The 144,179-nt window shown below is 35.5% G+C and overlaps 1 protein-coding gene across 3 annotated transcripts; it reads right to left on the bottom strand.

Annotated features, from left to right (window-relative positions):
* Positions 1 to 49,759: 49,759 nt before the first annotated feature.
* LOC145674345 (uncharacterized) lies at positions 49,760 to 124,613 on the bottom strand. Of its 3 annotated transcripts, none has more exons than XM_081744278.1 (3): positions 124,502 to 124,613; positions 106,539 to 107,037; positions 49,760 to 60,273 (listed from the first exon to the last, which is right to left on the bottom strand). In XM_081744278.1, the coding sequence occupies exons 2-3, from the start codon at positions 107,021 to 107,023 to the stop codon at positions 59,172 to 59,174; spliced, it is 1,587 nt and encodes a 528-aa protein (XP_081600404.1). In that variant the 5' UTR covers positions 107,024 to 107,037; positions 124,502 to 124,613; the 3' UTR covers positions 49,760 to 59,171. The 3 variants fall into 3 exon arrangements, with proteins under 3 accessions (XP_081600404.1, XP_081600402.1, XP_081600403.1); XM_081744276.1 differs by lacking the exon at positions 124,502 to 124,613 and adding an exon at positions 123,980 to 124,331; XM_081744277.1 differs by lacking the exon at positions 124,502 to 124,613 and adding an exon at positions 123,182 to 123,952.
* Positions 124,614 to 144,179: the final 19,566 nt, after the last annotated feature.

Genomic DNA, 144,179 nt, shown 5'->3' with positions numbered 1-144,179 from the left:
GATATTCCTGCCATCTAGGGGTTAATTTGTTTAGTTGCGTTTCTGCGAAAATACCACCAGGTAGAGCTCGCTTCTCTATTTCTATTCTCTTTTGAGTGATGATAACTCAAAATTTCCAAATTTGAGCTGTAACACACTTCCATCAGGTATGCAATATACAAACGCTATGAATACAAATATACCAGAGTAATGTAATATGAATTTTGTATATAATTACGAAGTACAAAAATCATGTCTCATATGTAATAAAGAATTTACATGTGATAGTCGTAAAATATTTTATTAATGTTATCTTATTGGTGGTTTTAGAGGAGCAGCACGTGATAATTGAAATATACTTGTACCCCTAAAATTTCCTAAATTCAAGTCGTTATTTATACAGAATCTCAGATGTGACAATAAGTTATTGAGTGGATTGTAAATTTGTGTAAAAATTAAAATGATATACGTATTCGCCCTGATATTACAAATTTATCACTATCATTAACAAATTCAACCCGTTTAATTGCTAATATTATTCGTTTGTAAACGAAAAGCCCTGTTCCAAGTTATTGACTTTACTTCTTTCCTCGTGAAAGAATGTAAATTTACAGACTGCACTGCTCCGTTTCCTTCCCATCTAATTTTCTGAGCTTCTATTAGGTCAATCTCATATTTCTATAACTCACTCCTTTGGGAAATTCTCTCTCCTGGCCTAAAAATACATCTTATATTCAGGGCCGGCTTTACCATATGTGCAACACGTGCATTTGCACGGGGCAGCTAGTTTCGAGGGAAGGCAAAATCATAATTAATTATATTATTTAAAAAATATATTTCTTGTTGGACAGAGATTTCGTGATGCCTTTACCTCCTTGATCCGCCTCTGGATAATAGTTAACTTTACTAAGCTGACCTTCTGTTTGAATACTACATTCATAAATCATGTTTGGGCCGCATTAGGTTAAGGTCACGTGGCCTTAGTGCTAAAGAAAATGGCCAAACAAATGCTTGATTGTTGTCAAATACAATAACTCAATTCTGGAACAGTAGCTAACACCTGATCCATTTAGTTAGCTATCACAGTTTTTGATATGAACACAAGTCTTGTCTTTGTGACAAACGAATTCCTTATCATTGAAGGCAGAAACAAGATTCTTTTAAAATTTTTAACAGATGTAGAAGGAGAAAAGAAATATAAACAAAAGAACTAGTTTGCAAACAGATATATTGAGATTGAAGCTCGATGTTAAATTCTATAAAAAGAACTATCATGGTTCCTTTAGAGACGTGTTTGTTCTATCTTTCAGTAACCTTATATATTATTATTTAAAGAAGAAAACACAGAACGAGATTTTATTTGTAGTGTTTAGGTTTTTCTGAGTGCGAGTGCACTTTCCCTCCCGTTCGTTGTTCATGATGGAGTAGCATACTTAAAATCGTGACTTATAAGTTTCGTTTTTTTTTTTTTTTTGGATAAAGGGGGCGGCAAATTGCCTAGGGCCGGACCTGCTTATATTCCATGTTCCAAATCTCAAATCCATTTTACTTGGCTGAGGTCGTGTCACGTCATCAGTCCTGCTCTGAGACTTCTAGGAATTTGTCTGAATAAGTAACTTTTTTTTTTAACAGAATGAGGTTGTTAGCCTCACGTCAAACGCCCAAGATGGAAGATGTGCTGTAAATTATAGTTGATCAGTGTAAATGGAGGTTTAAAACAAGAATTTTATGAATGATGATAAAAAAAAAAGATTAAAATATTGCCATCTTGGCCAATAATTTTAGGAATGGTCGAAAAAATGCGTCAAAAGATTGTGTTTTTGGCCAATTAGATTTTGGAACAGGTTCCACAAAACTTTTGAACGGCCCCTAAATGAAGGTTTTATATTTTCTACGGAATAAGCGGCCCCTAAATAAAGGTTTTGTATTTTCTACGGAATAAGCACATTATACTGAGTTAAGTGATAGTTTGGGTTTGGCTACACTATATGTAGTTCTCCAGATATAAGGCATAAAAAAAGTTTTGCTTGAAATATATTGGATCTTTTGATCAAAAAAAAGAAAAAAAAAGAAAAAGAAAAAAGTAAAGGAAAAGAAAAATGCAGTTATGCTTTTAGACCCCTAACGCCTTACTGTAGGGAGATGATGTTAGTTGGTTCACCTGCTTGCCGCTAGTATATGCTGTTGTCAGTCCTTCTTCTGATACGTGCGGCTGCTAGCTGCCATCTTACGGGCAAACAGTAAACGTTTTGAGGCACCCAATCCAGTGCAGAAGGTAACTGAACTGCAGTTTGAAATAGGGGTGTTCCGGATTCCGGAATACTTCGGAATGAAAATCTTAATTCCGGAATCGGAATTCCGTAATTTCGGAATCTCGGAATTCCGTAATTTCGGAATCTCGGAATTCCGTAATTTCGGAATCTCGGAATTCCGTAATTTTGGAATCTCGGAATTCCGTAATCTCGGAATTTCGGAATCCAGGAAGTTCATTCCGGAATTTCGGAATTCCGAAAGTTCACCTCGAAATATCGGAATTCAGGAATCACGGAATTCCGGAACTTCAGTCAGAAATTTTGGAATTTCCAAAACTCGGAATTCCGGAATCTCGAAACTTCAGCTAGAAATTTATGAATTCCAGAATATGAGGACTTCGGTTCAGCACTTCTGAATCTTTGAAATTCGAAATTCCCAATATCGGTACGTCGATCCAGCATATCGGAATCTCGGAATGCTGAAATGTCAGCATCTGAAATCTTCAAGTAACATGATTATGAGATAGACATCAACACTCAGACAATGTAATGATGAAACTTACTCTTTTTTACTCATTGTCAGTGGCGGCAATACTCCGTCTTTCTGCAGAGCGAAAAGAGCTGAGCAGAAGGAATCATTGAACAAAGTGTAAAGACTTCATTTACTGGTTCTTGTCTTGTTCTAATGTTCTACCCAAGGGCAGGCTCTAACATGTTTATACATCGTTGCTAGCTGGGTCACTAGTGCAATACGGACAGAGTATCGACCAGTTTTTTTCCCTGCGTGGCTTCAAAATGACATATAGAAAATGAAAAACTTAGAAACAGGGTGAAGCCATAGATTGCGAGTTTCGTATTCATTACCTATATATTTACTTGCACACTTGAGCCGATATTCACCCTCGTACTCCTTAATGTTTAGAAGCCAGGTTCTGGATACGTAGCTGAAATGCTCGTTCTGCGCACGAAGAGATTTTAGATTTTAGAAAGGCATACGACTCGGTTCAGAGAGAAATATTATACAACGTTCTTACAGAACTTGGAATACCGAGAAAGCTAATTAGATTAATTAAGATATGTTTAAATGAATCCCAAAGTAAAGTCCGGCTAGGAAAATTTTTGTCCACGAGCCTTCACGTCGAAAATGGCCTGAAACAAGGAGATGCATTGTCGCCATTATTATTTAACTTTGTTCTGGAATACGCTATAAGGAAAATCAAAGATAGCAACCAGGGCCTACAGTTGAACGGTATTCACCAGGTTATGGCATATGCTGATGATGTAAATTTAATAGAGGATGATAGGAGAACAATAGAAAGAAATGCAGAGATCTTATTAAACGCTTACAGGGACATGGATTTAGAAGTAAATGCAGAGAAAACTAAATACATGGAAGTGTGTCGGGCCCGTAATACGGAAAATTGTGGATGCGTTAAAATATTAAATAGTACTTTTGATAAAGTGGATAGTTTCAAATATCTAGGATCAATATTAACAGAGGAAAATCATATTCACGAAGACATTAAATGTCGAATAAAAGCAGGGAATTCGTGTTACTATTCGGCGCAAAATCTCTTGTCCTCGTGAATTCTATGGAGGAATGTGAAGCTTAAAATATATAAATCGATAATCATCCCTGTTGTTCTGTATGGTTGCGAAACATGGTCGCTTACACTGAGGGAAGAACATAGACTGAAAGTATTTGAGAACAAGATCGTGAGACGAATATTCGGACCCAAGAGGAATGGGAATGGGGAATGGCGGAAACTTCATAACGAGGAACTACATAATTTATACGGTCTACCCAACATTGTTAAGGTCGTCAAGTCAAGGAGGCTTAGGTGGGCAGGTCATGTAGCAAGAATGATAGAAAGTAGAAACGCTTTCAAAATCTTGGCTCGACGACCAATCGGAAAACGACCATTAGGAAGACCTAGGCGCAGATGGGAGGACAATATTAAGGTGGATTTCGCGGAGATTGGAATACAAAGTAGAAACTGGATGCAGTTAGCTAAGGATAGAAGTCAGTGGAGAGCTTTTGTGAACGCGGCATTGAACCTCCGGGTTCCATAGGCCATAGAATTAGTTAGTTAGTTTAGTCATATGTGTACCAAGTTTGGTTGAAATTGCTTCAAGTGTTCCAGAATTATGCTGGAACAAACATACATCCATTTTTATAAGACAAAGCATCTAGCTCTTCTCCCTCAGTTTTCTTAGTTTTTATTTTCTTGTATTAGGAAAACAACTTTTCAACGAAAACATGTGGTTCGGAGCTCACATACGTAGTTGGTCCCGTAACTAGCTGATAGCAAATAGTTTTTCATAACGTAGGTTTTGCATAATGCTGTACCATAATTATGTAATTTTTGTAGATAGCATGCCACAAAAATTAATTCAGATATACCATGATACTTTTTTAATACACAAAATGAAAACTTTCCTTAATGTCAAATGTATTTTGCGTTAATATAAAGAAGAAATAAAAATATGATAGATCTGAACTGCGGAAGATTGGAAATACAATGTAATATATTTGTAATAACTGTAATTAATATTTGTAAAAGCAGTGAAAAAATATACAATCAATCTAGCTTTCAACATAAAGTAATAATGAAATGCCATATCAATAGAATGTTAATCCTCTCAAATTTCTTTAATTTACAGGAAACCTGTAATTTTAGTTTCTACCGTAATTTTTTCTACCAGAGCTTTACATAATAGCGGATTCTTAATCTTATAAGTTAGGCTACCTGTTCACAAAATCAATAAAATAAACAAACAAAAAATACCTTATTATGTTTAAAGATGTTGGTTAATGCAATATAAATTTCGTATAAATTTTCATAGATTAGAATATACATTATTACAATTAATTTACAAAAAGTAAAAAAATACACATTACCTCAAATCCAATACTATCATTGTACAACATTTTAATACTTTTCTGAACACGGTACTCGCGGTTATAGAACAACCTTTATTTCGTCGGACTCTGATGTATAAAATCAGTTCTTCGATCCCGACTCGTGAGAGGATAGTTATGTTCGCGACAATTTCCAAAAGAATAAATGTTTTAAAAATTAGAAATAATATCCTATATATTTGATGGATGTCATTAAACCTGATTGTATCTGTAAATTATTTGTACTACAAAATGTTACTTTTGAAAATTATTTTATCCTTTCATAGCGTTTTCAGTCTGGTTAGTTTTACTAGGACATATGTAAAATGCAGAATGGAAATGTACATTAACTACAAATTAAAATAAAAAGTACTTATCATGATGAAACATAAGGAAATGTTATACAAATAACATAATAACAATATATATTACGCATATTTAATACGTAACACTAGAAAACTAAGAAAATGTTATGCTGTACAAACAACATTTTAAATACGAAATATTATGAAACTTAAGAAATATATTAATTGAAATATTATATTGAAATAATGTATTAACATTATGAAATCAAAGGGAATGTTATTTGAATAATATACAGATACATCTATGCAGTGATAATGACACTGGTAACTGTGCCCTTCTCAATAGCTTAAATTTACCGTACCTTTGAAAATAAGAAAAAAACATAGACCGACAGAAGTATTGGAATAATATAATTAATACTTTATTTACATTGTATGAATTATAAACAACATACATCATATTTGCTTAGTAGTGTTGAATTTGTAAACATATAAACGTTACCATTATGTGTCTCCGAAACTATATTTAAAATATCATAATGCATGTATTTAGCACACAATATATAGAGTCTACTATATTTCTCCTGCGGTCTCACTTATAGGACGACATAACGTCTCCAAACGAGTAGACACATGACTGGATGCATGTTTTATGCTCCCACCACACAGTCGTTGATTTCATACTGTGCCTCGAAACAGCAGCTCGCAATTGTAGTGTAAAGCTAAGCATTTACAAGTGACATGGGGTGTAAAGGTAAGGAGACAACAGTCGAAGAGAGAAAGGTTGTAATTAATCAATATAAACAACACAAACCCCTCTCCGAAATTGATAGTACAGTCAACAGAAGCAAAATCATGGTGTTCTCCATCATTCAGCGCTTCAAACAGACTAATAGTGTTGTGAATAAGCCGATATACGCCGCTCCTTCTAAACTTACTACTAGAGACAGGAGCCAAACAAGCAGAATCCGTCATCTGAGATTAGAGGAAGCCTTGAACAATATTCTGGCACTGTGATGCACACAGGAACAGTTGGACGGGTTTTACATAGTGCCGGTTACAATGCCAGTTTTCCTACGAGGAAACCATATGTCAATCGGTGAATCAGAAAAAGAGTCTAAAATTTGTTAACCTGTATAGGGGAAGCCAACAGAATTCTGGGATCACGTTCTCTGGTCGGATAAAAACAAATTCTGCTTATACAAGGGTGATGGACGTGTTACAGTGTGAAGGCTATCAAATACAGCTAAGAACATGGTAGCTACAGTGAAACATGGAGGCAACAGTGTGATGGTATGGGGATGTGTGGCTTCATCAGGCGTTGGGGAACTGGTGCTCATAGATGGAATCATGGAAAAGTTTGAATACATGAGAATTCTTGAAAACAATCTTAAGAGGAGTGCACAGAAGCTAGAATTTGGAAATGGTTATTACTTCCAGCAGGACAATGATCCAAAGTATACTGCGGAAATTATGAGGCTTTGGATGGTGTATAACACTCCTCACACTTTGAAGATTCCGACAAAATCACCAGATTTAAATCCTACAGAGAACATCTGGAACGAGATCGAAGATCGTGTTAGGAAACATCACATTAGAAGTAAGGACCATCTGAAAGAACTTCTTCAGAGTGGAGAAATATAAACTCTGCAGTTAGCACAAAAAAGTACAGTCATGTTAAAAAATTATCGTAGTAATCCATAGAAAGGGGAACATAACTAATTACTAGCTGTTCTCTGTTGAATGCTGATATCCAGATGTAAACAAACTATTTTCATCCTTTCTGGTAGTGGAAATAAGTATCCGATGCTTTTCATGAGTTTATATATTTAGTAGAAGACTCTAATTTATTTTGTAGCAGTTGTAATTTTGCCTACTTTCTTTGCATACCTATAGAAATGATAAATCTAGTAAACATGTTTATGTTAGAATAATTATGTCGGACTCTGTACTTCATGTTGATTTATGGGTCCCCTGTTATACTAAGCCAGAGATGTGAAACAATGAGAAAATTTAGCTTATATTCAATAGTATTTTAAAATGTTTTGGGGACAATAGCTTTGTTCATGGACAGAAATATTAACTGCCCAGCATGCTCAGCGGTAAGATTATTTGTGTACACAAATATTTTCTCGCTAATTTTGTTAATCTTGAAAGATGGTGGGAATGATTATTCCACCAAAGTAGTGGCTCTTCCTCCAAATCTGCATCCCTAAGGCTTAGGTACAGGTTCAATTATTCTATGTGACTGGTTCTTTATCCTGTCACCAAATGTCCTTCGTTTTAGGCAACTGTCTAATCTTTTAGTACCAACATTCCCTCGATTATCTTTTTTAGGATTTCCTGCTGGAATAAGTCTCAACTTATACAGTACTCTACCTTTTGCTATCTCAATATTTTTACCCAAATTATCTTCCTTAAACCTGAGATCTAAGAAAGCACAAATTTTCTACAGAATTCTGCTTCTTTCATCTTTCTCGAATCGCGATTTCAGAAGAGACAAAATTTCCATTTTCATGCTTCTTTCATCTTCTTTGAGGCTGCTTCTAAGATCTGTTCACTATCTCCCTCTTCAGTCAAAAAGTCATAGAATGAAAGATGTGTTCCCTGCGTACTTGCTTCATCTTGTTATGATATATCGTCTATCAGTTGAGATTCTTCGACTTGAAAATCTTTTGAAATTTGTTCATATGATGGCCATATGTCCGACGCTGTAACACATGTTTCTGCTGACATACTGTCACAAAGCATTTGTAAGGACGATAATAGTTAATAATTCTAATTAATAACAATAGTTAATAATTCTGTTTCTTCGTTCTGAAGGATAAGATTTTTATATATTGTTTGAGACAGAACTTTTTCTATTTCTTCTTGGCGTGTTAAAACTACCAGCATCAAAAGGAAAGTAAACAATCATCTTGTTGGCGTGCATGGCGGAAGTATTTTACGCAGAAGGCCTAATGCATCTTACTCTTCTTGCAGCGTCTCATTTTCCTGCTTTGACTCATAATTTGTGTTTCCGAAGGTCCCTGTAGCTCAAGGGCTTTGTTTACTCTAATATTCAAAGTATGGCAGAAACAACTCAAATGTTGGAAATCGCTCAAGTCAACAATGGCCTTTACAATATTGGCACTACTATTGTTACTCAACGAACATTTTCAGTTGGTATTTCCCACATATCTATACTAAAATATAAAGACTCTAACAGATTTAATTTCGGAAAATCGGAATTCCGGAACTTCATCGCAAATATCAGAAGTTCGGAATTCCGGAATCTCGAAACGAGATCTGAAATTTCGGAAGATCGGAATTCCGGAATCCAGAACACGATACTAAATTTCGGAATCTCGGAATCTCGGAATTCCGGGATCTCGGAATTTCGAAATTCCGGAATTCCGAGATTCCGAAAATTCCGGAATTCCGAGATTCTGAAAATTCCGGAATTCCGAGATTCTGAAAATTCCGGAATTCCGAGATTCTGAAAATTCCGGAATTCCGAGATTCCGAAAAACGGAATTCCGAAAAATTCCGGAATTATCGACATTCCGAATTCCGGAATTGAAATCTCAATTCCGAACACCCCTACTTTGAAAGTTGTGTTCTAACTTGTAAAATGCAGCTTTTTATACATTTTGGTATGTCCAATTTAACGATGAAAGATTAGAATTAATTTATATAAAAACGAGCTACATTGTTAGAAAAAGAGTGCGAAGTTTGAACCTATTCTTTTTCTCTTCTTAAAGTATGAAGTAAAATTTGTGCGCTGATAAGTGAAATTTGCGTGCAAATAAAATAAGAGTCGTGAGTTGCATTTGGCCAAATATTACTTGAGTAAAGTTTGTGTTTCGAAATCTGTGCATAGAACAAAGGATTTTCTATTCTTTAATTTAAATCCAAGTTCAGTAATTACCTTGACAAGGGATAACTTTCTAAAGTTGTTTTCTTCTTTATCAATTTGAAAGCAATACCAACTAATGCACGTTACCACAAGAGTTGATCTTTTTAGGAAATGGTAACTTACTTTCCAGCGCCATTCAAGTAAGTTCGTTCAAAGTACTGAAATTGCATGTTGTTATGAAGTTTATTACCTTCCCGTTTTCTCATGTTGCTTAATACTTTCGACATAGCATTTCTTAGATGTTAGATTTGTAAGACTTTTTTTTTCTACAATAAACGTTATCAAGCACTTGGACCGTCTCATTATTTATATTCCAACCGAGTTTATGCTTGTGCACGTAATTAAAACGTTGCAAGGATCATCCCTTGTCGTCTGTTCGCGACTGTTTATTCAATATATTCTCAGCTAATCTCTATATCTAGAAGCCTTCTCCTCGATCCACAACCTGAGGACGTGCGACGTCATGAAGACAGGAACCTATGAAAACAATAAATAAAAGATAGATATATACAAACTACTCCTTTGAAAGATTTTTAGCCAATTTTGACAGGAAATCAATGCAGAAACAGAAAAATATGGCCTTGAAGTAGTAAATACTACTGATATCTCAATTTTGAACCCGATGGGGACACTCGGTCGAAGAAGAGTAAAAAATATTTTTAGGCCTGAAATCCTGTGTGAGACTTTCCTGGGTTTTCCTCATTCTTAGCAGGCAAATGCCGAGATGGTATCTAGCATACAGATCAAAGGCAGCTTCCTTCCTTCCCTAAACATTTTTGCTTCCCTTTCCTCAGTTGCGGATCCAGAGGGCAATCGGCAATCGCCCCCTCCCGCAGAAGAAGAAAGTTTTTAAATTGTATATATAAATTAAACCCATCCCAGAGTTTGGAGCTCTTAAACGTAACTCTAAGTAGCAGTATTACAACCCACCGCCCCCCCCAGAAGACCGTCCTAGTTGCGCCCCTGGCTTTCCTCCTATAGTGTGATCATCGATGGACGTCATCCCTCAAACGTGACGAGCTAACATGGCCATAGATGCCGAAACCCAGAAATATAATTCCTAAATAAAGAAATAAAAGTTTTGAAATAAGAATGTGGATTAGACTCGTTTCGATAATAAACTCTACAAATGCTTCATCTGTTTCAGGCTGAAATATTTAGCACACATTTACCTACAGAAACGAGTGTGATGTTGAGATGAAAAACATTCCAACCTTCAAATACAGTGAAATGTGACCGATAATAGAGTAATGATCTTTATGTGTTCATAAACAAATAGTACAAAACGAGTGAGGGATCGCAATTCGAGTCCTCATCAGCCCAGAAGCTGTACAGTTCGTGGCATAGAAAATGTTACAAAAATTAATAAGTCCAAATTAATAACAAACTCTTGCCCCATTTTCTTATGCATCCAGAAATACATGTCTCAATCGATTAATTGCTTCTAGTATTCAATACAACTCCTCCCCCTCCTACACCTCTCCTTGTGTAAAGCAGTGAGTGTGACGTAGTACATTCTTTCCATTCAGCTGAAAAATAAACAGGAATCAAGTTTACAACGTTATAGCTTTAAAACATTCTTTGCCATTCGTTTGTTCTGAAATATTTTTAAGAGCCTAAATTTTAAAAATAAAGTCGCACAATGTTCCCAGAACTTCATAAAGACCTTTAGTTTCATTCTTTCCCTTCTTTAAAAACTGAAAGCTAGTAAGATGCTCCCTAAGAAATCTATGGAAATTGCCAATAACGGCAGTAGGTTTTGTGCTTCCTAAAGTCTGTAATGCACGCACAGAGCTCTAAAATATCTACTGACAGAAATGAGTGTTATTCAATGATTCATTTCATTTCTTTTCAGTAATTGAAAACAAAAGTTCCAGAGAGGTCATTTGGGCAGGACAGGAGGGTGTAATTCCCCCTCCGTTGAGCTTCATAAATACGTATTGTTTGATCAAATTATAGTAATACACTAATAAAAAGGTGAAAATCTTATGTCGGCGGAGAATCCCTCCCGAATAAAATCTAAAAGACACTGCATTTAGGAAAAAACCTATAGAGTTACGATAGCACATTGCTAGAGAGCTTACGTTTTGATCTCAAGACATATGAGTTCCTGGGCGACATTGAGATAGAGGGAGAGAGATTCAAGTATGGAGACAGAGAGGAATGATTTATATACATAGATTTAGAATTGGGAGAAAATGATCGGACAGCATTCGTATTATGACGAAAATTATGATTCTGTGAAACAGAAGAAGGGAAGGTTTCGAACTGCAAGGATCACATTAGGCAGTTGTCGAATTAAGGTTGAGAACTCTTTTTAGAGCATCAGATGATTACGAAGGAAGAAAAAGATCTTGAGAACTGAGGAATTAAGATTTTAAAAACTCTGAAACTTCCGAATCGGGTTTCAAACCACTAACCTTGAAGTTATAGAACCATGACTTTATCCATTCTGCTACGGAGAACTCTATGTACTCATTAGATACGTTTCCTTTAGTTACGTTGAAAGCTAACTTAATGAGATATTCCAAAAGTTGACTCGTTGGATGCGCCGTTCAGATAGGACGTAAACTTCTTGTAACTTATTTACAATGTATCGTGGCGGATATAAATCATTGATCAGGTAATGGCGACTGCTTTGAAACAAATGCAGAGTATGAGAATTAAATCTGTCATATCTGTGGTTTCGTGTGGAGAAGAAACAAACTTGTGAACCAAAGAAGAAATATAACATACAACTTTGCAAGCGGAGGCAAAGAAACCTAAAGTAACGACACTAAGGACGAATTATTTACCACGTAGTGATGGTGGTTATGTGGTCAAGGCGCTTGATCAGTAATCTGGAGGTTCGTGGGTCGAATCCACGTCGGGATTTTTTTTACTTTAGGATTTTTAATGGCGATAGATCGACGATGACACACATTTTATTATATTCAGATATTTGTATACTCGGATGTTTCAATACTTGAACTATCAAATCTTCATGAATCATTCTAGTAATGATAATAAACTAATAATAATTATTATTATCTTGTAGAAGATTAAAAGCTAGCAGCTTTATCGTTCTTTTCACACCATTACAAGCAGAAATGTGACATGAAACTTTAGTGGAAAGCTTTTGTTTAAAATGTGGGTGGCTGCAGAGGTGTGTCTTTAAGGTACGGAACCCATTCTCCGAAATCCCTACGTTTAAGTAAGTTTTGCCAAATTTTATGGTAACTTTAAAATTTTAATATCATTATTTATTATTATTAGTATTAGTATTAGTATTAGTATTATTTCTGAAGTGTTGTTAATTTAATGGTTCACCCTCTTCCACCCAGCTCCCACCTAGTGGGCATTGTGCTGAACAAACACACTGCGTGTAAGTTTTCTCCGGGTTCCGCTTCCTCCCACTTTCTTTATTCCAATATTTCTTTCGTTGTCATCATCGACGTCTTCTGTAGCTTAGCCGGCATAACCATTACTTAAAAACAAATTTTCTTACGGCTCTTGTGAGTTCTGTATCCCTATTTTGTACATGAAATTGGCCAGGGAACTTTCCGTTATAACATTTAGCTAGTTGTAGGTGCGTATGCAGAGGGTATGTCCTGATGATCCTGACACTTCTCTCCAATCCCGGCTATTTTGTAACTTCTGCCTGACGCTGCGGGCGATTTTACAGATTTTAATACAATGTGTCTTCATACAGAATTTGTCTTCTATATTATTATTATTATTATTATTATTGTGAGAGAAATAGACATAAAATTTGTATTATAAGCTTCTGTACGTTGGTTTACTGACCTTGAATTGGGACTTAAAAATTTCATCCTTTTTCACACTTTAAAGTATCGATAATTCAGCAAAGAAACAATTAGACCATGATAATTTAATTGAAATTCTTCGGAATTTTACCCATGACAAACACTTTCCTATTTTATATCGAAAAGTTATGATCCATCGTTATTGTAAGAGCGGTGCTTGAGCGATTGACGGTAGAAATTGAAACTGATTAGTTAGAACTTCACAACGTGATTGTATTATAAGTGTAAACTCTTTAGTCGGTAAAGCGGCCGTGGATCATGTCAGAGTTGATGACGATGTGTTTTCGTAAGTCAGTGGTTCATGGCGGATGGTGGGTCACGGTGGGTCATGGGCAAGACTGGGTCACGTTGGGTGCAGGGTCAGTGGGTTGTGGTCCAAGTTTTCATTGACCCACGCCATCTCTGGGTTAAATGGTTTGGGTTCGGTTTAAGCTTGAAACAGAATGTGTCCGTTTATTTCAGAAAACGAACCGTAATTAATTCAGTTTTGTTTGAAAATAGACACTATATTGCCACTTTTCAGAATATCCGTATATATTTTGGAAAAGTTCCAAACGAAATGTAATGGTTTCGTTTTAGGTTAAGGTATTATGAGTCTGCTGTTTCACTTTTGACTGGAATTACGATTCCCCATTTTTTTACATTTGTTTGTGAAAAAACGTTAATGAGCAATAGAAAATACAACTGTTTTTCAATTCGGATTGGTTTGGGTTAACAGCTTGAATATGAAATCTTTACACCTAATGTCCAACGTTTATGCCTGTTAACTTGACAAAGACCATGATTGAAGCAAGTGAATTATGATGGACGAAATGGTGGAATGAGAAAGTGGGACTGTCCCGAGAAATTCCACAAACAGGATGTTGTCCGTCTCAAGCTTACTTGCCATGGGAACGAACCAGGCACCCCAACCATCAGATAGTCCAGTAGGTGGGGTCTCAGTTTCGATTCCCAGTGGGAGAGCCTTTCAAATATTAAATGTCCTCGCTGTATCTGTGTTCGTGTCCCTGTCGTTCAAGGTTACTGGAAATACCTGTAAAACGAGAATAACCGAATATAATACAGATAAGCATCCTTGTTCCCAGACACGTCCCGTGCTGATAAATTACACTGCAAGAACTGATTTTGATCGTCTCTGATCTGTTCAATTACACACTCTCCATTGTTGCTGCCTGATAATACCATGTATCCTATTTCCTATTACCACCTACCACGTGACCCACATCACTATGTAGAGGATCCATTCATATTGGTCACAGACATGCGCAGGTGTATTTCCAGGAATGTCCATGGGTTCTCCCATTGTCTAGCATATTCTTATTCCCTCAACTCTTTTCATATTTCTTTAATTATCCGCCTCCTTTATCCTAAGAGGCAACACTGTGGAATGTTATTTTTTAAAACAACTCTGGGAGGATAAATTACCAACTTTTCTCGAGATACTTACCTTCTTAACATCATTTTTTATTTTCTGTTACCCAATGTTATTACATTCATGTAACATCGCCTCCCATACATTGTCAACATTCTGTTGTTCGCTACGTGGGAGGGGGAAGAGGGGTACATAGTAACTCTGGTGGTGTGCACCTATATCGCACGGGATCTTGCTTTATATCCACGACCAAGTGAGCTTGCTTTTAATGAAGAGTATTGTTTCAATTGTTATTTTTACGTCTTTTTTCTCTTTTTGCGGGATACTCACATTTTCTCGCAAATCATCATTGCAACAATCCTTCCGAAATCAATAAATATTACCAATGCATGTCTCCTTCAGCACAAGGGTCACGACTATGGGTCATGAACCTGCAAATGGCTTTATTTAATTTTACCCAGTACATTCCGTTCCTGCTGTAATTATGCAACCACACACAACAAATTAAAAATCCTCCATCTTGATTCTATTCAAAATATCAATGATTTGTCAACGATTTATTGTTACTTGCTGGGACTTTGTTACATACGTCGGACTCATCTTTCCTAATGGAATGTGCGGGATTCCTAACTACCTGCGGGGTACTTCCTTGTGCCGTCACTGAACGCTTCAAAATCATGCATTTTTGTATAGAGCAGATTACAAGACTAACACAATAACAGCCGCCTCACCTCAATAGTTAATAGTTTCGGAGATATTAGTCCACAAAATTAATTTTCCAATGGTTTTGTAGAGCCCTAGCTCTGAAACTATGCACTTCTCACCAGAGTTCCATATGAACTTTTTTGCTTATTTTGATGTGAGGAATAACCTGTTTCAGTTTGGCGGTCTAGTTCATTAACACCCTGGATACAGTTGCGGTTCCCCTGGACCCCAGAGGTTTGGGGGTGTTTGGGGCGCCCCGGCTTCGTCGAAGTTAATGAAAAATGCAAATGCGAAATTCAGTCTGTCACTAAAAGAAAAATGGAAAATGTAAAATATATATAAACATATTGAAAAACTGATAATGATGCTACTTTTCTCGACCTCCCTGCTCAGTACGTGATGACGGCCTTTTTTTTTTATCAAGACTACCCGGTTGTATGTCATGTTAAAAGAAAATAAACAAGGTGTTTACTTGGAATAAGGTATTTGAAATAACAGCAGCAAGGATGGGGATTTAAACGAGAAAGAGACGCTATTTTATGGTTTGTTGCCTTGCAGATTTCTTGTTACCAAGGATTTTCACCCTCTGGCATAGGAGGGGTAGTGATGGGTATAAATTCCCGAGAAGATATTTTTCGGGAATATTCTCTGGGAAAATTTCCGGGAAGATTCCCAAAAATGGGAATATTCCAGGAATTTATATACAAACACAAAGAAAATTGAATTCTACTACTATATTATCATTTCAAAGGTAAGTTCGTTTGTTATCACAGTAGGCTATATTATTACTTTTATGTCGAGGGGATTCTTTAAAATGTATATTCTGAACGGTTTTATGTTATTTTATTAATATTTTATTATATTTAGAGAGTATGCGTAAATGAATATTTACTTACAATATGTTCTATGCAAGTAAACATGTGGAAAAATGGCATAGTAAATTCACATGCTTTCACACCGCTAAACAGTTTAAATTTATATGTAAGTGGATTTTCTCAACTTGACTCTACGACCGATATTATAAACATATTAGTTTTTTAAATGTTATAAACAAATTATGTCTAGTAACTGTCAGAGCACACATGTCTCATCGTGTCTCAGAAGACACATTTGCGCATACATACTTATGTTCACAATATTTACAAGATATTGATTTATCTTTATAATTTAGCACGTAACCTTTGCACACACGACCTTTCTTCCTACCTATTTTTCGAAATTTCATGCGTTAATTCACATGTAAGAGAAGTCTTACTTGGCCTACCTCTTCAGAAATTCGAGTCAGAGCCAGGAAACAGACCGACCTCTATTACTAACGGTGGTTTGGGGTGTATTAATTGTACTTCATTTCTATTTCTACATAATTTCTACATTACTTTACAAACTGGTTTCTTTTCATTATTTGTTAATTAGTACTTTGCTACTTTTTAGTGCAAATGAAAATAGAACTTAAAATATATTATTAGTTATATAGAGGACTGCCAACCAATTTTATTTTTTAATCTCCAAATTATTTAAAACCTAGTAGTAAATAATAATAAATGAAAATAAAGTAATTAGTCACATGGTTCTTATAATTTGGAAGATAATCTAAAGTAATGGAAATAAATTCCTTCCCGGGAATTTATATGCAAGGGAAAAAACCCGTGAATATTCCTATTTTTTTTATTTTCCTTCCAATATTCCCACTGCCCATCACTAGGAGCGGGGTTGTCAACACACACCTGTAATCTCAGAATCTAAAAGCAGTTTTATCATCTCGAGATCAATGCCTCCTGCAGTCTGCGCACCCTCACCGTCGAACCTCTGAGTCAGCTAAGTTCATTTTTTTTCCTTTTTCTTAAACTTGTAGATATTAAAATGTGCTGCAAAATGTCCTGGAGTTTGTAATTCTGCAATTAATTTGTTTTTTCTATTGTTTCCACAAAAGGCCGCGTATCGCTGAACTCTAGGTGTTTAGTAAACGTTAACGATGCATTTCGTGGTTCAATTCCGATACGTTCAGATGGTACGAAATTATTGCTAAAGGATGGGTAAACTAAGTGGCGCAGCAAAGAGTAGAAAGAAGAATGAAAAAGAAGTTAAGAAAAAACGTATGAAGATTGATTGTTTTTTAAGACTGTTCCAGAAAATATCAGGATTGATTTTTCATTAGCTTCTGGTAAGTAAAGAATTATACAGAGGAGCGCGTGACTATGTTAGAAAAAAGAGTAAATACTTGATGTCGGTGATGATGCACTGTTCTAGCCGAAGAAAGGTATCAAATCAAGAAAAAAGTCAACTTGAACTCTGGTTAAATTCAACTAGTTCGGAGTTTCGGAGGTGTCCAAAGCGTGGAACAATGAATTTCAGAGACATATATTTCCAATGGACTCTTCAAAGGGACTGTCAAATCGACAGTGAATTGATTGTCGGTTCGTCAGTCCCTTCGGGAAACCCCTTGCCCATGCATTCCAGAGCTTTGAAACACTCATTTACAAGTAGACCAGGTAGTACTTTCAGTGTGATGTTTTAAGCCGCAGTCTCTACATAGGATAGTTTTTGAAATATAGCCTCTTAGGCTCTGAAATTAATTTTACCACGCTTTCGGCACTGTATATATCCGAACTAGTGGCATCAATCTCACCAACATCAAGTTTCCTCTCTGAAGTTTTATAATATGGTTACGCATTCACCCTATCTTTTTAAATGAGATAATCGATAGTTTTTTTTTTCAAAGAATTTTAAGTGAAAGTCAAAAGTACGAAAAGCATCAGTAAACTGAAGTTCTAGTTTTTATTGTAACATGAAACCGTTGTTTAATCATACATATTAAACTCTCACTTACATACGTCAAACGTGTATGTATATACAAAAGCCATATTGAAATATTCTGACTTGAAATGTTGTTTCTGAAAGGTATGATGGAGTACGAGAAATGTTTTTGCCAAGTCCATATTCTGAAAATGAATGTAGATTTTATTAAAACACTCTAATGTATCTATAGCTAACTAGCTCAGTTGGTAGAGTGTTCGCTTCTCATTCGGGAGGTCATAGGTTCGAATCCCGTTGCCAACTATTTTGATTAGGATTTCCCTCAGTTCTATCAGTCAAATTGCAGGACGATACCTAGTAAATAGGCTATGGCCAATACCTACCACAATTCTTTCCTATGTTGTTATCGTTAAATACTCCGTGTAAGATGGCCATTTAGCTATATATGGGGTGATTGTTAAACAAACACATTTATACTTCATTTGCGATAACTTTGCATCAAAATTTCGTGCAAGAATAATTATTTCTTTGCGTAATAGGATAAAGTTTGTTTCGACAGATCAACATTCAAAGACGAAAAACCAACTTCGAACCACCACTCCTAAATACAGGGTAAAAAATAACTAGTTGTACTAATTTTCGGTGCAAAGCTAACGTGAATGGAGTTAAAGGAGTACTTCCACCATTTCATCCAGCTTGAAAAGTAATTATTTTTTAAAAATTCGAAATTTCTTATAATATTTTATTTAAATTTATGTATTTATATGAATTTCTCAGGATTAAGGTTATTATCTTTTCTTCTGTCTGCTTAAAAAAATTTTACAAACAATGAGCAACTTAAAAACTATAAATGCTATTGAAATATGTGAAATTCATGTCCAAAATGATTGTCGCATATCTATAACTGTCTTCAAGTAACAATATAATATGTTAATGATTTTGTAGGGTATTTTTAATATTGATAGTATGTGTATAATCGGGAAATGTATATTTGTGGTAAATTTCATAGTAAAAGAATTATAAATACAAAAATTAGAATGAGTAAAACAAAATGTTGCTAAATGGACAAGAAAGTTTTATTTTCGTTCTATTGTTCTTATTTACTGCTCTTTTGACATGAAATTTGCCACACACATGTCTCTGCCGATTATACACATGCTAATATTATAAGAAATACCTTGCGAATTCGTTATCAAATTATATTCCTACAACAACATATTTATAGACATGCGACAATATTTTGGACATTAGTGTACCTCAAGAAGGTACTGCTAAATAATGTGCTTGTATGTAAAAAATGGAAAGGTGATTATATGACCAACATTTTACTCTTTCTGAGGGGCCCTGGGCCAATGTCTGCCCCGGGGCCCCGCCTGGCCTTGTTACGTCACTGCCTGTATATATATATATATATATATATATATATATATATATATATATATATATATATATATATATATATATATATATAATTTTTCAGTATTGCATGATTAATTGGTAGTCAAATACAATTGAAGTAAAACGCATTTTGTTAGATATAAAATTAGTTTTGCGTATAAATTTCAAATTACATGCTTATATGGGTTTATTTGAATATAATTTTTCACCCATCCAAATGTCACTGATTTTTCTAGAGATTTTACCAAGAAGTCTTATAAGTGTTTGTTTTGGAACGAAAAGTGGGAAACAATGCCATATAGGAATAAACAACACTTTGAACACCAAGCATTATATTTGAAATTTACATATTTAACAAATTCTACACTTTGAATTGTTTCATTGCATTTACGTGTTTATAAATAAATAAAAATAACTATCTCAGAGTGAGTTTTGAACCCTCGATATTCAAATTTCATAACTTCTTTACAAATACTCAGTGCCTCATCACGCTTGGCTACTGTCAGTACAAGTATTTCACACAGCTAGTGTGTATATAAAGAAGGGAGCGATAATGCAGTTCCCTATGTAAAGACCTTTGGGAATTCCAACGAATCTAGGCTCACTTTCTTGGACTTAGTTTCTGAACGAGTTTACAGGTTTTTTGAACAGGAGTGTACGTATGCAAGTCGGTTTCGTAACCACCATATGACCTGGAGTTGTCTGAAAACCAAGGATAAGGTATAGAGGAGGGTTACCAAAGAGTACGCACGCCCTAAGAGTGCGCAGCGCCAATTACGCTGAAGTGGTAAAACACAGAATTATTATTGCTACGCTGTTTGATGCGTCGTTGTGTGAGTGTTGATACGAAGAAAACACATGTTAACGTATAGCTCCAAACAGAAAATACATATAAAAATAACTTTTTTGAATTCTTGATGTAATATTTTAGTACTCTTAGTTAAGAATTATATATATATATATATATATATATATATATATATATATATATATATATATATATAATAGCTAACTACAGTACGAATGGTAGAAAACATGAATGTAGATAGAATTGCTTACCATGGCTTAGTTTCGGGCGTCTTGCATATGCAGCCACCTGGATGAATTTCACTCGAATTGACTGCTGTTTCCCAAAGAGTGCGCGTTAGTGAGTTACCAAAGAGCGCGCGCGTACTCCTTGAGATAATTTCATTAAGAGTGTGTGTAGTTTTTTTTTAACTTTTTAACATATCTACATTTAGTAGCAATGTTTTTTTATTTCTTACAATGTAGCTTAATCTCCAATTAAAATTATATTCAATTTATATAATTTCTGCTTCATTATTTTTGGAGCTTTTTCAAGATGAATATTAAGTGCGTGCTGTTTGGTAAACTTCCTCTAACCATGGATGTCATGAGCCACTCGAAGCAAGAAGAAGATCCAACTGTATTAATATAGAATTATTTAAGAGAGGCAAGGAAATTGACTTACAAGATTCCTTAAATATGTCAAAACACTAGCCGTGTATCTATATTAGTAGGTCGAACACTGCCACGGAAAAATACAAGACAGTGCTCATGATATACATACCACTATGCATTAGGGTGGGCCGAAAAAATCGAAAGTTGATGAATCGACTTCCGATAGTGCTGTAAACTTGCCTCATGACCTCAAAATAACGTCTGCGAGATTTCAACGAAAGCGGTTAATATCTTGAAGTTCCTCAGAGCTGCAAAAATTTGAAAATTATTTAAAACACGTTTTTTTTTATTTTTTATATCATAAAAGTTTTACATTAAACAACTTCCGACAGCAGTTAAAATTCACTTTTAATAGTCTTTAGCAACAGGAAAAAATTTCAGCTATATCAATGAATATCTTTAAGTTCCTCAGAACTGCCAAAAAATGACAAAAATTCACCAAAATACTACTTATTTGAAAATCTTTATATTTTAATTATGCCCGTAAAACAAATTCTGACTTTTTTAAGATAAATTGCCAATTCTTCAGTTAGCAACACTGTGCGTAGTAGAAAGTAAACTAGTTGGAACTGGTAATTGTTAGCGAGCGGTTGAGAAGAGTGTTGTTGTACGTAGAAATCAGAAACAATCATAGCTGGCGTTCAATGTGAGGTTAAAAGTTTTGTATTTATTTTAGTGCAGTTAGATATGAATTATTAAATCAACATTAAAATAAAACGTGTTGATATGTTCCATTTTCTTTGAACGCAAGCCAAGAAATTGAGATAAAAAGTTTTGTTACTTTAGTACAGAAAGAAATTAAAGTTAACGTCGAAATGTCCCCCTGCAAGCCAGTAGACAAGAGCGAGTCCGTGACCTCTATGTCAAAGTCAAGCAAAGTATTGCGGAGCGAAATGGAGTGTCCGATATAATCGGACCGCCAAAGGACTTGAATCCTTGCCAACTTCCAACTATCCTCGATGTACTGCGATGTCGCTTAGAAGAGAGGTTCAACATTATAAATGCTGCAGGCAATAAGAAGGACCCAAGTTTTTTCTGCTATTGCCCAAACAGTTGCAGTAAAAGTTGAGGAATTTTACCAAAAGTGTTCCATCCCATTTTTTAGTCACAAAAGAGTTATCAAGATGATTAAAGGCTTCCACGTGAAGTATAAGGCACTAAAGAAGAACTACAAACGTGATAATGAGAAACCGCAATATGCCGCTAAACTGGATGAATTCATCAGGGAAGCTGGGGGAAAACGTTTTGACATAGCTGCTTGCAAGTGCAAGGATTTCAAAACCTGCACATGTGAAAAAATGAAAAAGGTTGCTCCACTTGAGTAACCCTTCCTTTTGGACCAAAGGACTGAGAGGAAAGGGAAGATTGGCTCCGTGTACAGGAATGAAACTAAAAAGATTCAGCATAGAGAAGTCAGAAGGAACCGTGATTCCATAAGGAAAGAGAGGACTCTCCGAATGGAGGCTACCGATCAGCCGGACTTCGAATGCGAAACTATGCACATGCAGGAAGACGATTCAGATTCTCATTCAGAGAAGAAGCAGGCAATGTATCTGTCTGAGGCACTAACAGTAAGCGAGCAAACTGACGACCAGCCCTGCTCTTCTGCCAGCACCGCTACCATCACCGCAGCGCACGAACAGTCCCACAATACAAAACATATCATCATCGACATCACAAATGCGCTTCCATCTGGCGAAAACAGCTTTGGATAGCGACAGATTCGGCGTTTAGGACCGTGCCACGGCTGCTATTGCCACAAGTGTTCTGCAAGATCTAAAGCTCGTGAAACCAGGTGAAACAGTACTTGTAATCCATAAGAAAAAGATTAGAAGAGAGAAGATGAAAGTGAGAGGTTTGTTTCAAGCTGGAAACGACACCAAGGTGAAAGGTCTTTACTTTGACTGAAGGAAAGACAAAACTATATACATTGAGAAAGAAGAGTCTAAGTCATATCAGAGGAGCAAGACTGAAGAGCACATTTCTCTTATCGAGGAGCCAGGATCGAAGTATGTCGGCCAAGTTACACCCTCATCTGGCTCAGCTGATAGCATTTTCAGAAGCATTTCTGCTTACATGGCGGATATTAGAGACGATGTGGAACACCTTATCGCTGTAGGTTGTGATGGTACGGCTATCAACACAGGTTTGAAAGGTGGGATCATTCGCCGGCTGGAAGAGAAGCTTAACAGATCCCTTCAGTGGCTGATATGCCTTCTGCACCTAAATTAGCTTCCGTTGAGGCATTTGTTTGAGCACTTGGATGGTGCAACCAGAGGTACACGATTCTATGGGGGTGAAATTGGTCAGCAACTGGATGGATGTCAGAGCCTGGGAGTAATGACCTTCGAAGCCATAGATTGCGAGCTACCTAACGTCAATGCGAATGACCTTAGCTCTGACCAAAAGTACCTGCTAGAAATTTCTCAAGCAGTGAAATCCGGAGTTTGCAGTGACGATTGGTCCAGGCGTTTCCCAGGGCACCTATCACACTCCCAATGGCTTACGACAGCCAACCGAATTCTCCGTTTATGCATAGCAACAGAGAATCCAACACCTCAGTTGAAGACACTGGCAGAGTTCTTCATGAAGTGCTACGTACCCGGATAATTCACAATCAAGTACAATCATCCAATCAAAGACGGAGCCCGTAATCTCTGGAACATCATTCAGACCAGTAGATATTTGCCAATGAACCTGAAGAACGTAGTGGAGAAGGCCATCTCCCGAAACGCGTTCTTTGCTCATCCGGAAAACATTATCCTCTCCATGGTGACCGACAATAGGGCACACATTCGAGAGTTGGGTCTCAGAAGAATTCTGAAAGCAAGGGAGCAAGAGGAGAGTGTCATCAGAGTGTTTGAAGTTCCTAAAATAAATTTTGATGGAACAGATTATGTGGATATTATTGATGGATATTATTGACTGGATGAACTGCAAATTTACCTCGCCTCCAGTCATGCAGAATGTGGAGACAGAATTTATCAAGTCATTGATCCAAAATAAGGAAACAGTTGTGGACTGGGAATTTTCAGTCTTTCCGTGCCACACCCAGGCCGTTGAGCGTTGTGTGAAGGTGGTCACAGAAACGTCCCAAATGGTATGTGGTTCCCAGAGAAGGGACGGATTCATTCGTGCAAAACTGGCTAGTCAGGCGGCAATTCCGAAGTTTGATCACAAATCTGACAACAGTGCAAACTAAAAACTAATGAACAATGAACGTTAAGAACTGAATTGTCAAATAAGTGGGTTTTGGTGATTTTTTTCTTTTTTGTTTTTTGGGCAGTTCTGAGGAACCTAATGATATTCATTGACGTAGCCAGTGGTGCCCATCCCCCTCATGTCCATGACACACCCCCTTCAATTATCTATCCGTAGGTGTTCTTCCATGAAAAAAATCTTTGCGATTAATTTTTACACCTCCTCAAACATATTTATATAGATTTTTAACCCCCCCCCCAAATATTTCAATGACGCAGTTTGTGTCATAGCCCCGCTTTGTGGGCACCTCTGTCGTAGCTGATTTTTTTTTCACTCTTGCTAAAGACTATTAAAAGTGAATTCATTATGCTGTGGGTAGTTGTTTAATGTAAAACTTTTGTGAAATATTTTTTTTAAAAAAGTGTTTTGTATTATTTTCAATTTTTTGGCAGCTCTGAGGAACCTCAAGATATTAACCGATTTCGTTGAAATCTCGCAGACCTTGTTTTGAGGTCATGAGGCAAGTTTACCGCACTATCGGAAGTCGATTCATCAACTTTCGATTTTTTCGGCCCACCCTACTATGCATGTCAACCAACTCAAAGCAACTTTTGGTAGTTTACTTGGTTTTTAATTAGCACAAAAGCACCAGTAAAACACACAAAAATCAAAACTTCCGCTTACAAGAAAAATTAACTCAAACTAGCTGAACCTGCACTCTCTACACAGCGCATCATTCACATATGAGCATGAATCTCCTTGTCATTCTTCACAACATCTGTACATGTCCCTTTACAGACAAAAGTTAAAGACGTCTTGATAAAAATCGGTAGGTGGTACAGATTTTTTCAGTATCTCGCAATGTTTGCAAGATTGAGCCTACTTCCAGTTGAAGTTTCTAATTCATGTATGATCAGTGTTTTCTTACTTCTTGCATGGAGTATGTAACAAGCAGATACATTACATACATAATTAATTATAATGTCAATGATATATGTTCATTGGACAAACCACTCGAAACAATAAAGATTTATCTCAGCCTGGAGAAATGATTATCCTACGTTTTTCATTATAATTTAGCAGTAAAACAAACGCCTGAGATCTATGCAACCCATGTATACAATAGTGTTCTGTTGGAATGTATAGCCTGCAGGATACGATACTTTTTAAAATTTCAGCATTTCCAGTGTAACTCTGAAATGGATAATAAAAAATAACGGCCAAGTTTTCTAAATATTTAATTAGAACTGAACAATCTACACAAAATTTGGAATCGAACAGTGAAAACGGCAGGTTTCTAGCACTGGTCGTTTTCGAGATCTCATTGTCGAAAGGATTGGTGACAAACATATAAACCTGGCATTTTAATATATAGACTAGCTGAACCTGCGATCTCTACACAGCGCATCTTTCACATATTAGCATGAATCTCCTTGTTATTTCTTGCATCTGTACATGTTCCTATACAGACACAAATGAAAGACGTCTTGATAAAAATTGGCAAGAGATACCATAAAGGGGAGATTTTGTCGATTACTTTTTCAATATCTCGCATTGTTTGCAAGATTTAAGCCTACTTCCGGTTGGAGCTTTTAATTCATGTATGATCAGTGTTTTCTTTCCTCTTGCATGCAGTATGTAATAAGCAAATACATTACACATACAACTAATTGTAATGTCAGTGATATATGGTTGGCAAAACACTCCAAACAATAAAGATTCAACTTACTGTTAGAGTGGAGAAATGGCTATCCTTCGTTTTTCATTGCCATTTGGCCATGAAACAAACGCCTGAGAGGTATACAACCCCTGTGTACAATTATGTTGTGTTGGAATGAATAATGCGTAGGATTTGACGCTTTAGTTTTTTCTTTTTTAAATTTCAACACTTCCAGTGTACCCGTAAAAATGTAATAAAGAAATAATGGTCAGGTTTTTTATTTTTTAATATTCAATTAGAACTGGACAATCTACACAAAATTTGCAATCGACCAGTGAAAACGTAATCTTTCTGGAGCATGTAGTTTCCGAGATCTCATTATCGAACGGATTGGCCACAAACATAAAAGTACCCACAAACGAATAGTTTAAAAGAACTCCAAAGATGAGAGCACAATTCATTTGCATTGATTTTGGGAAAGGCTTATTAAAGTGCAAAGGCTTGAACAATAATTAGAAAAATAAACTTTATATATAAAAAAGGTCTACTTAAATAATTTATTTAAATTACACATAGTTTAAAACATTTGTTTCTGTTAAACGGGAAATCACAAATAACCGTAAATGAAAGGTTTGAAATCAAAGTTTATAGGTTGGAGCTCAGGCGCTTTTGTTCAACCGTCGAATTGATTATAAGCCTCCACGGAGGTAAACAGAAGTACTTGATCCTAAGTTGACGACCTTGCTATATCTTTGGCTCTTCAATTTATTTGTTTCTCTCCTCTTCGGAGGCGGAGCTACCGGACATCAGTTGCGACCAGTTTATCGCTTTAACTTCTAACATCTTACCCAATTTTCGACAAGGCAGTCCTTAAGTAGATTCTGTAATGCCAGGTTCTGATCCGCCGGAACGTCGAGTTGAAAGGCCTAAACTACCGCCAACTGTTATGGATCCACCAACAGACCGCCCACCGGCGCGTGCACGTTCAGCTTCTCGCTCATCTATTTCTAGCCTCTCACCAGCTCGCGAACCAAACAGAGACAGCTCACGCTCACCTAAAAGCTGAGGTATACTGATGCTTTACCCAGTCCTCCTAGAACCAGTATAGCCAGCATCCAACTTTAATCTGCGCCATCTACTTCAGAAAATGCTATGGACGTTGTTCCTATTATAATTTTTGCGATTCTATTTACTAATCTTCCTGCTGAGCTCATGGACATCAACAAGTTTTATATAAAACTAATACGATACTGTTCTAGACTGGATCTCCAACAATTAGACAAGACCTCTAACGGAATCATCCTAAAAACAAAGAATCCCGATCTTTATAAGCATCTCATCTATAAAGTGGGGTCAGCAATGTTTGGCGTTAACATGAAAATTCAACTCCTTAAAACTCCTCATATAATTTAAAAACACTACCTCCACCTCGACGTACTCCATTACTCCCTGTAGCTATCCGTGGAGTTGATCCTACCTATACCGAACAAGACATACTAGAGGAACTAAAGCAGGATGGGATTCAACCAACTAGAGCTCTCCGTATTAAGAATGCTAATGGCCCTACATACATGGTCAGACTACTAACAGATGATCCAGCACTGGTAGACGATCTTCTAAATAACGGTGTCTACATCTACCGTTGCCACCATCGGGTGGAGCCTTCGCGCACACCCCCGCCTCTCTCACTACGGTGTGTAAATTGCCTAACTTATAATGCGCATCCAACGAACAAATGCACAAATCCTTCCGTCTGCTCCCACTGCAAAGGAGATCATAAAATAAAAGAGTTTCCTAAGCTCAACGAACTTTCCACATGCAACACTTGTGACGGGGAACATCCAACTGACTCCTACAAGAGTAAGGGCAAACCTAAACCACTTCCAGATAAGCCCGAGACTGTTGTACCTCTACGCGTCCATGTCTCATCACGTCCGACTAGTATCACAGCAACCACACAAACATCTTACTTACCACCACCTACTGTGGAAAATATTTTGAAGTTAATCACTATCGTTCTTCAAAATGCCTTTCCCTTCCAGCGTGAGGCTATTCTAAATCATGCAACCAAGGCCACCTTCGATATATTCCAGCTCCATATGGCATCTACATATTCCGGCCTGTCTACCTACTTCCATTTTCATACAGACACCCATCATGAATAGTACAGGCCAGAGAAGGAAGACTATTACATTGCTATTCTCCAACATACGTTCACTACCTACCAACCGAGTTCTCCTTGAAACTTAAGCAACTTAGCACAATGCAGATAGCATCCTTCTTAATGAAACATTTCTAAAACAATCTGACCGCTTCTATCTTCCACGTTATCATCTCATACGCTCTGATCTGCCAAAAAACATCGCACGTGGTGGTGCAGCAATAGCCGTGAAGCATTCTCTTCCACGGCGCCATATCATACCACCATCTCTAGGACAATATCCCGAACACGTCATACAGACACTCTATTTTCCAGCTACTACTATTACCATCGCCACCATCTATGTTCGATATACACAGCCACTTCCGTATCGTTTTCTGACGTACTTAGATCTCAACTTTAGAACATACATCTTCTTAGCAGACATCAAATACCATTCTCGTACAACAGCTCAGAAACAACGCTTTCATGATTTCCTCCAAACTACTCATAGTTCTTTACTGCAGTTCCCACATCCTACTCGTCCGGAAAGCGACACTGGTCCCGACGTGGCAATCATCTCCAATAATCTCTTACCACTTACTACTATTGATGTCTTTGGTTCCATAGGTACTGATCATCTCCCAATACTTCTCTCTATAACTCCACATCTGACACCTACTGCATCTGCATCACACCCACACCCAGATATAACTTTAGAAAAGCTCGGTGGGATCAGTACAGCACTTATATCACCGAAAATCTGACGGCTACTGCACCTACTCTCACAACAGTTGCATCTATTGAAACACTCTTACGTACTTTGACTGACATAGTCTCTCACGCTACGGATTACGCAGTTCCTAAATGTGCCAGCAAATTGTCTAGACCTCGTTTACCAGCACGCGCCCTCGATCTTCTCCGGCGCTCACATGAGTATTTAACAGAGTTTCGTCGCACAAATGACCGCTGATTTCTTCTTCTGCATCGTCAATTCCAATGAACGGTACAGGGCTACATAGTAGCCCGCAAACGACTAGACTGGCGTATCTCCTGTAATGCTTTGCGCCAAGAAACAAATCCCACTAAATTCTGGAATACCTTTAAACGTCTCACATTTCAGAAACAGGGCCCACAATATCCTATTATATGTCCTGGCCAAGTACCAACGACGGATACAGAAAAGGCAACTGCTTTCGCTACATATCTTGAGGGAGTCTTCACTCCACACACTACACCTTTGTCCACTTGTCCTACAAACACCCATATCTCACACGCTGGTTCTCTAGTGCAGCCACCATTTCAACCTGATTTCAACTACCACCTTGATCCCACAAATCAGCTTACTGCTCCAATAACATCAGATGATAATACAGCTGTTCTAATATGCCGTCGCAACACAGCTCCGGGGGCAGACTCAATTACGTACCGTCAACTGCTCAAGGCACCTGTGGCGTTTCTAGTCTTACTTGCTTCTTTGTATACAACTATTTTATCTACAGGCTATTTTCCAACTAAATGGAAACTTGCTAAAATTGTGGTCCTTCTAAAACCTCGCAAAGATCCAACTGTTGTGTCATCCCACAGACCCATTAGCCTTACTAACGTGTTTAGCAAGACACTAGAACGCCTTATGGTAAAACGGATACATCACTACCTACAAATCACGAACAAACTACCAACTATTCAAGCTGGATTCCGTCCATTCTATAGCACTGGTGACCAATAACTAAAACTTTCTACACTACTTGTCAACCATTTTAATAAGCGTTTACCATCTGTTTTGATCTCCTTTGATATTGAACGAGCGTTTGATACTGTTTGGCATGAGGGGTTAATTTACAACCTCAAACGTCTGCTTCCTCACAGCTATGTCCGATTAATAGCCAATTTTCTACATCAGCGCCAGGCTTTCGTTCAGATCAACATGGCAAAGTCACACATCTTTCAACTCCGTGCCTCAAGGATCTGTGTTATCTCCTCTATTATATATTCTTTATGTAGCCGACATGCCTCAACCTCAGCCCCCACTATATGCCTTACAATTTGCTGATGATACCGCTTTTATAGCATTGGGATCTCCTGTTGATCGCATTAATCAACTCCTACAACCAGCTTTGGACAAACTAGTTACATGGTGCCTGAAATGGAAGCTCAAGCTGAATTCAACTAAGACTCAAGTGACTCTCTTTGGGCTCAAACGTAATAAAAACAGTCTCAATCCGGAACGTCTACATTTAACTCTTTTTGACTCTTCAATCCCAATTCAAAACAGTCTCAAATATCTGGGTGTAATATTCGACAAACATCTTACTTGGAAGCCTCATCTGAAACAATTGAAAGCTAATATCCGGCGCCGTTCGAACCTTTTACAAAACCTTAAAGGCACCACGTGGGGTCTTAATACAAAACTTCTACTGCTAACATATAAAGTCTTTGTACGCCCAGCAATCACGTATGGACATCTTGCCTGGTTATCAGCAGCACCAACTTTCTATGAGCGTCTGAAAATTCTCGAAAGGCACGCCTTACGTCTGGCCTACTCTCTCGCTTCCGATACTCCCACCGCTGAAATATATCGTCGTACGTAATTTCCAACCATTTTGCCACACCTCTACCATCTACGCCAACGCTACATAGCGACACGAATCCAATTGGCACATCCCATCGTCCATGAGCTGTTAGACCAAGTTCCTGCTGTACCACGCTATGCCTACCCACCACTGGATCATCTCTTAGCAATATACGAATGCACCGAAGTCATAGATCAGTATAATCCTGACCGCCGTATCTACCACAGAAATCCACATATATATTGCCCATAACCTCCGTACATGTACTCAAGAAACATTTTAAAACAATAGCCAACTCTGACACATTTTCATCAACTTGATTTTGCTATTAGTTCCCTACTTCAATCCACATTATTATATAGCCTAAAATCATTCTCCATGTCACATAAATCAAAAAAGTTGAAAATATCTCTGGACACAGAGAAGGTGTTGCCTTCTACGGCCCACCCATCCATTGGATGGGAATGAAACTCTTGTAAAAGAAAAGCTCTTTTGTTCATACTATCCGATCAGCTTGACGTACCAAACATCATAAGCTGTCTTTTGTATAAAGCCTAGCCTAGCTGAGAAGTTTTAGCGTGCCTTCGAGGACATTGTATACCCCACGCACTATCGAGACCAGCACCCATACGCTCTCACTGGGATTGAAAGCGCTATTCAGTGCTGGAGGGTGAAACTATCATCATCATTACACCTTGTATCATCAAATCATTCATCACATATCTATAGGCGTAACACATCTTCACATTGCACATCAGCCCAGGGGCGGATTTTATATGGCCGACCCACGGTTAGGATCAGGCAAAACGATGAAAGGCAAACATACAGGGTTACCTCAAGTTCTACCTGGACCGTCCTAGAGCACCCCGAAGGGCAGGACCCGTAAGGATCCGAGTCACACTTCTTCCACTATTAGGAAATCTCAGCAGCCGCGAGGTTCTCAAGCCTCAGTTGTCTCTGCAACTTCAGTAAACTTTTCTGGTTCTGTCCACAGCAGATCGCCACATGCATCAGAACATACTGACAGTTATGCCGAACGCCTTCAACAATCTCCACCTCCGAAAAAGCAACTTCTCGCTTCTAATTCAGATCTAAGCCAAGTTCCAATGGACATAACTACATCTTCAAATCATTCTGACAGATCTACTCCACCTTCAGTTCATTCCATGTTGCTCACTAATTTCGACACAAAATTCAGCAATGCGAAGTTTGTTGCCATACAACTACGCAAGTAAAGTAGGGGACAAGAACAAACGACCAAAAATGCCATTAAAACTAGTGGGATTTTTGGTCGTTTATTCTTGTCCCGTACTTTACCTCCCTCGAGCAGCTATTTCAAAAATCGTTCATACGAGAAATGGTATCATTTTAAAAACACCGGACCCAACTTTCCTTACTACAATAAAATACAAAGTGCCTATTGACACTTTTGGTCCAAATGCGAAGATTCAATCAATGAACTCTTCCACACGTAAGCAGCCTCCACCACCGAAACGATCACCATTGTTATCTGTTGTTATTCGGGGGTTGACCCCTCTGATACAGATGAAGAGGTCCAAGAGGAGCTCAAGCTAGAAGGCCATATTATTACGAAAGTACTACGGATTCGAAACGACCAAGGCCCTACCTATATGGTTCGTGTTCTTACAAACCACCAAGATACCATCGATGTGCTATTGGCATCAGGAGTCTACATTTATAACCATAAACACCGAGTAGAGCCATCACGAACGCCAGTTTCTATGCCTATCCGCTGTTAGCGATGCCAGGTTTGCAATGCTCACCAGACATCCGATTGTAAAAACACAAGTAAATGTGGCTACTGTGCTGGTCCGCATAACACCCAGACTTGTGTAACAACTTGCAATTGCCTCCAAAATGAGCCACTTGTAATGAGCAGCATCCGGCCTACAGTTACAAATGTAAGGCAAAGCCGGACCCTATTCAGGACCATCCTGAACTCGTCGTTCCTTTGCGACCACTGACGCCAGTTCAAACCACTCCACATCCACTTGATGTTCCTGTTTCATTAGACCAGCTACTAAGGTTTCTAACACTAGCTCTGCAAAATATGCATCCATTCATTAGGCCTCATATCCTACAATAAATCATTATAGCTGCAAAAACAACGTTCCATGTCAATTTTACTGCAACATATTCCGGCAATACTGTCCATTTCCATAAATCACATGCTACTACTATCGATTAATATCATGGCTTTAACTTTTCTCCTTCTCAACATTCGATCATTACCAAAGAACAAAATTTTATTTGAACAGCTTCTTCTTGAGGAGCATGTCACAGTCTTCTTGCTTAATGAAACATTTCTTGCAAGCTCTCGCTCTTGTCGTTTACCACGATATACCATGCTCCATTCTGCAAATCCTCTGCTTACACTTCGAGCTAATGGGGGAGTGGCCATAGGGATTTCTTCTCACATCCCTTATCGCCAGCATCAGTATGCTGCAACAGCTGTTCCCGAATACCTGATTGCCACTGTTCATTTCAAAAATATCGTAATCACATTGGCAACTATATATATGAGACCAAACCATCCATTACCTGGGCAGTTCGTGCAATATATCTCCAATACTTTCAATAAGTATATTATTATGGCTGACTTTAATATGCATAGCCGCAGCGACGTTGACCTGACCAATTATGTTAACTTTTTAACGACTCACACTACTGGAATCATTCTAGATCTTCCGCAAGCTACACGCCCCATCTCAAACACCAAGCCTGACATAGTCATCGCCTCAGCAAACTTTGTCTCACATTGCAATATCGAAATCCTTGATCTCCTGGGCAGCGATCATGCACCCATCAAGCTAGTCTATAAACCATATTTAGCCACAATTAGTTCTTCCTTACCATTGCGAGTGAGCTTGCGTTATGATAGACCTAATGGGATCAATATCATACACATATTTCAGATCTTACCAGTGATCTAACCGAACCCACCACAAGCAACGATTTATATCAGACTGTAGACAACATTACTTCTGCAATCCAGGAAGCCAGCAACTTGTACATTCCAACCATACAATCCGTTCCGTATCAACCTAAACTTCCACCTCAATATATCACTATGATCAAACGTTCACGCCAGTTCTATCGGGTTTATCTCCACACTTGCAATGCAGAAGCACTCCGACATCACAAAACAACTTCAACGTACAGTTCATAACTACGTCAAAGCATATAAATTTCGCTCCTGGGTGAAGACATGCAACAATCTTTCCAAAACATCGCATCCTACAAAATTCTGGATTCGCTTTAATGCATTGTGTGGGAAGTTTACTACTACACCCTACCCTATTTTATTAGGCGACACATCTATTACTACTGATCGAGATAAAGCGAATGCATTTGCAGACCACTTACAAGGAATTTTCACACCGTCAGCTGACAACGCACCACACGCTGCAGTCAGACTTAACACCTCATCGCCACAACTTCAAACAAATATTACTCATATCTTACCTACTAATACTGCTGTCTCTGCTCCCATCACTGTTCAGGAAATCTCACAAGTGCTTCATAATAAACGAAATACTGCACCAGGGCTCGATAACGAGACATATCGCCATATAAAAGAATGTCCTATCTCGCTCCTGCTTCTTGCGAATGTTTACACATTCACACTGCGCATTGGCTACTTTCCTTTAGCTTGGAAAACATCTAAGACGCTCATGTCTCCTAAACCACACAAACCGCCGCAGAATATTGCATCCTATAGACCTATCCAACATACTTCCACCTTCAGTAAGATCTTAGAGCTTATTCTGGTTAAACGATTACATCTTTTCATCGCCGATCATAACTTACTTCCAGTCACACAAGCAGGTTTTAGGCCAGCGTTCTCTATTAACAATCAGCTACTCCGACTCACAACGCAAATCACACAACATTATAATTCAGCTCAACCTTCCTGAATGTGTTATTTGACTTGGAGAAAGCATTCGACAAGGTCTGACACCTTGGGCTTATATATAAACTCAAATTCCAGCTCCATATCTCATATACTCGCCTCATATATAACTTCATTACCAATCGTATCACCTATATCTCCGTACAAGGCAGTTTATCACACCCTATCTTTCTACTCACTGGAGTACCGCAAGGGTCGGCTTTATCTCCTTTACTATATCTTCTGTACGTAGCTGACATGCCCCGATTACCAGATAAAGTACACCTCTTTCAATATGCGGACGACACGGCCCTTCTAGCAGTTGGAACAACTATCCAGGAGATCAACACTATCTTACAGACTGCTATCGAAAGCTTCTACACCTGGTGTACTCTCTGGAGGCTTGCTATCAACGCAGCGAAAACTCAGGTCATAGTTTTCTTACCACCCAGACAAATTTCCAAATTCCGTAGAAATCCATGAAAACTCTCTCTCCAGGTTGATGGGGTGCCTACTCGACTCAGTAATACTGTTACATATCTGGGAATTACATATGACTGCCACCTTACCTGGTGGCAACACTTGAAAACTGTTACTACTAAAGCCTATAATAGACTTTATCTCTTGAAACGATTGACTGGTACCACTTGCGGCCTTAAAGCACCTACCATACTAAATACGTACAAAGTTTTCTTACGACCAGTCCTCACGTACGGATTCACTGCTTGGTTAGCTGCCCCGACAAAGTTCTACAATAAACTATTAATCCTAGAACGCCATGCTTTTCGTACAACGTTCCGTATTAAGCTACCTAGCCCCACACAGGAACTCTACCGCCAAATTACCTTTCCGACCTTACAATACTACCTTGAAAAGCTGCGGCTAACATATATCACCAGACGTTTCGAAACCCGACATCCTTTACTTCAGGATACAATGCGTTATTTAGCACTTCACCCAACACCTCACCGTTACTATCATTCTCCACTTTCGCTTCTCTTCACCTTATATCACTATACTCTACCACCATTAGATCCCGCTTTACTTATCACACCCTATCTTTCTATTCACTGGAGTACCACAAGGGTCGGCTTTATCTCCTTTACTATATCTTCTGTACGTAGCATTCATTCATAAACATCTTACTCTCATTCACCCATCATTTCCAGCACAGTGATTACCATTATTTACTTACATGGGCTTCATTCGTCATCACTGTCTAGAGTAGCCCCTAGGCTGAAGATAACCTCATTTGTCTAATTAATATCACCCACGTGTTGTCCTGTGATTGCACCTAACCACATCTTTCATGTAAATATCATGAATTCTATACCTAATCATCGTTATCATTTTGTTAAGATTTATTTGTTTAAAATATAGTGTATGCTTATTTTCCTTTCTGTATATACCTGCACCTAATGTTAAGGATTAATGTTACTTAAATCTCCATTCCCAAAGTTACTTATTTATATACATATTGTTGCTAATAAAGATTAAAATCACTTAGACCATACATCATATCCGTTACCTACTTAACCTTCAAATCTCGTTCCTAAAAGAGGGCGTAACCATCTGAAAGGCTGCTTGCCCTTCAGGCTAACCCGTAAAAAAATAAAAAAAAAATACGCTTTTGTTGCCATTGTAGCATTTTAATAGACAGACAGGAAATAAAACTTTAACTTTTTTTGTTTCAGTGGCATCATGTCCAAACAAGCTAGGGTAAATATAATGGTGCAAAAACGAGACATCAATACCAACGGCACGTCCACTATTTTTTTTTTTTTTTACGAATTTCTATATAAGGGGTCGTTAGTTGTGTTATGTCAAGATCTTGGAACATGTGATTTTATCACACAGTGTGGGTTCGTGTAATACGAATCTCACACTACCTGACTTAAGAAAGATATCTGGGGGACTCCTACTTAAATGGGCTTTTCACATTTTCTCTAGAAATGCTAATACTTGACTCCTTTCTTCGTCTCTTTGTCCCAGCTGACGAGCTGCAAACCTTACCTGTAACATCCCGTAGTCAGCTTCGAGCAGAACTGCCCTCATTAGCTCGCTGTTTTGAAATCCACTAAAGCATTTCGCTGAAAGAGATGTCTCATGGGCGTTGAGTAACTTTAAAATGAGCTTTTCCCGAGAAGTCGTACCAATATTTGCTCGTTTATAGCACGTACTTAAACTCAAGTGTCCAAACAAATTGAAGAAATTTTGAACAAAATGGAGTTATTACAATGGTATAAGAAAAATTATATGTCGTAGATAACAAACAGTGTTAGTTACAAAACTATGTTATCTTTCTCAACTCGGGTTGAACTACTTCAGTTTAGCTATATAAAAGTCTACACTATTGATTGCTACAAGGAATTATAAGTCGCCGAATGTGTTTCCTTCAGTTCATAAAAAATGATTCAAAAGTTCATTGTGAGAAAAAAAACAAAGCGAGAAAGAAAATCTAAAAAAAAAAAGAAATCAGACTTGAGTGACTTTCAAAATGGTATAGCATGTTCACCCTTAGCTATGCAACGCACGATGCAGTTTTGCTGAAATTGTCGAAGTCCTAAAATATTATAAAGATGAAAAAGAAAACTGAATCTCATGTTGTACATTGTCCTTGGCTGTGGTTGGCGCTACAGAACTACTAATGCTAGTGTAGCTAGCAGCGTCTTGAAAGCTAACCGTCAACTACTCGTAGACAACTCTTGTTCAAAGCCATATCGAGCCCCTTATATAATTTTTCACGTCCTACGATTGGCCTTGAAGACAGGAGTTGGAGGTAGAGGGGGAACTGAAAAGTTTTTCCATGTTGATGGATGCTAGCGTCAAGGTCTCAGCTGGTAGTCAAATGATTCCAACATATCTTCTCAAATTCTAAGACCATTCTGAGAAATCCATTTTTTATATTGAAGTTTATATATATATATATATATATATATATATATATATATATATTTGCTTTTCTATCACTTTCTTGCTCACTGCCAGATTTGGAGCACAATTTTTGTTTCCCACTTTTTCACATGTCTTTTCCCTCTCAGCCCTGTGATTCATAAGAGACATCAGAAGGCTGAAAGCACAATTCAACCAGGTTGTTTTAATTGAATAAATTCATTCCCGAGGGCATATTTCTTGTTTTCACTTGTTCTTGTACTGTTCTCATTCTTATTTTTTTTCAGAGAGAGTCCGAGCCTGGCCTCTCAAGGCTATAACCTATATTCCATTTTGTGAGAGGAAGTGTGATCAAAATTTGCAGTATTATGGTAAGTGAAAGTCCTCAAAGAAAGTATTTTTATTAAATTCAATTGAAATCATCATTGCTTGGAAGTTTGAGTTTACATTCGAAGTAACATCGTGGCTTCTGACTGAATTTTGTACGAGATGTGTCTGTTTCAACTTAGAGGAAGTTTGAGATTTGCCAAGATGCATTTGTATGCTTTTACAACAAATTAAATGGAATCTTTGAGTTTTACGTCCCACAGTTATGCCGGTTAGGCTAAAGGAGACGGTATTTTACAACAACAAGGAAGACTGAAAACATGAAATCTTCAGTTATGAACTTCTTTGCTGTTGTTATAATCTCCTTAAGGAATAGGGGGAAATAAATAACGAACTCACGTTTCACGTGTTTATTTAAACAGGAAGGCAAAATTAAATATAAAGATTAATTTTAAAAAATATTTTCTAATATAACTATCCTAGTCGCTTTCTATTATTATAAATTGATGGAGATGATAATTTTGTTGTAAATATTAAGATTTCTCTTCCACTCTCTTGATACTATTCGGCTTTTATTTATTATCGTCTCAATTTGCATATGATAGTTAAGAGCAACGAAGCTGCGTTTGAATAACTGGTCAATCTAGTATGGTTTACCTACGCGTAGCCGATTCTTAGCAAATGGCCCCAGAGTCAGGGCAGCTAGTTCATAACCAGTGGAGGTCCACAAGGGATACGTGCTCCCTTGAAGAGTAAAGTATATACCATAGACCCTAACGAGAATCTTGTTCAAACGCTGTGAAAATATGCTTTAAGATTTCCTTTACAGGAAGATTCTGAGTGCCCCTGTACCCCAACTCAATCGAGATTACGTATGCGTTTCCATTTCACGGTAGTCCTGAATTCTCTCATGTAGAACAACTTAAATTTCATGAGGGCCGCATCAATAAGGAGGCGGTTGATCAGGGCCTAGGTTTAAAGATATGATCCCAGTATTTGATTGGTGGAACTTAATAAAAAACATTGAGAAACATCAGTAAGGATTATCGGAATTAAATCCGGGATCTCCTGAAAGAGAAGCAAGAACACTATATATTAAATTTTAGGCTCGTTTGTTAAATTTCGTAACGTTTGGTTGTGATTGTTCAATTAAGGAAAGGTTGTAATGGAGAGGTGAATAACATTTTTATGAAAAGAAGAGAAAGATAAATTATGGAACTTCTGATTAACTGCATTCAGCACGTTCATAAACACGGCATGTACCTTATTTACAAAATATTGTTTAAGAAATAAATAGTACACCGAAAGATTATTTTCAGAAAGTTTTTAAGTTGGCGACAACAATATAGTAGCGATTAGAGAGTAAACATTTTATTACTCTCCGCTCCGAGTCACAACAAAATCGAGTTTTCTTATCAATTGATAAGCAGGCAAAAACGCATTAGCGGTAACTTGAGTGAAACTATATTTCTGCTCATTTGTGCGTTTTACTTCTTTAGTGAAACATGTAATGTGAAGCAAGAACACTATCTATTAAATTTTAGGCTCGTTTGTTAAATTTCGTAACGTTTGGTTGTGATTGTTCAATTAAGGAAAGGTTGTAATGGAGAGGTGAATAACATTATTGATTTTGAGTATTGGACGGCTTCTTTGCTTATAGTATGGTTGGTCTTTTGCCAGTGTAATATGCGAAGAAGTGCTTTCTTTTCCAGTCATTTTGTTTGTGTTTGTGTTAAGTGTTATTCATTGATGTATGATGGATCGTTTATAATTAAGTAGAGTAAAACAGAAAGCGACAATACTTCGCTGGTAACATCGGTTGATGAAATGTGTGTTTCGCCTCTTATTCTTGAAGAACCGCCACTTGCATCACCCTCGATGTCACAACAGACTCCACATTTCAACTTTAGTCTGCCGATATTGGTACTTACATTGGGAATGTATCCGCTCCTAGGTTCCTAAGGTAGGATATCAATTTCGGTGCCTATTCATCTTAAACGCAGTCGACAAGAACAAAGACGCGTAAATTCAAGTCAATTTGAGAAGAACCCTTGGTTTGTGTTCTTTGAGACAAAAAAATTGACAGTTTTGCAAATATTGTGCTCTTTTCTGCAATCAAAGATTATCTGGTGGTCAACAAACAATCCCATAAAAGAAGTTGGTTGTCGAGCTCGTACAAAAGTGTGCAAAGCTTTGTGGCAAGAACTGGTACTTGGAGAAGCATGCCACAAATATGTACCATAAAAAAGCCAAAACAGACAGTCATTTATGATTAGTTTCTAAATTTTTGATCAAAGTATCATAAATCGCTTGAATGAAAGTAGAAAGACACATGTTTTGGAAAATAGATCCTGACTTGTGCCTATAATAAAAACTATTCTATTGCATGGTCGTCAAAATATTCTCTTGAGAGGCCACAGAGATGATGGCAGTCTATTTCAAATGAGTGAAAACCCTGTAACAATAATGGGAACTTCAGAGATTCGTTGTGTTTATGGGTTGACAGCGATGATGCTCAGTTATCATTTAGAATCGACTAAATCAAATGCTACTGACATTAGTAAAACTACAGCTAATGAATTAAGTCGTTGTTGCAGCCATAAGGTTTTAGAAGTGATTAAACAAAGAGTTGTTGCAGCAAAGTATTACAATATTACATTTGATGAAACAACGGACGTCTCCCACATTTCGCAACTGAGTCTGTCATTACGCTATGTTCATGATAATTCTATAAGAGAGGACTTCGTTGGTTTCCTTGATATTCACAAAGCAAATTACTCGAACTCGAAAGTAAAAAGTGAATCTATTATCATGGATGAAGTTTTGGGACATACAGTTTTATATCTCATGAAAAATCTGGAACTTAACATGAACAATTGTGTAGGAACTGGATGCGACGGTTGTAGCTTAAACATAGCTGATATGCGAGGCGCAGATTCACACATCAAAATAGGAAACAGTAAACTGCTGACTTCGTGTATGTAAAAATCATGCACTGAATCTCTCTATCTTAAAATGCAGTAAGGTTCAGAGTGTAAGGAACGCTGTTGGTTATGTTCAAGAAGTTGCAGCCTTCTCCCACATATCTTCAAAACGCAATTTAGGTCATTCAAAATATCTTAGGACACTCATTACCAAGTTTTGTGAAACCTGTTGGATTGAGAGGCACAATTGCATTTTGGAATTCCAGGAAGATTTGACAAAGATAGCCGAATCTCTTCAATTTTTGTCCCGTTGCAAAATAATGCTTCTGCAGCTAACATTGATTATTACATTTGGTTCTTAACTATGAATTTATAGCTACAATTGTCAGTTTAAGTGATAGCCTGAATACTACTATTGTGCTCAGTAAATACTTACAGGAAGAAAACAGATGTGTGCGCGGCACACGAGGAAATAACACATGTGATTGAAGTACTGAAGGAGAAGAGATAAAACTTTACATAGTTTTTCTCTATTAAATTTAAATATGTAAATATTGTCTTTTAAAGAAAATTATAAGAGCCACAACAATGAAATATGATTCAATAAGTCTCTGACTCTTAACATGTGGCTCCAGATTCATTCAGTAGAAAATGTTGTCTACTGGTTTGTGTCAGCAAAGATGCCTAGAACTAGATGCTTTATTTGGTGAGGAGAATTGTAACTTACAAAAACAGAACAAATATGAATCGAGGGGAATGTCAACCTCTGATTCGTATATTGTATTGGGGACCAGGAGTACATAGATGACCTAAGTTCTAGGCAAAGCTCTAGAACAGGTAAATTTAGACATATTTTTATATAAATTTCACCTTCAAATTATCCTAGCGCTAAAATGCATTTAAAAAGAAAATTTATGGATTTGATCGAAAGATGCAAAACGAATTATTAAAATATTTGACAAACAATTATTTGGTAACGCTGATGTGCGGCACCTAAATTCTATTGTTGAATCAAAGGGATCAAATAAAAAGGATCTACTAATATCAGGAACATATTTTCATCCTAAATTTATAGTACATATCATAACACGGGTTTCAAAGCTATTCGCTTTTAAAGTATCAGGAATTATAATTTCATGTATTGTTTCCCATTTTATTAAAGAATATAAAGACGACAACGAGAACCTACAAGCTAGAATCACCATATTCTTATATAAATCTAACTCCAAAAATTATCCTAGCGCAAAAAGTGTTTTACTATGTATTTAATGTTTTGCTTCGTTGTGATCCAAAGAAAGGAAAATCATTCTTTCAAAACTTTTATTTTTTCTAACTGCTGCGAGTCATATTTTCAAGTTACAAAATACACAAGTAACACACTCAAAAATTCCAAGAAATCAGGAACATCTAATATTTCACTCAACCTAAAACGACATAAAATAAAACTATTTACTTTAATTTCCGATGATTATGTCTTTTAAGCTAAAGAAGTGGAATGATTAAATAGAATGAATGATTGTAAAATTAACTTTTGTGTACTCCCGGGACCATGTAAACTAAAACCACACGCGCTGGCCATTACAGCAATGGGATGTACTGCATATCCTAAAAATTCTCAATGAGTGTTGGTATTAAAAATAGCTCTATATATAGTAATTTTAACTAAACGGCGCAGAATTTGCTCTTATCATTTATATTGTAAAGAAGACTTAAACGGTTATTTGCTTATTTTTGCTCTGAAACAGGAAATTCAGGTGCAGCATTTGAGAACCAAAAAACAAACGGGCCGATTGTCTTAGGCTCTTAGATTTGACTGCCCGTCAAAAAAATGTGATTAGTAATAATAATAATGGTAGGATGTTTTACATTCCTCCAGATTTTTGTTGTGATCCTTGAACTGTAGGAAGGGGTTGAATCGTCATGCATAGTAGAGATACTAAAGAGTAGAAAAAGTCAAAACATGGAAGTGAAAGACAACAAAAAAGATCAGCGGTTTTAGTTCTAATTTGAGAAGAACTGAACCATACTTTGTGTCATTAATCTGTCTTCAAAGAAAGAGCTGGAAAAATCATGTTCACACGAGGCATTAAGGCTACAGTTTATTGCAGCTGGATTTCCATCACTCACGTCAAGTCATGAGACATCCATGTTCAGTGGGACCTGCGTTTAGACCAGATATATGAAAATGGAATATTTTTATGAAAGCAATCATAGTATATATTCTAAATCGCATGGTGAAAGTTAATTTCCTGATCCTGTACTAAATTCATATGTTGCTAAGAATAAAACATATATTTGACGAAAAGTAACATGGAACATATTTTTAATCGGGATTCAGTCTTAAGTTCTTGACAGATTTTAACCCGATGATGATTACAAAGTATTAAAGAAAGAATACGTCACATTGCGTCAAAATCAAATCATTGTCATGAAAAGCATTGATGATGTTCTTATAATATTACATTAATAGCGAAATTTCAAAAGTTATTTCGATACCCCAAGGAAAACATGCACTATGTTTTATCGAATACTTCCTACCAGGAAACGGTTTCATATATGTGAAAATTTGCAACATTCGGAATATTTTTTATTTTTACTCCCTTATTCATGATATATCCTTGCAACATCGAACAATAAGATTGTTTCGAAAGATTGGAGGAAGGCACATACAAGTTCCATTAAAATCAAATAAGCTTTGCTAGAATTATAATGATACTTCCTGATGGACAGACACAAACGTTGGTTGAGTCAAATAGTAGAACCTCGTTACTCTCGTTTCAATTACGTTTATATTTCTTTTTTTTCGGATGCAAGCCTATTTTTGTAGTTTAACAATAGAAAATCTAGAAAACTCTTTTTTATCTAGAATTATACTTCCTGTCTTATATTATTATCTTACAAAACAAGTAAGAGAAATCAAATAGGATGAAATCAGATCTGAAGCTGGAATAGTAATTTATATAACTACTCATTCCATGAAAAGAAAACTAAGTGTATTTTGTGAAGATTCGAACATGGACCAACAGACATGAAGGTAACAAAGGTACTCATTATGCTAAGTATTCACGTGCTACACGCCTGCGGAAAAAAAAAAAAAACGTTTAGTTGATTTTTACATTTCTAGTATGTGCAACATATAACAGTTCTTTTTTTTCTTTTTTCCTTGGTTTTTATTGTGTTATGTATTGCGGAACCTGCACTTGCAAACGTAATATGTTTATTTTAAAATCAAGTTTCACTGGTTAAATAGTTTCAGTAAGGTCAATCAAATACTTACATCAACTGATTTTCTCTATATTTCATTACTACATGTTCCAAGATATACTATCATGCAAACAAAGAAAATGCATTTTTTTATTGTGACCAATAATACCAATCTTGGAATAAGGTTCAATCATATTACTTTTATTGAAATGCCTGTCCTAAAGGAGTGAGCTGATTTCAAAGTGTGCCCAAAGTAGAGAATCACAGAACTCCTCGTTTTAGGGAGATGAAACTTGGCGTGTAAACTTCTTATGCTGAAGAACTGGACACATACCCCAACGATTTCAGACATTTTGCTTTTAGGGTAAACAAGAATGGCAATGTCTGATTTTTTATCAATTCATCAAATATTCTCTCAAGGGTATCTGTCTAATAATGACGAGGAAACTGGTGATAAATTCGAATTTCTTTTTCTTTTTGAATTCAGCTATTTTTGCCTCATGCCGGGTCTTTGTCATGTCACTCTTACTAAAATACGTATCCTAAGGGGAAGAGGGTTTAAAAATTAACGGAATAAATAAAATTTCAAGGGAACCTATCAACTTAGACAAAACTGTGTGTAAGCACATTATAATAAACAAATACTTATCGCACTTTTCCTCGAAATTCCGTGTTTATGGGAAAAACGTGTAATTTGAAACAACTTTTCCTATACATTCACATCGACGTTACACGTATCATCACGTAAAATGGGCTAATCACTTAAAATTATCTTTTAAATGAAAATAGTATATTCTCAAGATGTCGTTTTGTAACACCACTTCTAAAAAATTCAGTGTCCTTAACAAGGAGGGCAGGTTCAAAATGTATGAGGAAAATAGAGAATCTTATTGGCCCCTTAGATTTGGAAGATGAAACTGGAAATTACAATTGGTGATTGAAAATACGTTGACACGTGTCCCAGCATTCTCGACACTTTCGATTGCAAAACTAAAGAGGAGAATTTCTATGTGGGTATTTTCATTTCCCGTTTGGTATTCAGAAAGTGGCTACAATGAGATAATAGTTGAACCGTTTAAAACTGAATATTTGAATATCGGCCTAGTTAATAATTGGGTCCACCTCGGATTTTACAAGTCGATGGAAATCCATATCCTAACGGAAAAAGGGGGTTTAAACATAGCTTTCAAACCTTCTCCATAGTTCTTTCATTTTCTTGCGAAGAACACGCATTCCAGCTAGTAATTATATACATATATAAGAGAAAGCTATCCAAAGATATTTTTACATACGGAACACAGAAAAGATCATTTAATTGATCTCTTTTTAACATGCTTTGAAAGTATTTTATTTCTTTTAATTACTGGACTGGATTCCTAGATCATTTGACATGAATTCAACGGAATAACTGTAGGTAAAATTACTAGAAATCCACAGGAAAATTGGTGTGACAACCCATAAACGGGAGTAAGTAAGCAATAGGAGACAATTCTTAATGCATGGTAAGAAGTGGCCCAGGAACAATAATACGTTTCCAGGTTAATTCACACCATACCAACGCGAATCAAAGCTGTAATAGGAGCTAATTGGGGCTACACAAGATACTGATCTTAAATAAAGTCACTGCCAATACAAAAAGCTATTTAAAGTGCTGCCTCATTGCATCCATTTCTCTCGTAATTTACTTCAATTGAGACTTGCAATTTCCCAACGTACCACTACAAATAATGATTATTGGGTAGTAACTTAAACGTTTTCCGTCAGAAAGCGATTAACGTAATCTCTTTCAAAGTATTAGACCTATGTTCGATTTCCGATGTAGTACTTTTGTCTTTAGTAACGAGTAACATTTGTTTCAAAATCATTCGATTTTTGTGTGAAATATTTGAAATTACAATATGACAAGGGGTAAGGTAACCATCTGTCATTGTTATCTAGAGGAGACACTGAAATTCATATAATCAATAAATAATAATGTACTATAAAGAAAAGACAACAGAAAAAACGGGTAAACAATGAAGAAATGTAAAGGAAACTAACACATATCCACAAAAAATCTAATAGCGCAAAATTATGATAGAAAAGTTCCACTTGTTATAACGAGAACAAAGAACTTACATTGGTATAAAATAATTTTATCATTGACATACTTGTCAGCCATCTGAAAAAATGCTTCGTGTGGTAATTCTTCCTAATGCAATCGAAAAGTTACTGTATAATCTATAGAATATATCAGTGCTATGAAATGTTTCCAGCATAAATACGTTTTTCATAAACATAGTTACAGCTGTATAATATATATCTTTGACGAAAAAGCAATATAGAAAGATTAGCTGAAATCTCTACTTTGCACGAGAAAGACAGATTTAAGCAAAATATTTAAAAACGGTATAATTAAAACCATTTTCCTCTCTTTAGGATACTTATTTGCGTTGAAACGAAATTAAGAAAACTCAACTCGGTTAATTTTAAATAACTACTCTCCAAGACTCATCTGAACCACTCCAAACATATTCACGTGCTAATGAAGAGACAATGTCGATATCGTTTATAAATATATTGAAAAAAATATTACAGAAATTTCCTCTCCTTCATTCTCCCTTATGTAAAACTCAAAGATTTCATTTCATTTTATTATTCATTATAATCAGAATTCCTTTAAACGCCTGGCACGCTCATTTACTTAGCAACTTCATATTTCAAGTATGAAAATTCTCACATGAGAGATCGTGAGATACTTTATCTTACAAATATTTTGAACCCTTTCCTTCCTCTTTGGATACATATTTTAATCAAAGTAGGATGTCAAAAATCCCGGTTCGATGAATACACAGAGTACTACAAGGTTTTCAGCGTAGTTCTACTCGTCTACTTACAAGTAACTCCTAAAACCGTTTGAAGCATCTTATGAGTATTTAACGTCCTATCACTTTAAAATTCTAATAGACCAAGTACTCTTTCTTGGTCATTTGAATCTCTGCAGTGTATTTCACAGGGAATTACTGCAAATGAACTAAAATAACTATTATAATAAACATTGCGATTCGAGAGACTCGCACCCGAAACGAAAGACTCCTCATTATAAACAAGGAACTACGTGTTTCAGCGTTTTCGGAAGTTCGCTTCTGAGGAAACGGGTATCGTTTCCCTAAAATTCAAATTTATCTTACATTCTTGAGAAGATTCCGAATGTAAAAACTCTTTCTATGCTGAAGGTGTGGAATTTGACAAACTTTTAGTTAAAAGTAATGAAATATGTTCCTCCCTTTCACAAAATTCCGCAGGTGGAAAAGCAATTTTTATATCCAAATTTCCCTTTCTGAAAATACCGAATGTAAGGATTCATTTAACATGGAGAAGTGAATTTTTTTGTTTTGTTTTGTTTTTTTTTAATGTAAAGTGAGGAAATTTGTTTCTATGTTTTTAAAAATTCCGTAGTTTCAAAAATCGTAAGGAACTCATTTCTATACCTAAATTTCCTTTTCTTTATTCACAGAATCACCAATCTAATTATTCTCATACTTAAAATAATGGCAATACTCTTCGGAAGAAAGGAAACGGGCAAATTTATAAAAATTCCAATTCCAATACCTTCATTCCGAGACAGCTCGATATTGGGATTTCGTTAAGTTGGAGGTGTGTTCTGCAATAATCAACCCATTCACTATAAATACGTGATTCATATTAAAAAAAAAAAAAAAAATATGTATTGGAATTATAAATGACTATTTATACAATGTTTAATATTCTGCTTTTATATTTATTAAATCTTCCTGTACACAGAAGAGAATCTTTCGATAGTATTGATAAAATTTAGCGAACGTTTATTATGTTACACAATGATTTCCCTGGCTGTGTAGAAACTTAAGGTTTTGCTTGAGGGGGGAAGACTCTCTGGTATAAACAGTTCCATGTTTTTCATTAATATATTATTAATTATATACGATTAAAATTATACAATTGATTAAAATGTATACATATCTCAAATAGGGAAGACAACAACCTGCCTACCCTCCAGTAATGACACTCTTGCTTGAGTGAAGAAATAAAGAATTAGTTTTTATGACGAACGCCTTCCTCTATTGCTTTTTGTGAACGCTAACTTTAGATTGTTTTGTATTGGTATTTAGCGTCCCTTTTAAGACCGATGTTACTTAAGACTTGGACGTATTGCTTAACGTGGAATGCGAACCACAGGAGCTTCCACGCCGAAATGAACGTTTCAGACAAGAATTGTGACTTTGTTTACTATTAAAGGTGTAATATATTACATAGCCGGGATAAAAAAAAAAAAAAAAAAATCTTGCACACGATCATGAATGCTCTGTCCGTAACACGGAGATACTTTATTTACAAAAAAGCTCGTCTCGCCAGGATTCGAACCCAAGTTAAAAATAAATAGCAACTCGCGAAACCTATTACGTTATCCTGTAGGTAAAGAAACCATGTTTATTAGCATTTTCCGTTTGTTTCTGTTACTCTTCTGTTTACGGTCTACTTTCCACATCTCTTATCACGTATTATCTCTGAATCAGTTCGGTCATTCAAGTCTGCGGTTACGTAATTCTGACAAACTTATCACGTGCAAGTGCACTTTACTGAACTGCATGTTCTTTAGTGTTTAATCCAATGGGATGTGAATATCAATGAGTCAATGTTTGAGTGAATAAATTAATTATCTTATTAGTGTAAAAGTATTGTGGAGAAATTAACTTTATTTTAGGAACCTTCTTCCCATTGGATTTCACATCCAGAAAGCTTACACCACGTCTTATCCCATATAATTTTTCCTATTCTAGCTGGTAATGGGCTGTATCTGCTAAAAAGCGTTTTTTAAATGGTAAAACATTAGGAGGGAGGTGGAAAAGCAAGCATTGAAGAAGAAGATATGTTTCCAAAACGACGGTTCCTTCGTTGTACTCCTCCCATGTATTTCCATTTTTAACTTCTTTCACTAATTCATCAGGTTCAAAAGTTTAATTCCAAGACAACCATCACCGACATGTGTAAGGGAGAGACGATTCTTTAGTTAATTGAATTATAGCGTTGCACATTGGAAGGCTAAATTAGTCAGGACGATGGACAAAATAATCGCTGTCTAAGCGCGTTATATGGGGTTTTGATGCGAGTTTATTCGATTTTCAGTTTAGTCTTCCTTTTAGCAGCGAGAATATGAGTCGTGGACCTACAAGTTAACGTAAGATCCGAACCACATAAGCTCCCACTGGGAACTGAACCCGGGTTTCGAAAGTCAAAGGTGTGAAGAACAAGCGAGTTTTGAAAGTAGTTCGTGGTAATTGAAAAACATCTTTTTTTTTTTTTTTTTTTAGTTCAAATTAGTTCCATCTAATAACTACGAACTTGTTATGCACCCTATCGCCGGGTTAGCGGTTCACAATATGGCCTAGACTTGATTGGTGTAGTTTCAGCCACTCTCTCTCTCTCTCTCTCTCTCTCTATATATATATATATATATATATATATATATATATATATATATATATATATATATACTAGCGTTTGGCTGGCTTTGTGCTCCGAGCCAGGCCCTTGTGTTTTCACGTTTGCAAGCCTACGGGATCGCATTTCTAATGTATCAGATTTTGCACCAACAGTGAATTCCGTACATTTGCTCTTAATATTTGCTGAATACGGCCAGCTGGGGGCTTCGCCCTCAGAACTCGAACATTGCTCGGCCTACTGCCTGGCATCTAATAAACACGTAATTCTACCGAATTTAAAGTTTCGTTTCGTATTTCAACTAACATAAGATTTTTTCATCCAAGAAAAAGTCCATCTATAACATGGACACTTTTATTTCCCTTTTGATCGCCTGAAAGCTAAAAATATTCATTGTTTTTTTTTTTTTTTTCAATTTTCCTGTCTATGACTCCCGGCAGGCTACGATCATGCCAAATTTCATTACTGTAGTCCTACTGTCCTTCAGGAACTGCCAGGGCATTTTGGTGTGTAGAAAATGCTCATATAAATAAAATGGGAAAGATTTTTCAGTTCCCCATAAAACAACTCTAAAGTAGGAAATATATACTTTTGATGATTTGCATAGGTAATAGTAATAAAAGCTTACAAGCATACCGAATTTGAAATTTTTATTTCAATTCCAAGAAACTAAAATATGAGATTATAGGTTCAAAAAAAGGACCATTTAAATAATATGGATGATTTCTCCATCGCCCTTTCAAGTCCTCAAAAATTAAAAATATTCAGTTTTCGCAATTTTCCTGTGAATATTTTTCATTCCCAAAAAGTTACAATCATGTCATATTTAATCATTGTAGCCCTAGAGGATATGACAAATAATTTTGGGGAGTAAAAGATTTCCCGTATCAATAGCATGGGGAAGATTTTTCAGTTCCCCATAAACCTACTCTAAAGTTCGAAAGTTTTACTTTTAGCGATTTTATTCAATCATGTATGGAAAACGTACAAGGATACCGAACTTTAGGTTTTTATTCCAATTCCAATTACCTGAAACATGAGATTATAATTCCAAAAAAAGAAACATATAAATAACACGAGAACACACCGTAGACCAGCTTAAAATTAAAAATATTCAATTTATGCTATATTCCTGTGGATTAGCAAATAAGTTAAAATTATGTAAAATTTCAACTTTCCACATCAAGAAGAATCCGTTATTTTATGTCAGTTCCTGATCTTTTGTATATAGTTAGGATATACATAACTAAAAACAGTGATATACGCCCGAGAAATATTAGTGAATTGTATGAAATGAGTTTTCTTTGCAAATATCTTGTAAACGAACGTCTGAACTCCTTAAGGTATATGAATATTTTATATTGCAATTGATATGTACATTGCGTAATCAAGCATGTGATTATGATTAATTTACAAAACGAGTCAATCATAAAGATTATATGAATGAAAAGGATTATTAGTATTTTACAAAAAGTGTTTCGTAATGATTATCTGTTTCCTATATAAAAATACCTTCCCATTAGTTTCTTTTCTTTAACAAAACTTATCTTGACGAACATAACTGTTTTACATTCACTTGTTTCAATACTCATAATTTTTTTTTCATAAAGTAATTTTTGACACGTCTAATGAATAATGATCATCTATTATTTATCCTCGTGTTAATAATAACTGGTACTTCTTCTCATTTATGCGTTACGATTGTTGAACGTCAATATTCCGAGATCTCAAAGAGGAAATGTGTAGGTGAAGTGTTTGGAAACCTCACAAGGGAAGTTCGGGAAAAAAACACTCGCCTGCAGAGAAACTAAGCATGCCATTTGAAAGACCAAATCATGCTGATCACAAGAACCTAATAAAATTCCTGTACGGTTGAGAATATTTCGAGAGATTCAACTTGGATGTTTATATGAAAAATGAGTATATGCACATTTAAACGCGTTACATGTATTATTAGCAAGGAATACTGACATGATGGTTTGAAGTTGCTACTGGTTGATCACTGTGATCAATTCACAAACTGTCCAGTGCAATTGAATGACGGATGGCAAAGACATAATGGTTAGAATTTACCAAAGAACAGCACACGACTTGTACAATCATTTGATGTGTTTGGATTCCGACCAAAGATTATGGCAGGAAATTTGTACATACTATGAACCTTCTCCTTCCGGATGTTATGATGAACCAAAGACACAATCAAATAAAGTTCTTGTCCATGTTAATGAATCAGTTCGGATCACCGCGATACATTGGAATGTTTCAGTTTGCGTTACACAAGGCAGGTTACCGAAAAAATTATATACCTTACGTGAACTGTTCCCTTAATGGATGCAACACAATTTCAAATACGAAATATTCAAGGTGCAAGGACTCTTTAGCCTGCGTCGCTCGTCCATAGAAGAGAACAGTGAACAATATTTTCCATCTTTAACCTATCAATAATATGAACAGTATAATGACTAATTTTAACTAACAAACCCGTTAGCTATTAAAACAGTGTTTTCTCTTACCTCCGATAGATTTCAATTTGTATGTCAATATTCGTTGATGTTGTACTTAACGCGTTGTACTTAATGTTGTACTTAACGCGTTTGAATGCGCATATATTCATCTTTTAATACAAATTCCCAAGTTGGATTTCTGGAACACTTCTCAACTGTACAGGCATTTTGTTAGCTTGTTGTAATGAGAATGAATTGGTCCTTCTAAGGGCATGCATAGTTTTCATGCAGGCGGGTGCTTTATCCCGTACTTCCCTCGTCATTTGCTACTAACACATCTTGGCTCTCCACTTTGAAAACTTTAGTTTTACTCTACTATCCAGCTCCTTTTCCCCTTAAAAGTTTCAAAGCATGTAACTTTCAAATTTACGCTTGATATATTTTTTCGCTTTAACGCAAATTCTACGTTAGTGTACTTTGTGACGTTCATTTGTATTCGTACGATTCGTATTGTGTATGCTTTTCTTTAATTGTGCTGCCATCTGGTAGCACTGAAAGAAAGAGAAGTAGAAGGAAAGGAAGACCAAAGCTGAGAGAATTCTAGGTGAATAAACTGAAATTTTTGTATATGTGTTAGTGCATACAATGAATCAGCAAGGTTTTGCTGAACGTGTCGATGTCTTGACATCAAAATTCATTCGAAATGTGAACTACGCATTATGTTTAAAAAGCTATAGTTATATTCGAAATTTTATAAACAATTTATAAAGGTGGTGATAAAAATATTAGTGCTTTTTGAAAGTGTCTTATAAGCTATTACTGAAGTAAATCTTTACCACAATGTACTTCGAAACAAAAAGTGGTGGAGGACGAGCTAGTTTGAGATGAACAAAATTTCGGCGGACAAACTGTAAGATGAACAAGTGTATGATGCATTAATCATCGTAAAAATCACTAAGTTATTCAAATTTCTACGACTGAATTGTGGAATACTACAGTTAAATGTTTCTTGGGAGGAATCGCTTCATAAATCGTAAGAAGGACATAAAGGACAATTATCGCAAGAAGATTCATCAGATTTAGAAATGAAAGGACTCTCACCTCGTGATCACGAACGTTCGCGTGCTCCGATGGACTAAGATTTTATTCTTGCAAGAAACTTCGAAGTATTTCTACGAACTAACTTTAACATTGGGGCAAGGTAATTTTGTAAATCTATAGTGTTACAGGTACGTTTAATTATTAATAATAAATGGCACTGAAAGTATTTATGTTTGTTCGTTCCTTTTCCAGGCAGCATCACTAAAGTAAAACGAAACTGTGAAATTTCGTGTAATTGATCTGTGAAAGTGGGTGATGCTCTCACCTATTTTCTTAATCACATCTTAGGTTTTCTCACAGATGAATCCGTCCGAATCTGGACCATTACGGTAGGGTAAACTGTGTCTTCCTGAATCATTGGACGATTGACGGAGAGACGAGCCTTCTGAACCTACTAGTAATATAGTGCAAAGCTGTATTACTTGGAGGTAAAGAATTGTGCGTTGTCTGCGGGAACCGTCTAATGATGGGGCATGACGGGCAGGGCGGAGCTGTACCGTAATAGAATTACCCTGAACAAGGATGTGCAAGAATAGGACCCTGATACCGTAATAGAATGGCTAAGACCCTCACAGGAGCAGGAATCCTATACCGTAATAGAATGGCGTTCCATCCAGGGGCAGATCAATTAATAATAATTTATATTATTATTAACTGATTTGTAACGGATGTAACATCTGGGAGAGGACCTAGGTGTTATAATACTTGACAGGTTTCATTTCTCATGATATGCTATATGCGCTAAATTGAAAGTATCACTGGCATTTATTGTGTTTGTGTATTTATAACGTATAGTCATGGCAGAAAGTGAGAATTTAAGCTTGCAAACTTTGCTTGAAACTATTAATAAAATTAATGATGCTGTCAATGATACCAAACAACAAATGCAATCACTTAATGGTGCTTATAATGATATCAAACAACTCAATGATGTTATTAATGAGTCAAACAGTAAAACCCATCAACAAGTTGAAAAATATAACAACGAAACTAGACAACGGTTAGAAAAATGTTTTGACGGTGTTACAATTGGAGTATCGACGTTACAGGAATCTTCTATTAAGTTGAAAAGGAGCTTAGAAAAAAGTGTAGACAAAATTAATTGTTCAGGTTCGTTTAAACGATTTTTGGTGCAGTTAGATGATAAGTTTGAGTCACAAAAGAAAGAAAGTAATGAAGTAAATAGTGTTGTAGTTACTAGTACTTGTACAAATAAAGAATATGCGAACACTCCTAGTCCAGTTATTGATGAAAGTTCTTGTCAAATTGCTGTAGCAGACACACCTAGTCTGAAAATAGTTGATAAGCGACAGGTAAAAGAAGATTGTGTGTTGTGTGAAGGGTTGAATAACATTCACGAGCTGTGTGCATACCGTTTAGCGAAAAACAGCACTAATGTCATCATTTATTGTAATGAAATTGGAGGCAAAAATAAGACCTCAATGCGCGTTAGTAGCTTGTTATCGCAAAAACCTGAAAGTGTCCTAGGTAGTGAACCGCTTAACGAGTTAGAATTTATCCCCATCCGCACTAGTTGCTTTTACTTTGTTAATGTAACAACTGTCAAACTAGGTAATGTTGAAAGTAATCTGCACTATTGTGAGTTAGTAGTCAGTCAAGTACAAGTTAAGCAGATCAAACAAATAACTTTCTTTGTACTCGTATGCACGATGTCTGTACGTTCAAAAATCGAAGATAATAGTTTTGAATTCAGTAACCTTCCCAATTATAGTGATAACTTTGTCTCCTGGAAAGAAAAGAGTCTGGTTTGTCGTGAAATTTTCAGTAGCGTAAAGCATATGTGTAGTAAACTTGTCAAAAGCGCATTCATTTACTAGCTTACAGCAAAAAGAGTAAGAAAAATAAACGAAGGTTGCTAAAGTCCGTAAGAAAGTGAAGAAACTGTTCCGTCTATTGCATAACTTTCATAAATTCTCAAACAAGGTTTTGCGTTACAATCTTAAGAGTAAATTTGAATACCGTCGTAGTGTAATGATAGAGTATGCTACACGCAAAAATAATTCTGCTTATGTCTCTGAACTGTCTTCCGAAAGTTCTTGCACGAATGACAGTAACTTTAAACCTAGCGATCATAGTGGATCATTAAGTATTGAATCAGCTGTTGCATTAGGTGCAGACCGCGGGTCATTTGTAAATGGTGAGAACTGTAAAATTTTTCAGAAGACATCTGTCAGGTTCTTGAGTAAATCGCACGCACTGATAAGAACCAAAAGTAAATATAAATGCAAAACAAAATGTAGGTCAAAGATGTTTGTTAATGAAAAACCGTATGTTAATTGCGTCATTACAACGAGAAAATCCAAACATACAGGTGCATCAAAAAACCAATTTAGAATAAAAAGTCAAATTAGTGATCGATTAAAATTTCGAAAAATGCTAGTAAAGCGTGCTAAAGTTTTCGAAACAAAGGAAGAAATTGTGAAGATTGTGATATAGCTCAAAAGTTAGTGAATCTAAATTCTAATATAAACCAGTGTTCTAATTCAAAACTTGGTAAGCGATCCAAGGCCAGACACAGTGTTGCCATAATGAATGAGAAATTAAAAAATGCAAAATTTAATGCTAATAAAAGGAAAGCCAAGCAATACAGTGTATTAAAATGCAAAAGAAAGAGCAATATTTTGTGCAATATTGCCATCTGCAGTGTTGAAAAACAAAGTGCATATATAAATATGGTGTGTTCTAAAAGTAAAGCTATGATTAGAAACCACTTAATCACTTGTGATTTCACGTACATGATCTTTTGGCAAATGAAGCCATACAAAATTATTCCTGAGTTAAAGAAACCGAAAGTAGGCGTAGGTTAAATAGATTATTACCTTCCGCCGAATTGTTTATTTGGAATATATGATATTTGCAATGATTTTGGAATTGTCGAAATTTTAAAGTTATTTTTGTAATCGTCGTCGTTTCAAGATACATACCTCAAATTGTCATTCTGTTGAATTATTCTGTATGTAGTAGTTTAGACGTCAGCTCTGCTAGTCTTTATTTAAACGTAAAAGCAAATTACTCTGAGTTGAAGCATTTTGGTATTGTAACAAGCGAAAGTTATGACGAAAGTGAACCTGTAAATTGGGAAAATAACTCATAATGGCTGACTATCGCAGGAATGAATAAGCTAGAAAAAGAAATGAGAAATATAATGCATCCCAGGAAGGAAAATATAAAATAAAAGAAAATGATTTTGTATTTATGTTGCAATCACATTTGAGTTCAGCTGTAGACAAAAAGATTCGTAAATTCTTTATGTTCTATAAAGGTCCCCTGTTTTGTAAAAATAAGATTTCGGACAAAGTATTCGAACTTGTAGATCCTTTAACCGGAGAATCTTGTGATGTACATTCTATTGATCGTATGAGAGTGTGGAGACCCACTCAGAAAACTAGGAACATCTGGTTAGAGTTAGCTAAGAAACATATTCACGAAAAAGAAAGCAGCGAAAAATTTGATTCTTGTGAACCTGAAACTTTGGTAAATGTGAATTTCTTAAATGTGACGAAAGTTAATTTGTCTGTTTTCAACACGAGTGAAAATAATAATTTCAATGTTCAGTTGTTGTTGAAAGAGTTATTCAAATGTGACACGTATTTGCAGTATTTAAAAGATAAACTAGATTGTCGACAACGTATTCTTATTGGCTTTAAATCATTTCTTGAATCCAGAGCTAAATAGACGTGACATGTAACAAAAAAAAAAAAAAAAAGTCACGGATATGATTGTACTTTACACATTAATGTGTATGAAAGTATTATTCAATAATATTATTACATAAAAGAAATACGAGCTGAAAACCCTCCTTTACATGAGTTGCCATATTATCTCGTTGATGTTTTCTGACAAGTTATTGCAACTAGTAGTAAGACCTTAAACCACCCACTGCATGAGGTGAATCGCCTAGCGTTTATGTACTATTATTAATGTAAACGATGATATACTCTAATTTTATTAGAGTGAAAGTAAGTTTTTGTGTCTCAGTGGAATACTGTAACACGAGTATTAAATTATGAATGGCAACTCCCCCCCCCCTCATTTTATTTTTAACCTTAAGGTCCATTTTCTATGTTGCTTTTATACTCCTACCTCACTAGAAGGTATTGTTGCCATTCCAAAGGGGTGGGAAGAAACTATGAATATATGATGGGTAAGGGAGACTTATAAATTTAAGTGGATAGGCGCTGATTTGCGTAAAAGTGTGGCAGACTTACTTCTATCCGACCTCACTCTTATCGTAACAATACGAAACAGTGGTAATAAACTTATTTCATGTAGTTACTATATTTAAATGATGTGTAATCCTTGTATTTGTGTGTAACAATTTTGTTTTCTGTAACTTCTTTCTTAGAATGATGTAAGAAGTTTGAGGATGTTTCGTGATTTATGCAATTTTAAGTATAATATGTGTAGAGTAAGTTCGTTTATTTCCTCTTGTGGAATGTTGAAATATATAGTTCTTATTAATGTTTATTTTATCTGTTTGTCTGATAAACCCAGTGATTCATACTGTCTATTTGTTCACGTTTTCTAGTTTTTGCATTATATTGTAAAATAAGTAATGTGGATACTTTATGTTTAAATAATGTCACAATTTTGTATAATGTTTGTGTTATTATTGATAATAAGAGCGCATATAGCAATATTGTAAGTGAAATATTACAAGCATATCATGAGATTTATTTGTATGTCAAATATGAGTCATGCACATGTAATTGTTTAATTTAGTAACAGTGCCAAAAAAAAAACTTTACATACAAAAGCCCCATAAATTTTTATGTATAAGTTCCCCACGAGTTCGTTATTTTTCTGCGTTAAAATGAGACATTTTCATCTAATGAAGTAATCGCCCAGCGAAAGTTCTTATAAAATTCCCAGTGAACTAGTGTCCTGAGTAACAATGAAACAGTGATTACTACTTAAGTAAGATTACAGTACAAGGTTCTTGAACGTTTACCATTGTTCAATGGTGCACGTACAGTCCTTTCGACCGCCAATATAACTGCTCCAAATTTACGCTTGATATATTTTTTCGCTTTAGCGCAAATTCTGCGTTAGTGTACTTTGTGACGTTCATTTGGATTCGTACGATTCGTATTGTGTATGCTTTTCTTTAATTGTGCTGCCATCTGGTAGTACTGAAAGAAAGAGGAGTAGAAGGAAAGGAAGACCAAAGCTGAGAGAATTCTAGGTGAATAAACTGAACTTTTGTATATGTGTTAGTGCGTACAATGAATCAGCAAGGTTTTGCTGAACGTGTCGATGTCTTGACATCAAAATTCATTCGAAATGTGAACTACGCATTATCTTTGAAAAGCTATAGTTATATTCAAAATTTTATAAACAATTTATAAAGGTGGTGATAAAAATATTAGTGCTTTTTGCAAGTGTCTTATAAGCTATTACTGAAGTAAATCTTTACCACAATGTACTTCGAAACAAAAAGTGGTAGATGACGAGCTAGTTTGAGATGAACAAAGTTTCGTCGGACAAACTGTGAGATGAACAGCTGTATGACACATTAATGATCGTAAAAATCACCAAGTTATTCAAATTTCTACGACTGAATTGTGGAATACTACAGTTAAATGTTTCTTGGAAAGAATCGCTTCATAAAACGTCAGAAGTGACATAAAGGACAATTATCGCAAGAAGATTCATCAGATTTAGAAATGAAAGGATTCTCACCTCGTGATCACAAACGTTTGCGTGCTCCGAAGGACTAAGATTTTATTCTTGCAAGAAACTTCGAAGTATTTCTACGAACTAACTTTAACATTGGGGCAAGGTAATTTTGTAAATCTATAGTGTTACAGGTACGTTTAATTATTAATAATAAATGGCACTGAAAGTATTTATGTTTGTTCATTCCTTTTCCAGGCAGCATCACTAAAGTAAAACGAAACTGTGAAATTTTGTGTAATTGATCTGTGAAAGTGGGTAATGCTCTCACCTAGTTTCTTAATCACATCTTAAGTTTTCTCACAGGTGAATCCGTCCGAATCTGGACCGGTACGGTAGGGTATCCTGGGTCTTCCTGAATCATTGGACGATTGACGGAAGGACGAGCCTTCTGAACCTACTAGTAATATAGTGCAAAGATATATTACTTGTAGATAAAGAATTGTGCGTTGTCTGCGGGAACCGTCTAATGATGGTGCATGCCGGGCAGCGCGAAGCTGTACCGTAATAGAATGGCTGAGCCCCTCACAGGAGCAGGAATCCTATACCGTAATAAGTATATGTATATAATCTTAGAACTGAAATCCAAAATTTGATATTTGCCTATATACATTCAACACAATTAGCACATATAAGTACATATGGTTCCTTTTCTGTATGTGTTAACGTGAAGGTACGCAAATAGCCTGTGAGTAAGAAAATAATTTCTCATTATTTTTGGACGGATAAGGATGCTCACGTGTTTGGGATTCTACGAATGTAAATTTTAAAACAAATACATGGTTATACTCCTACGTACGAAGTTATTCACCTTTATGCGATAACATATGGTTTCTCAAGATTGATATTCGACTAAATCTCTTGCCACATTCCTGGCACGTAAAAAATTTCTCACCTGTATGTGTCAACATATGGGTTCGCAAGTGGGCTTTGAGACCAAACATTCTCCCGCATTGGTGACACATCTGATGTTTCACAGTACTATGTTTAATCATATGAGTTGTCAAATGTGATATTAGCCTAAATCGCAAGCCGCATTTCTGACACATATGAGCTTTCTCACCTGTATGGGTTAATATATGGCTTGACAACGCATTTCTTTGAGTAAATCCCTTGCCACATACCTGGCAGGTATGAGGCTTCTGACCAGTATGTGTTAACACATGGTTATTCAAACCTGCTCTTTGCATAAATCTCTTTCCACAACACTTACACATATAACGTTTCTCACCTGTATGTTTTGCTATATGGTTTCTCAAAACTGATTTTTGATTAAATCCCTTGCCACACTCCTCACAAGTATAAGGTTTGTCACTCGTATGAGTAAACTTGTGAATTCTCAGGTAATTTTTCAAACTAAATACTTTCCCACATTTCTCGCAGATATGAGATTTTTCCACAGAATGTTTTTGCATTGTGTGCTCTTTCAAAGCTGATTTGACAGTAAATCTCCTTCCACACTCTTTACACACGTGAGGTTTCTCGCCTGTATGTGTTAACATATGGGTTTTCATATGGCATCTTTGAGTAAATGCCTTTCCACATTCCACGCATATATGAGATCGCTCACCTGTATGGGTTAAGAAATGTTTTCTCAAACGTGATTTATACATAAAACCCTTCCCACATACCTCACATGTAACACGTTTCTTATGAGACATTTTACCTGTATGAGTTAACAAATGCTTTCTCAAATATGATTTTGACTTGAAATTCTTCCCACACTCCTGACACGTAACACGTTTCGTATCTGTATGTGTTACAACTTGGGTAGTGAAATCTGATGTTTCAGTATTTTCCTTGTGACACACCTCGGAACTACGATAATTTTCATCAGAGTGAGAAAATATTTCCTTCGGTGAAATATGTGAGGTCCGGCATCCGAAAGTAATCACTTTGTGGAAACTGTAAAATAATTCAAATTGAAATACAATCGAACAGTATAAACTGCAATACAGGTCAACATGAAAAACGTGGTCTTGACTTATGATAATCATTAACCCTTATCCGGGCAAGACATTTTTGTAACGTAAACGGGCAACCGGGGCCTGTGAGGCCCAGTATATATTTTAAGCGCAGAACACTCAAAATTCAATGTCTGTTGCCCCATACTGTTCCGACTAAAGGTTACAATAGTCACGTGTTCAATATATAATTATGTGACAATTTGATCTAATATGTGACAGGAATTTCACTAAAGTTATACGGGGCCTCCTAGGCCCCGGTTGCCCGGTTACGTCAGGAAAAGATTTCCAAATTTTTTTTTAAAAAAAAAAAGCTTTACCAACTCGATATATTCATGATTTTAACTTCGACGAAAGATAGAAGAATTCAGTATTTTATGTCTTCGAAATATGTATGGTTATTGAGAAATTTTAGAAAAATGAAGCTACTGGGCCTGGGAGGCCCCGGTTGCCCGGATAAGGATTAACGCAATGCAGAAGGAATCACTTAAACGCTATGTATTTTGATAAACAAAACCAGAAATTAATGTGTTATTACATAAAATATGTAGAAATAAGAAGCCAGAAACTCAACGGAGTCCACTATAATTTGATTTCTCTAAGCTGGAAAGCAAATTACATAGTCGCTATTATAATTATACATATTATACTGAGTGTTTGAGAAAACAGAAATAAATATTGGAAAATCAGTCAAGTCCCATTTATAGCAATTATATATATATTGTAATTGCTATAAATGGCTATAAATGCTATAAATGGCTATAAATAAATGCTATAAATGCAAAAGCAGCGCAGGTAGACACCCACGTCATTCAAGTGTAAATGATATAATATTAAGAGCATTAATATCAGCAGGGATCCCAGCAGTGAGGGAACCGATTGGATGCAGCCGATCTGACGGAAAAAGACCCGATGGTATGACATTAGTACCTTGGAAGAAAGGAAAGGCATTGATTTGGGACTTCACATGTTCAGACACCTATGCCCCCTCCAACCTACAATATGCCTCAGTACAAGCTGGACTCGTAGCTGCTCGAAGAGCGAAAGAAAAAAGGAATAAATAGAGCAATCTACTCGATAACTATTGCTTTGTCGCAATAGCAATTGAGTCTAGCGGTTCTTGGGAAGAAGGAGGCCTCAAATTTATAAAAGAAATCGGCCACCGTCTATCAATTAAATCAGGAGATAATCGAGCAAAAAGTTTCCTGATTCAACACATAAGCATAGCCATTCAACGTGGGAACGTGTCGGCTATAATGGGAACGTTACCCACTAGTAAAGAGCTAGAAGAAGTCTTTCTTCTGTAATTGCGGAGAAGGGAGTTTAGGAGAAAAAACAAACATCATTGGTGCATCAATTTATGTAGCAACCGAGCAAGGAGTATGAAGAGACAGCTCACAGTCCATAAGTTTATATATATATATATATAAAACAGCATGAATGCTGTACCGTACGTCAAGACAGTGACATAACATGACAGGTTGGAGCCTTTGAAAGCAGAAGATTTAGTAGTACCTGCCGAACATCATGGGAACAAAGTACCGAAGAATAGATATTTACTCTTTCATTTGAAATTTTCATTATAACAGTTTTTTTTAATAATCATTGTTATTTTACAATTCTTATGTAATTACTTATGGTTGTATCTAATTGCTTTCAAATCTCGATTATTGGATTAACTTATTTACATGAATGTAAATAGATGCTTTCAAATGCCGATATTGTAAAATTTGTACAAAATATTTTAAAGTAATATGTAACAATATCATATAATTACATTGTTAATATATATTGACAATTATATATATATATATATATATATATATATGTGTGTGTGTGTGTTACAAATGCCATGAAAATGTGGCGTGTTGTTGTAGAAGAGACAAAAGATACGATCTTCATAAACACAAGTGCGTAACATAACGTTAATTGATGGGCACAAAACAATTGTTATTCATACAAATTTGTAAATAATCTGTCAAAGACCAGTACATACGATTTAATATTAACACTAATACTAATGTGTTTGAGTATATGTGATAAGTTTACATACTGTTATTTAAAAATAATAATATTTTTTTCTACTTAATTTTGGCGTGGTTTCAACAACTTTAAAGTAAGTCGGTAGCTTATTACATAGTTTAACAGATATAAGAAAGAAACTTTTCTGGGCACATGTATAGTTTTGATAAAATGTGTATATGTACCTTTCTCGTGTGTCGTGTGAATGTACAGTCGTCTGCTAGAAGTAATTCGCATATACCTTAGCATTCGCATATTATGTAATAATTCGCGTATACATTTTCCACAATAACCCTCTTTCCTTAATATATTATGTTTCTCTGTGCTTTTGTTAGCAAAACAGTTTAGCAACTAAAAATTCTTTATTTTTTTCTGTAAAAATAAAAAAAGTAAGAAACGTATAAGCAAAAGATCTTAATCGATATGAAAGGTTAGCCGTGTTAACTATTACCTGAAAGAACTGTCGAAAAATTAAGGGAAACTCAGTCACTCTGGACAGTTATTAGGATCACACACAGAAATGTAAAGTCTACGAAACAGGAAGAACACTACGTATTTCTGGAATGAACATACAATGTATACATTATGCAAAGATGAACAACAGCTAATAAGATGTGGGCCGAGAAATGTGTCCCAATAGGGGAATAATTTATGGGGTATACCAACGATTTCAATGGAGAAAATACACCACTATATGAGAACGCCTTGAGACCATCCTAACACAGTATCACACATCGTTGTAAAGATTATTGAACGCAGATTTCAACTATGCAGCATTGATCCCTATTTCACCCACCGGATAGAAAAAGATGAAAAATTACCAAGGAGTTATTTATTGATTGATTTATTATTGAAAAATTATAATTGCTGTATCGCATGCTGTATCCGAATTTTACTGCGGGAAGTATACCATTGTATGAAAACACTGCAATGGAATAGTTTTCCTCATATGTTGCAACTGGAAAATTGACTAATAGAATTGGAACATGGCCCTTAACAGTTTAACAAAGGGCCTGTGACACATCCATAAGGTGTCTGGGCCACAACAACCGATTTTGATGAAACTTGGCAGACTAATAGGCCACCTTGAAAAACTAATATAACTAGCAAGAATTTGTCGAAAAGCTGTAGTTTCTGAGATACAGTCGATTCATTAAATATGACATTTGTCGTGATATCTCGGGAACGGCTCCACCGATTTTCAAGCAAACTTTGCAAGCCGTGGTAGATACAAGGTAGCTTTAAAACGAAATTAAAACGAATTATCTGCACTTGCGCATAATGCGCAAATAATTGTGTGCATGCGCATATCTCGAAAACGTGAAGACTGCAATGTATTTTTCTCTTGCTTAGTTTGAACTACATGACGAGTATAACATAATGCAAGAAAAAAACTAGAGTCAAAGGTGAGCGTTTCCAAGCAACTGAGGTGAGATGTTGGGGGTTGTTTGCCCCCGAATATACCTTCTAGTTACGACACTCTGTCTGGCTTCTCAGTCATACATTTCAATTACACCTCTGTAAAAGTCATATACAGTAGTTAACGTTAATAGTCGCAATATTCGGGTCGTAGTGATATCAAGTACTATAAGTCATCAATGTTGCAGAACAGTAGCACAGTATTAAGACAGAGCGTAAGGATAAACTATGAGGCCTGTAGTCGTGATCTATTGGAACTAGTGATAGGCACAAAAACCGGTTTTTCGGTGTTTAGGAAACCGAAACCGCGTTTTGAAATATTTCAAAACGATTTTTTACCGAAACCGGTTTTAACCGACATCGGTTCGGTTTTCACCGAAACTGGTTATCCGTTTTCTTCAAAGCAGATTCGTTTTTTCACCGGATCCGGTTTTCAAACCCGGTTCCGTCTTTATTTAATTGGGTCTATTTCTGACCAGAATAGTGTTCCATTGTTCTGTGGAAATCGATTCCGTTTCTATAGAAATAGTTTTATGTTTTCAGAAAGTTTTAACAGAAACCAGTTTTGGTGAAGAACCGAACCGGATTTTGGAGAAAACCAAAACTTGTTTCGGTGAAGAAAACGAACCTGTTTTGGACAAAACAAACCCGATTTCGGTGGAAAACGAACCGACTTTGGAGAAAATGAAACCGGTTTAGATGAAAAAGCGGACCGTTTTTAGAGAAAGCAGAAATTTCGGTTTTTCGAGATACCGCTTTCCAGTTTTTTTAAACGGTTTTGCCCATCCCTAATTGGAAGCAGGCTATACTTTTTGCCACGAGACTGTTTCACGCGACGAGATGAGACAACCCCAAAGGTCTCGTCCCATGACAACACTAACTATATATTGGTAAGCCTATGGCTTATGATTTTACAAGTTTCTTTGAAGCATAAATGTCTGCATCACACTGATGTGTTCCTGTAGACCCCGACCATAGGCCTGATAGTTTATCCTTACGCTCTCTTAATACTGTGTTACTGTTGTGCAACATTGAAGCTTACAGTACTTGATATCACTACGACCCGAATATGGCGACTATTAACGTTAACTATATGACTTTTACAGAGGTGTAATTGAAATGTATGACTGAGAAGCCAGACAGAGTGCCGTAACTAGAAGGGGTATTCGGGGGCAGACCACCCCCAACATCATCTCACCTCAGTAGCTTGAAAACGCTCACCTTTGACTCTAGTTTTTTTTCTTGCATTATGTTATACTCGTCATGTAGTTCAAACTAAGCAAGAGAAAAATACATCGCAGTCTTCACGTTTTCGAGATATGCGCATGCGCACAATTATTTGCGCATTATGCGCAGGTACAGATAATTCGTTTTAAAAATATCATGTATCTACCATGGCTTGCAAAGTTTGCTTGATCTCGGTGGAGCCGTTCCCGAGATATCACGACAAATGTCATATTTAATGAATCGACTGTATCTCACAAGTAAACCTTACGTTTGGGTGAATCGAGTTGCTGATTGAGACACATATAAGAAAGTAGTACTAAATGTAGTCAGTATTTCAGTGAAGTTGTAGGTGCGAAGCTCCAGGGGTTTAGGAGATACAGCTACCAGAACATCACATGCAAGTACAGAATAGTCTTCATACAGTTGGAGGTAAAAGCTCTGTAAGAGCTCTTGTAACGACAAAAGGTGAATAACAAATATATGGGTACATATTAGGACTAGGGGGAAGTCATATAGTAAGGGTATACCTGACGGCGGCCATCTTGAAATCCGCCATTTTGAATTAAGTTCAAGTTTTTAAAATAGGAATAGGGTCATGTGATACATGATTTAAGGCGCAAATTTACTCAGAAGAACAATGGTGACGTTAATTTTGATTTACGCGAAATTGGTAAAAAGTTACAGGGAAATTAAATATTGTTGCAGCATATGTATTAGTCCTTTACCCCACTTTGTAAATGTTGTGTTAATGACAATAACTAAATAAAAAGCAGGTGGATAAATATTAGGTCTATGGTAAGAGTTGCCTTGATGGCGGCCATGTTCAAATCCACCATTAACCAGCATTTGTTATCGCATAAACAAGTTGCTAATTTAAGGAAAAATAACCAAAGTGGAATTGAGTCATACTTGAACTTGGGTCTTTCTTCCAGAAAAGTTCTCAATTAGTATAATCAATATGTAGTTCAGAAAAGAGTGCATGACTTGCACAAATACTCTGCCCGAAGTCATCTATTGCATTACTCTATTCCCATTTAATTTTGTGCTGGTTAATGATAAAGCAAAAATGGTTATACCGTTGGATTTATGGTAAAATTTGCTATTAATAAGGTGTCACTGTTATGCGTTTTGTTTAAAACTTTTGTCTGATTCAAAATGGCGGATTTGAACATGGCCGCCATCAAGGCAACTCTTACCATAGGCCTAATATTTATCCAGCTGCTTTTTATTTAATTATTATCATTAACACAAAATTTACAAGATGGGGTAAAGGACTAATACATATGCTGCAACAATATTTAATTTCCCTGTAACTTTTTACCAATTGCGCGTAAATCAAAATTAACGTCACCATTGTTCTTCTGAGTAAATTTGCGCCTTAAATCATGTATCACATGACCCTATTCCTATTTTAAAAACTTAAACTTAATTCAAAATGGCGGATTTCAAGATGGTCACCGTCAGGTATACCCTTACTATATGACTTCCCCCTAGTCCTAATATGTACCCATATATTTGTTATTCACCTTTTGTCGTTACAAGAGCTCTTACAGAGCTTTTACCTCCAACTGTATGAAGACTATTCTGTACTTGCATGTGATGTTCTGGTAGCTGTATCTCCTAAACCCCTGGAGCTTCGCACCTACAACTTCACTGAAATACTGACTACATTTAGTACTACTTTCTTATATGTGTCTCAATCAGCAACTCGATTCACCCAAACGTAAGGTTTACTTGTCAGAAACTACAGCTTTTTCGACAAATCCTGCTAGTTACATTAATTTTTCAAGGTGCCCTATTAGTCTGCCAAGTTTCATCAAAATCGGTTGTTGTGGCCCCGACACCTTATGGATGTGTCACAGGCACTGTAGGTAGAAAACGATAACACTGAACCACGATCTTATTGTAATGTATAATTTAGCGTTGACTTCTTTTTAATATAAAAAAAAACTTAGAGAAACACTACTGAAAAGCCTACCACTCTCCGAGAGTGCGTAAGTCCGCTATGGGCAATTTTCCAATATGGACGCCACGTTTCCTCGCATTTGATACCATTATATGTTGAGGATTGTTCGATATTTCGAATTTGTACACATCATTCCTTACCTTGTGCATACGCACTGTAGGGTAGAACACTGTGTTATTCTGCATCTGCATTTTACAAATTTTAATAAATAATTGGGTGCTGGTGATTGAGACTTTTTCACTGGTGTCAAATACTCGTGACGCAATTCAAACCCCAGCTACATGGATCCACTTCATTACCCATTCACTGTTGAAAATGATACATTCGTTCACTGGTGATACATTCGTTGACTATGAAATTTGGATACATCTACTGAGGGAGGCAGTCCTTCCGGTTTCAGTTGAACTGGTTATGTTGTCCTTGATGTGAAAATTTGAAACCGCATTTCGTGTAGAGTATCTTCTGAATTTTCACCTTAAGGCTGTGTTCAACACTTGAAATGCGTTGGGAATTCCCTATATAATAACATGGCATCTTTCTTTCCAAAATATAATGAAAAATATTTATTTTATACATTTCAAAATTCGTCCAAATGTTTGTTAATATTGCATGTTCAGTTTTACTTTTTGTTGCTACGATAATACGTATTAGAGTGCGTAAATTAAAAATTAATTTTCTTCCATTTAAAAGCTGTTTAATACATGGCCCTATATGTTGCAACAACGCAGAACAGCAGACAGGACGCTAACCACGTAGTTTTTTTTTTTTTTTTCATTCTCTTCCCCCGATAGGCCACGTGTGCGAACTTTCGGTTGTCCCAGAGATAAAGAAACCGATGGAATGTAGATTGACAGCAGATAAGAACAAAGTCTGTTTTCTTTCTCTTCATAGATCTTAAAGATTTCATTGATTCTACGTAAACATCTCCGTGAATAGCTACCTGTAGAGACATATTGAAGTTAACGACGTACGAAAGTTTCAGAAAATCTATCTATGTTGCTTTCAAGTGAAGGAAGTGTTTATCTTATAAAAGTAGTTTCAAACTGTATAGTGTAGAGTGAACTCATTTATTTGTCGCATCAACTGACAAACGTTTACATAGAGATCAAATAGGATTTACCCTGTTGTGATGTACAGCGAACTGCAAAATAGTTAATATATGTGTAAGAAGAAAACGACCGAGAACTGCCTTTCAATAAATCGTATCGTTTATGCTGTATGAAAATCAATATTGAAACCGGAAATAGTAGTAAATTTCTACCAGTTCTGGTTTTCAATAGAAATATAGGAATGGAGATGGTATATTTTCTAAAGACATTGAATCAATTCCCTAAAACCGCTTACCGCTAGCTATTATAGTTTGATTTATGGCCCGTAAGTGGTCAATATCCATCACTTCCGATTTATATAGAAGATTGACGGAGGAGATGGAACATATTATTAAGACGCTAAATTGATTCCGGAAAACCCTTCTCGTGCTGCTTTTGGTCTGATACCTGTCAACAGACAGACAGACGGATATAGCCGTTCTATTACACTTCCGATACTTATGTATAGAATAGTTTGGAAATTTAATAAACCCAGGTAGAAGAAATATTATGCATCAAATCTATTTTCGTGCAGATTAAAAATATGGGAATCTAAATAATTCTTTTACATAAGTTATTATGCCATAAAGAATAACGGGGACCGTGGAGGCTCAGTGGTAGAGTGTTCATTTCTGGTGTGTGGGGTCTCCGGTTCGATCCCAGATCGCATCAAGTGGGCTTTCTGGTGGATAAACACCATGTTCTTGTGTTTTCTTAGGGTTCTCCCGATTCCTCTCTCTTTCTTGATTTCACCATTTCATTCATTCTCATCATCATCGTTTCCTTTAGCCTAGCCGACATAACAGTGGGACGTCATACACAAAGATTTCATTTCATTTCCAAATAATAACCTAATGCATTCTATGGTGGTCTCTTCTTGGCTAATGCTCTAATAATAACGTACAGATTGATGATATGCTTGCAGATTGATGTGCTATAACATCGATTGTTCGTGCAAGAAATGCAGGAACATCTGCTAAGTAGTCACTACAAGCAAGAATGATAACTATTTCGTCCAGATGTTGTTCCTAATGAGACGAGACGAGACGAGAAGTAAGGTTTTCTCGTCTCGTCTCCTAAATTTAATAGGTCTCGGGTCGTCTCGATCCTCGAAGACTTATTTCGCACTTATCTCGAAATGTTATTATTCCGTTATGATAATTTAAGTAAAAGAAATGCCCTATTTTCTTCCTTAATTTCATCCGGAAGTTATTACAACCGTTCCGCACCACAATTGGTCCACGAATAGTGTGATATAACAACATTTAAACCATACTTATTATTAGAGTAAACTGTATAATCACTTGCATATTTTAAACGTAGATCAATGCTCTTCGTTGCTTTAGAACCACCATTTTGTCAATTTGTAGTATTTTACATATGAATCATGTAACATTAAAACAGTGTTTGAGATCAAGACTTGGATGAATTAGTGTTGCCGATGGGACTTGAGAAATTTCTCGTCTCGAAAACGAGACGATAATTCTTGTGTTTCTTACCTCATCTCGAATTTAGAAAGGTACTTCTCGTGTGCTTTTCGAGATTATCATCAAGACGAGACAAGAATTTACTGGTCTCGTGAACAACACTAAGTTCAGAATAGGATGAACTGGTGAACTTGCACGGGGGTGCGTTAGCAACGGTGGGTATGCGTGTAAACTAGAAGTTTACTCAATCTTTATGTGAACTAGAAATATAAAAAATATACGTTTCAAATTGCTAAAATGTAAATACATCAAGAATATCGACCAATATCCAGTTTTTGTTTCTCGTACACCATAGTGAAATATTTTCCAGTATAAACTGTCAAGGCGCTTGTAGAGATGTTAGTTTCAAATGCAAATTAACCAGTATCATTGACACTTTCATTCAAGAGGTCAATTCTTTGGGAGTTCGTTCAAAAATATGACTACAGTTATGAATATCTAACGTGTTTTATTTCTGTGATAATTCAGGTTTGAACTTCCTATAAAAGGATTTCTACTTATAATATCGATTCAAACATTATCAAAACCAGTGGGATATTTAAGGTCTTGTTTTGGAGGGGGAGACTTGAGAACCAGCAAGAATCATTTGTGTTGTACGTATAATGCGAAAAAAAATAATAATAATGAAATTATTTCGGGGTAGCTTGAGACCAATAGCCTCGTAAACATGCGACTAATTAAGACATATTTGTTATAATCATTACTGCATAAATGTAAATTACCTTTAATAATATTACTAAATACTTATGTTCATTGCATTGTGCTCATAGAAGAATATCGTGGTGATGGAGCAAACATTTCATTACTGTATCTCAGTTACATGAGTTACACGTTCTTCAGGTTTTCGCCAGACTAAATTGGAGGCCGCAAGATTTTGGTTTAGAGGTTTCACCCGCAAATCATCAACAGATCAAGTATTAACTCTATTGTTATGGATGGTCAACTACAAAATAGAAACATGCACGAATGTGGATATAAGGACTGATATAGCTTTCTGTGGATATATTTTTATTGATTCCGTTGCGATTTGTGATCATTCCAATTTGCGACAAGGTTCATGTATCGGCCAAATTTGATTGAGAGTTTGATAAGATTCCTCAGCCGAAAATAATAATTCCAGTTTGCGACCAAAGGTAAATTGGTTCTTTAAATCAATCAGGAGAGTAGAAATGATAAATGTTGCAAGATATTTTCCCCTAGAATTATGAACTGTTATGAACTACATAGGGGAAACAAGAATAAACGTCTCTTTGTTCAAAAGTGACATACGTAATGCTGGTCAGGAAACTGAGTCAAAATACTATGTAACACACACACACACACACACACACACACATATATATATATATATATATATATATATATATATATATATATATATATATATAGTTAGTTAGTTAGTTAGTCAATACCCCTGAATAACCAATATTGGTTCCAAATGATCTAGACTCTCAGAAATATTTATTTATTTTGTGTATTACTGTTACGCACAGGCATTAAATGCCACGATCTGCTTAATTCTTCCTAGATATTTCTTTTAAAGTTTAATTTTTTAAAGTAATATTCCTTACTTTAGAAAGCAAAATATTGATGATAATGTATTTAGTTTTGCGTTTCCTCTGACGTGTCTCCGTTTTCAGCGCGCAAGGATCAAGATTTAGGATCAAAAATTGTTGAAATAGGAAAATAGGGAATGTACACCGTTTGAGAAGTTTTTTTGTAAAACACAAATAAAAACATATGTAGGTAGACAAGGTTGTCTCATTTCTGACAGCAGCCAGTCTTGTTTCCCGTAACCCTTTCTTCTTCCGACCATATGATCAGCTTGTCAACTAACATAACTTCGAAGGTATACACTCTCCGCATTTTTTGATGGACGATCTTATCTCATTTCCTATCTTGTTTCCTTCTTAAAACTGGAAAGGGGCGAAAGAAAAAAAAATATTTTTTCATTGCCTGCCGCAAAGAGGGCAGCTACTATGTAGTGGAATAATGTCGGAGAGCTAGTCGTGCGTGGGAACCCTTCATCCCTTGAGGGGATAAACATAAAACTACCAGCTTATGTTTATTTATATACAAAGGTAAATTTAACCGGTTACTTTAGAACATACGAGGTTCAACCAAAATAAGTAAACTTTTATATCGGACTTCCGAAGAGAAATTAAAATAAAATAAATGACCGTGATTAATATAAATAGAATTCCCAGTCACGACCCCCCTTTTCAGTTTTATTCAAAATAGAGAAAAAAATAAGGAGAGGAAGATGGGATAGTAGGAAAGGAAAAGAGGGAAAGTAAGAAGGTAAGAAAAGAGGAAAACTGTTACTAGATATTCTTGGGAAATATGGTAGAGGAAAGTGAACGATTATCAAATTGAGATTGTTTCCAGGTGCTATTGGGTAAGGATTTGGTACTAAGGTGATCAAAAATATGCACATGTTGACTCACACAACTCAGATCCAGATCCAGTTAACCTCCACTACCGGGTTATCCCAATCTAACTCCGAAGTAGATGAGAAAGTATAGCTTGAAGGTTTATTCATTATTTCCAAAAGTTCTCAACTAGTATTCAGTACCTGACGTATAAATCGTGATGTCGATCGGACGTTTAAATTGGCTGAAGAAAAAAAATAATATTAACAATAGTATTATTATAGTAACACATATTCTTTGAAGATTATGAATTTCGAAATTCTCCCAAGATGATCGTTGGTCCCGGCTGTCTATGTTCTTTTTGCTTCTTCGATAGAGCCGACTTAGGTTAAGTTAGATTTCAGTTTTAGTGAATTGTTAGTCACTGTTTATCACAGACGATGTAACATATATTATGAGAATTAGTACAATAAAATTCATATCAGCATTACGACTTAAAACTAGATTTACTACTCAGTCTCACACACACTCACACGGGACAATGTATATATCAGGTTTCGTCTGGCTAAAGCAAACTAATCTAACTACATTTTATGAACATTTATTACATCCATTAATAAAAAAAATAATTTGACAGAACAGAAGGAAATTATAGATACATGAATTGTTAAAAAAAAGAAATTATTCATAGACATGTACAGAAATACGTTATTTCTCAATAAGATCAAATAGTACATTTCTCTTCATATATACATTCAGAATTTGATTACATTACCAACGAGAAGAAGAAAGATAAAAAATCACCATTATATATATATATATATATTCAAGATTCAGTTCGAATAACTACATATCAAAGCGAAGAAAGAAAAAAAAGCAAATATGAATTTGTAGTTTCATTTAAAAAGACACTTCAGTGGTACTTTAATTGAGTCTTTGTCTCAAAATAAGAACTTCGACGTTTCTGAGTCCTTTCCCTCGAGTTGATGAATACTTATTTATCAACACATCATACGCACTATTTTAGTGTCCATAAGTATACTTCTTCATTCGTCTTAACAAAAAGTCATAAGTAGTTACTTGAAAAATATATATTTTCTTTTTATTTCATCACTTAATGCAGCTTGTATAAAACTTTCCAAATCACGTAACTTTAGAATCAGAAGTTTCATCCCCAAAAGTTGGGAGCATATCTTCCATTATAAACTATTTTGACGAAAGCTAGGTCTTTGGACCTATCCTGGATCCGTTATTTCAATTACGAACGCATCAAGCAAAGAACCCCGCACTTTTCTTATGGAAAGTGGCTTTCGGCTAATGTTGTTGAAACTTCGCTGGTTGATAGTTCTTAACGTGTGGATCAAAAGTCTCAATGGGCATAAAGACCGAAATCCACTCCTTCCCCCAAAAAAACCGCCTCCAAGCAGATGGGGGGATGAACTGATTTCAGCATGTAAAACAATTTGTTGTTTTAATCAACTCAACAAGGACCCCAAACAACCACATGTTAGACTATCAAACTCCCCAACTTGACACCGCCCTTTGCCCCCCACATTACCCCCCCCCCCGCGAATTACCTTACGGATGTTCCATATTACTGTAGTTTATAGTTGCGCGTATGTGTGGAAATACCTACAGTTTTGGTCTCACCGACGATATAATGGGTTTCACGTATCGCTGATTACGAATCTGAGGTGAGAGTTCTAGAATTTAAGATGGATGATCAATATGGCGGATTAAAAACACGAAACTTCTGAATGTAGCCACAAATAGCTGTTTACTAGGGTATTTTGGGTCGTTGGTTACGAATCTGAGGTCAAAATTCTTGAATTCAAGATTGCAGATCCAATATGGTGGATAAAAACGTCGAAGCCACAAATCGTAGTAGACTAGAGTGTTTTTAGATCGCTGTTTAAGTACGCAACATTCCTAGATACTTCAGCCACCATGTAGAATTATTCTGCACCCTTGCCCTTTACCAAAACCCACCACAGATATCTTAATGCTGAACGGTGTTAAAATAATTCATCAATTATCTGTTCATTATTTTCATCATTTCGGTTTGCAGCATCTAATGTGGTACTTAGCAATGAGTCATCGGGATATCTTATATTCTGTAAATGTCGTGCATGGCCTAAATACCACAAGACACTTGCAACATGCGCACATGTACCTAATGTACAAGCACCGCTTTGACATGTACAGTAGTAACCTTGAATAACATTTTGATCATAATCCAGGTCATCTTCATCATTGGCTACATATGCTATGAAAACTTGATGCTTAGTTGCATTGCGGAACCTTGAGTAGAGACGTATGCGCAGGAATCCCGGTTCAGTTACGTTTCGTCAAGCTGGAATTGCTCATCCTTATCTCGTATTAGTTTATTTTGGACGTAAGAGGATGAGAGATCTACTTGATATGTGCCTACAGTCAAATCTCGTAAGTAGTTTAAGTTAAGTACAGAGAAATCAATTAGGCCTCGATCATTCAGCGGTACCCATTGACCGTTCTTACTAATAAGATTATCTACCTCCGCTCTTGCTTTAACAACGTTCGGCATGATTGATCTATTTCTCATTTCTCTAGTTAATTCAATGGTTGCATCTTGCATGAAAATAACGGGATGGTATCTGTTCAAAATAGCTCCAGCTATGCGATAGAAACTATTCAGTTTCTTTGCATGTTGCAGATTCAACGTCTGTGCTAGAAACTTAAAAACAGATCTTAGATGCCCGTTTCTTGCCTCGAGTATCCATCGACTTTTTGTAACTAGTCGAGAAGTATTCGCTTCTTCTGTTGATAGTTGTCTTTCACGTGGTAGTAGGAGTGCGGGCATTCTATGATCAATTCCTAAATATTCCAGTAAAGGAATTGCATCGCGGTATCCTCTGTCTACTAACACAATGACCAGGATTATGATCAAATTGTTATTCAAGGTTACTACTGTACATGTCAAAGCGGTGCTCGTACATTAGGTACATGTGCGCATGTTGCAAGTGTCTTGTGGTATTTAGGCCATGCACGACATTTACAGAATATAAGATATCCCGATGACTCATTGCTAAGTACCACATTAGATGCTGCAAACCGAAATGATGAAAATAATGAACAGATAATTGATGAATTATTTTAACACCGTTCAGCATTAAGATATCTGTGGTGGGTTTTGGTAAAGGGCAAGGGTGCAGAATAATTCTACATGGTGGCTGAAGTATCTAGGAATGTTGCGTACTTAAACAGCGATCTAAAAACACTCTAGTCTACTACGATTTGTGGCTTCGACGTTTTTATCCACCATATTGGATCTGCATTCTTGAATTCAAGAATTTTGACCTCAGATTCGTAACCAACGACCCAAAATACCCTAGTAAACAGCTATTTGTGGCTACATTCAGAAGTTTCGTGTTTTTAATCCGCCATATTGATAATCCATCTTGAATTCTAGAACTCTCACCTCAGATTCGTAATCACCGATACGTGAAACCCATTATATCGTCGGTGAGACCAAAACTGTAGGTATTTCAACACATACGCGCAACTATAAACTACAGTAATATGGAACATCCGTAAGGTAATTCGCGGGGGGGCAATGTGGGGGGGAAAGGGCGGTGTCAAGTGGGGTAGTTTGGTAGTCTAACATGTGGTTGTTTGGGGTCCTTGTTGAGTTGATTAAAACAACAAATTGTTTTACATGCTGAAATCAGTTCAATGCCCCCCAGCTACTTGGAGGCGGTTTTTGGGGGGAAAGGAGTGGATTTCGGTCTTTGTGCCCATTGAGACTTTTGATCCATATGTTAAGAACTATCAACCAGCGAAGTTTCAACAACATTAGCCGAAAGCCACTTTCCATAAGAAAAGTGCGGGGTCCTTTAGTTCAAATTAGGAGCACCAATATTCCATTTCCGAGTCAATTTGCGGAGTTTAAATCACTTAATAAATCAACAGCTATGTTTTGAGTTGTACGGGGAGGATTTGGGGCACACTGTTCCATAATTTACGTAGTTTGGTATGGTTTCACAAAATAACTTTTCAATACGGATTAGGATTATTGTCAGGACCTGTTATCTGTTTTATGTTCATGCAAATTCAAACATATTATTAATAGTTAATAGTTACATACATCATTTACAAAACTGCAAAGTGTAACTTGTTACACGTTACGCGGTAGTATTCTATAGGTTACTCGTTATGTCAATCGGGTGTTACAAAACTATGGAAACCTATACATGTCCAGGGTAGATACTGAGCCCTCTATACACATACTCATTTTCTGTTTCATATAACTTAATATACTTAAATTGACTTTAAAATCCATATCAACATTTCGTCAATAATTAAATTTTCATATATATATCTTTTTTTCATATTCAACAAACATTTATTTTTTTGGCTCCATAACCCTGATAACCAAATATTTATAAGATTGCAACACTGACTATATAATCCCGATAATTTATAACAATTTAAATAGATGAGTGTCAGCGTGTAACGATCAATTTAATATTTCGTAAATTTACAGCAGGAGAGGTTTTGATAAAAATAGCAGGCACGTAACAAACCAGATAAATATATATGTAAGCAGGTATACAGGAAAATAAAACAAAGATTGTTTAAAACGTATTGGGCCAAAACTACTAACATATATACACAAATAGAAATAAAACAGAAATCGGCAACCAGTTAGCGGAGTTTGGATGATAAATAAAATAGTAACCAAATCGTTGTGAATATGAAATTCTAGAATACCCTCCCATCAATCACTCCTAAAGTGAGTTAAATATTATAAGTGACGGTCCTGAGTTGCTCAGAAATGCCGAGAATCTCCACGAATTGTATCTCTCAATGTCTCAGTCGGTAAATTCGGTCGAAATATGCATTATGCATATATGGTATATTCATGAATCTTAAACTGGCGGGAGGGGGTTAACAATAGAAAAAATCTTAAGGTAAGAAGGAAGAAATGGGATAGATAGAGAATGGTGGCGCCAACGGAGAAAGATCAAGGTACTACTCACTACACAGACGAGTGATCGAAGTTTAATATGCCACGACTCATAGCCAAAATATTCTTACATGCCGGAAAGGGGTTGGCTCACTCAATTACGTAGCCTAGGGGGCGTCCTGCTGCCAAGGATACAAGTCTGTGTCCATCAGATCCCAATCACACAAGAGTTTGCTTGTAAGATTGAAATCTGAGCCCCGTATCCGGCCCAGACCAGAAGGATAAAAAGGAGAGGGGGAAGGGACCAGGTAACTGCGTCCCCAATTTTGAAATCTCTAAGTAAAAAAAAAATATTCGACCCCTCAGAAGAACTAAGAAGGTTCAAGGACAGTAAAGAAACAAGAGTAAAAGTAACAGCTAAGATATCCCTAACTAGCGATTTGCCAAAATTAAAAAAGAAAATAAATAAATAAACTGAATTTTGGATCGGTGATTTCAATGGCCAAACATCACCGATAGCTCCCCATGCGCAAGCAAGACACGGCTTGAAATGTCGATTGATTTCTATCATTATCTAATTAGACTAAGAAGGAAAACGAAAAATACTTAATGAGAGACAAGGGATGATCGACATCTGGGTACGCCTAGCACCTAGATTTTATTTCAGTAACAGTTAATTTGATTTGATTTGCCCCATCCGATCCATTGACTCTATGACACTGTATGGTAATCAACGTAAGTGACGTGAAGAAAAGAAAAAAAAAATCTCGAGGGGTCGATGGATATTATAGCTACAAATAAACAAAAGTGTAATTTTCAACGGTCCCAACTTTCTAGCAGTTATTGTATTTCCTAATCAATCAGTAAGCCTCTAGTCTTGATTTATGTATGATGCTACCGCCCCCCCCCCCACTATCAAATGAGATTCTTATGAACCATTGCTATTGATATGAGACGCCTAACTGCGAAATAGCATATACCTTCAAACTGCACATTGCTATCCTAGCAAACCTGGTTGAGGGAAAGTCTTGGTGTAGGGATCGCAACGTAAAAAATTTGTCTTTGAGCATAGTCACTCATTATCTACATACAACTAAAACACACTGGGCCGATGCGCATACTTATCGGTGTCCCATGATCACATTCATTTCATATTATATTCGTATAATCACTATATTATTACCTATATTTATATATTTACTCATTTTCTTACACGACGCAAAATTTTATAAACACCCTATTACTTATATTCACGCCCAGGAACATGCACACATTGCATCACACACTATAAAATCTATAAACATTACAATATTGTTACGCTTAGACCACCACATGAAACAATCCTCGAACCCAAGACTTTTATCACGCACACCATAGTACATTTACTTCGCAGTTTAAAAAAAAACATAAATACGTTCACTTAAAGTTAAGTTACCAGCAACTATGTAGTTTCGATTTGATAATGTTACAACAACCACAATGGGATTTATACCACAGAAAAAAAATAATATTGCAATTTCAGAAAGAAAAGTAGCATCATGAAGGCTTACTTCTGTTAAAATTCAATGCGTTCTTTATTTATTTGGATATTTCGGTTCCTAAATGGACTAGAAGGTTGTAGTTTTCAGAAAAGGACAATCTCATGTCAGTTCACATGAATGTCTATTCATTCGGACTGTAAACTATGCCTACTGGATATAATTTAAGAAAAAGTGTCAAAATTACACAAACTAAATCACTATTTCGCATGGTGACGTAATGTAAACAAGTTGCTAATACGGAAAATGAATGCAATGGCGCTGATGTCAACTCAGTTTACCCGTGTACTGAAACATAACCCTTACACTAAGATTGACGATACTGTACTATGAATTTCAGTTAATTTTATGTACTAAAAAGGGTGATAATACATTCACAAACAAAGAATACACTGTCCACACATAGACCAATCAGGCATTCACGCAAAATCACTCATTATCTAGATACTACTTAACACCACACATATACTAAAATACTAAAACTAAACAAGCATCCGTCAGATAACATGCACATCACTCAAAGTATGTTAAAACTTCAACAATTTTTCCGGCTCGGTAACACTATGAGGGGAGAAAGGAAGGGGAAACGGGTCCATTTGACCCTGGCGAAAAATAATCAACACATATTTATAAACATTCGATTCCCAGGGGCACGTTAATAACTGTTATTATTAAGGGGCCTTTCCCCTGAAGGGGAGAAAGACCCTAATTAAAATGTATTTACCCCATATTTGCTGGAAAATATTTCAGTTCGGGAGAAAATAGGAGCCCTGTTGGTTAATCTACGCGTGCATTTTGATAGCTACCCTAACTACAAAACTGGATACTGCCATGTAATCAATTACTACCTACACACAAATCTATATACGTACAGGTCCTAACAACCCTAACATTTACAGGAAAATTTGGAAGGGTGAGCAGAATAATCTAAATGTTTAAATCACTGAATCTGTACTTGGAATATCACCCACTATCATGCATCCTGGTCATCACTGTTTATATGCACCAACATGGAGTCGCTGGAGGGACCTCCCTATTTTAACTAATTTTAGTCTATTTCTTCGGCAAAATTCACGATTTCAGGCTTCTCTTGGCTCCAAAGAAATTTAATAACTGAGTTATATCTATGTTACCTGGTCCCTGGTGCTAATTACTGCAGAAAATCCGCATATTTAAGGAGCACACAATCTGGTGTGGTGTAATCTTCGTCTTGGCTTCTAGAACCAACATGATTGCGCCCAGACGGGCAACGAAGGAAGCCTCCTCCAATCGGATCGAAGCATTTCAGCCGCAGAATTCCAAAAACGAATAAAAAGTAGCAAATATAGATATAACCGGATCTGTAGATGGATAAGGACTCTAGAGAGGGGGTGAGGAGGATTTGAATTACCTTGCCAAATTTTTACATTGGTCTGAAATTCCGAAAATTGATATCCAATGGTGGAACTATGTTTTAGTATGACGTCAGAGCGGTAAACCTTGTAATAGGGGTGTTCGGAATTCGATTTCGTATTCCGGAATATTCCGGAACGTTTCGAAATTCCGTAATGTTCCGCAAATTCCGTAACATTCCAAAAGTTTGGAATTGTGGAATGCTCAAAAGTATGAATTTCGGAGCTGTTTTCAAGACTGAAATTTTGAAGCTCACTGTTGATTCTGGAATCGTAATATTAATATTAGTTTGAAGTTTGAATATAAAAGTTCGAAACAGTCCTGAGGCAATGGTTCTCAAACATTGTTACAAGGCTTTAATTCCACAAATTTACTCGCAAATACTTTCTCGTTTTCACTTTGGTATCTATGGAATATAGTAGCAACATGTCTTAAACAGTTATGCATTCTCGTATTTACAATTATTTGAATAAAGTACAGCATTTTTTCTTTATCTTTTACATTTTTTTCAATCATTGCCATTTTGTATTTTGAAGTACCAACAAGGAAACAATTTACATGTTTGGCATTTTATTTCCAAAATATTTGTTTTACTATTAAGCAAATAATACAAGAGCACACGAAACATTTGTAGTCATGTCATTTGGAACTATATTAATGAACTTTTAATCTAAAGTACAAGGAGTACACATGAGTAATACATAATTGTGAAAATTTTGACAACTGAAACCCTGAAATGGTATAACTGATGCTACCTGAGACGTCATCAAATAATGCAACAAAAATGTAAATGTAAATTACTATTGAAAGAAAAAGCAAAATTTCTGTGCTACAAAATAATACTGTTAGAGAACAATGATGTGGATAAAATATTATAAGAGCATGTATTAAATGCCAATTTTCATATAAATGCCCAGATGATTTTTTTTTAAAAATTAGGGGAAAGTAGACTTTAGACGATATTAGACAAGGCAATTATGTATGCAAAATTAGGAGACATGCATTCAAATTATTTCCTGTAATAAAAATTAGAATTCAACTTTTCATGGTAGATTGCACATGTTCTATCTCCGAACAAGGTGAAATACGTGCAATTTACTATGGAAAGTTGAATGTTAATTATTATTACACGAAATAATTTGAACGCATGACTCTCAGCATGCAAAATTGCATAGAAAATTGCATCGCATAAAATGGACTTTAGGGACTTTTAGCTTAACAAACTTCTTTTATCTCATTGATCTTTTTTATCTGATTTATTTGAGAAATCAGGAGAAGAAAGTTTTCGCCAACTTTTCTACTCAAGGAAAGTAAGACATCAATTTTTGTAAAGATCAATTTACGCGAAGTACGAATAGTTTTTGATACAAATTAATTATTTTGTAAGAGGGAAATATGAACATTAGGCTAATACTTCTAATGTGAATATTAACATTTACGAAATGATTTCTTTCATTTTTAACTTTTACCATCGCTACTCACAATTTCGGGTATACTAATTGAACATTTGCCTTTCTTGTTGTTAGTTAGTCATTGGTGCAGACCATTTCATCTGAATGCATAACTACCCTTCATATTGCAGCTTTGTATGAAAATGTACATATTCTGTTGGCTTGTATCAATGTAATTGTTTAAAGAAAGTAACATGCTTTTACATCAGAATTTCACAACATTGATAGTGTATTGGTGATTAATACAATTTCTCAACAAACCAATTTTAAATGTTTTTCACTCACACAATTCATTTATCACCTTGCATAAAATTTTGATTAGTAGAGTTAGAACTAATCTTCATACGTAGGTTCCAATGCTTAGTATTTAACTGATAGACACCTTTCTTTAGTTAGTTATTTAAATAAGTATCGCAGGACAAGAAAAGAGTAGCGCGTACATGTGAATAATTATAAGATATTATGTAAAGTTTGCACCTCTATTCGATTTACTCTCGTTGTACATTTTGACAAGTTATGCAAATAATGCTTGATAAAGCTTCCATTAAAAAAACATCAGTAGCATCATGATTATAGAAGTTACAAAACATATTAAACAGTAATCCCTTGTTCTAAGAAATTTTTTGCTGTTTACAGCGTGCAGTATACTAAATACAATACAAGCGATGCATTATTAATTTTAGCTTTGCGTGATTTGAACCTGAAATATGAAATACTGATTCTAGTTTCCAAAAAGTTCATGTAACATCAATAATGCATATTTTTACATAACACGGGCAGCAGCATAATAATTGTACATTCATATATCTGAAGATAAAAGAATATTAAACACTATTTTGTAACAAATTATGTAAGATACTAAACGGTACTACAATAATATCTGCCTACCTGCTATAACATCATAGTATTAAACTATCATTACAAATTACTAGAATTTTGTGGTGTTATGAAAAAACTTTATTGAATTTTGACTGGTTGAGTTTAAACTTGAATGACTAAATTTGAATTTAGTTTTATTTTTAGGCAACTAAGGCTAAAAATAAAAATAAAACTGTCGCGCGAGAGGCGTAGGTGTGAAGATGTAGAAAGGCAGAGTCCTGGCCGTACAGCTTTATATGTAACTTTTGAATAGTTCGTTATAGTTAGTCCTGATGAGACGCTCCATGACCTCAGTGCTTTCTTTTCCCATATTATCTCTACTTTATTCATTAATAAAAGTTAAGGAGATTTTCTCTTATTTTGGTTTTTCGCCATGCCATTTTGATTTTTCTTTTTCCGTAATTAAAATATATTTTTACTATCTATATTTGCAAGTAAGAAGGTAGCAATATTATGCATTTTGTAATTGAAAATTTAAAAAAATATGCTAATTAATTACTAATTTATTTTTTTTTACTTTTCAGCTCAACGACGGAAATTCAAAAGTTATTCTTCCTCTATGGCTTAAAAAATGCAAAGCCTTATTTACAAACACTCGTCTAATATTGTTTTTTTTAATTACGTGATCCTTGATTAATTCAATTAAATATTAGACGAGTGTTTGTACACAAAGCTTTCCAAATTACTTTAAGTCATAGAGGAAGGTAGATTTAATCAATTTCTGTAGGGTTGGTTGTTTTAATTTCCTTTGCTGAGCTGAAAAGTAATAAGTTAAATTTACAATTAGTTAGCAATCATCTTGTAATTCAGAGGCGTACGCAGGGGGTGGGTCCTGGGGTCCGTACCCCCCCCCCCCCCCCGAAATCCCGACTTTTTTTGTAAATATAATCTACTTTTAGAAACAATTTTAGAATTTATTATAAATTCTAGCCTCAAATTTTGTTTGGACCCTCCGAAACGCTTTAGACCCCTCCAGAAATAAATTCCTGCGTACGTCCCTGTTGTAATTGCTTAATATATATAGGCGTACCAAGCTTTGCCATAACACCACAGAATTAGTACATCCTATGAAGATTCTCAAATGTTGATTAAAGAATGCGTTTTAACTTAACATACTTAAAGAGCTTTTGGAACAATGGATTTGTTCATGGACAAAAATATCAACTGCTCGGCATGTTCAGGTGTAAGAGAGTGTCTGTGGTCTGTCACTACATTACCTCCACAACTAAATACTCTTTCACTAGGTACACTTGTGGCAGGAATGCTCAAATATTTTTTTTGCCAACTGTGCTAACCTGGGGAGTAGAGAAGAATGATTTTTCCACCAAGTAAGAGGATCTTCTTCCAATTCAGCGTTTCCAAGATTTAAGTATCTATTCATTTCAACGATTTCACTTTGTTCAACAGTACCTGGTTCAACTTTTTTCCGTTTCAAGTAACTTGCAAATCCTTTCTTCGGAACGTTTCTTTGAACACTACCAGAGTTATCTTTTATGGCAATATCTTTTAATTCTGCTAAAATAGCTGCCTTCACTACATCAACATCGTTTCCTGCTGGTTCAATGTTAAATCTTGGGTCGAAAAAGGAACAAATCTTAAGAAGGATTCTGGTTTCTTCCTTGGTGTCATACCTATCATGCAAGGGTTCTAAAATTACCTTTTTCATATGAACTTGAACATCTTTCAAAGCCAGTTTCAGTACCACTTCACTACCTTCTTCTTCTTCTTGAAGATAATCATAACCAGACAAGAAAGTCTCGCTGGACGTAAGCATTTGTTCATCATCATCATCTGCTTGAAATTTACTTTTTACTTGCTCATAAAGAGGACAGATTGCTGAAACTGTCACTGATTTTTCAGCAGACATATTGTCACTCAGCATTTGTAGGGGTAAAATTAGCGATAAAATCGTCTCTAGAAGCTTAACTTCTTTCTGTTGCAGAATAAGAGACCTATGTTTTGTCTGGGAAAGGAACTTGGCGAGTGCAGCCTGTTGTTCTATAACGAACTGAATCAATGGAATAAGAGACCACCACCTTGTCGGTGTCACTGCTGGTATCATTTTATATGGTAGTCCTAAAGCTTCTTGTTCCTTGTGTAAATCACGTTTCATTTTATGACTATGACTGATGATTCCCCTGATTATTTTTATCTTCTCGATAACTCCACATGTGGGTTGTTCTTTAAAAGCGTTAGTTCCTCCAATATTTAATGTGTGACCGAAACAATTCAAATGGCGGTAAGCACTTAATTCACCAATGGCTTTAACAATGTTAGATCCGTTGTCCGTTGTTTTACACAAGAAACCTTTTCCTGCGGTATTCCCCACAACTCCAGGCTGTAATTCAAGGCACTCAGAAGATTTGCTGCAGTGTTATCAACATCCAGAGAAGTACAGTTGAGGCAGTAACTCTTCATTTCAAAGCTGCTGTTAATAAAGTGCGCGGTAACAGCCATAAACGGATGTTCGGAGGCCGATGTCCAACAGTCTGTTGTTAGCGCAACGTTATTAGTGTCTGCCAATTCAACTTTTAGTAATTCTGACGTTGCATTGTACAAAGCAGGTATTTTGGATTCAGCAAAACACTTCCTGCCAGGTACGTGAAAATTAGGACATAACACTGACATTAGATGCTTGAAACCGTCTTTCTCAACTGCTGAATAAGGCATTAGATCAATTGCAAGCCAATATGCAACAGCATTCCGATACTTTTCATTTGTTTTACTATCCGGAAGGCGAAAATGAGTGAGCTGTGTCTGTGTCTTCCCGGAAATGCTCATTGGTTCCGTTGAACGGGAAACGTTCTCCGGCTGAGCGCTGGAGGTTGAGGGAAGTACTATGTCACTGTAACAGAGAAAGAGAGGAGATGGAGTGAAATGTTTGCTTCCAGCATGACAGAGCTGAAAACTCACAGAATCATAACGCTCCAATTTGTATCTTTACACACACAGTAACCAGTTCTTGGATATTTGGATGTCCCAGAGCAAGAGGTGACTTAGCGCCATCAAGGAAGTTTGAATAAATGAAAGTTAAAGTTTATATATGCCATGCAGACTTTCATGTCAGTTTCGCCGCGTTGCAAATAGTGGGTTCTTGCCCACAGAATATATAATTCAAAATCCATTTCACTGCATAACTCAGAACTGGGGAACAGAAACGTTTATTCTTTCAATTACAACTCGCTTATTATTATAGGCTGTCCCTAAATTCGTGTGTTAATTTTATTGTGGTACTACACAAGGCTGATCACAGCCAGGCCAGTGCAATCTGGATTAAACTTAGACGAAGGTGAAGTTTTGTGTTGTAGCAAAACAGGACTACAGGTATTAAGGGATGCTGAGTTACAGGATCAGAGATTAAAATCCATTTTTTAGTTACAGGATTCCAATGTTACATGGAAAAATATACATCGCTGATAGCAATAATTGGCATATGTGCCTACATTATATTGCTAAATAGTTGAATAATGACAAATATTCGTAACCGAATCCAGTGACCTCTAGCATATCTCGTGCCATCTTTGTGGAGATAGCTTCTTTACGACAGATCATCTAACAAAATTAATGCAATTGAAGAAGGTAAGATGGCATAATACACGCATAAAAGATCTATCAAAATTTTCATTTTAGCCAAAAGGGATCACAACGTTACCACTCTCCCACTCCCCCCCCCTCTTGCGCAAAGCGTCGCAAGATAGTGGTGTCCCACTGGCAGGAAAACTTGCTACGCGTAAAAGAGAGAAATCTATTTAAAATTTACTTGACTTTTGGCACAAAGTGGGCGTTTAAGAGCTATTCGTACCGAGAAATTAAACTAACACTAATTTTACCATTTTTCTGTAATAAAAATAGTCGAAAAGTGAAAAGCGGGTCGCCTAGATAATATTATTTTGCATGCGATATCGTTACCACGAGTCACTTAGTTTCTCTTGTTTCGCAGCCACTTAGAAGGCCTGCGTTTTACTTTTAAGACTTCCATTTCCCTTCCTTTTCCATTTGTTTCTGTCTACTTACCTGAGGTGAGTATAACTAAGTGAAAAAAGAACTTGAGGCACTTTTGGATATTGATATTCGTAATTGTAATAATAGAAATAGGACTTATACTACTACTTGGCTTTTGAGGCCTGTGAGTTTTTAGACGAGCTAACTACTGGAAAAAAATACATTTTTAAATCACTGCTATATATAAATTATTATATAAAAAAATGAATGTAACTATGTGTGCCTGATCATCACGGCAAATTGCAAAGTCAAATGAAATGACTTTTGGTATATAGTTAGGCCTTAATCCAAACTGGGATGTTATATCCCTTTGATTATAATACATATCATAAGAAGGTAGTGGGGATCCGAATTTTTTCGAAAAAAAATTAAGTATCTCGCAAGCCGTTAAAATTACGGAACTGAAATTCAGTGTATTAGCTCTTTAATAAAAAAAAAAGAATGTGTCCTAGATTTTTTTTCAAATTCTCCTTTATGGGGGGGACTTTCTATATATGGAAAATTGATAGTTAGTTGGTTTGTAAAAATGATCGAAAACGATCGATATTAGTTGAGATAATATTCAGAAACAAAAAATACAGTGCTTCGCTTCATATATCCATGCTTTCTACTATAATAATTGCTGAAGCTTATGTTTATTATATGGAGCGTTTACAGCACGGGGCAATCAACTCATAAAGTTGTGAGAAAAATAGACATGAAATTTGTACTGTAAGCTTAATTACACGGAAATTTTAAGTTTGGATTGTACGCATATGTAAAATTGTACATTTCCCCCCCCCCTTTACGATGGTCTGCTTACCTTGATTTGGGACTTTAAATTTCATCCTTTTTTCCACTGAAAAGTATCGATAATTCAACAAGGAAATAATTATACTATGATAATTTAATTGAAATTCATCGTAATTTGGCCCATGACAAACAGCAGTGTGGTAATTGAAGGGGAAGAAGGGGGAAATTCCCAGGCACCTCTGAACACTTCCCAGGGACCTCTTTCCCTTTTGCTTTCTAGGGGGAGGGAACTTGGTAATGTCATCAAAACTTCATGTGTAATTACAAAAATTAAATTTATAAACAAATACGAAATCACCAGTTTATCAGGCTTTAATTGATAATTTATGCACATGATTCCCTATCGAAGGTGTGGTAGATGAAGTTTCTGTTCTCCATGAGTCGACATTGCCAACTGGCATGGTCAATATGGAAAAGATGCTGTATGGCGATAGAGAGATGATATTACTTGCTGAATATTTCAGAACTGACCGACAAGCAGATTGTCGATGAGGAGTTGCAGAAATAGAAGTATTATCAATTTCCACGACAGAGTGCGAACGGGGATTTCCTCTTATGAATTTACAGATGACTGATATTAGAAATAGACTAAGTGCTCAAACATTGTCTAACTTGTTGTTCACCAATATTGATGACCCACTTTTAGATAAGCTCAAAGTAGACGAGCTAATTATTTTTTGGCTGAAGGATGGCCATCATTCCGCTGCGGATGATTTACCACGAAAAAATTCTGGAGGTCAACAGGAAAGAAACCCGATTTCGGATTTGTTTTAAGGTGGCAAATTACGAGTTATGGAAAATGTATACTTGCATTACTAATGGCTTATTTGTGTTATTCAACTTTGTATCTAATTTTTAATAAGTCTATTCTTTGCTTTTTATAAACTAGAAGGTAATCTACTTTGAAAATGAAATGAAATCTTTAAGTTCTACGTCTCACAGTTAAGCCGGTTAGGCTAAAGGAGATGGTGATGATGAGAAATGAATGAAATGGTGAAATGAAGAAAGTGGGAGGAAACGGGAGAATACCGAGAAAACTCACGAGCACGGTGTTTTTCCACCACAAATTCCACACGATGCGAGCTAAGATCGAACAAGGAACCTCAAGCACCGGAGGTGAACGCTATATCACTGAGACACCGCGCCCCCATAAACTACTTTGAATAAATATTCATAACAATTGCAATTATGCATTTTGTAACTTACTTTACCTTGGTGTTCTGGTGAAATTACGAGTATATTTTATGGAGATGTTCTCACAGAGTGTACCCGAGATCCTTTAATAGCTATGAAAAACTGATTTTTCAAGTCTTTTGTGAGAAAAATACTGTGAACTGAGGAATCATAACCTTTTCCATATTGCACAGGAGTATTTTCCTGCGAATAGAAATTTCTTTTGGAATGAGTTGAGAAATTAACACTTGCAAGAATACTCTCCTAATATAATATTTTAGGCACAAACTAATTTCCTCTCACCTCGATTTTCTTCAATTTTCACACAGACAAACACTACCATTTTATATCGTAAAGGTCAGATCAACCGTTATTGTAACAGAGTGGTGCTTGAGCGATTGACCCTAGAAATTTGAACTCCGATTAGTGACAATTTAGTTTTTTTTTTACAAGTGTAAACTCTTTAGTCAGTAAAGAGGCCATGAATCACGTGTCAGAGTTGATGATGGATTTTGGTGAGACTAGGTCACAATACGCTGCTGAAGTCGTCTGCTGTGAATTTTACTGGGCGCAGCCATATTGGTTACAAACAATCGGTTGCTAAGGTGGTTGTCAAGGCAGTTTCAATGGCGTTGTATGTGGCAGCTGTGTGTCTTGTGAAAGACGAACTTAAAATTATGAAGAAAAAAAAAGCTACATGTTCACGAATAGCAGTGAATATATTTACTTTATACGTAGAAGAAGGCTATATTTATCATAATATGAAATAAAATTACTCTACATTTTAATTCCTTCAATCGCCAATAACTTGCTGGACAACAAGTGAGTAAGAATCACAACCATGTACATGAGCACCCTTAATAATAATTTTAGATTGAATAGTTTAATTAAAATTATTGAAAATGGTTATGCTATATACTTCTGTCATATTGTTTGTTTAGCTTCAGTGAAAATGTTTAATATGGAAGAAACTTGTTTATAAAATTAGTGATCAGATATTCGGAACAAAGAAGTACAGCGCTAGAATAACCAATGCATTTTAAAGCATACAATTACGAATACATAATCTCAGAAACTTAGCATCTTCGTGGAAATAATTTGCTAATTTATTCTTCATTTTTTTTGTTAGCGGGTGTCCATTCTTTGCTTGGCACTGGTAAAGTTGAAATGCGTCACCAGAAATAATTAAATAATTTAAAATATATAACTCTGTAACTATCCTATATAATGTCCTAATGTTATCGGAATTATTTTCTTTGCGTCTAACACAAACGACGTACAGATTTGTAACATGCCAGCATATACATATATTAAAATTCATAAGGAGAACACGTACCAATTTACTCTGGGTGGTCACTTCACGTAACACTACATTTATGATGATTAAGGGCAGCTTGAAGCTTGAGCGCATGTAAGGATGCATCTGTAGGGAGCGGCGGATCAGTGAAGTTGGGTATGCGTGAAAGAAAGACAGGTACGAAAAGCGTACACTAGCCAGGGCTAGTAGTCACTACAAGTGGATTTGCATTTCAATTTCTTAGTAACCATGGCACATTTTTAACGCTGTTTCTATGTTCTCCCTCTACATAAATAATTTTCTTGCACAGAAGTGTTTTCGTAGATTAGATAAATTTTACACATAAATTTACAAATAATGATCCCGTATTTTTCATGCGTACTTAGCGTAGAACGATAGGATGGAGCAATTATATTTTATGTCAAACGGGATGAGACAAATTAACAAATTCGGTTTAAACTTTACTATATTGCCTGTACTATACTCTTACCAAAATTCATATGCGGTAAGGTACGGTTAGGTTAGGTTGTGATTACTTAAATGCGGTTGTCCTACATATGTATATGTGAAATGCCGATTTACCAATTTTAAAATCATCCGTTGCCTGCAAATTTCAATTGTATCAAGACTTTCAAATTTGTACACATATATGTAGTCACAAAGGTAAAATTGTTATCGAACTTACGCTGGTGAGGATCGGAAAGAGCGGAGGCAGGCGAGTATCACACTCAATGCTGGGGCAGGCACTGTTCGAAGATTATAGTATGCCTTTAAGCGTGTGATTTAATTATCAGTTTACTAAGAAACGATTTTTCAGTGTTCTGAGTATTAATATATATTAAACAGCGAAATTAGCCTAAACATGTCACAAACAACAACAACAAGAAGATAGAGCAAGGGAGCTTTATTAAATATGTGTATTTTAATTTCTTTCTGGCAGAATATGCAAGGAAAGAAAGTGTTCTTCAAAAAGATTGAGATATATCTGTTCGGCCAATAAGTAATTAATCACTATATCACTTGTACAGTGTGGCTTTGTTTTTGTTTCTCTTTAGTATGTTATATAGTACAATATTTCTAATTTCATTCTTGGGAAAACAAAAACACATTGCATGTACCTCTTAAACTGTTATGGTTATATACGAAAACGAAACAAACCATTTTCATAGGCGAGTACCATGTAAACTTCTTCATATAACCCGCTCGAAGCTGGTTTGTTTGTAACCAGCTAGCTGAACAGGAAGCGGAAATGACGTTTACTTCACCAGCGTATATATGAGAATGGTTCATGGTGGGTGGTGGGTCAGAGTGGGTCACGGTGGGTGGTGGGTCAGAGTGGTTCGTGGGTCACAGTGGGTCATGGTGGGTGGTGATTCAACTTTTCATTGACCCACACAAACTCTGGTGCGTACCACTATAAACCCATCTCTCTCTGTCCTAGTGTGTCTCAGCTGTGACATGCTACTTTATATTGAAAATGAGCTTTTTCCTCACACACCTAGGTGTTTACGTTCCTTTTTTCATTATTATTATTATTACTATTATTATTATTATTATAAATTACTGACGCTTGAATGACGATTGTCTGAAAGTTGAACAAATGTTTTCTTCATGTAAACATAGGTGCCCAAATATAGGTAAACTTAGTAAAGGGCAAAAGTTCCACTTCAATTATTTTCTAGTATCTTTCTTGACTCTTTTATCCACTTTCACGAGAGCCTGTAAGTTGATTATTGACTCTTAATTTACAATGTGTGAAATAAAAATTTGCAGTTTGTTGTTTGGAAATATAAATTGATCAGTAAAAATAACGTGAAACAGTAAGGGCTCTTTTAGAAACGACCGCTTTATACAAACAGTTTGAAGAAATAATAATAATAATAATAATAATAATAATAATAATAATAATAATAATATGAACCTTCAAAAGAGTAATCTGGTCACCTTACGTAAAACATATGAAATTTTACCTGTGGACAATTGAAAGTTCCGCAGTTTCTGCTTTTCCCTCGTCCCGTGGATCATCTTCCGCAGTCTTCAGTCTTTCTTGGTTCCATATTATTGGATGACGCCTTTTTAAGTGCGCAATCATGCAGGTTGTACTGCCACCTTTTATAGGAACAACAGCCGAGCAATTAATAACTATGCACCGTACTTCAGCCTTTCATTCTATTCGTTTAAAGTACTTCCACGTATAAGATTTCATTGTGCTTCTGTTTCGTTGACTGTACTACGAAACCTCCAACTCGTTGTGAAAAGTCTATTACTGCTGGAGAGACTGCGACAGTGTCTAAAAATTCGGGACAGTACCAAACAATGAAAAGAGTTTGCGAATTCGGGTAAGTCCCAAACAACGGAAGAGATTGGGTGAGTACTTCAGAAGTAGTGTACTAGAGCGCACGTGTCCATATGAAAAGCATTCATCACAAGATCGTTGAAATTGGAAGTAGATTGGACACCGGTGACTCAGAGGAGTTCCTCTCCTGTGTATTTCTAAAGCATTCAAGTGCCTGTGGCTAGGCGTTGATAGGGGTATAACTTACGCTAGGTGTGGTCCAATCCAATGACGGTCTGCCAATTCCATACTCATGTGGTGAACACATGCGCTTGTAAGCGTCTACAATTCGGGAAAGTACCGATTCACATAAACCTACAAAACATTAAAAGCAAGCTCACAAGCCAAGCTTTGATTTTGGCGCGATAAATTCGGTGCTTTGGGTACGTCATGTAAATTCGCTTTTATCCCTTGTAGGGTATTATTTCAGATTGTTTAATACAAAAGCGTCTTACTTTCAAAAGGACACTGCTTCATAGCGTATGCTATGCTATGGCATACTGAAATGCCATGAAAACTATACTCTAGTGTTCACGTCATGTTACATATGCACATCAAGCTTTAGTCAACGAAATGATCTATTTGATCACAAAACGGAAACACCTGACTTAGCAAAATAATATTCTGTGCACTATTGCAGATTATCACAAATTAAAATGCCAAGCCATCAACCAACTATCAAGAAAAAAAGTCTAGCAACAAAGCACGGACGTCGGTGCGTTGGGAATCAAGTTCCTCTTTAGATTATTCCTCAAGTTCCTCTTGGCGAGTGCAGCCTGTTGTTCTATAACGAACTGAATCAATGGAATAAGAGACCACCACCTTGTCGGTGTCACTGATGGTATCATTTTATATGGTAGTCCTAAAGCTTCTTGTTCCTTGTGTAAATCACGTTTCATTTTATGACTATGACTGATGATTCCCCTGATTATTTTTATCTTCTCGATAACTCCACATGTGGGTTGTTCTTTAAAAGCGTTAGTTCCTCCAATATTTAATGTGTGACCGAAACAATTCAAATGGCGGTAAGCACTTAATTCACCAATGGCTTTAACAATGTTAGATCCGTTGTCCGTTGTTTTACACAAGAAACCTTTTCCTGCGGTATTCCCCACAACTCCAGGCTGTAATTCAAGGCACTCAGAAGATTTGCTGCAGTGTTATCAACATCCAGAGAAGTACAGTTGAGGCAGTAACTCTTCATTTCAAAGCTGCTGTTAATAAAGTGCGCGGTAACAGCCATAAACGGATGTTCGGAGGCCGATGTCCAACAGTCTGTTGTTAGCGCAACGTTATTAGTGTCTGCCAATTCAACTTTTAGTAATTCTGACGTTGCATTGTACAAAGCAGGTATTTTGGATTCAGCAAAACACTTCCTGCCAGGTACGTGAAAATTAGGACATAACACTGACATTAGATGCTTGAAACCGTCTTTCTCAACTGCTGAATAAGGCATTAGATCAATTGCAAGCCAATATGCAACAGCATTCCGATACTTTTCATTTGTTTTACTATCCGGAAGGCGAAAATGAGTGAGCTGTGTCTGTGTCTTCCCGGAAATGCTCATTGGTTCCGTTGAACGGGAAACGTTCTCCGGCTGAGCGCTGGAGGTTGAGGGAAGTACTATGTCACTGTAACAGAGAAAGAGAAGAGATGGAGTGAAATGTTTGCTTCCAGCATGACAGAGCTGAAAACTCACAGAATCATAACGCTCCAATTTGTATCTTTACACACACAGTAACCAGTTCTTGGATATTTGGATGTCCCAGAGCAAGAGGTGACTTAGCGCCATCAAGGAAGTTTGAATAAATGAAAGTTAAAGTTTATATATGCCATGCAGACTTTCATGTCAGTTTCGCCGCGTTGCAAATAGTGGGTTCTTGCCCACAGAATATATAATTCAAAATCCATTTCACTGCATAACTCAGAACTGGGGAACAGAAACGTTTATTCTTTCAATTACAACTCGCTTATTATTATAGGCTGTCCCTAAATTCGTGTGTTAATTTTATTGTGGTACTACACAAGGCTGATCACAGCCAGGCCAGTGCAATCTGGATTAAACTTAGACGAAGGTGAAGTTTTGTGTTGTAGCAAAACAGGACTACAGGTATTAAGGGATGCTGAGTTACAGGATCAGAGATTAAAATCCATTTTTTAGTTACAGGATTCCAATGTTACATGGAAAAATATACATCGCTGATAGCAATAATTGGCATATGTGCCTACATTATATTGCTAAATAGTTGAATAATGACAAATATTCGTAACCGAATCCAGTGACCTCTAGCATATCTCGTGCCATCTTTGTGGAGATAGCTTCTTTACGACAGATCATCTAACAAAATTAATGCAATTGAAGAAGGTAAGATGGCATAATACACGCATAAAAGATCTATCAAAATTTTCATTTTAGCCAAAAGGGATCACAACGTTACCACTCTCCCACTCCCCCCCCCCCTCTTGCGCAAAGCGTCGCAAGATACTGGTGTCCCACTGGCAGGAAAACTTGCTACGCGTAAAAGAGAGAAATCTATTTAAAATTTACTTGACTTTTGGCACAAAGTGGGCGTTTAAGAGCTATTCGTACCGAGAAATTAAACTAACACTAATTTTACCATTTTTCTGTAATAAAAATAGTCGAAAAGTGAAAAGCGGGTCGCCTAGATAATATTATTTTGCATGCGATATCGTTACCACGAGTCACTTAGTTTCTCTTGTTTCGCAGCCACTTAGAAGGCCTGCGTTTTACTTTTAAGACTTCCATTTCCCTTCCTTTTCCATTTGTTTCTGTCTACTTACCTGAGGTGAGTATAACTAAGTGAAAAAAGAACTTGAGGCACTTTTGGATATTGATATTCGTAATTGTAATAATACAAATAGGACTTATACTACTACTTGGCTTTTGAGGCCTGTGAGTTTTTAGACGAGCTAACTACTGGAAAAAAATACATTTTTAAATCACTGCTATATATAAATTATTATATAAAAAAAATGAATGTAACTATGTGTGCCTGATCATCACGGCAAATTGCAAAGTCAAATGAAATGACTTTTGGTATATAGTTAGGCCTTAATCCAAACTGGGATGTTATATCCCTTTGATTATAATACATATCATAAGAAGGTAGTGGGGATCCGAATTTTTTCGAAAAAAAATTAAGTATCTCGCAAGCCGTTAAAATTACGGAACTGAAATTCAGTGTATTAGCTCTTTAATAAAAAAAAAGAATGTGTCCTAGATTTTTTTTCAAATTCTCCTTTATGGGGGGGACTTTCTATATATGGAAAATTGATAGTTAGTTGGTTTGTAAAAATGATCGAAAACGATCGATATTAGTTGAGATAATATTCAGAAACAAAAAATACAGTGCTTCGCTTCATATATCCATGCTTTCTACTATAATAATTGCTGAAGCTTATGTTTATTATATGGAGCGTTTACAGCACGGGGCAATCAACTCATAAAGTTGTGAGAAAAATAGACATGAAATTTGTACTGTAAGCTTAATTACACGGAAATTTTAAGTTTGGATTGTACGCATATGTAAAATTGTACATTTCCCCCCCCCCCCCTTTACGATGGTCTGCTTACCTTGATTTGGGACTTTAAATTTCATCCTTTTTTCCACTGAAAAGTATCGATAATTCAACAAGGAAATAATTATACTATGATAATTTAATTGAAATTCATCGTAATTTGGCCCATGACAAACAGCAGTGTGGTAATTGAAGGGGAAGAAGGGGGAAATTCCCAGGCACCTCTGAACACTTCCCAGGGACCTCTTTCCCTTTTGCTTTCTAGGGGGAGGGAACTTGGTAATGTCATCAAAACTTCATGTGTAATTACAAAAATTAAATTTATAAACAAATACGAAATCACCAGTTTATCAGGCTTTAATTGATAATTTATGCACATGATTCCCTATCGAAGGTGTGGTAGATGAAGTTTCTGTTCTCCATGAGTCGACATTGCCAACTGGCATGGTCAATATGGAAAAGATGCTGTATGGCGATAGAGAGATGATATTACTTGCTGAATATTTCAGAACTGACCGACAAGCAGATTGTCGATGAGGAGTTGCAGAAATAGAAGTATTATCAATTTCCACGACAGAGTGCGAACGGGGATTTCCTCTTATGAATTTACAGATGACTGATATTAGAAATAGACTAAGTGCTCAAACATTGTCTAACTTGTTGTTCACCAATATTGATGACCCACTTTTAGATAAGCTCAAAGTAGACGAGCTAATTATTTTTTGGCTGAAGGATGGCCATCATTCCGCTGCGGATGATTTACCACGAAAAAATTCTGGAGGTCAACAGGAAAGAAACCCGATTTCGGATTTGTTTTAAGGTGGCAAATTACGAGTTATGGAAAATGTATACTTGCATTACTAATGGCTTATTTGTGTTATTCAACTTTGTATCTAATTTTTAATAAGTCTATTCTTTGCTTTTTATAAACTAGAAGGTAATCTACTTTGAAAATGAAATGAAATCTTTAAGTTCTACGTCTCACAGTTAAGCCGGTTAGGCTAAAGGAGATGGTGATGATGAGAAATGAATGAAATGGTGAAATGAAGAAAGTGGGAGGAAACGGGAGAATACCGAGAAAACTCACGAGCACGGTGTTTTTCCACCACAAATTCCACACGATGCGAGCTAAGATCGAACAAGGAACCTCAAGCACCGGAGGTGAACGCTATATCACTGAGACACCGCGCCCCCATAAACTACTTTGAATAAATATTCATAACAATTGCAATTATGCATTTTGTAACTTACTTTACCTTGGTGTTCTGGTGAAATTACGAGTATATTTTATGGAGATGTTCTCACAGAGTGTACCCGAGATCCTTTAATAGCTATGAAAAACTGATTTTTCAAGTCTTTTGTGAGAAAAATACTGTGAACTGAGGAATCATAACCTTTTCCATATTGCACAGGAGTATTTTCCTGCGAATAGAAATTTCTTTTGGAATGAGTTGAGAAATTAACACTTGCAAGAATACTCTCCTAATATAATATTTTAGGCACAAACTAATTTCCTCTCACCTCGATTTTCTTCAATTTTCACACAGACAAACACTACCATTTTATATCGTAAAGGTCAGATCAACCGTTATTGTAACAGAGTGGTGCTTGAGCGATTGACCCTAGAAATTTGAACTCCGATTAGTGACAATTTAGTTTTTTTTTTTTACAAGTGTAAACTCTTTAGTCAGTAAAGAGGCCATGAATCACGTGTCAGAGTTGATGATGGATTTTGGTGAGACTAGGTCACAATACGCTGCTGAAGTCGTCTGCTGTGAATTTTACTGGGCGCAGCCATATTGGTTACAAACAATCGGTTGCTAAGGTGGTTGTCAAGGCAGTTTCAATGGCGTTGTATGTGGCAGCTGTGTGTCTTGTGAAAGACGAACTTAAAATTATGAAGAAAAAAAAAGCTACATGTTCACGAATAGCAGTGAATATATTTACTTTATACGTAGAGGAAGGCTATATTTATCATAATATGAAATAAAATTACTCTACATTTTAATTCCTTCAATCGCCAATAACTTGCTGGACAACAAGTGAGTAAGAATCACAACCATGTACATGAGCACCCTTAATAATAATTTTAGATTGAATAGTTTAATTAAAATTATTGAAAATGGTTATGCTATATACTTCTGTCATATTGTTTGTTTAGCTTCAGTGAAAATGTTTAATATGGAAGAAACTTGTTTATAAAATTAGTGATCAGATATTCGGAACAAAGAAGTACAGCGCTAGAATAACCAATGCATTTTAAAGCATACAATTACGAATACATAATCTCAGAAACTTAGCATCTTCGTGGAAATAATTTGCTAATTTATTCTTCATTTTTTTTGTTAGCGGGTGTCCATTCTTTGCTTGGCACTGGTAAAGTTGAAATGCGTCACCAGAAATAATTAAATAATTTAAAATATATAACTCTGTAACTATCCTATATAATGTCCTAATGTTATCGGAATTATTTTCTTTGCGTCTAACACAAACGACGTACAGATTTGTAACATGCCAGCATATACATATATTAAAATTCATAAGGAGAACACGTACCAATTTACTCTGGGTGGTCACTTCACGTAACACTACATTTATGATGATTAAGGGCAGCTTGAAGCTTGAGCGCATGTAAGGATGCATCTGTAGGGAGCGGCGGATCAGTGAAGTTGGGTATGCGTGAAAGAAAGACAGGTACGAAAAGCGTACACTAGCCAGGGCTAGTAGTCACTACAAGTGGATTTGCATTTCAATTTCTTAGTAACCATGGCACATTTTTAACGCTGTTTCTATGTTCTCCCTCTACATAAATAATTTTCTTGCACAGAAGTGTTTTCGTAGATTAGATAAATTTTACACATAAATTTACAAATAATGATCCCGTATTTTTCATGCGTACTTAGCGTAGAACGATAGGATGGAGCAATTATATTTTATGTCAAACGGGATGAGACAAATTAACAAATTCGGTTTAAACTTTACTATATTGCCTGTACTATACTCTTACCAAAATTCATATGCGGTAAGGTACGGTTAGGTTAGGTTGTGATTACTTAAATGCGGTTGTCCTACATATGTATATGTGAAATGCCGATTTACCAATTTTAAAATCATCCGTTGCCTGCAAATTTCAATTGTATCAAGACTTTCAAATTTGTACACATATATGTAGTCACAAAGGTAAAATTGTTATCGAACTTACGCTGGTGAGGATCGGAAAGAGCGGAGGCAGGCGAGTATCACACTCAATGCTGGGGCAGGCACTGTTCGAAGATTATAGTATGCCTTTAAGCGTGTGATTTAATTATCAGTTTACTAAGAAACGATTTTTCAGTGTTCTGAGTATTAATATATATTAAACAGCGAAATTAGCCTAAACATGTCACAAACAACAACAACAAGAAGATAGAGCAAGGGAGCTTTGGAAAAATATGTGTATTTTAATTTCTTTCTGGCAGAATATGCAAGGAAAGAAAGTGTTCTTCAAAAAGATTGAGATATATCTGTTCGGCCAATAAGTAATTAATCACTATATCACTTGTACAGTGTGGCTTTGTTTTTGTTTCTCTTTAGTATGTTATATAGTACAATATTTCTAATTTCATTCTTGGGAAAACAAAAACACATTGCATGTACCTCTTAAACTGTTATGGTTATATACGAAAACGAAACAAACCATTTTCATAGGCGAGTACCATGTAAACTTCTTCATATAACCCGCTCGAAGCTGGTTTGTTTGTAACCAGCTAGCTGAACAGGAAGCGGAAATGACGTTTACTTCACCAGCGTATATATGAGAATGGTTCATGGTGGGTGGTGGGTCAGAGTGGGTCACGGTGGGTGGTGGGTCAGAGTGGTTCGTGGGTCACAGTGGGTCATGGTGGGTGGTGATTCAACTTTTCATTGACCCACACAAACTCTGGTGCGTACCACTATAAACCCATCTCTCTCTGTCCTAGTGTGTCTCAGCTGTGACATGCTACTTTATATTGAAAATGAGCTTTTTCCTCACACACCTAGGTGTTTACGTTCCTTTTTTCATTATTATTATTATTACTATTATTATTATTATTATAAATTACTGACGCTTGAATGACGATTGTCTGAAAGTTGAACAAATGTTTTCTTCATGTAAACATAGGTGCCCAAATATAGGTAAACTTAGTAAAGGGCAAAAGTTCCACTTCAATTATTTTCTAGTATCTTTCTTGACTCTTTTATCCACTTTCACGAGAGCCTGTAAGTTGATTATTGACTCTTAATTTACAATGTGTGAAATAAAAATTTGCAGTTTGTTGTTTGGAAATATAAATTGATCAGTAAAAATAACGTGAAACAGTAAGGGCTCTTTTAGAAACGACCGCTTTATACAAACAGTTTGAAGAAATAATAATAATAATAATAATAATAATAATAATAATAATAATAATAATATGAACCTTCAAAAGAGTAATCTGGTCACCTTACGTAAAACATATGAAATTTTACCTGTGGACAATTGAAAGTTCCGCAGTTTCTGCTTTTCCCTCGTCCCGTGGATCATCTTCCGCAGTCTTCAGTCTTTCTTGGTTCCATATTATTGGATGACGCCTTTTTAAGTGCGCAATCATGCAGGTTGTACTGCCACCTTTTATAGGAACAACAGCCGAGCAATTAATAACTATGCACCGTACTTCAGCCTTTCATTCTATTCGTTTAAAGTACTTCCACGTATAAGATTTCATTGTGCTTCTGTTTCGTTGACTGTACTACGAAACCTCCAACTCGTTGTGAAAAGTCTATTACTGCTGGAGAGACTGCGACAGTGTCTAAAAATTCGGGACAGTACCAAACAATGAAAAGAGTTTGCGAATTCGGGTAAGTCCCAAACAACGGAAGAGATTGGGTGAGTACTTCAGAAGTAGTGTACTAGAGCGCACGTGTCCATATGAAAAGCATTCATCACAAGATCGTTGAAATTGGAAGTAGATTGGACACCGGTGACTCAGAGGAGTTCCTCTCCTGTGTATTTCTAAAGCATTCAAGTGCCTGTGGCTAGGCGTTGATAGGGGTATAACTTACGCTAGGTGTGGTCCAATCCAATGACGGTCTGCCAATTCCATACTCATGTGGTGAACACATGCGCTTGTAAGCGTCTACAATTCGGGAAAGTACCGATTCACATAAACCTACAAAACATTAAAAGCAAGCTCACAAGCCAAGCTTTGATTTTGGCGCGATAAATTCGGTGCTTTGGGTACGTCATGTAAATTCGCTTTCATCCCTTGTAGGGTATTATTTCAGATTGTTTAATACAAAAGCGTCTTACTTTCAAAAGGACACTGCTTCATAGCGTATGCTATGCTATGGCATACTGAAATGCCATGAAAACTATACTCTAGTGTTCACGTCATGTTACATATGCACATCAAGCTTTAGTCAACGAAATGATCTATTTGATCACAAAACGGAAACACCTGACTTAGCAAAATAATATTCTGTGCACTATTGCAGATTATCACAAATTAAAATGCCAAACCATCAACCAACTATCAAGAAAAAAAGTCTAGCAACAAAGCACGGACGTCGGTGGGTTGGGAATCAAGTTCCTCTTTAGATTATTGACAAATAATTTCTACTTCCCTCCCAGTGAGCACGGGTGTGGGGCCACCGGAAATGCTGGTCAAATTTTTCTCAAATATTTCAGACTATCCTATCCCTTTAATTACTGAAAATCGTATTTTCTTTTAAAAGATTCTCTGCCCCTCTTTCAGGTACTTATACTTAACAATGGCCATAAATCAAAAGATACGCAGTTCAATTTCTTGTTAGGGTTGCCTCGTATAAATGGAAAAGGTACAGTCGGTATTCATTTAAAAAAGAATATACAAAGTGGTTTATAAAAAAGGTGTTTCTTGGAAGATAAACCAAACTAAAGGGAAGAACTAGTTCGAATTTCTATGTTCCGATTTCTGCAACAAAATCACGGAATTTACACTGAATCACTTATGATTGAGACTTTATGGATAACCAGACAAAGTTCCAAATCTTATGCGCAATCGTTCACAGTCAACGGATCTAGAGAATGAAACAAACCAGTTGCCGTGGACCAAAACTCCTTCCTTCAGCACAGCGGAATCAATATCCAGTTTCAAAGCTAAGCTTTGCGCATACCTCTCAAAGCAAAATTATTTTTTCAATAAGAAGTTCCGGAATGTTCCGAAATTCCGGAATTCCGGAACGTCTTGAAACTGTGTTCCGATTCCGGAATTGGAATTTCCGTTCCGAAAAATTCCGGAATTAGGAACAGCCCTACCTTGTTACTATTCAACTTACATATGCGAAAAGGGAATTTATGATTAATTAAAATATAGAGGTTATTCCCTGAAAATATAATTCCTAATGGGATATTTCAACTCATTTCGTTAGTTTTGAGTACAAAAGAATAAATACACAATGTAATTTGATTGGAAATAAAAAATTAAAAATTTCGCTAGGTACAGTGCCAGAAAAAAAATTCTATTACACCAGCTGTAATGGTACAGTACATTCTCCTACCATTTTTTTGAAGATCAGCGAGGAACAATGGTGTGAATGGATCAGGAGAGCCTGTATCTGCACATGTATGAGCAGGAAATAAAACCCTGCTTATGTCCTTTCCAGCGCTGGCATATTTATTTGTAAAATGTAATATTAATGAACTATAAGAGCTAGATTAAAAATAAAAGAGTTACCATGTAGTATTGGGGTGGGTTAACATCTGAAGAAATTTTGAAGTGCATAAGACAAATAGTTTTCATAATACTTTGGAAAGAAGTTCGCCATGTTATTACATAGGAATTGGTGATCTAAACTGAAAACTTTAGACACGGCCTTAAAGCCAGATCATAGTTTGTTGAGCAGCAATGTGAACTACTACTTTTGATTTCTCACCTGTCTTGAAAAGTGCAACATGTTTCTTAAACATCTCATTCATTTTCAACATTTTGATAGAGTCATATTTCCCTAGGTCGTACGGCTTTGATGTTGTATCGCACTCTAACATAACATGCGCGAAAAGAGTGTGAGAGCAAACTTTTTCACCAAGTTCTTCCTTAATTTTGTTAATGTCATAGACAGTTTTGTTTCTGTAGTCTGCTTTGGTTCATTGCATCATCAATGACATACTGCACATATTGCGCGAGACTAACTTCGATATTTATTTGCTCACGTATGACTTCAGCAAGTTGAGACTTTCCAGAATCTCTTACATGCCCGCTTCTATCAAATTATGAAGGAGGATACGTGCAGAGCTCCTAAGAAAACACTTCTTTCAAATCAAAGCCAGTTGTTCGAGCACAGAGTACCTGGCGGCGAAATAGTAGTCAGGCTCAATTACGAAAGTTTCAGCTTCACATTTAACACCTTGAACGTACTTCATAGACTTTATAAGTTTACTTTTATTGAAAGTATATTTAGTGATTGTTCTATGAGTCATCTCATCGATAATTACTTTTCAGACTACTTCTGTCATATCCGGGTTCACTTCATTATCGTACGTTACTTCTATCACTGTGAGAGGGTGTTATACAACATCAAAGCCATACGGCCTAGGAAAATGGGACCCTGTCAAAATGTTAAAGACGAATAAAATGTTTAAGAAACATGCTGCTATTTTCAAGACAGCTGAAAAATCAAAAGAAGATCACATTGCTGGTCACGAAACTATGGTCTACCTTTATGATGGAAATTAACGAGATACACTACACAAAATGCACTTTGGAATCTTCATATCAAGAGCGAAAAAATCAACAGTTCAGGAGAAACCGGAAGGACTGCCTCCGTCAGCAGATGGATGCACATTTCATATTCAACGAGTGTATCACCAGGTTCAACAGCGGATCGTACTGAAGTGATCTATGTAGCTGCGGGTGGGAACTTTGCTACGAACAGCTCACACCATTAAAAATGGCTCAATCACCAGCACCCAATTATTTATTAAAAATTGTGAAATGCAGCATAACACAGCGTTACTTTACAGTGCGTACGTAGAAGGCAAGGAACGATGCGTACAAATAAATGTACTAGTGGTAGATGTACAAGTTGTTGTAATTCTGTGAAAATGGACATGGATTATGATTGAGATAAATGTGATATTATAAGTGAAGGTATATATATCTGCCATAGCTGTTTATGACACATTCACAAGTATGTTAATTAAGTTTGAAAATTTAAATTTACTTGTGTGAAACATTGCTTAGTTCATTTGCAGTTCCATATAGCAAAACTCAACACAGCAGTATACATTCGTACATGTAATTATTATTTTCAACATTTTGCATATAGGTTAAGTTGTGTAGCATATATTCACTTTAAAGTAAGTATCTTCTTACATATTGACACTCTTGAACACTGTACTGGATATAATACTATAGTGTACCATGTAAAAAGATTATTAAAAGATATTTAAAACACATTTAAAGAGTTTGCTTTCCATTGGTATAAAGAATAAGGTTCAAAATATCGAACAATCCTCAACGTATAATGATACCAAGTACTAGGAAATGTGGCGCCCATACTGGAAAATTCACCATAGCGGACACATGCACTCTCGGAGAGCGGCAGGCTTTTCAACACTGTTTCTCTAAGGTATTTTTCATGAAAAAAAAAATCAACACTAAATTGTAAAATTCAATATGATCGCGGCTCAGTGCTTTTTCTACTTAAATTTGTAAAGCTGTTAAGAGCCATATTTCACTTCTATTAGTAAAATTTCCAGTTGCAACAAGTGAAGAAAGCTATAACGGTGCAGTGTTTTCATACAATGGTATAATTCCTGCAGTAAAATCCGGATACAGCATGCGTATACAGCAATTATAATTTTTCAATAATAAATCAATCAATCTATCAATAACTTCTTTGTAATTTTTCAACTTTCTTCTTCAATCCGGTGGGTGAAATAGGGATCAATGCTACATAGTTGAAATCTGCGTTCTATAATCTTTACAACGATGTGTGGTAGTGTGTTAATTTGGATGATCCCAAAATGTTCTCATATAATGTTCATTTCCTCCATTGAAATCGGTGGTACACACCATAAATTTTATACACGCATTGGGACACATTCATCGGCCCAGATTTCAGTGGCTTTTGTACGTTTTACACACAAATGTGTAAGATGTAGTAACGAATTTTTTGTTGCGCTACTGTAGACACAGTGTTCCCAGAGATTAAATATTTTCAGAAATAATCGAGCTTTTTGTAATATCTTAAATTTCTTCTTCTGCTTCTAGTTGGTAAGCAAACTGGGAAACAATGTTACATCGTTGCAATCTTCATTCTATAAGCTTTACAAAGATGTATTACTTATTGCTCTATCTTAATTAGGACGGGCATAGGAGGCACGTAAGTAAAACAAGGCGAATAGTAGTAGCGCATGGCAGCCATGTTGGAAAATTCTCCATATATTCCTTAACTCACTCCTGGGACTGGTAGACTCTTCACCATCGTTTTCCTCAGATATTTTCCATAAGAAGGAATTAACAGAAATTGTATTGCAATTTGTTCCCGGTTCAGTCATTTCTTGACCTAACTTTCCTAGTCTACAGGGTGTGTTCACAAAGTTTCAAGACGGGTCTCAGAATAACAAATATATTATATAGTTTTGTACAGCAAACTAAAAGTCTTCAAAATATGACCCTTCGGCATCAACACACCGCTGCCGAAGTGTTTTCCATTCATCATAGGCTCCCTGAAAGTCTTCGCGCTCAAGGATGTGAAGGGGCCTCGTCGAAGCCGCCTGGACAGCTGGAATCATGTCGAATCGCTTCCTTTCAGGATTTTTTTGATTCGGAGAAACAAAACAAAGTCGCTAGGAGCAAGTTCAGGGTTACAGGGTGGATATTTCAGTCTTGCCAAGACCTGAAAGGGAAAAGATTCGACACGCTTCCAGCGGTCCAAGCGGCTTCGACGAACCCCCTTCAAAGCCTTGCGCGCAAAGACTTTCACGGAGCCTATGAACAATGGAAAACACGCTGACAGCGGTGTGTTGGTACCCAAGGGTTATATTTCGAAGACTTTTAGTTCTTTGTACAAAAATATGCAATACATTCGTTATTCTGAGAGCAGTCTTGAAACCTTGTGAACGCACTCTGTATATATATTTATTTGTGTAATTGTCTCAGACTGAAGTATCTACATCATATTTTATTAATATTGCACAACTTAATTCAATAAATAACCCTTTATAAATCCAAAATATAATTTCGAACCCTGGAGTCATCTGAATTTAACATTTGAACTTCCTTTAATATATTCCTTTTCTCTAAGGCAGTTAGATTAGACGCGATAATATAGTATACCTAATAATACAATAACAATATCATAACATGTAATTAAATTTTCTAGATATATTTCCTTATTGAATTAATATTTTACTTAAATAGATTATTTGCCTGAAAATGTACTATATAAAACTTATAAATGGAAAATGTATTTTAAAACAATATATTTCATAAAAAGTAATAACGGAAAAAAGCTAAGCGTATTAGCGATTGATATATATATTAGTTTAACATTTTGATTATTACATCTATTTACTAAACTTGAAGGTTATTCTATTCGGAGTTAAAAGACCAAATAGAAATTGTTAGTGATACTATATAGAAGAACGTTTGAACAATTACTCTAAGTGAATTATGCGGTGAAAGAGATCCGTAATTTTGAACACTTAAGAAATTTTATGATAATTTGTTTGTGAGATTCGGAAACTGCATTCTTAAAGAGGCACCTGTATACAAGATGATCTCAGTTTCACAACTACTCAATAATATAACACTAACATATGTACTTTGGGCTATAAAATATTTTGTGAATTAGAGGAAAAGTGTACAACTGAGGTAATGTAGCATTTTGCCAGTTTATTTCAACATGTATTAGTGAATTTTCTCTTAATAAAATAAATGTACTTTCTACAATAATTTAAGAGTATCCGTATTAAAACTAGTAATATTCTACAGTATTTTATATTATGTTACTGTTAAGTGATCGTTCCACTTAGCTACCACATGGTTGTAGGAAGCGTTTTCTGTCACACTAGCCTACAGCATGTTGGTGGCCACTGCTATCATTCAAGGCTTGAAGCAAAGAAGTGAATCTTAGTAACTTAAATCAAAATTCATTTCAGGTAAGGTCACTCCAACTGTCCTACCTTTAAAAGATTAGGCAATACATTGTATCTTCTCTTAGTTTGCTCTAAAGTATTCAAAGTGTTTATAATACATATGTATGCATACTCTAAAGAAAATAACACATTTGATCATACCTGAGTTTCTCAGCACCGCTACCTACTTCTAGACAATCATTTTGGTCAATATTCTCTTCGCTCTGGCCTTCATTGGTGCCAGATATGTCGCTGCTTGATTCTTCCAAAGTGTCTGTAGAATTGGTGATTTTTTGTTTCCTGTTACTGTGAAATCCTTTCGCAGTTATATCAGACACTGGTAAACGCTTGACCAAACATACTGCTTCTGACGTTAATTTCCAATCTCTTACTGTTTCATGCTCAGTACCTTCTGAACTAGGTATTGAAGTTTCTCTTAACATGAACAGTGTAACGTCATTATCACTCTCCGTTCCACTTTCTTCCTCACCACCTTCCAAATTTAATACAGATGTTGCAAGAGGATCTTTGCATTCAAACTCACTAGGACTGCTATTACAAAGATTATAATTGCATTCTTCGAAAGACTCATTTTTTACCTCCACTTCAATTTCAGTGCAGTCATAGTTCAAACAACTAAAAGCCATTTCGTTAGTCAATTCTGAAAGGAGTAGCAAACATAGTAAAATTAATTAAACATTAAATGATATCCAACGAAGCAAGAACTAAAAGGATGCGAAATAGTTTCTCGATTAAAAAAAAAAAAACTCACGATCTTGATGAAATTTGAATGATAGTATACCTTAATCTGTTTGTTAATGCGTGAAATAATAGGTTGCGCAGGTTTTAAGTTCCCGAGTTAAAACTTTTAATTTTCTAAATTGTTAGATGTAAGAAAAGCTTAATTACTAGTTTAAATAGCAAGTAAAAGTAAGTCTTAGACACAAAACATACTAATGAAGAACGACTTTTTACGACTATGAGTATTTCACTTGTAACATAGTAAAATAGCTAGCCTCACTCATTCACTTGTTGCTGACTGACTGTGGGACGTCAGGTGACCTGTTCAAGTGATATGACGTTACCGAGGTCAATGTCTTCTTGATTTTGGAAGGGGTATCTTGGAGGGCACTTTTAACCAACAATCGTAGCAGGAAAGAGAATTGGGTTGGACACATCTTGCGAGGAAATTGTCTTGCTCGTACCGTCATAGGGAGGAAAGATGGAAGGGAAGTGAAAAGTAAGAACCACACAAGTGATAGATAATTTGAAAATAGAAGAAAATGTTGGGAGTTAAAAGAGGAAGATCGAGAAACATCAAAGAAACATTTCTAGGACCAAACCTAAGAAAGAGAAAATGATTAGTCCCACGACTTGCCAACAGGCAGAATACTTAATAATAACAATAATCTTAGTCTACTAGTAAATTTTGGGAGGGAAGCATATATCTAAGGCATTAGCATGGCATTATAGGAGTAGTGTATCTGCACCTATGCTAATTAAATCTTATACATATGGTGCAGTTTAAGATTTTTCACATTTATTAAATTTTTCCTTCCGTGTTAGGTTTAAATTGAGTGATTGTAATTGCAAATGATAGGAAGTGTTCCATATACAAAAATGTTCGCAAAACATAGTAAAAGATAACAAGATGATAAGCAAATAAACAAAATTAAGCTCGAAGAAGCCTATCCTGCCAATGGACATTTCCTTTTTGACCAAAAGTTGTAATTTAAAGATATCGTGGTGTAGAACTAGTCTTCAATATACCACAGAACACAAATCTCAGATAAATATTTCTTTGTTAAGAAGATACAACGCTTTAAAACATGCAAAAATGAGCTGATTACGTCAGGGTAACAAAAAGAGAGGTTTTGGCCTGATGTCACAGATCAGTATGTCTCTGTGACACGCATTGAAAGCTCCAGGGATCTTTTGATATTGCAGTTTCTTCCTGTAAACTACAAATACATTTACTGAAATAGTGAATGGAAAAGTGGCAAAATAAGAAATACTGTATAGAAGAATAAAATTTAATAAGACATATTTTCTTAGTTTAAAATACAATAAAGGTCATTTGGAATGTTCTACAACAAATATTTTCGATGATTGTACACTTATGCACGACTACTTTATTGTTGTATTACACCAATAGCATTAGGAATCTAAGTAACTATAGCAGTTCAAATTGAGAATATCTAGGCCACTACATTGTAGCTTTTCTCTATTTTTGAAATTTTTTTCGTGAATCTCCATGCTATTATACTACGGCTATAAATAAGCACTTTCTACACCAAAGAGCTCTCAACCCCTTAGAAAGTTACCGTATCCGCACATTTTCCTTCATCCAAAAGTATTGCTACAACTTCTCTTATTTTAATGTCATAAGAACCGTATTATATAAAGGTTTATTTTTACAACATTTATTTATAGGAAATGCTTTCGTTGTCATCGCCGTGGTTTGAAACTGAAGAAAGCTGTAGCGAATAGAGGGAGACAGATGGTTAAGCTGTCGAAATAGCATCATAAGTTTATAATATAATATTGTTAGTATTTACAGGAAATGTGATCAATTTTTTTTTTTTTTCTTGTGACCTAGGTGCCGGTTCTCAAACCTAGGCATCATAATAATACGATTTCATACATGGGCCTATATAATTTTGTTTTGGATTTACATTATTTAAGAGCTAGACTCGTATTTCCAATCGCTGTGACTACCTACCACTCGGGATTTTTCGAAAATGAATAAAGGAACATTGACAGAAATTCATTATGTATTACATGCGTTGCTACTTTGAAACTTTAACATTTCTTTTCAATAACTTCATACGAAATAGTGCTCTAAGTACGAACACGGATTTTACTTATACTCTTTTTCTCGTCAGCTCTGAGGTGATTAATGTATGGTATATGGTGATACATTTCAAAAGATTATATCATGGAAGTATTGCGTTTTATGTTTTCCGAGGTCAGCAACGAAAAAAAAAATCATAAAAGCAAACAATTTAAGAATCTTGCCTTTTGTTAAGTTTCGTCCGTGTAGACAGATTTCTCTTATATTACATCACTCTCTGGAACAGAATGTTGTGTTTATTACAAGTCATGATATATCACAAATATTGATTATCAAGAACACGGTGGAAAAACGAGTCGAGCGCTCACCCCTAGTGTAAGATGTCCCTGTTTAAAACCCAAGCCATATGATTTTGTGGTGGACAACATCGCGTCCGTGGATTTACTCGCGATTCTGACATTTCGTCCCACATGACTATTGCAATGATTTTTTTTTTAAATCATTCACCTGCATTAATCATCCGTCTCCCTTTCCCTATAGGACATATTCGTGGAAAAGTAGAGATTTTATTTAATTTTATTCAGTAATAAGCAAATCGTAACCAGTTTGTCATCATTACTTTGCTACCATATCTGTTGTTGGATTAAATGGTAACTCATTTGTCCACAACACCTCAGTCGATTTATAAATGTTTACATGGACTAGTATAAACAATTTACAAGTATGTTGCATGGGCTAAAGAAAACGACAGCAAGCGCGAAGATATTATGGTGAAGTAATATTGTTAATGCGTAAAGGGGTTCATTAATAGCACTGAGTAATTCTCACAAGGCTCATGGGCATGATTATTATCTTAAGTTTGTTCGTCATTGTGCTGAACTTACAAGGAAAGGACATTAACCTGTCAACGAGACTTCCTAATCAAACCTAGACCATTCGATAAACGTAACAAAGATATGCTCATGCACAAAAAATTAGGTGCTATGGACAACGGAGTAAGTCCCTGGGGCCCGTTGACCCTATCAGTATAAAGAAAATCGTAGACTCGCAGAGAAATAGCTATTGCATGAACACTGTTCATTGGAAACTCACGTTTTGTAGTTCATTCTCCTCAGCATGAAACAAGCTTTCCAGAGGTGATATGTATTTGGGACCCTACGTACTTGAACAGGCAAAACTGGGAGAATGTCGGGGAAAAAATCCCTCCCCTCAAGTTTGGACCCCTCTGGAGAAGCCCCGGGTAAAAACACACAATTCAAATGTATCTCAAATATAGTATAGGGTATAAGAAATAACTGTACTAAGTTTTGTATTGATAGACGGAATATATATGAGGGAAAAGTTTGTACACCAATACATGTTCTCCCCTCATACCTATTCTGTCTAGCAATACAAAACTTAGTACACACATTTCTTATAACCTATAGTATTTTCCGAAATGCATTTGGATGGTGCACTTTTACCCGGCGCCACTCCAGAGGGGTACAAAGTTGATGGGAGGGATTTCTGGAGGGAATTTTTCCGACATTCTCCCAGTTTTGCCTGTTCAAGTAAGTTAGGAACCCCAATACCTAGTACTTCTGAAAAGCTTGTTTCATGCTGAAGAGAAAGAACTATAAGCCATGACTTCCCAATGAACAGTGTTGATGCAGCAGCTGTTTCACTGCGAGTCTACGATTTTCTTTATACTAACAGAATCAATGGGTTCCAGGGACTTACTCCGTTGTTCATGGGGTCTATTTTTTTGTGTATGAACATATCTTTGTTATGTTTATCAAGTGGACTAGATTTGATTAGGAAGTCTCGTTGACAGGTTCATGTCCTTTCCTTGTTAGTAAAGAATTATGTTATTTGTACTTGGGAAATGTTCTTTTATGTGTTAATTTCCTCAGACGTCTTCTGAACGCATAACTACGAATCCACGACGAACTTGTACAAAAGAAATTAACACTCTAGAATCAAATCACTGTGCTTTCATATTGTTGATTTTTTCTTAAGAATGAATAAAATTCGCTTCGTAAGGTCGGTCGGTGATCTCAAACATGAGAACATTAATTAGTTTATTACCTTAGACTATAAACAATGTGAGCAACATTGCAAATTAGTACACTACAACTTTGTGCAAAGGTATTCAATTATATTCAAATAACTAATACCAAACAGACAAATAGCTTTCTTTTTAGAGAAGCCTTAAATTTTGTTACTTTTCTTATTCATTTTGTTATTAGTAACGTCGTACACATTAAAAAAAAACCTTTGTTCGTAATTTTCGCTAAGCAGTTTCCCTACTGAGCAGCGCAGACAGTTTCCCATGACGTACAAACATGGTGATCATTGTTTTAAGCGCACGAGTAGCAAACCGGAATTCAATCGCAAATTTCGACTAGTTAGAATTATCGCATAAGCAAAAGGAAGTATTCTCCGTAATCAGCTAGCTCTTAAGCTTTTGAGAGCAATAAAAGAATCACCGGAAATGTTCATTATGCTTACGAGGAACAATCAGCTGGGTAAGGAGAGTAAAATGTTGAAACTATGTGTTTAATCCTAGTCTCTAGAGTGTTTGCTATATTATCTTCTGCAACCAAGATTTCGTAAGCAAATATAGAAAGAAAGAAAAGAAAAACTCCTTTTCTTCAGGCTGGAAGAGACGGCTAGAAATGTTCAATCAAGCAAAGTATGGTATAAACTAGAAAGTTCATTCAATATAATCCTCGTGGAGGAGTGCGTGCAGTGACATACTACAAACTCGCCAAGCGTTTTGATACCGGATCATATTTTTCTTTTTTTGCATTTATTTTGAAATAGAAAAATACCTCTAAAATTTTCATGATCATAGAAACTGAAACACCGTAACTAGAAAGTAACTTATTAAAAGTTTTCCTTTAATCTTCATATCAACTGAATAGTAGAGTGCTAACGGTAAGAGCAGTTACATACTTGCTCCTCTTTCTTTCCCTTCGTTGTACAGCAGGCAGATAGAAATCAAACGGTACATACATGTTCCAGTCTACTACCAGGAATGAAATAGGAAACGTTGTTGTTATTAAAAAAGCGTATAGCAAATTATTGTAGCAGAGCTATTGAACTATTCAACATGTTAAAAACATGTTTTCTTTGTGATAGGATACTAAGCTAGGAATGCGATCACGCCCACAAGTTTGGCTACAGAGAACTTCAAAAAAATAAATTCTTTCAGTTGAAATACGTGAAATACGATTATTTTGAAATATATATATATATATATATATATATATTGTACGTATGAATCCATACAATTCTAAAACAGATAAAGGAGTAAAATACTGAGATTAAAAGACAAGAACGAAAAGCAGCAGTCACCCTTTCTTTTCTAGGGTGAAAACACATTAACAATATTTCATTATATTTCTTTGGTTACTGATTATCAACTAATGTGTCGCTGTGTAGTTTTAATAAAATATATCATTTAAGTTTACGCGTATTTACACTACTAATAATCAAATCGAAACGAAAAATTCCGTGCAGCTTCTTGTGGCCACGTCTCTAAAGCAGCTGGATCCTAGTTCGATTTATGGTTAGAAATGGATCATTCCTGATTTAGCGCTGAGGTTTAGATATTACATAAGTGTAAGAAAAGATAGTGTAAAAACCAAATTAGTCAAACAAAAATCAGTGGTACCAAGATACATAATCAAAATATTCAAGGCGAGACTAAAATGGGCAGCTGACATGTGTCATTTTCTAAGGCGAGAAACTGAAAACTACAATATTAAGATAGGAGTTTCAACTAGGACTACACATTCTAGTCATATTTCAACCAACAAATCGATTCTATGACGGATATATTCTGGAGTGTGCGATGCGAACCAATATAGCGTACGTTGCACCATCACGTCATCAGCGAACATCTTCATGACACGAAGTGGTCGAAATGCTGAAATATGGGGCAATCAGTGGGAGAGAAGTAAGGTGAAAACGTGTTCAGTCATGCACAATTTATGCTGTGCAGCAAGCACAAAACTTGCGCAATAGCTATCCAATAATATAGTGCCAGCTTTCTGACTGGCATCTTATCCCATTTTCTAAACATGTACAAATTTTGCGACATAATAAGTGTGACCACTAGTTACAGTAGTTTTATTATGAGATGTAAAATCGGACTTTCAATCGATTTAAATTTTGTACTACCTGATCCATTTTTAATCACAGTTGACAATACTTTCTGGTTATTTAGTACGCGCAGTGACATTTCACACTCCCAGGTGGTGGTCCTTTTTGACTGGAGCCATTTGGTAACCGTGAATCCAGTTTTTTTTTCTTATATTTATTTTATTTATTTATTTTGCGTTCAAGAGACCACAGTATTGTACATTTGTACATGCGGTATAGAACATTTCAAATCCTATTATTGTCTATATAGTAAACTACTACTATAGTTCCTTATACGTCACATTAGTCTTACAACATAATACATATATATATATATACACACATTATCTATTCATCTACCTGGTTTTATTCATAGTGCGAGAATCAGTAGTTTTTTTTCTTTACATTATGCTATCTTCATTTAGTATTTAGGAAACACGTGTTGAAGATATTTGATTATAATAATATATAATTGTATGACTACTCATGTAATAATAAAATAAATACTCTCCTATTGATCCACACAACTGCAAGTTTCTAGCTTGAGCATGTTTGTAAAATTCCGTGACAGTATAAAAGCAGTGCTCTTGTAGGCACTTTGTTAGTCTTTGTTTAAAAAGGCGATCAGATTTTGAGTTTCTTATGTTGATGGATAAGCTGTTATAAATTTGTATTCCTGCATATTTTGGACCTCTTTGGTACAGTGCTGTATTATGAATGGGAATTGCAAGATCGCTTTTGTTTCTGGTATTGTATGTACAAATGTCACTGTTGCATTTAAGAGACGGTTTCAGGTATTTTCTTATAATGATTGCCGTTCGTAACATATAAAGGCAAGGCAGTGGGAGAATTTTAAGCTCACGGAATATTCTTTTGCATGATACTCTTGATTTTGTACCTTTCATTGTTCTCAGTACACTTTTTTTAATCTTAAAAACAGTCCTATTTTCTGCTGCGTTTTCCCAATGTACTATTTCATACGTAAGTAGACTCTCAACTGACTGATAAATTACTTCTAATGCTTATTCGTTGAGTGATGTTTTCACACTTTTTAAGGCATAGTGCACTTTACAAAGTTTCTTTTGGAGTACAGATACGTGCCTATCCCACGTTAGTGTATCAGTTACGTAGAGTTCTAGAAATTTCGTTGCTTTAACGTTATCCATAAATTTATTTTTAATAGATATGATTGGATTATTTACATTCGTATTTCGAGAGTGATGAAAGTTTATTACTGTAGTTTTATCGGTAATTAAATTTAATTTATTACTTTCAAGCCATGAGTTTGATTATTCTATTGTTTGTTTGATACTAACTTTCATTTTACTGTCAGTGTATTCAGTAATGGCTAGACTTGTATCGTCAGCAAATATGGTTTGTTTGGCTGCTTTTATATAAGCTGGAAGATCATTGATAAAAATATAAAAAGAGTAGGGCTTAAAGTCGAGCCTTGTGGCACCCCGCATTTTATTGATTTCATGTCAGAAGTATATTTGGAACTTGTACCCCGCTGATCCGTGTAGTCAATTACTACGGCTTGATTTCTATCTTCCAAATAGCTTTGGAACCATTTATTTACAACTCCTCTTACACCGATATTTAGTTTTTCGAAGTGTATTTGATGCGAAACAATGTCGAATGCCTTAGCTAAGTCTAGAAAAATGCCAGTACATTTTTTCCTGTCGTCTAATGCATCCCGAATATAATCGAGATAATTAAATATTGCCGTCTCACTTGACATTTTTGCGTTGGAAACCATTTTGAGCAATGTCTACTATATTATATTTTTCCAAGAAGCTTACTATACGTTTTTGCATAGTTGATTTGATGACTTTCGAGAAAGGCGAAAGTATGGCCTAATTCGTGCTAACTCTAATTTTTGAGGGAACAGCCCTGATGAAAAGGAAATATTTCTACACATCTTCGGAACGATGGTTTCTTACACAAGATACGTCACAAACCCTCATGTTGGAAGCTGTTAACAAAATGTAATTACGTATGTTTCAGTCTTCCACCTAAAGTGTAAAGAGGAGTAATAAATTCAGATTTCAAAAGAGTAAAACAAACCGCTTTACTCAAATTATACAATAAATAGTGGATTTTACTTGAAATAATTACGATCATTTATTAAACGAATGAAGTGTATATAAAACAAAACCCAATATTAGCAGTCAACTAAATAAACGCATGATGAAAATGCCTTATATTTAGCGGTTATAATATTATCTTTAAGAACGTAAATCCAGTGGGGTAATGAGAATATTGAAAAGTCACTCACATATGACAAACAGCTGCCGACAAATGCACAACATATATATATTGAGATTACACATTTTCTTAACTTATATTTAACATTCACGTGTAATATACCGGAATTCTGTCAAAATCCATCAGTTCACAAATGTTATATTTCCCACATAAAAATTACGTATATCTTGAAATGATTGGTTGGAAATATATGGGACTGGTTAATGTAATTATTTCAAATAATTAGCAAACTCAACATATCAACACATGGAGGAAGAATATTTGATATATATATATATATATATATATATATATATATATATATATATATATATATATATATATATATATATATATATATACAACATGGAATCATGTAACATTTTAATACAACAACTGTTACGTGATTGTATGTTCTATATGTACTATCATATATCTTTGTTCAGTGTGTTGTTGTGTTTAGTTTACAATATGGAAACAAGACATGATAAAATAGTTATAAATAATTATTTATGTACCGAGGAATATATCACTAGATAAAAAAAGTTTATCCGAAATGGGAAGTGAACTCACGATCTTACTATTAGCAGTCTCGCGCTTTACAATTCAGCTAACATGAACAGCTTTGCCACAATATTTCAAAAGAAATACACCTGAATTTCCAAGAAAATTACATTAAGATCATTGCAAATGCTCTTATTTCTTGTTCTCCTTTGTCTCTTTCATAATACTATGAATACGAGAAGTACATTCGCTTTCTTTATTTTCGTTGGAAATGATCTTTTATGTACAGAACTCTAACAAGCCTGATATATGCTCAGGGTATACAGTTTCGAAATAATGTACCATTACGTATTTCAATGAATTTTACCTTGTTTCTTTTAAAACTTAATAACATTTTACCATGACTCATTACACTTAAAACAAGAAAAACGCATCTGCAAATTTTTTTTCCCGATTGCGAAAATTGGGTTGGGTGCTCTTTGGTTTAAGGTTCCAAAGATACTACAATTCAGACTTAGAAAGTTTCCTGCTTAAAACGGTCATAAACAATAGTCATCCTTCTTGGAATAAAGTGTACATAAATTTACAGAACGAGACAAGACAATAAAAGGATTTCGAGTATCGAGACAAGACGAGAAAGAATTCTTTAAGAATCAAGAGGAGGCAACAATTCTATAGACGACACTTTTATAAGGCGAGAAGAGAAAACATTATTTCTTGTCTCGTTTCAACACTACTAGCCTCATGCTTATCTTACTATTCTGACATTGTGTTTAGTCAACCTCATAACCGATATTAATTCGATTTTTCAGTAACTTAACATTTCGAATGGAATATCAATCCAATATCAGAGTAATTTGTGCATACAGGGGGTCAACCAACCTCACGATTACAAAATAAGGCTAGAGTGCTCTTTATGGCGAACAAGCGATTTTGTTACTGGTTGTGGCATTGGAGGAATAGAATCACTGTTATTTGTAACAGGTACGGAATCGGTGTTTTTGTTCCTCCTGTTGAGAATGTTGTTTTAGAGTTTTAGCGGTTGGTGGCACTGATGTTGTCTCCTGTTCTGTGGTCGGTCGGTTGTGTTGAAGTTGCCGATTAGTTGTCATGTATTCCTGATTGATCATGCTATGTGTTCAAATGTTGTACGTTGAACATGTGTGTTGCATTGATCAAGTGTGCAGTTAAGTCAGTTTAGATGTCGTTCCGTTCTTCTGATTTTGTCAAGTTAGTTTTGGTGTTCGGATATTAATTTATATTTTTTCTTCAAATATCTTTGTGATACTGAAGTGAATTCCTATCGCTTCGCAATGTTGTGTAGACCGATTAATATTGAGAATTGTAGTAGTAGTTAAGGTGGACGACAGTTTGTTTAGCAGACGCAAATTTAATGTCGGCCGAATGCGCCGTACTCAGAAGTGGATAGTCGGTGGTATTTGCCGTGAAACTAATGAAATATTTTTGAGTGCGTGTAGCGAGAACTCTCGCAGTGCTGATTCCCTTTTAGAAATTATTTATAAGCATGTACATCCTGACTCCTTTATTATCACTGATTGTTGGAGGGGTACGTGGTTTTGGATAGGGGACAGTGGATTCATATAACTGTGAATCATTCGCATAACTTTGTTGATCCCGAGAGTGGTGCACATACGCGGTCTATCGAGAATGTGTGGTTTCATTTAAAGAGAAATTTAACTTATCGGTCCGATAATTTAATGCTTCATTTTGCTTATATTATTTATGGAAGAGAGGGTTTGCAGTTGGTTGTTCCATTGGTGAAATGCATTTTATTTTTCTTCGTCATGCAAGATTGATTTATAATTAGTGGTAGGTGTTTTTCTTTCTTTTTTTTTTTTTTTTTTGTTGTATTTTTTCCTTCTTATGTTAGGTATATAGTAGTGTTTATATTATTGTCTTGGATGTTGTTTTTACTTGTTCTTGAGCGGGGGGTTGGAGGCAGTAGCCTCATTTAGATCTCAAAATTGGTAAGTCACAGTTTCACCTGAATTCATTTTTCGGCATAGCTTAGTGTCAGTTCTCAAGGATATTTCCATTATTCATAGCAATTGAAGAGTAAATTCTTGGTGAGTGTTGTAGATCGTTTGGTTAGCAATCGTAATCTGTTGTTTTCATATATCTTAGTTTGCTGGTCGAAGTTACATTACGATTGCTTATTAGGTGGTCTGCAAAAGTAATAAAGAATTTATTTTTCGATTGCTTCCATTGATGGGATCATTTTTGGAAATTGATCTCTGAAGTGTTTCGAGGAATAAGTTCACGTGAATCGAATTCACACTCACATTATCTCGACATCACACTCACTAAACGTGTCGCTCAATTATTGAGGTTGGTTGAACGTGAGTTATACCTCATGACTTCGGTCATCCTTGCCTATGACATCCTCGGAAGTTACAAGGGCATGAGGTAGTAGTGCTGACAGCATAATCCTCGTGAGTGCTGAAGTCAAAAACAGAAGAGCTGTAGCTCTTAAAACTTCAAGGGCACTTCTTTCACATATATTCAAACATCTTGAATAAAAGGGTTTTTACCAATATATAATTAAGAATTAATAAATGTATGAAAACTAATGTTGTTCAAGAGACAAGACTAGACGAAAAAATAAGTTTTCTCGTTACGTCCCGATATTTCTAGACCTAGTCTTGTCTCATTTCTCGAAGAACTTTTTGTCTTGCCTCGATTCACAAAGTTTCTCTCCTGCGGTCTCCACACCTCTCGACTAGTTTCGTAAATTTATGCCAAATTTCATTCATCTCATCTAGAAGTAAAAATATTTCTTCTGTATTGTGCAAGGTCCTCGAAGAGGGTAGTGTAAAAACCACTAAATCATATTTATTTTTCGTGTATATTGATTGCATAGAACTTGTATATCTTTAAACCTTGATAAATGCTCATACTTTTCGTACAATAACTTTATGAATTTATATTTTTACACTTTGAGTTATGTAACACTGAAACAGTGTTCGGATTTCAAACTTAGATGAACTAACATATTCCAGAAGACTCGAGTAATTGCTCGTCTCGTCTCGAAAACGAAACAAGAATTATCATGTTCACATCTCGTCACGAATTTTAAAATCTAATTCTCCTCTCGAAACTTATTCGACTATTATCCGCTTTCGTAATCTAGATATAATTCCTTATCAAGATGTAATCCGTTATCTGGATATTATCTACTATCCGGTTATTATCCATATTATCCATTATCCGTCATCAGAATATTATCCGTTATTTCTATTATCCATTTATTCAGATACGGATACCAGATAATTTCTTATACGGATATATTGGCCATTCCTACAATACAATATAAAGCTTATTTTCTACAGTGTAGAAAATAAGCTTTTCTTCAACAATTATTTCTTTATAAAATTATGAATTCTTATGTTGACAATAGTAATTTCTTACAAAAAATTGGACTCAATGCTAGACCAGGCTATCTACGTAAGCGACATCTGTTGACTGTAGATGTTCCAAGAACAGAAATGTATAAGGGCTCACCATTATATAGAATGTGCAGTAGGTTTAATAGCATATCAGTATTAAACAAAGATCTAGATTTAGCATTACCTCTACCTCTGTATACAAAGAAGTTGAAAAATATATTGTATTAGAATGTGAATATTATGTGTTTGCATACACATGTGTAAAGCGATTATTTTACTATTAATGTTTCTTTACTTGTAATACTCTTCACGTTTAACAGTTTATATTCTTACGATAGTTATTATTGTCGTTGTCAGATATCTACAGGAATTTTGTCAGTATAATTATATTTACTATTATGTATAATATATTATATGAATTATCTATATTATGTACCTTCTGTAATTGGAGATTCTATTCTCCGTTGAAGGACAATAAATAAATAAATAAATAAATATTCATCGAACGGAAGAGGCACATAGTTTGAAACACTAATTAACATTAAGTACTATTTTAATTGCCTTCTTTTCACAGTTTATCGTTAAAAGCCAATTTTAATGAGTTTCACGAGAGATTGTGTGGTGTTTGATGAGCTTTATGAGCAACTTGATTATGGAAATAAAAATACGTAAACATGCAAAATAACAATGTGAAAGGACATATAATCGATGAAGACATAGGTCTAAGGTAAGATTCCATGAATTTACCTTAAAGAATAGTAATAAAAGCTCATACAAGAATACTAATAATGGGAATAAACTTGAAAAATATAATCTGAATAGTAGAGATGCAAGGGCTCGAAAAAAAAAAAAAACTCGGTTTTCTCTGCTTCGCTTTTTTGCTTGGAAAATTTTGGGCTTTTTTCAAAATTCTGCTTTAATTGATAAACCAGATTTTGTTTCGCTTCTCTACAATACAAAAAGGCATTTAATTAGTGGTTGATGCCGATAATAATATAAAACCTAGAAAAAAAAAAACATGAATTTCGAAAAGATATTACAAAGTTTTACTTCTCAACATATTTACATTATGAATTCCAAAGGATTCACCAATGTATATAATAAGATTTTTTTAACCTCCTACATACAAAAGTAAGCAGGTTTGGCAAGAACCATAGTTGGTTTTGAAAATGCCAAAAACCCGTCTTTTTTTTGGGGGGGGAATAAACTAGTTTTTTTTTGTTTTGTTTAAACCAGGTTTTTTTGGTTTAAACCAGTTTTTTTTTTTTTTTTTGTTTAGATATATTGCTTTATGTATTTATATTACATATTGACAGAAATAAGTTTGTTTCGCCTTGGTGTTATTATGCAACAACTGGGTTATGCTGGAAGAGGTCACATAAGCTTAAAGAAGTCCGGTCAGTAAATCTCTTAAATTGGGAAACTCCCTCCCTAGCCATCGAGAAAATCCCGTCATTACTCTAAATGTAAAACAATAACTGAAAAATCCTGGTATTGCTTTGCATGTAAAATTTAAAGTTCAACGTATCATAATCAGCACGCTAAACCTTAGGTATTAAATTACAAATTTAGTATGTAGATATCATTCAATTAAATTAAAAGTCTAATCCAAGCTAATATTGGAAGCAATGTAGGCAATCGATAAATTTAGCCAATTTCTATCAATATATTTAAGCAACCTTGCTTCTTTATAAAACAACAGGCATTCAGGCATGCAGAAATATACAATTTGGTTTCGTTTCGTATGTTCAGCTTTAACATCCCTACGTAATAGCGAGGTTATCAAGAAGAAGACTTTCACTTAAAGTTACATCCGAACCGCTACTTTGTTTACGCATGAAAAAAGGGTTGTGGTTCGACCGAGAATTGAACATGGGACACCTTGATTAAAAGGTGAAAAGGAAATAAAACTAATGCAGATAGGTTGATGTGGGGAAACGTTAGCATGAAGTTCACACGATTCGCATTTTTCGTTCTTTTTATTTTTTGGTTTAAACTAGTTGTTTATTTTAAAAAAAAAGAAAGAAAAAACAGCTAGTGTAAACCAGCCAACCCTAAAAGTAAATATTTCTTTAAAAAATGCACAAATAACTAGCAAAATTATATGTAGTAATTTTCAAAATATTCATCCCCTCATTTCGGAACAACATAAATTAAAATAAAACATAAGAAAAATACTTAGATTTATATGACACACTTAAAGGCTGAATATCTAGAGCTTTTGGTTTTGTATATTCTTGAAGTTCTACAGTTTTATATAACCACCATCACGGTTTATTCAGTCCTCAAGTTTTCTGAATTTTTAACAGGAGGGATTCAACATATGAAAAGTGTGAGGCAAGAACATGGTAACCCACAATTTTACTATTTTAAGAAATTAGAGATTTTCTGCTGCACAGTTCATTTTGGAAGTCGGAAAGCAGATTTTTCACATAAGACTATACATGAAGGATTAAACGAAGCGGTACGCGTTGCTGTCTATCTGGTGCTGCATAACTCAGCAATTGAAAATTTGTTAGTTACCATGTTCTTGGCTCACACCCTTGATATCATTATGGAACTCTCACCACCACAAAAAAAAAAAAAAAAAAAAAAAAATACGGAATATATTTAAGTTAATATAAATACAACTGCACAACAAACATGACTGAGTGGAGCTTTTGCGCTTCTATCGGGAAGTCCGGATTCAACTCAGCATTCGAGCATTCTGACAAAGCTTTTCTTCATTCCATCTGTGAACTAGAAATAGTGCGTGTACTATGAATTGGCCGACTTCCTTTCTTATTGTTTATAAATCGTTATTATTACTAATTACCAACAATGACGGTTTTGCAAAGGTTAGGGGGGCGGTCTTTCGGACTGAAGCCTGTTCCCCAACATTACGGAATATCTAAAACAAACGAAATATTTATTAGTCATGCCTTTACTAATAAACTTTAAGCTCCCGTCAAATAAAAATTACGAATGTTTAGAAAAACTAAACATTAGGAAAAAAAAACTCCCAAAATACTTTTCTAAATCCTCCACTTATTCTCAGTATAAAATGATCTTCAAGGTTGTATCCTGAAGGTTATCGCGAAATATATAAACGAAACGAAATATTAGTTATGCCTGTACTCATAAACTTCAAACTCCTCCCAAATAAATTTAGGACATTTTAGAAAACGAAACAGTCAGAGAATCCCCTCCCAAAGTACTAAATCGTTGCAGAGCTACAGTACAGCAGAAATGTGGAAGTACGGTTTGACAGATATATTGAGAAACGTACGCTTTGACGGATACATAGAAAAACCTAAGTTTAACTTTTGCGCTAGAAGCTAGGGTACTAAAGCCTTAGAAATGAAACGCGGATGACAAACTGAAATGATCCCGAGAAGAAAAAAATGCCGATAACTCAAAAGTTAAATAGCCTCTAAAATTGCCCTCAAATACTACATTCTTCATGTTAGCTTTAATTCCTAAAACGTGTGCTCCATCCATCTTAATGCTGAATTTTAGAGCGAAATATTGCATTTAGGTCATGAAATTCTTATCTAACTATAGAATATTCTATAAGAAAGCTATTTAGATAGAAAAATCATGAAAATGAAAAAAGCTAAAATTTCCAAAATTCTCGTTTTAAAAAAAGCCGGCTTTTTATGTAAAAAAAAAAAAAAAAAAAAAAACATCGATTCAAAAAAGCCGGCTCTTTTGTATCTCTACTGAATAGTAATGGTGATGCTTACCAGTAAGTAATAATTCATGCTAACTTCTTAGCACTAGCAACCCTCGATTTGAGAAATCGAAGAGAAGCTAAACAACGTACCTCTTTCCTCACGCAACTTTTCACGTCCCGTAATTAACACTCAGTTCGAGGTAAACAATAAATTAGATATCTAAAGACAGAAAACTATACGAATATTGCAAACATAAATATTACATACAATAAAACGCAACGAAAGAAGCAGTTAAACTTCCGTACATGGTATTCCCGCATAACCACTAGATTTCAATCTGCTCGCTTGCGGGTACAAATTGAGATCATGAGTGTAGTGGTAGGTTAATTATATATTCTAAAATTGAGAGAATATAAAGCAAACGTAATATTTAAGAAAACAAATTTTTATAGACGCAGAGCATGTGAGTGAATTACTAACGTTTAAAGACCATTAACAATTGTGCGTAATCGCAATGAACTCTATGAGAGGAGAACATGGACTGAGTATACGTATTTATAGAGTAACCTAACTATATTTATATCTTCTGTATCGGTAACTAATATTTAGCAAGTTTATAGTAAACTTTAGAATACAGGGTCGAACTGCGCATCGATAAGTTGATAGCTTAAAAAAAAAAAAAAAAAAAAAAATCGAGTAGGCTAGGATATCAATAATTAACGTTGGGTTAGCTTAGGGTTAAAAATGTTTTGACTCATTATGTTAATATTAATGGAATGCAATTTTTCGTATCTGTGTACGGCTACCAACGGGATCGGGAATTGTAAAGTTCAACGAAAAGTCATTTCCTAAACCTGAATTACTAACCTGTAAATGACAGACACGTGAAGATTTTGTTAGCCTACAAATCCGCGACGTCTTATAATAGGCCAAACCGAGCCAAAGTTATCGAGACATTTATATCAGCAGAAAGGAATTGCCAGTGCTAACAAAAACCATTCAAGGTACGATCATCGCATTGTAAAATATATTCAAGAAACAACTCATATATTAATACATTATCGATAAGCTGAAAACAATGCGAGCGACGTTTCTACTATAAAATTTGTACTAAACATACAAAAATTAAGGTTTCATTATTAACGTGAAGTTATTTACATCAATGTTAACAACATCAACTATTTCACAACAAATAGTTGAGCGACGGAAAAAGGGCTGACGTTGCAATCACCCAGTGTTACCAGATGTGGCAAGCAAAATTACACACACCTTCCGTCCAAAATACACAATATTATACACAAACTGGAAGACTGTGCACACAAAATTGCACAATACATAACTACCTATCTATATGTACATATATTATATCTGATGATGTACTGTACATACCTATACGTACATCGTCCAGCCATTGTTCAAAGATTCAGTGCTTGATTTATTACTATTATAGTAAAACCGTCACCTTCTTCCTGCCGATAGTCACTTTCTTTTTACTTTCAACGTACTTAATGTTTTTAATTGAACATCGGCCGGTCATCCTGACAAGTTTTTACGGCATTACTCGAGCAGACGGCTCTACCAAATTGTCACACATCTATTGCATTTTCCGTAGGGCTGCCAACTAAGTAGCTGGTAACGTTCCAAAAATCAAGCGTGATATACAGTAGTATTGCACCCCCCCATTTGTTAATTTGTTAATTGGAAAGCTATTTATTTCGAGCTCTATTATTATTATTATTATTATTATTATTATTATTATTATTATTATTATTATTATTATTACTACTACTACTAATAATAATAATAATAATCGACAATAGCATGGACGTCGTTTCTCTTACGTATTGGTACAATAACATCTGAACGAAATAAATTGTTTCAAGCTTATGATGAACTAGACTACATTGTGCAGTAAAATTAGAATAACTATAATACTCACTGACAGAACTCGAGATATAGTTCAAATCACTTTATTCAAGGTTCAAATGCGAGGAAGAAAATTAGTAGCTAATGTTTCATATGTAGTGTTACACCGTCTTGTACGGAAGAAGCACTATATTCATTACATACAAGACTATCAGTTTTATCATGCTACATTATGAACAACCTAAAACGAAAACGCTAAAATGCACACAGAAGTCTTGTGGCTTCACAGAAACATTAACTTCGCATTAAATTTAAAAGTTGTACAACTTTATTTGTAATGCATTTCAGCACGTCAAATTCTTTTTACATGCACAGAGTAACATAGTCGTTTTGGGCAAACTAACCTCTCTCATTTAGGATTGTTCTTCCATTTAATATTTATTTATTAACAAGGTTTCAGAGGCAGCAACTGAAGGGATATTTTACACTCAAATACTATCAATTCCTAGGGAAGGAAAATTTGGAAGCAAGTCGGCCAGGGCCTATATAGTCCTATTTAAAGGTACCATTCTAGCATTCACATGGTGAGAGTGAGGAAGCCATGGGAAACCTCAGTCAGAATAGTCGGCCCCGCAATTTGAACCCAGGATCTCCCGATTGCAAAGCCCACGCTTATCATTTACCTACGTTCGTTCGGTGATAGGCTATATATGCAGAGGATTTCTGTTACTACCTTAGATGATTGAAACCTCGGTCGATTTCCGATGGGTTTCGTGTGGTTCAGGCCCGATTAAATTTATGCACCTAGTATTTCCCACGAGACAAGGGAAGACAGAAACTTCGTGATGAATTACGAGATGAACAGAACTCTTCCAGTATAAACAGCATTCTTTTTTTTTCTAGACGTGGCAGCTCTTTCACTACACCTTTTAGAGACAGGATAGCCCCAAACCTTGCTCAGATTCAACATTACATCTCTCTGTGCTGTAAGGAATGAAACTCCAATGAAACAAGCACGTACTACACTTAAAAAAAATGATTGGGTAACATTAACACGCCCAAAATGGAATGGCTCTATTCACTACATGGCCCCGTGTACCATAATTGCTAAAGTCTTCGCCTTTCGTGCGAGCAGTCTGCGTTCGATTTCTGGTTGCGACACTCGGTCGAAAAAATGCGTAACAATTGTCCTGAGTGAGGCTTTTCCTGGTTTCTCCTAATTCAAACTCACGAATGACGGGATGGCACGTAACATATATGTCTCAGGTCCCTTCCTTCTTTCCCCATACCCAAAGAGTGTGATCGCGGTGATTCGTTGTCTCTAATACACGATGGGCTTAAGGCCTTAGATGCCAGTAATGATCAGAACTTGTATGTATAAATAAATCTGTATTTACGTCGATAAACCTGCACTACAAAAATTACATTCTAAAGAAGTTTCCTAAAAACTCCTCCGTGTCACTACAGAGGTCTCTAATACATGATAAAAGTTATTTTTTTTAAAAAAATCCAACACAATACAGTGGTCCTCTTACAATTGCATTTTTCTTCCCTTCTCAGTTTCTGATGCGGCGCATAGGCAAGTATTAAAGTACAGACAGAATCCTCTCTGCCAATAGCTGTTTTCCGAAAAGAAAACCACCCCAGTCACTTCGTTCTAAAGTGGAAGAAAGTTGTCCTTTTGGTAAACGGGCAATAAAACATTCAGGGATAGTATATGTTTATGGTACCGTACTTCAGATGGTAGAGACAGAGAACACAAAGGAAGTGAAACCAGGGTCATATTTATAACTTTATATTCTATGTGGAAAAAAGTACAAAAATTCCATATTCGTCCGATTTTCCAATATTGAAGTGAAGCAAAAAGACAGTCGCATCTCGTGGATTATGGTACTTTCGCGTACCATAATGAAAGTACTCTGGTACATGGTACAGACCTTGAAATTATGGTATGCGTACCATAATTATGGTACGGTTTACAGCTGTGTTGGGCAAATTTCAATTGAATTAACAATTAACAATTAATCTGTAAATTTAATTGTTAATTGCAATTAACAATTGAAGTAAGTAATGATTAATTGTTAATTATAACTGGCAATTAATAATGGAGAATCAATTGCAATTGATCAATTGATTGAAAGTAATTGCAGTGGAAAGTAACTGCAATTGAATTCAGTCATTCAATTGCAATTGAAATTTATTGGCAATTGATTCAATTGCAATTGATTTCCACAGCAATTACTTTCAATTGATTGATCAATTGCAATTGATTTTCACTGATTAATTTTCAACACTGTAGTTCAGAGAGGGCGTGGGGCAATGAAAACTTTAGCCACGACCAATTGACTCACCACCCATCGTGACCCATGACCCACCGTGACCCACTCTGACCCACCAGAACCACTCATCCATTGTGACACATAGACCCCCCAAAACCCGTTGTCATCAACTGTGACCAATGATTCACGCCCTCTTCTCTACTGACTAAAGAGTTTAAACTTGTAATAAAACAAACCTATGGAATTATCACTCATCGGAGTTTGAATTTCTACGATCAATCGCTCAAGCACCACTCTATTACTATAACGGCGGATCTGACCTTTCTAATACAAATAAAATAAAGAGTTTGTTTGTGTCTGTCTGTCTATCTGTGTGCGGCCTGAAGACCAGACGAGTGGACAGAAAGTTTTAAAATTTGGTCACGGTAGCTTGGTCTAGGCCCCAGATCAAGACGAAGAGATTTTTTTTTTAATTTCGAACTAGGGGGCTCTCAGTGGGACGTTTACCGGGACCGGCCTGGGGACCAGACAAGTTGACCGAGAGTAACCAAATTTTGGTCACGGGTACCTTGGTCCAGGTCCGAGACCAATGCGATGCGTTTTTGACAAAATTCGAACCAGGGGGTTTCAGGGGGCGTTTACCGAGACATGTAAAAGTGGTAGCAAATTACCGATATTAATGTCGATTCCATATTTTGTCCGGTTGTCGGTCGCTGAGATCAATGGTGAAACTCCGATTGCATTAACTTTCAAATTCACCCTATTCGGCTGTGGGTCGGGGATCAACGGGCGGGGTGGAGATAACACCGAAACGTAAAAGTAATCCAAAATGACCGATATGAGAGACAAATCCATAGTTTTCGTGGTCGCTGAGATCAATGGTGACACTACCATTAGCGATGACTTCCAAATTCATCCACCGTTGTATGCGAGCCTTGGGCCCCCAAAGGGGGAATTCCAAGACATGTAAGAATAATCGAAAATGACCGATATTAGTGTCAAATCCATAGTTTTCGGGGCCGCTGAGCTCAATGGTAAAACTCAAGACCGCGTTTACTTTCACATTTAGCTCCCATCAGCTAAGGAACGGGGGCATTATAAAGGGGATCACGAGACATGTAAAAATAATCCAAAATGACCGATATTAGAGTCAAATCCGTAGTTTTCGCAGTCGCTGAGATCAATGGTGATACTTTCATTAGCGATGATTTTCAAATTTAGCCACCATTGTATGCGGGCTGGGAGTCACAAGGGGTGGGGAATTGCGAGACATGTAAAAATTATTGAAAATGACCGATATTAGTGTCAAATGCATAGTTTTCGCTATCGCTGAGATGAATGGTGATACTTCCACAGGCGTTGATTTCCATATACAGCCCCCATCGGCTGCGGGCCAGGGGCGTTGTTTTTTCAAAATTGGAACCAGAGGATCATAGGGGCTTATACCGGGATATGTAAAAAGTAGTAGAAAATGGCAGATATTAGTGTCACATTTATAGTTTTCGCGGTATCGGCTGGGGGCTAGAGATTTTTTCACAATTCAAACCAAGGGGGTCTGAGGGGGCGTTCACCGGGACATGTAGTAGTAGTAGAAAATGACCAATATTTGTGTCGAATCCATATTTATCGGGGTTGCTCAGATGTATAGTGACACCCCCGATAGTGTTTACGTTCAAATTCAGCCCCCATCGGCCTTCCCAAAGAAAACACATATACATTGTTGGATCCCATTTTAGAAATGTTTCTTAATTGTTCTCCCGTTGTTCAGTTTGTTTACATTGATATTTTATCTGATCCTTGCGAAGAACGGGCATAACATCTAGTAGGAAATGGTAAAGTGTTTGTCATGGACCAAATTACAATGAATTCAATTATATAGGTAATTATTATAATTATCATCGATAATTATTTCCTTGTAGAATTATAGATACTTTTCAGTGGAAAAAAGAATAAAATTTGAAAGTCCCAAATCAACGTAAAGTAGACCAACGTAAAGTAGACCAACGTAAAGGAAAAATGTATAAAATTTTCCATATAATTAAGCGTATCGTACAGACTTAAAATTTCCATGTAATTAAACTAAATTTCCATTTTTGTGTCATTTTGTGCGCCTATTTCCACGTTTTGTGCGTCACCGGAAATGGGCCAATGTTATCCTATAAATATGCCGGAACAAGTTAATGCTGTTCCGTCAGGAACGATTTCGAGGTCGTTTCCTTCACATCGTCTTGTGCGTGTTCTCTACCGTTTTGTAAGCCTATTTCCACATTTTGTGAATCAATGGTAGTGGTCGTTCAATCTGGGAAGAAAAATGACCCACTCTCCCACCAGTATCGAATTTCGAGATCGCTTTTTTCACATTGTTTAGTGCATATTTTGTACCGTTTCTGCGTATATTTTCACGTTTTGTGCGCCACCGAAAGTGGGTCAAAGAGGACCTACAAATATGGCAGAAACAGACATTCATCCCACTTTCAAGGCCCATTTTGACCAACTTCCACTGATGCACAAAGCGACACAAATCATGCATAAAAATGTGAAGGAAACGACTTCGACATTCGATGGTGACGGAACAACTTATTCCGCTATACTTGTAGGCCATTTTGGCCCATTGTCGCTGTCGCACTAAAGTGGAAATAGGAGCACAAAACAGTACAAACCAGGCACTATATGATGCGAAAGAAACGACCTCGAAATTCAATAGTGGCGGAACAATGCTCTTTTTCCTCACACCTTCCTGGACCATTTTGACGCATTTCTGGTGATGCTCAAAACGTGGAAGTAAGCGAACAGAAAGGTACAAAATACACACTAAACGATGTGAAGGAAACGTACTTCAAATTCGTTGGTGGCGGAACAGCATTAACTTGTTTAGTTGTATTCGTAGGTCCATTTTGACCCACTTCCGGTGGCCCACAAAACGTACAAAACAGGCACTAAACGATGCGAGAAAAACGACAACGAAATTCGATAGTGGCGGAACAGTGAGCCATTTAACTCCCACTTTAAAGGCCCGTTTAACTCACCTCGGGTGACGCACAAGACGAGGAAGTAGGTACAGAAAACTTTTTAAAAATTGGATACTAAACCATGCGAAGGAAACGACCTAGAAATTCTATAGTGGCGAAACAGTGGTCATTTTCGTCACACTTTGGAGGCCATTTTCACACACTTCTGGTGAAGCACAAAACGTGGAAATAGGGGCACGAAACGGCACGAAACATTCACTAGTTGATGCGAAAGGAAGGACCTCAAAATTCGGTAGTGGCGGAGCAGTTGATCATTTTCGTCCCACCTTCGAGGCCCATTTTGACCGTCTTCCAGTGACGCACAAAACTTCGAAATAGGCGCACAAAGCGACACAAACACGCACAAAAGATGCGAAACAAAGTACCTCGAAATTCGTTGGTGGCGGAACAAGTTAATGACGCCGTGAGCACCAATATAAGTATATATTGTAGTTCTTACTATCAAGGCTGAGAACTGCACGGTCCATTTTTTTAGCCAAATAAGAAGCCCAACCGTGATAGTGATGTCAATCGGCTCGGCTCTGACTGAGCGAAAGCTTGAGCTGGCTTGGTTCGGATGACCCATCGACTGGGCTCAAATGAGCCGATGGCTTGAGCCGGCTTGGTAGGGATGAGTCATCGACTCGGCTCGATTGGAGGAAATGACTCGAACCAGCTGCGTTGAAACGAGTCCATAGGCTGGGTTCCAGTCAACTGAGCCGATGGCTCGAACCGGCTCGGTTGGAGTAATCAATCAGCTCGGTTCGGTTCGGCTCGATAAGTGAATGAGCTGTTAGCGAACCGCTTGAGTCGTTGACAACCCTAAACCCGGGTCGAGAAGTTTTGAACATGTTTGACTGGAGTCCTGTAACTTTTAACAATTTTTGGCTCGAGCCCGAATACTTGATCCTTCTGAACTCAAACCTAGAACCTCGTGATTGATGTCCTTGCCTCGTGAAGTTTTCTTGACGACCGAGATCGACAGTCAACTAATTTTTAGTATTCAGATACAAACCGCCTATATTTCATGTTTATACACGGTATTATAATAATAATTAGTTATAGTAGTAGTAGTAGTGTCATTGATAATTATATTGTGTATGTTGGATACTTGAAGAGAGTAGTACTTGGAACTACACAAAGGATTTAGCTCGAATTGGCTCATTTTGGCTCGACTCGACTGGAAACTCGATCCGAATTCGAGTCGAGTTGGGGGAAATTTTTCGAGCCGAGTTCTCGAGTCGAGCTCAAAGATTTCTGCTTCGAGTCGAGTCGAGTTTTAAAGAAAACTCGCTCGAACTCGCTCGTGCCCATCCCTATTGCATGCATCATGGCCATATAGAGTTCTTTCGAGGGGGATAGAACCATAAACATAATATTTTTAAAAAATACTTAGTTTCACGGGTTTCTTCCCAGGGGGCGAAGGGATGGTAGTTATCGAGCATTTCTTATGAGTACCTTATTTGAAATATGTAAAACAGTAACAAGTGGACAACACAATATACATACATCTTGCTATCTTCAGTTTTAATTGCTGATTTCAATTGCAATTAACAATTACAATTAACAATTACAAGTTTCAATTGTCAATTGCAATTAACAATTAAATGTTTCAATTGCACCCTTTGCAATTGACAATTAACAATTAAAAGTTTCAATTGCCTGGTGACCAATTAACAATTAACAATTGACCAAAATTTAATTGCAAATTTTATGATTGAATTCAATTGCAATTGAAATTAATTGTCAATTACAAATTGAAATCAATTGCAATTGAAATCAATTGCAATTAATTTTAAGAGCAATTACTTTCAATTAATTGATCAATTGCAATTGATTTCAATTGATTTTGCCCAACTCTGGTTGACAGCCTTTGACTTATTACTATTATAGTAAAACCGTCAATTTCTTCCTGCCGATGGTCACTTTCTTTTTACTTTCAACGTACTTAATGTTTTTAATTGAACATCGGCCGGCCATCCTGACAAGTTTTTACGGCATTACTCGAGCAGACGGCTCTACCAAATTGTCACACATCTATTGCATTTTCCGGTTTGTTCTTGCACAGCATGCACTAAATGAGGAGCTAATGCATAAACCACGATAACATTACGCTCTTTATCGCACAATTCTTTGTAATAGAATCGTATATTGCATTACATGCATCGCAAACGTCCATTGCTAACACGAACAGAATATTCCAGCCGTTTATTTCCACCTTTTTCGCGCCCTTGTACTCTTCCACCTTCCGCTTCAGTAAATAGTTACACTTAGAATACGTTCCTTACCATTCAAAATATATTTCAATATGATATCCACTGACTGAAATTACTTAAATTCACACTCCTTTTCTTTTACGAAAAGTAAAATGAAATGAAATCTGTGAGTTTTACTTCCCGCGATTATGCCGGTTAGGCTAAAGGAGACGATGATGATGAGAAATGAAGGAAATGGTGGAATGAAGAAAGTGGGAGGAAACGGGAGAACCCCGAGAAAACCCACGCACACAGTGTTTGTCCAGCACAAAGTTCACTTGGCGGGAGCAGGGTTTGAACCCGGGACCCTATGCACAAGAGGTGAACGCTCTACCACTGATCCACCGCGTTTACACACACGTGAAATATCGATAAATGTTACAAAAAAGAAGAAGAAGATGAAAGAATACTGACAATGAGACCATTCATAAGAGTTCACACCTGTCAAAAACGAACTAGGCCTACCTGAACTGAAGACAACAGCTAATGCCACCTGGTTAGCTCTCCCATTGAACTTATGCTCCTCATTTCATATATACACTCCTTTAATCTTGGTGAGAATAATTTGAGCGGAAAAGTTATCAAAAACATTTTTGTTTGCATTATCCAAATTAATTGGCATGTGAATTAATGTTATTGTGATCTGAAGGAAATGATACTCATATGAAACTCCAATTTCGTGTTTCATATCGTTCCATTTCTTCTTGGTTTCACAAATTGTGAATATCAGGCATTATTTTACTTACACAACGATGGTCGATTTGTTCTGGGAAAGGCAATTTATAAAAGTCATAAAAAAATAAATCATTCTTAACTGTCCACAAATGCCAAAATGAAGATGAAAGTTAATGTCACATAATTAGTTTTGCCACTCAACTTATGCTCCTCACTTGGTATATATACGCCTCTTCTCTACTAAGATGAATTAATCAGGTGGACAAGTTAAGAAAAACACTTTCTATTGTAAAGAATTATTCAAATTAATTGATAGTAACATTAATGCAAATTTTTTCGAAGGAATCATGCTCTTTAAACTCCATACTTCCTATTAGGCCTACTCTATTCCCTTTTGACTTCACAAATGATCAATATCAGGGATTTTCTATTTACAAGCTAAATCGATCTGTTCTCAATGAACAATTTATCAAAAAGAATAAAGAAAACTAAAACTGTTCATAATAGTTCACAACTGTCGATATACAAAACTACGTAAAATTGATGTATCATTTTACGTCACATAATTAGCTCTGCCACTCAACTGATACTCGTCAGTTGCTGTATATACTCCGTTTGTCTATTAGAAGTCACGAATCAAGCATTAAAGTTAATAAAACATATTCTTCATTTAAATATTTATCCAAACTAAGTGACAATAATTATCATAAGTCGAGAAACCTCATCTTTATTTTAAAATTAATTAAATTATGTGTGTTTATACTTTTCGTCTATTTTCTCACACTAAAAATACATTCGCACAAAACCACAAGTAATATCAAAAAGTTCATATTTTTCTACTTAGATAAGGTTTCGAATTGTACTGCAATGCCCTCAAATGGTTTCATTTCTTTAACCCTTTACTGGCCGAATTATTTAACAGCTTCTAAAAAATTCCTTTTTGTGCTTATACGATATAATTTTCTCTCTAGAAGCTAAAAAAATAATCATTTCGGAAAAAATGAATGCAGAAATGCTGACTCTTGAAAGGAAGTTGGTACGTTCAAGAATTCACGAAGAAACGCAGCAAATCCTCCAAAACATCACGTCAAGTGTTATGACGTAGTTTGTCACTTCAAATACACAGTGGCCGGTAGAGGGTTAAATTTTCAGAATGTGTTAGTGGAGGAGTATCATTTGAGCACTCAACGAGTTAACGATAACAAATTGAAACTGTGGCAATTTTACATCTGGGGACTCAAGAAAGGAATTGAATCTTTGGAAAATTGAGAGTCTTACCTACCCTTCGGCTTGCTCATAGTCGATTTTTTTTTATAATTGCTGCTTGCCTCCACCGTCAAAACTATTTAAATCATTATCTTCAAGACTCTCATTGAAAGTGTTCAGGTATGGAAAAATTACCTTAAACAAGGGAAGTTCGGAAGAGAACATTACCCTACAGAGAAACCAAGCATACTCTTTGAAAGACCAATTCATGCTGATTACAACAAGGTAATAAAATATCTGCATGGTTCAGAACTTTCTAGAGAGTTAACATTAAATGAACGATTGCACCTCCTAGCGACCTACCGTTATTCAATGTTCATGGTGCAAGGAAGTCTTGCCTGTGTCATTTCTTCATAGAACAGAAGAACAACAGTTGTCTTTTTCTGTCTCTAACCTATCATTATTGTGAATAGTATAATGACTAATTTTAACTAATAAACCCGTTAGTTATTGCAAAACAGTTCTTTCTGTTACCTCCTATAGATTTCAGTTTGTATGCCAAAATTCGTTGCTAATAATGTTGTACTTAACGCGTTTGAATGCGAAGATACTCATTGTTTCATATAAATATCCAAGGTGAATATCTAGAACAGTTCTCAACCGTACAGGCATTTTATTAGCTTGTTTTAATCAGTAATAATTGGTCCATCAAATGGCATGCTTAGTTTTTCTGCAGGCGAGTGCTTTCTCCCGAACTTCCCTTGTAAGTAGACTCTCATTCACGGTGATTGAAAATACGGTATCCAACTTATCACATGGAAATTTAGTATCACTTAGAAATAGTCATGCTTGATTGCTCAACTCAAAGAATTTTACTTCCTTTGGATATTCAACGCAGTTCTGTGCAGAAGTAAGTGAGTATATAGGTTTCCAATATCTTCACTCTCTTTTGAGGTGATTCTGAAATTCAGGGGCCAAACTTTGTCCAAAAACAGGAATTCAAATTTTGTCCAAAAACAAGTTGAATTAATCACTAAATAAGAATCAGATCAGTGGTTTTGTCTTTTGTCTTCTATTGTTAAGAGAATTTTACTATTGGAAGTATGCTTATTAATAGTAAAATTACATACTCTGTACAAAGAATGAAACAAAATAATCAAAATGTTCTTTATATTTTTCACCCCATCTCACTCTCTAACACTCGCAGATTGGGGCTGATGTTGGACTTAGATGGCATCAAGTATCAGCATTCATCTCAACAACTTTGAAATCTATGTATTCCACACTAATATTGGTCATTTTCGAGTATTTTTGCATATCACTTCATTTTCTATCTACCCTAGAGATGTCGTGCTCCCACATTATGTTTTAGAATTTAATTCCTGTGCATATATCAATTTGTTTTTAGAAATGAAATTACATAGTTTAATTTTATCCAAGATGAGAAATTTGAGATATTCTACATTTTTACATACATTTTAAAATATCCTCTTCCGCATTTGATCTTTCTCCTACCCCATTAGGATATGAACCAGAAAATTTTAAGTAGCACAGGGGCTCTTTAAATTATGGTCTCTTCTCTAAAAATATACTTTGGAGTATGCCAAGTCAACGATGTGGATTTGTGTATTTGACATTTAACTTTGTATATAAGATTATCAAAACTACTTTTTATATTGTGTGCAGGATCTCTGGTTTGATACTACTCCCGCCAACTTCTCTTTTGTGGACAATAGCCGTGTGCGTGGCTCAGCTCGGTACTCTTTCGTTTTCTCTCACTGTAGTCATTTCACCATTGCTATCCATCTCATCATCACCGTCCGCTTTAGCCCCGGCCGACACTTAAAAAATAAGTGTTAATGGTAATATTTTATTGATTAAACCATTAGAACTATACCCATTCTTCGCTAGAAAGAATGTAAGTAACCAGAAATATGCATATTGCAGAAATTATTCTGTTTTACCCATTAGAAGTGGATTTATAGAAGACACTGAAATATATATACCCTGATTTTTAATTGAGAATTCATATACTAAACTTTGCACCTCAAACTTAAGCGAATCCTCACATTGGTTATTTACTAATATTTCTTTAAAGGAGAAAGAGTCAGTATTATATAAATTTCTCTCTCTAGACACAACATTTTTGAAAACGAGAAAAGAAACACGTATTCCTTCTTTTAAAATAAGAGTTTATATAATGGACTTCACGCGTCAACTTAAGAAGATCCACACAATTTATACTTTTTCTCAATATAGAAAGATGAATTTGAGTATTATGGGAATGTTCTCTCTTCCTCTCCTTAAGACCGAAATTTTCGAAAAATACTAAACTCATATTCCCTTATGTTTAACGAACAGTTTATATGCTGTGTTTCATTTTTTGAACCTAAGAGATTCATGAAATACTCAATTATTATTATGAAATTTGAATCCCCTTTATTCTTCTTATATATGTTTCAAAAATCATTTCTTATCTCTTTACTCCGTGACAATACAAGCATTTTGTCTCAATCTCATGTTTCCGTCTAAAGTAATATGGCCTGGCCAATAATGAGCTAATCTCTTCTGCTCTTTTATATAACATCATGTACGGTATATATGTCAAATTTTTATTTTTGTATCATATGAAATTATGCATATAAATATTAAAAAAATATACTACTTTACCTGACTGTGTTTGAAATTTTATTATATGCATATTTATTTCGATTTTTACACTTCTCTATAGACACACTCGTCCGATGAAAAGTACCTGCCAAAAAGGCAAAACCAAATCCTTCAATTTTTACATATTTTTAATCTTCATTTTTTCCAAAGTCTTGAAACTCCTGCCCAAATTACTTCAAGCACTGAAACTTAATAGTTAGACCTAAGTATTCTTAATGTTAAGCAGTTGATAATGTGTAAACTAATAAAAATTATTTTTACAAAATCTTATTAGCATCTCCAAATACTATAAGATAAAGTAGCAGAATGTTCTCATATTGATATTGTGTAGATACTTAATTTTTTTTAAAAAATATATTATTTCGGAAGTGTAAATCTGAGTTATTGTAAAGTTGTTAACTTTAATTCATAAGATGCGTTATTTGATGGGAGGCACTTGAAAGCACTTTTTCAAACTTTATCCTTTTCTCCCAGAGCGTCCGGATAGCAACGACAAAATTTTCCAGTATCGCACGATATGCGATGTCACCCGTACCGGCCAGCTATGGAAAACCGAACATCCCGAAAACTCGTTCTCTTTTATGACACCTCTTTTGGGGTGTATTCGATCTCTTTCATGACCTCTTTTGGGGGTGTATTCGTTCTCCTTTATGACCTCTTTCCGGGGTGTATTCGTTCTCATTTCCGACGCCTTTTTAAAACTCCTATTTATCATAGCAGAAATTGTGTAAGACTACGAACACCTATTACATAAGGTTATGGTAAATTTACGCAACCCACTATGTAACACAGCAGACATGATAGAAGAGCACGAACACATATTCCAACACATTAACCTTTAAACCCCTACTTAGCAGATAAGGTGTACTTGTTCTCTTTTATGGTACCTTTTTCGCAAGCCCTATTTAGCATAACATATATTATAAAACAACTATGACTTTTTTGTCTTTCAACTACTATTACCAACGGCTAGAAGCACCGTTTTGAACATAGAAGCAGAGACCTCGTTTCTTACAACCCTTATTTTACACAAGTTTTTGAACATGCTAATTACGAATATTTGATTGGTTTATGTGGGATACGCCCTTTCAACCAATTTGCATAAAACTCAAAATGTAGGGATTTTCGAACATGCCGATAAAAATATAATATTTGTTTTTACTTAGACCTTACAGTTCATGTGGGATACGCCCTTTTACAAATAATAATAATAATAATAATAATAATAATAATAATAATAATAATAATAATAATAATAATAATAATAATAATAATAATAATAATAACCAATTTGCATAAAACTCGGTATATAGAGGTTTCCGAACATGCTGATTACGAATACTGTAAATTGTTTTTACCTTTTCCTTAAGCCGGTCTCACACGGATCTGATCTAAAGCCTCAACCCAGGCTACAACTTAACCGTGTTGCTTAACTCTAAGTTCCATGCAATTTCCTTTATCCTGAGATGATGTAGGGGTCACAGACGATCCTTAAAAATAGGTAGGTTTTACCAGCAGAGCGTCTTGTGGTCGCTGTATTAAACAGAAGAAAAACGTGTTACGCACAAAACAATCAACTGTTGTAATCGTAAATAGTATTGTTTTTCTCTTTCACGATATGATTTCATCTGAAGAGGATGAAATAGCCATAGCAGCGATACCTGCTCTTTTGCTGACACAAAATCTGCCCTCCCCTCCCCCAAAAAAACGAGAGAGAGGGAAAGAGTGAAGAGGTGCTGGTGGACCAGGGAGTGAATTCATCGCCGCAATAATGCACAGGAAAGCACCGTATTTCCAATGGTGAATAATGAACTACTTACAGAAGATCCTCGTTCTTACAAAAAAAAAAAAAAAAAAAAAAACTACAGAATGGATTATTCAGAACTCCATACTTATTGAAATTAGTAACTCCGAAAATTCATCAGCAAGATACGAACATGGGGGAGTCCGTATCAGCTGAAAAATGGTCTGTAGATCGTTGGATCCAGGCCCGTAGCCAGCCTCGAAATTTAGGGGGGGCTAAATGTAAATTAGGGTGGGCACACACACAGATATATATATATATATATATATATATATATATATATATATATATATATATATATATATATATATTGTCTGTCTTTGTGTGTGATGATGAATAATTTATTATGCTCTTAAAACTAAAACTACAGCCTGAAGGAATTACTATTAAAATTTTCCTCTATAGCGTTAGTACAATTGTACCTGAAAGCTAGAATACTATGTGTTTCCTTTTTATTTATTTGTTATGGCAACAAAATATTTCTTCCGTTTTCTCATCTTCAAGGACAGATAAAGAACCCCTATGTACCACTAAAATTTTGTTGAAATGTATAACTCATGCGACATGATTATTTATATTTTTAAAATTTCAACACTTCCAGTGTACCCATAAAAATGTAATAAAAGAATAACAATCACGTATTTTAAATATTCAACTAGAACTGGACAATCTATACAAAATTTGGAATCGACCAGCAAAAGCGGCATGATTCTAGCACTTGTGGTTTTCGAGATCTTATTGTCGAAAGGATTGGAGGCAAACATATGAATTTCTCATTAGAGACAAACATATAAACCTAACACTTTAATATATAGAAAGGGCACCTTACTACTGTGGACTTTTGCATTCCAGTTACTATCACAGCTTTATAAAATGTCAACCTATAACTAAAGGTAAGACTTAATTTACTAAACGCGCGTCCATTAACCATATAACTGTGAGTCTTACTTAGTGAACGGAGAGGCAATTAAAATTAAAAATGGTTCTCTTTTTAACTTGTTCAGCATTTTTGTTTATAACGAACTTGATTTACGACCCCAGAAGCTTGCAACACACGAAGTATCACAACAACGTGTAACTTATTTAAACGGACTATATTTTATTGGTGGTGCAAAAAAATTCGAATTAAAAGATAGTACCATAACTTAGTGGACCGCCCACATTCTCCTTTGATGGTTAGCATTGCACAAATATATCTTAGTGTTGCAAAATAATTCACAATTCAAATTTAAAAAATGTCCCACCAAAAATAAATGACCCTTCTTCGATTATTTGATTGGCACATTTTTTCATTAGTAACACAAAATGTACAAACAGCAAAAAGTTAGTTACAATTCAAATTTAAGAGCGTCACACCATAGCTAAATAGTTCCATAAAATTTACAAGGCTCTTCTTGTACAAAATACTATAAAAATTTGAATGACAAATTTGCGCTATAAAAATGGGTCTGTAAATTTTAAAATGGCCCTTTTTGGCTCATAAGTATAAAATAGTACAAAATCTTTCACCACGAATAAAGAGCCAACCAATATTTATTCCTTTGTTTACTTGAATACCACAAAAAGGTACAAAAATTCTGAGCTAGATAAAAATGACTCTTCTTCCCTTATTTAAATAATATATTTTCTTTTTGGTTGGTACAAAAATACAATAGTCCACCCAAAATTTAATCGTTCACTTATTTGAATATTACAAAATGGTATAAAATTCTGAGCTACTTAAAATGGACAGCCTTTACTTTTTTTAAAATACGTTTTTTCCGGTTGATACAAAATTAAATAGATCATCCAAATTTATTCTCTCCTTCATATGAAAAGTAAAAAGGTACGAAATTCTCAGTTAGCTAAAATAGACATTCCTTACCTTTCAAATAATACATTTTCTGTTTGGTACAAAAATAGATAGGATACCAAAATTTATTCCTTCGTTTATATGAAAGGTACAAAGGAAAAAAATCTGTTAGTTGAAATGGACATTCTTTACCTCTTAAATATTTTTTTGTAGTTGGTACAAAAAAAATAGGATACCCAAACTTAATCCTTTGTTTATATGAAAAGTACAAAAGGTGCTAAATTCTAAATTAGTTAAAATGATATTCTTTACCTTTCAAATAATTGTTTTTTTCTGGTTGTTACAAAAATAAATAGGATACCCAAATTTATTCCTTTGTTTGTATGAAAGATATAAAAGGTTCAAAATTCTCCGTAAGTTAATTTGGACATTCTTTATTTTTTAACATATTTTTCTGCTTGGTACAAAAATAAATAGGACACCCAAATTTATCCATTTCTTTGTATGAAAATACAAAATGTATCAAGTTCTCAGTTAGTTAAAATGGACATTCTTTACATTTAAATATTATTTTTTTCTAGTTAGTGCAAAAATTAATTGGATATTCAAATTTATTCCTTTATTTATATGAAAAGTACAAAAGGTACAAAATTTTCAGTTAGTTAAAATGGACATTCTTTACATTTAAAAAAATTTTTTTTTAGGTTGGCACAAAAATAAATAGGATTCCTAAATTTATTCTTTTGTTTATATGAAAATTACAAAAGGTAAAAATATTCTCAGCTGGTTAAAATGAACAAACTTTGTCTTAAATAATATTTTCTCTGGTTGGAACAAAAATAAATAGGATACCCAAATTTATTCTTTTGTTTATATGAAAATTACAAAGGGTACAAAATTCTCGGTTATTTAAAATGAACAATCTTTGCCTTTTAAATAATATTTTCTCTGGTTGGTAGAAAAATAAATAGGATACCTAAATTATTTCGGTCTTTTTATGAAAATACAAATGGTACACAATTCTCACTTAGTTAAAATGAACATTCTTTACATTTTAAGTAATATTTTCTTCTGGTTTGTGCAAAAATAAGCAGGATACAAAAATTTTTTCCTTCGTTTATATGAAAAATACAAAAGGTACAAAATTGTCAGTTAGTTAAAACGGACATTCTTTACCTTTTAAATGATATTTTTTAGGTTGGCACAAAAGTAAATAGGATACCCAAACTTAATCCTTTGTTTATATGAAAAGTACAAAAGGTGCTAAATTCTCAGTTGGTTAAAATGAACAATCTTTGCCTTAAATAATATTTTCTCTGGTTGGTAGAAAAATAAATAGGATACATAAATTATCTCTTTCTTTTCATGAAAATACAAATGGTACAAAATTCTCAGTTAGTTAAAATGGACATTCTTTACATTTTAAGTTAATTTTTTTCTGGTTGGTGCAAAAATAAGTAGGATACAAAATTTATTCCTTCGTTTATATGAAAAGTATAAAAGATACACTATTGTCAGTTAGTTATAATGGACATTCTTTATCTTTTAAGTAATACTTTTTTAGGTTGTCACAAAAATAAATAGGATACACAAATTTATTCTTTTCTTTATATGAAAAGTACAAAAGTACAAAATTCTCAGTTGGTTAAAATGAACAATCTTTGCCTTTTAAATAATATTTTCTCTGGTTGGTAAAAAAATAAATAGGATACCTAAATTATTTATTTCTTTTTATGAAAATACAAATAGTTAAAATGGACATTCTTTACATTTTAAGTAATATTTTTCTGGTTGGGGCAAAAATAAGTAGGATACAAAATTTACTCATCGTTTATATGAAAAGTACATAAAGTTCAAAATTCTCAGTTAGTTAAAACGGACATTCTTCACTTTAAAATAATTATTCTCTAGTTAGTACAAAAATATATAGGACACCAAAGTTTATTTTTCGTTTATATGAAAAGTACCAAAGTTACGAAATTTTCAGTTAGTTAAAATGGTCATTCCTTACATTTTAAATAATGTTTCTGGTTGGTACAAAAATAAATAGGATGACCGAATTTATTCTTTCGTTTATATGACAAGTACAAAAGCTAAAAAGTTCTCAGTTAAAATGGATATAATTGTTTAAATGGACATAATGAACATAATTTTAAATATAATTGTTTTCTGCTTTGTACTAAAATAAATAGGATACACATAATTTATTCGCTCGTTTATATGAAAGGTACAAAAGGTACAAAATTCTCAGTTAATTAAAATGGACATCCTTTACCTTTAAATAATATTTTTTTCTTGTTGGTACAATAATAAAAAGGGTTCCAATATTTATTTCTTTGTTTGTATGAAAATTGCAAACGGTACAAAATTCTCAGTTAGTTAAAATAGACATTCTTTACATTTTAAATGATTTTTTGGTTGGTTCAAGAATAAATAGGATACCAAAATTTATTTCTTTGTTTATATAAAAAGTACAAAAGGTACTAAGTTTTTACTAATTTAAAATTGACATTTTTACCTTTTAAACAATATTTTTTCTCGTTGATACAAAAATGAATATTACAACTAGATTAATTCCTTCGCTTATATGAAAAGTACAAAAGTGCAAAATTCTCAGTTAAAATGGGCATTCTTTATTTTATAATATAATTTTTTTCTGGTTGGTACAAACATTAATATACCCAAATCTATTATTTCGTTTGTATGAAAAGTACCAAAGGTACAAAATTCTCAGTTAGTTAAAATGGGCATTATTTATCATTTTAAGTAATACTTTTTTACGTTTGGTACAAAAATAACTATGACACCCAAATTTATTCCTTCGGTAATTTGAATTGTACAAAACGTATAAAATGCTGAGCTAGTTAAAACGGACCCTCTTTACTTTTATAAATCACATTTTCTCTGGTTGGTACGAAATAAATGTGTCACCCAAATTTATTCCTACGTTTATTAGCATCGTACAAAATGTTTAAAATTCTCAGCTTGTGAAAATGGACAGTCTTCAATTTTAAAAAAAATCTAGTTTTTACGAAAGTAAATCGGCACTCAAATATATAACTTCGTTTATTTACATATCCCAAAAAAAAGTATAAAATGGTGAGCTAGTTTAAATGGACCTTCTTTACTTTTTTAAATAACACCATTTTTTCTGGTTAGTACAAATAGGTCACTGACATTTATTGCTTGTTTTATTTGAATACTGCAAAATGATATAAAATACTGAGCTTTTTAAAATTGACCTTCTTTACCTTTTAGGAATACTTTTTTTCTGGTTAGTGCAAAAACAAATAGGATACTCAAATTTATTGATTCGTTTATTTAAATAACATCAAAGGCACAAAATTCCAAGGTAGTTAAATCTTGAAATTGGACTGGTCGGTAAGAACAAAGTTCCGATCTAGTTAAAATTGAAATGTAAGAATGTTAACTAAAAGCGCCGATATTAAACCAACATTCATTTATGGAAGGTTAGGGAGTATAAGCTGCATTGGGTGCTATATAAATTTCGT

The sequence above is a fragment of the Thermobia domestica genome, chromosome 17, assembly GCF_964235325.1.
Source record: "Thermobia domestica chromosome 17, izTheDome1.hap1.1, whole genome shotgun sequence".
Lineage (NCBI taxonomy): Eukaryota > Metazoa > Arthropoda > Insecta > Zygentoma > Lepismatidae > Thermobia > Thermobia domestica.
Note: the sequence above shows the minus strand (reverse complement) of the source record. Positions and strands in the feature narration are given on the sequence as shown.

Coding starts and splice junctions, on each gene's coding strand:
- LOC145674345 (XM_081744278.1), bottom strand. CDS start 107,023: ATGGCTTTTAGTTGTTTGAACTATGACTGCACTGAAATTGAAGTGGAG. Junction 60,274..106,538: donor AGCGGTGCTGAGAAACTCAG/GTATGATCAAAT, acceptor ATTATTTTACAG/TTTCCACAAAGTGATTACTT.